Consider the following 139,645-nt stretch of genomic DNA (forward strand, 5'->3'; position numbering starts at 1 on the left):
CTAAAAACATACAAAAGAAAAGACTTCGCAATCTTCACGTAACTAAGTTTGCATGAGTTGTCTTTGTGTACAAATTTGTGTATATATAGGTACTGTCCTATACTTCGATAGACCGGTGATTTTTTTATTTTACAAACTATTACATCTTTCTGCTTCAGTCTTAATCATTTTGGACATTTTAAAGTATTGATTATTATTGTTAATTAAAAATACCTTTTACTGATATTATTTATTTTTTACTAAAACATTTCGTAGCTTCTTCCAGAAATCATCCGAATTCTGTTCCGTCCAAGAATGGTATATTTTTGTCTTCAGCAGGTACTTTAGTGTTGTTGTTAAGTACTTGTTTTCTACTTCACCTGTTTTTATCAGCACCAGAGGGTCGTGGGGCGTTCCATCATCAAGAAACAACCTGTGGTATTCAGCTAGATGGGTTTCCCACCTGCACCATTGTGACTTCGCAAATCCGTTACTTATTATCAATATAATATGTCTGCTCTCATTAATGCTCCTTAAAATTGCTTCAGATATAAACGTACCAATTTCAAAATCTCTCTCATAAATACAAAGTTTTAAGTAAGGTGGCTGGGATTCCAACTGCGATATCATTTCTAAGACGAATTCACGATCGTCATTACAATAAGAAACAAAGGCATCATACTTATATGCCTTATTTAAATTATCCGCTTTCAGAGTTCTCCTTATAAAACTTCTCCCTAATGCTACTTTTGCCAAAAATAACCAATATCTTATGTATATTCTGTATCTATAGATTAAAAATATAACGATTAGTAGAAAAGCAATGGTCACTAAAGATGGTGCCGTCCACACCAGTAACATGGCGGTTGAAAATTTTTGATAGACAAAACATCGTAAGTTCTTGATAGATGACATGAAATCTGCGACTCTTCGATCTTCCCATACATCGGGACTGCTGCAGAGGATGTTTGACTTTGCAAAGTATTTCTTTAATATATCAGAACCATTCACTTGTAGCCATGTATAAATTTTGTACATGGAATTGCAATCGCAAATAAATAAGTTATCCATGAGGTCAATTTCGACAGAAGCATTATATTTTTCAAGTAAATAATTTAAATCCTGGATCATACCCAAACTGAAGTGGGATATTTTGTTATTCATTAAATATAATTTGGTAGGTTGAATGCCAGAAGCCAGAAATATAGGTTGCCACCAGGATACTAATAAGTTTTGACTTAGGTCTAGAACTTTCAAGAACTTCAACGGCTTCAATGTCTCAACAGTAATATAAAACAACTGATTATTCGTTAGTATTAAATGTGTTAAGTTTGGCATCATTTCAAACATATTATCATCGTCGTTAAAACGCTTGATTCCACAATTTCGTAAAATTAACATCTTCAGCTCATTCAGGCCTTCAAATTGTGAACTTGTTAGATTTTCACTAGACACTAATGGATTGTTTCCCAGATTAAGTATTTCCAAATGCTTCATAGGTTTAAAAGTTCCAAGACCAATATGAAATAGTGTACCATTTTCCATATTAAGAATTCTTAAATTTTCCAAGCCAATGAATGTGTAATTGTAAATATGTTTAATTCTATTATAAGCAAGATTTAGAAACCGTAAATCTCTACAAAAACTAAAGACTCCTCTATCAATCTCATAATACAAAGAGCTTGAGGATGTTCCTTTATTTGAAGATAAGTCCAAAAGCAGCAACTGTTGGCACGATATGTGATAAATATTTATGCCTGGTAGGTTGTTGCCACTTAGCAACAATATTCTCAGTTTTGGGAATCTATCTGGATTGAAAGCATATGGACTAACTGCTATTGCAAAAACTCTTCTTAAATCTAGAACTTCTATGTTGGGCATATATGGAAAATCGTCATCAGTGATTAGCTCAAACTGATTGTCTGCGAGATTAAGTCTTCTTATCGTTGTGTTGGCTATCATTTCCATTATTTTCATTGGAGGTTGTTTTCTAAAACCCATTCCTGAAAGATCGAGATAGCCGAGATTTATGCCACTGTCTATCATTTTTAGTAAAAAGTTGTATATTGATGGTGCATTTAAATCATTTTCCCTTATATGTAGTTCTTTCAATTTTTTGAGTTTTGAAAAACTATTTGGATGAATATAGTCTAGTCTACATAAGTTTAAATTCAGTATCTCTAGTTTACTTCCGTTCATTGGTAAAAAAGTATTTTCATTTATATTTTCAAAGTTGTTTTCAGAGAGATCCAAGAGTGTCAATGATGGTAATGTATTAGGCTTAAAAGCTGGAACAATTTCGGTGAGCTTTTCAAATCTATTATTAACTAATATTAATGATTTAAGTTTCACTAAACCTGTGAATGTATGTGTTTGCAGGTAGTGAAGCTGAGTATTATACGAAACTGAAAGTTCTTCTAAGTTGGATAAGTTTCTGAAGATTCCTGGTTGTAGCGTATGCAGTCTGCTGTTGCCGTCTATCTTCAACGCCCGCAGGCCGAAGTATTGATCTAAGTCTCCAACCGTTATTTGTGAAATCACAGTCGTTCGCACAACTAGTGTGTCGCACACTCCAATATTAATCTGAAATCAAAACAAAACAAATAATTTTAAATAATGAATTTTATGGATCATATTATGTCATAAATATTCGAAATTTACTCCGTTTGCTATTTAAAATCAGATTTCTAATTATTGCTATAATGATATATAACTCTGTAACGATAACAGAGAGATTTGCTACATATATTGTTGTTTACAAGCAAGATTAAATAACAGTCATAATAATATTATTTGTAGCAGTACTATGCATACACTCTATATGACGTCTACAATTTGAACAAAGATAATAGAAGCTGTTCTATTGAGGCGCGTGCGGATGTGGACTCCAAGCTGCTTAGATCGTCCACTTTGGTTATCATAATTTATAGGAGTGTCTGCGTACAATAAATGGTCCTTTTTGTGTAAATCTTTTGTTGAGTATGAGTCTGGTCATGGAGATGGTGTGAGAATTTTACCTTCTATGTTTTACTACGGGACTACTATGTTCTGAACACAGTTTAGTATAACAATTCGAGAAAATCCGAGAACAAACCTCATAGCACGAGCTTTGCTTTTAGTGCTCTCAAACCAAATAGGACTACTGATAATATTGATAGAGTTTGCCAGTTTGTTCGAAACTGTGTGATTATTATTAATTGTTATAAGAGAAACTAGTAGTTCACAGAAACTACTCGTAGTACTTCATACAGTGTCTATCACAATAATGGAATAACATCCCGCCGCCCATTAGAAATTTGAAATGAAATTACGACAATTTGATTTTACGATATGAGTCTAATATAGTTTGGATTTAGGTTGGTCTTATCTCTTTAGTTTCTAGTAGCTTCCCCACATGAATAAATTAGTGAATCGATTGTCAACCGAAGTAATTATTTAATTACGGCTATTTCTAATCAAAGTTGATTTTAATACACTGGCCTGTAAAAGTAAGTATCACACTTTTCAAATTAATTTTTTTTCTTAACTATAGAAGGTAGAGATTTAAGATTAAAAACGTTTTATTGCAAATTTTATAGGCTTTAATTCTTAGATACTAAAATTATACATTAGTAACATTTTTAACTTAAAAAAGATAAAACAATGAAAATAGACATTTTTAGTTCAGTGTAAAAAAATTCAACTAAAATGTATTACATGTTATTTAATTTCTAATAACTGGTATTGCCTCCTCCAGCTCTGATTACAGCTTCGAGCCGGTTTGGCATACTGAACACTAGGTTTCGGAGCCGATGTTGGGGAATATTCTCCCATTCTTCTACCAGGGCCTGCTTTAGTGACCTGAGGGTAGTAGGTGGTGGTCTGCGATTTCTGACTAGCCTCCCAAGCTCATCCCAGGCGTGTTCAATCGGGTGGAGATCAGGACTTCTTGATGGCCAAGCCATCACGCTGATACCGACCTCCTGTATATACTCTTGTACGATATGAGCCGTGTGTGGCCGGGCATTATCATGCATTAGCATCGATCCATCACCCATATTTGCTAAATACGGCCCTGCATACTCATTGAGAATTTCTTGAGCATATCTTTGCTCAGTGAGGGTGCCATTTTCTATGGCTACTAGCTCTGTGCGACCTTCTAAAGACATGCCAGCCCATACATGTACACTGCCTCCACCGTATTGGACTCTTTCTGAGATGCAGGCTTGAAGGTATCGCTCACCAGGTCGCCTGTAAACACTTCGCCTTCCATCAGAAGTGTAAAGGGAGAATCGAGACTCATCTGCAAACAAAATTCTTGACCATTCTTCTTCATCCTACTGCATGTGTTCACGGGCGTATCGCAGTCTCGCTACTCGATGCTGTCTCTCGAGTTTTGGGCCACTCGCTGGTCTTCGGGGTTTAAAATTTGCTTCAGCAAGTCTTCTTCTCACTGTACTGTCACTAATGTAGTCCCTCCGGGTCTGAAGTAGCTGTTGCTGAACTTCAACTGCATTTTGCGATTTCTTAACACAGTGGAAATAATATAACGATCTTCTCGGGCACTATTACACCTGGCTCTGCCATTACAAGGTCTCCTCAGATGGTGTCCAGTCTCTTCGTACCTTCGCTTTACCTTCTGGACCATTCGTACCGTCACACCCACCATTCTTGCAGTGCGACGCATACTGATGCCTAGTTCCAGAAAAGCCATGATCCTAGCACATTCTTCAACTGAAAGAGGCATGATAAATAAATGTTATTTGCTTTTTAGCATAATTTTTTAAAACAAGACCCATCGATCTTGAAAAAAATTTAAAACAAAAAGAAAAATGTGAATGGTAAAATTGTAATTCGGAAACGTCCACTTTGAAAAAGGAATGGTTTTGTTTTTGAAGTTTTTTTTCAGCCAATTCTTAAAACAAGGTTACCGACTATAAATTTTTTATGTACAAAATTAAATTCTCTTTGGAGTCCTTTTTATTTTGAAAGTATATCTTGTGAACTTCAAACGTTATCCCAATTTTAAAAGTGTGATACTTACTTTTGAAGGCCAGTGTATTTATCTAGTTGGTATTTTCCGTATGGTGCTTGATATTTTTATTTCAATTTACTTTTGATTGCATTATACTGAAAATATGTTCTATTATAAATTCCAAAGTGTAGGTATGTATGTTCCTATGTTATGAAACATAATAATAGATAATTGACAATTGTTAATAATTGTTTTATTTATTCAGAACATAGGTTATAAGACCATCAGCTCAAACCAAAATATACTCTATTACAAGAACCCTGTTAGGTTAATAGTAAAAAAAACTATACAGGTAAGACCTCCATTTTCAAAATAAAATTAGCTCGTCAATTATCAAAAACTTAAGTGGCTTTAAGGCTGTTTTATAGGGTTATTACGAATCGTCTCGTGCACAGATTCAACGATTCCAGCCTCCCGAACACGCCGGGTTCCGAAAAGGCTTTAGTACCATAGACCACATACATACGCTGCGGCAGGATACAATACAGAAGACGGATGAGTACAACCAGCCACTATGCTTGGCTTTCGTTGGCTATGAGAAAGCCAAAATTCGATCGAGATCTCGGTGGTGCTTCAGTTTCTTCAGAGGTGCCACATTGATTATAAGAATAGATATATCGAAGAGTTGGAAATGCCACCATGTCAGTCAGTCTCAAGGATAAGTCCTCGAAGCCGGCTAGGCTTGCACTGCAGCGGGGAGTCAGACAAGGCGATGTCATAACGTCGAAGCTGTTATCGCTGTATTAGAAGATATCTTTAAGCTTCAGGACTGGAACGTCTGGGCATCAATACATACAACAAATACATCACTCATCTTCGATTCGCAGACGATATCGTAATCATGGCTGAGACCATGGAAGACTAGCCATATGCTCGATGGCCTCAAAACAGCTTCCGAAAGAGGTGGTCTCGAAATTAATATGGACAAGATGAAGATAATGTGTAATGACCATGACGCACCTACTCTCGTAACAATTGGGAACTATACTTTCAAAATTGTTAACGAATACGTCTACCTTAGACTAAAATAATCCAGTTGGGCAGGACCAATTTCGGGAAACAGGTAACTCGTCGAATCCTACTCTAAAATATTTTGTTCCAGTGTCTGAAGACGAAGGTTTTTAATCAGTGTGTGTTTTTTGCCAGCGATGACATACGGACGCAGACGTAGTCCCTAACTATAAGGGCTATGCATGGAAATTCCCTGCGAGATCAAATCAGATATGAGGAAATCCATAGGCGAATCAAAGTCACCGACATACATACAGATGGTTGCGAAAGTGAAGTGGCAGTGGGCAGGGCAAATAGCTTAACCGACAGATGGCTGTTGGGGCTGTAAAGTCCTTGAATGGCGACCATGTACCGGCAGACGTAGTGTTGGTAGGCCCCACAAGATGGACTGACGATCTGGTCAAGATCGCCGGAATAGGTTGGATGAGAGCAGTGCAGGAGCGATCGTCATAGCGATCTTTGGAGGAGGGCTTTGTCCAGCAGTGGACGTCTTCCGAGTGAAATGATGACCTGGAAGTACCTCAATAATCTCCTACAACACATAAGTGTTGCTGGTACACCAGATAACTGTATAAAAAAAGATTTAACCCAACTTTTCGTTGCCTTTTCAGGAAACTATGGTTGACAGGAGTCGAGAAAAAAAAAAGGAAAAAGTATATCCCTGAAGGTGGTATTTCCTGCTAACTTTTTCTTTTTTGATATGGGTAACATTGATTTTTAATTTGGAAATCATTATGTATGTACCTATATGAAGCACAAAGACGGCGTAGGTACAGACCCCCATTATATATTGTTGGAAAGGTCTGGATGAGAAAAGCTTGAAATCGTTTTTGAGTTTGGGTTTCTAGTTGGTCGGGATCACATTGAAAATGAGGATTGTTCAATAGAAGAGGTCGTCATTAGTTATTAATAGTTGAATACTCGACTAGACCGATATTTCATATTATATTTTAATTTCAATAGCTTCACGTACGTCATGGTAGAAGCCTTTTATTATCTTTGTCGAAAAATTTTTCTTTGTCAAAGCAGATATAGTGATTTGGGCGGCCTGAAGCCTCATTATTACCTGCATTAAGCATTCTTTGATATCCGTTTACGAGCAGAAATATGCTAGTCAGTCTAATAACATTATATTATTTCATGAAACGAATCGATATTTTCAATAGATCATTTTGTATGATGATAGTGCTTAGCTAGTTGTACTTTTGACAATCGTTATTTTATGTTCTTTTCAAATGTTTTAAATTATTGTGTCTTTCACAAATCCTAAAAAAAAGGGTCGACCCGTTATCTATATACGAGTATATAAAAGAGATTTCCACCGGTAATCGACTCATCACGAAATCTCAGAAACTACAAGGCATACAAACTTGGAATTTTGAAGGTAGGTTCTTTCTAGGACGTAGGTGTCAGATAAGTAACGGATTTGAGAAATTCCTCCCCTAAGGGGGTGAAAGGGGGGGTCGAAGAATGTATGAAAGTCCTATGTTTTTGAAGTTAGAAACATGAAAATCGACATTAAGGTTATTAGCTTTAAATAGTAACAATCTGTATAGGTCATTTTGGGAAATCCTTTTTAAGGGCGGTAAAATAGGGGGGTAGGGTTTGTATAGAAAATTTGTAACTATAGTTATTTCAACTTGAAATTTGAAATGTAGATTATTTATAGGGGGCAAGTGCAAGAAAAAAGGATGCTATGAAAATCCCCCACCCCAAACAGGATGAAATGGGGGTTGGAAGGTTGGGAAGAAGACGTAAAAATCGTAATTAAGGTTACTCGCTAAAAATATTGAAAATATGTATTTGGAAAATCTCCCCCTCACCATCATCATCATCATCAGCCGGAAAACGTCAACTGCTGGACAAAGGCCTCCCCCAAAAATTTCCACGACGATCTCCTATTTAATAATCCCTTAAGGGTGGTTAAGTAGGGGATGAAATTTTGTATGGGAAAGTTATAATTGTTGTTAATTATAGTTAACTTGAAGTTTGAAAGGTTTTTTAGGGAGTAGGTATCAGCTAAGAAAAGATTTCACGAAAACTCCTAAGCGGGTGAAATTGGGTTTGAAATGTTGGATCAAACTCTTGAAGTTCGGCCGTAGTGGTATTTTTTGTATAGGTAACTAAATAATTAAAATACCTTTTGACACAAACGCCTTTCGATGTTAAAATTATTGAATAAAAAAAAATATACTTAAGTCATTTAGAAGAGGGATTGTTTGATGGAGGCAAGACTGCTCATTCTGTTTCAAGTTACCTTTGAACCTGAACACGCCACAAGTGCTCGAGAAGCCAAAATTATTGTATGGGATGAGTGTAGGAGTGTGTATTGCCCATAAGAAAGGCATTGAAGCCCTAAATAGGACTCTCCAAGATATAAGGAATTGTAACCGACTTATGGGCGGAGTCACGGTACCATTGGCTGGTGACTTCAGACACACGTTGCCTGTTGTCTCACGAGGGACACGTGCAGATGAAGTGAAAGCTTGCCCTAAGTCATCAGTTCAGTTAGGCCATAGCCTAAAGTCAATATTTTGTCCATAAAGGTAAATATGGGTGTCTTTCTTCAACGTGATTCAAAGGCGGACGAATTCTCTAATTTGTTGCAAGACATTAATTGATGTAATATAAACATTCCCAGTAATCTTGGTCATGTTGTGAGAGATCTGACTAGCTTGACAGGATCTACCCCAATATTGTTCAATCTGTAGTAAATTGCGCTACGTGCCTGAGAGAAAGAGCTATTCTTTCTCCAAGAAACTACTCAGCCAACAGTATTAATAATTTTTTAGTTAGTTCAAATATAATATAAATCTTTAGACACTGTATTGGAGGTCAATGATGCTGTTCATTATCCTGTAGAGTTTCTTTACACTCTTGAGCCACCAGGAATACCACCTCATATCCTATACCGCAAGATTTTTTTTTCCTTATTTAGACCTGCGATCAGTCCTCTATATCTAGACTATAATCAGGTGAGTTGCAAGAGGTTGAGGTTTGGCGAGGTGGAGCCACTGCCCCATCTCCCCTTAATTAAGTAGCACATCGGCTCTCTTGAGTCTTCTAATCGGATTTGGCTGCAAGAGTATACTGGATAGCGGGTTTGGGTGAGTTGTCAAACGAGCCTTATAGTTGATTGAGTATCGTTTTACTTCGTCAAATATGGTTGGGATTTCCAGATACTCATGGATTTCCGAGTTTCGAGCGTACCAAGGCGCCGATGAAAGTACCCTTAGTATACTGTTTTGAGCTCTCTGGAGGCACATAATGTTGGATTTGCTGGCTGTCGACCACAGATGGATTCCATATGTCCAGATCGGTTTTATTATGGAGCAATATACCCTAAGTTTGTTAGATAGCGATAAGGCAGACTGTCTACCGAGAAGCCAGAGTAGGTTTTTGAATCTAAAGTTGATTTCGTTGCGCTTCGTTTTTATATGGTCTATCCATACCATCCTACGGTCCAGATAAAATCCGAGGTATTTAACGCAGGTTGATTGCGGCAGAGTGTCAGAGCCTAGATTGACCGGTGGATAAGTTTTCCGTCTTAGGGTAAATGTGATGTAGTGAGACTTAGGGGCGCTTGCTTTTATGCGCCACTTGGTCAGCCAAGCATAAGTGGCATCGAGCTGAATTTGTAAATGTCTGGTCGCTTCATTGGGGTCACTGTTACAACTGAGGAACGCAGCATCATCGGCAAAGGTTGCTACAGCTGCTTCTGGTGATTGGGGTAGGTCACTTGTAAGGTAGGTTGTTAAATATGTTATAGAGAACTGGACCAAGTACGGAGCCTTGGGGTACTCTGGCCCTGCAGCTAAAAAGGGAAGATCTTGCGTCACGAAGCACTGAAATTTTCTGTCACTAAGATAAGACTCCATCAGTAGGTAGTAGGAGTGTGGAAGGTACATTTTAATTTTCACAATAGTCCTTTATGCCAAACCCGATCGAAAGGTAAAGTACGTCGAGAAAAGCAGCCGAACAGTATCCCTTCTTTTCCAGTCATTGTCTAATTGTACAATACACTCTGTGAACTTGTTCTATGGTGGAGTGATGTTTCCGGAAGCCAAATTGATGGTCAGGTATTACATGACCCATATCTAGGCAAGGGGATAGTCGTGCCAGGATGATCCTTTCCCACAATTTTGACAATACAGGCATCAGGCTAATAGGGCGATAAGACGAGACTTCGGTAGGCGGCTTACCAGGCTTATGGATCATAACAATTTGTGATATTTTCCAGAGTGCAGGAACATGCGAGGTTCTCAATGTGGCATTGACAAGGATGGTCAAAAACGTAATGCACTTCTTAGGAAGCTCATTCAATAGCCTGGGGGTGATAAGATCAAATCCAGGTGCTTTATTAGGGTCCATTTTGGCTATTTCTCTAGTGACCTCTCTTGGTGTAGTAGGTCTCAAAGGCAGGCATAGTTGCAGGTCTTGACTTAGGATTTGGTCTATTTCTGGATCTTCTGGACTATCCATATTGTTGGGTTGGAATACGTCGGCCAGGTATGTAGCAAGGGCCTGAGATTTTTCTTCGTCAGATCGCGCCCATGTATTACCAGATCTTATAAGTGGAGGTTAGGATACCGCAAGTTGGCGCTTCAATTATTTGAATGCACAATATAAACCCTCCAAAACTATGCAATGGAACTAGACTTCAGGTCAAGACCTTGCATAAACATGTGATCGAAGCCACCATTTTTACTGGATTCAACCAAGGGGAATTAGTCTTTATCCATAGGATTACCTTGATACCATCGGATTACCAATTTGAATTGAAACGTCTGCAATTTCCGTTAAACTATGCTACACGATGACAATTAATAAAGCATATGGCTTAACTGTGAAACTAGCCGGTATGGATCACAGAAATGAATGTTTCTTGCATGGCCAGTTATATGTGGCCTGCTCCAGAGTCAGTTCACCAGATTTTTCTTGAAACCGAAAGAAGAAATTTTGTTAACAGGGAAGTGTAAAAAAATAGGCTGTCAATTCTTTTTTTCCATATCATCGGATTACCAATTGCAATTTATACATAGCAACAATTTCTAGTTAAGAAATTATGCTACTTGATAATCTTATTATAATAATAAAGACAGAATCAAACTTTGAAAACAGCCGGTGAACATCTCAGAAATTGTTTCTTTCACGACCAGTTCTACCTACGTGAAGGCTTATAACAATGTGACATAAATTGAAATTTCGTTTACGGGGGTTTGGAAAACATACAACTGTCAGCTCTATAATCCAAAAAAAATGTAAATTGCGACCTCTTTAGGTATGAACTGTGAAGTGCGGTTTTTACTAGCGGGTACGAGTTTTGCCGATAAGTTTGGTGGCCCTTCCGGCAGGAAAATAATCTCAAAGGAAATTATGCGCGGACGAAGTCGCGGGCAACTGATAGTAGTTAATAAATGATTGTATTTGTTGGATGCGATTACTAATTATGACAGTTAGTTCGACCATCATGTTCATAAAGCATTACGCCTTACACAAACAATAAATTACAGATTTACAGGTTGATGCATCCACTATAGTATAATTTATATTTATACAATTTGTTTTGTACTAATGTACAAAACAACCATTGTACCAACCAACAAACAGCCATTGTAAAAACTCTATTGATTTAAAAGAGTTGCCGTTGAGTTTCTTGTATGTTCTTCTCACGAGCTCTAGTTTTTGGTTGGTAATGGTAGATTCAAAAGGGCTTATTTTTATCGTTATTGAATAAAGTATATTTAACTTTGACTATTAAGTAGAAAAATAAGTTAGGAGCTTTAGGCCCGAATATTCGAATTCAACTTCGAACTTCTGAACGCCAATCAAAAGGAAAGTTTCGACACAGGTATATATTTGTATATATTATAATTTCATATTATTTTAGCACCAGATAAGAAATAACAACACTTTACAAACATCAGGGCAAAGTCTGTTGCTTTAAGATAAATGAATAAACAATTAACTGGCCAATGTTATGTAAATGTACACGTGGAATCTCTTATGTATTTGGAAAAGCAAGAAAACAGTTTTGATTGGCTAGTCAAGCATATCTTTCTGACAGTTCTATTTAAATTAATTTATAGTTCAAAGAACAGGCTTCAAAGACAAGGCTGCCTTTGCAGTGGCTACAAACTACAAAGCCACATTATTAAGTACAGCCGAAGAAGAAGCTATTGAATATACTTTTATATTCAAATGATCATATCTCTAAAGACTAAATAGATATATTTGCTCCTGGATAAATATAACCTATCGGGAAAGATAAAGTCTTTGCTGTTTTAACTTTGATTCATTGTAAGGAATTGGGTTTTCAGTGATTACCATCTGGGTACTTAACTATAGTTAGAATCATAAACAATCTGTTTGAAGCAAACAGCAGGAACAAATATTTGTGTATCTTGATCACAAACAGAGTGTTTTGATTTGATAATACTCTATTATCTCTTTCGCTATTGCATATGGTATTAAATAAAGATGCCTGACTTACCGAATGAAAACTTACCATATAATTTTAAGCAAAGTAATAATTACCTTAGGAAACTTCGCGCATTCATAGTTCCCGAAACAGACGACCAAGTCTTTTCGACTAGTACTTCTACAAAAGCAGCCAGAAGTTCTATCCTGTCCCATATTGAACGGAAGTGCTAAGCTCGCCTCATCCACAGGGGGAGATAGAATGCTCAGCGTTATATCCTCGTAGTCCTTCATCAGCTGAGTCCCTGCATACTGCGCGTAATATAACAGCAACCAGAGGTATCGAGCAAAGACCATATCAAAGTATACCTTCCTGGAATTTTTAATTTTAATTGTATTAATGGTTAAGCGTTGCCGTGCTTTTAAAGTGAGCGTCAATGACGTTCTATATAGAACGTTATTGGTGGGCGTATATACTTTTTGAAGGCATTTGTATAAACCTGGAAACATGGTAACAGTTCAAACCGGTGCGGATGGTTTTTAAGTTGGTGCGTGGAGTGGTTCTAGAACTTGTTGTAAAGAATCAGGTCAAATGACTATTCGGAACAGTCCCCGTAATGTCTTTATGTAAATTCGTCTTAAATAAGGGTGCACCCAAACAGAAATCTGCGTCTTTTATTTACATAAGTAGCGCTAGCTAATCGGCCAGAGTAATTATATTATATATATACATAAATAATAGATATTTATTACTTTTACAGTGTTAGTTTAATATATAAATATAAATCAATTTAAAATATATAAAGCTTATTCGAAGCGGTCTCCATTGGCTGCAATACAGTCCTTTAAACGTTGAGGCCAGTAATCATAGTAGCACGCACTCTTTCCATGGGAAAATTCTTCAATGCCAATCGTACTGATTGTTTTGGGGACTCCAAATTATCATGGCGTCAGAGCATCAGAGCAAGCCGTACTCTCTAAAATCATATTCCAGCGGGATATAAAATCGGGACTAGACGACGGCCAGTCTTCAGCTCTGATGAAGTCCGACACGTTCGTTTTCAACCAAGACTGCGTAGACCGAGATTTATGACCCGGCGCCGAGATTTGCTGGAATGACCATTTTTGGCTAGAGAACATGGTGTTATGTTATGTCAAGGGGCTTCATTACCTTCTCAAGAATGGTATATTGATTCACTTATGCCGATGTTTTGATACCTATTTCACAAAAGTATGACTCAGTCCCTCCTTCATAGCTAATACCCCACCAAACCTTCACTGAAGAAGAATAAGCCCGTTGCACTCTGTCAACTAATTGGGAAGTTTCTTTAGAGCTTTGAGCATAAATAAGGTCATTTTGTTTGTTAAAATGTTGCTCAATTGTAAAAATTTTCTTATCCGTAAACAATAATTTTCTGTGACCTCCCTTGTAGTTGTTTCGATTTCACCACCCTATTCTTTTTTAAAATATCAGTTAAGAAATGACCAGTACGTTTCTTATAGGCTACAAGTCCTAAGTCATTTTTTAAAATACGCGGTTCATGGTTCTAGGTGCTATCTTATATCTCGCAATAAAATCTTTTGCTTTCGGACAGGATTTCTTCGAATTCTTTCCCTTACTGCTTTGACCACCTTTGTCGTACGAACACTACGTGTACGGCCAGATCTTTTTCTGACACAAATAGAGGAGTTCTCATTATACCTATTAATAGCCCGGTACATACGCATGTTACTAATACCAAGCGTATGGAGAGTTTTAAAAAAATCATTTGGCTCCATGCCTCATTTGTGTAATGCAAATGCAATCCATTCGGTTATCTGTATCATTTACTCCATTTTAACATCGCTAGATATTGTAGTATGCATTGGCGCCAAAATGAAAAAATTCAATGAGCAATCATATAAACTTGACAGATTCCAAATTCAAATGTAAAATTTTGTTTATTTTTAATTGTAACAGTATTTATGGCCAGACTAAGTATATTGCTTACTCATTACTATTTTCTTTAATAATTACTTACATTATTTTATAATATTTTCTATCGATTATGTCTACGCTCCTGTGACCATGTAAGTTAAAAAGCACGCGAAAAAATAGGAACATTAGAAGAAGAATGTGACAGACAGTTGACATTCCAATGACACTAAAACCAGGCGTTAAATTGTAAGAAATGAAGTCGATAGACAATCTACCGTTTTATTATAATATCACTAGTGAAATTGTAATATCACGACAATATACCTACGACATATATATATCTTTATCTACACCCATGCTTTTAATCCTCTATTGAAGATTCTAAAGACGTTAGCTTATTGCCAACATTAAAACACCAAATGTCCTAATAACCATTACATCATCCAAATGAGTGATGTAATGTTGTACTGAATTTCATTACAACACTCCTTTGTTTTTATTTCAATCCCTTCATGCGCAAAGAGTTTCAACAGACAGCCAGATTCTTATTGCTCGATGCGTGGTATCCGTATGAATTTCAAAAAAAGAACTTTTTCGTTAACGCGCGTTCCACACTACCAGATCGTCGCGCGCCATAATATAAAAGTAGGTTATTCGAATCCCCGCCATTTTCCTTCGATAATATTTTTATTGTTTGTTTACGAAAATTTGCGATTCAAGTTATGACAGCACACCGCCAGATATTTTAAGCGCTGCAATAATACTTACTTTATTTGTATGTAATCAGTAATGGGTGATATTAGTTTACTACTAGGACTAGCTGTTTTAATGTTAGCAGTAAGCTGTTTCAGAATATTTTAGAGGATTCATATTGTGGGTCATAAAGTCTTGTATACAACTGTTGATAATTACGTATTAAAACACACATGTGATACTATTATTACGCTCGGCTCCGCCTCGTGTGATAAACCCACATTCGTGTTTTAATACCCCTTATTACACAACAGTTGCATAAATAACTATTACACAATCTTTTATATATTGTAAATCTGGATACGCAGAAAGTTTTGCAATTAAAAATCCATGTTAGTTCTATGAGACAATGGTAACTTAGAATTCAGTTTGTTCTCGAGTAAATCTGTTATCGAGTGTCATTGTAAAACATTTTCGTGCGATGATTTACTTTCAAATGTCACCTCGAAACCGGAGTAATCGTATCATAGACTCCATATAGCATTTAAATTTATAAGATAATAGGCGAATTACATATTAAGGGATTCAGCATATACTTTAAATTATATCGGGATGTGTTCATCTGCACGATCATCTTCGCGTGAGGAGGAAAGTACACACTGGGTGCAGCAAACTGACCGATGCGATGCTCAGATTCATGCCCGCGTTGAATTGGACCATGATTAGATGTGATTAATAAATTTCAAGCTGGCATGCCTCGTCGTGCTTATGAGATCGTTGCGGGTGATGATCATCATCTTGGTTTTATCAAGACGATCTAGGGGGTCTACTCTCTTTCTCCGAATCGAAACTTCGTAAACGAACGAAATTTAAACGAAGTTTCGATAGTAACCTTACTCAATTTTTAACTGACTTCAAAAAAGGAGGAGGTTCTCAATTCGTCGGTATGTTTTTTTTATGTTTACCTCAAAACTTTCGACTGGGTGAACCGATTTTAATAATTCTTTTTTTACTGGAAAGGATATACTTCAAATATAGTTTTGTGGAAGTTAGGTTAGGTTCTGATAACGGAATCCATGACAAAGCACTCTTCAATTCCTAGGAGCAAATTAACGATACTCGTCCGAATCTTATTTATACAACTATTTAGACAAATTGTTAGTTAGTGTACTTCAAATTCACTAAAAATCAAAAAATTAAAAAAAAAAAACAACCGACTTCAAAAATACTATCCCAAAACAATAGATATAATATACACTAATTATTAACATATTTTTATGCAGCATAATGCACGTTGTTACTCAAAGGGCACTTTCAGATGCCAATAACACGGTTCTGGCATGGCCTGCAATGAGCCCTGATCTCAATCCTATTGAAAATTTATGGGATTAGTTGAAAAGAAGCCTGAAAGAAAACCATAGCCAGTTGAATAGTCGAGAGGAGCTCAAAACGTGACACAGCTAATCGAAAGCGTGCCAGATAGGCTCATGGAGTGTATACGGAGTAGAGGAGACCCTACTCGCTACTAATTACCGCATTGATTTAGCAACAGCAATGGAAAAAATGTTGTTACGTTTAAATTTTTTCATTAGTAATTTTCCTGTAAATTTCATGAAAATGTTTTTTTTCTATTAAAATAAATAATTTTGATTATTGATTGAGTTCAAATAATTTCTTAATACCTTACCTAAACAGACCTATACAATAAAAACAGATAAGCATTAAGAAATAATTTTTGCTGACAGCCTAAAAACAAGGTGGGCTTTATTTTGTTTTGACGAGTTCGTTATAGTATGACTGCAAGACCCACCGCAAAATTGATGCCTTAGAGATGTGGTGTTGGAGGCAACTCCTGAAGATCCCTTGGACGGCTTTCCGAACCAACAATTCCATCTTAAAAAGAATTGAAGGTAAAAGAAAGGCTATCGTCGACTGTGCATCTATGAATCCCTTGGTCTTTGGTCACATCTCCAGAAACGAAGGATCGATTGAGCGGTTGATAATGCAGGACCAGATGGAGGGGAACAGAGCAAGAGGACGCTCACCCACGCAATTAACGGATGATATCAAAGCAGTGACCCAGACACCTGTGGCGGAGTGCTCCCGCAATACTACACACCGTCAAAAGTGCAGGAGCATCGCGAGGGAGGCAGTGCGACCCAAAGTTAAGGAGACCAACAGCGACTAATGTTGCATCATCTTAGCGACCACGACCACTCAGACAAGAGTGACCGATTGAGAAGAACTATTTCCTCGTAAAATATTTTTCATAAACATTCAAGTTTCTCAATCTAATATCATCTCATCGTTACATTTAGGTATCTACAGTGGAACGTAATTTTAAATGTGTTCAACAAACTGTGGATGGCAGTGTTTAGCGATATTTAGCACATCAGTTCTCTATTTGGGCAAAGCATTAACAATAATTTACTAAAGTTTTTCCAAGTTGTAACAAACACATAAGGCATGACATTATTGTTGATTTTCCAACTGAAATTCGCTTAGTCATAAATATGTACTTCTCACCACGCCGCTCTTATATGACCAAATTTAAACTCAAATATTTTGGTTTTAGGATCCAATTTTGAATATTTTATAATAGTAGGAAATGTAATTACAGCTAATATAAATAGACATCCCACAGACCTAAATGAACGAGCGCAAGACACGCATTGCAAATGTATTGTAAGTAGGTACTTAAATAAAATGACTATAGAATGTTTACTACTAAATCAAAACTTACCTCGTTACTACAACACTAATTCAATCGTTGCAATCTTTAATTCTCAACAGATATAGAAGTTGGATCATCTGTGGCCATGCCATTTATAAGCAACAATTAATTACGAACATTTAGAAACTTTTCACTCCATAACTACGTCGCACTTTACAAAACCATAGAGGTAGTGAATAATAAACTATATTTAAAGTGTTGAAGAGTGTGCTATCTTCACGAAACACAATTCTAAACTCCATTCAATATAGAGGTGTGAATTTTAGTATTACAGCCTCCGTCATAGGTTTGCAAATATTTGCATATTAGATAACTGTGTAACTATTGAGATAAAAACGCACGTTAGGACAATTCGGTGAGTGATTTTCTAAGTTATGTTTGTCTTTGTCCATAGTATTGCTTGTGGTTTTTTATTGGTTTATAGATAAAATGAAGATGTATATATTTTTGATAGCGGTTATGTAGTTAATTGTCTGACTATTAATTTTTTTAACAAATCCGATAACACGTTGAGATTATTGTTAGATAAGATAAGTAAGAGAATTGCTTCAAAATCAAAATGTATTTTAATAATTTTAATTTAATTAGTATTATTTTTTTACCTCAATATAAAAATACTATAATTGAATAACGTACCTCTTATAATTATGACATTCATCGTATCACTGCACTTCAACAATAGATATTAATATTTTGCCGCTTCTTCCCAATTAGCATTGTTATCTTGATTCTTTCACAAGTAGAATATTACAGGGTTGTTATTGTTACATGGCACACGCCAAGTAAAATAACTTCAACAACCTTAGCACCATGTACCCCAGTGTACCCTGAAGATTTGGGTATACAGTACAAACTATATTTTAATGTAGGATTACTTACAGGAATGCTTCTGCATTGTATCTTTTTACACGCTGTAAACTTCATCACAATCTGGATGCATGCATGCATAACCTATGTTCTCTGCAGAGTTCTCAGGGCGGCATGACAGTGCGAAAAAATCGCGCATATTTTCGATTTCGCGCATTACCGATACGAAAAGCAGGACGATAGGGATATTAAACACAATAGACAAAATAAATCAATTTATTTTATCAAAACTATGAGTACCAAGAATACTGGCAGCATTTTCACGTTGGATAGCTATGCTGATCTGTTGACCTAAATAGCTGCCAGCGCTTGGCGTGCCTGTAGCCTTACTGAGGCGCAAAGATAGTACTTTGTACATTCTCCGCGCCTCTGGGCCCCACGGGCCAAGTGTCTCGACACCAAACGGCAAAAAGCTGGAAGACTCACTGATACCGACATATTTGCGACGTGTCTGCGCAGTCGAAGCAGCAGCCCAGCACCAACCAACGTAACTTGGACATAAGAAGAATCCAGAGTGTCAACGCAAGTCGCGTCCCGCACCAGCGCCCTTCTCCGTGTTCAAGCCACCAGGGTCATTCCATCAATATTTATGGACTAAAGTTAAATTTTACCTAAGGGCAAGTGATAAGGGAGCTAATGTGTTAAGTGAAGTGATTAAAGAGAATTAAATATAATATAAATCGTGTTTGTATTTGTAAATAAAATGAATCCGGTTACATGCAGTAAGGTGTAGCCATTATCGATACTCGGAATTGTCAATCAGAACTCACAGTTAATTTCCACGTAACCACACACGGTTGAAAAAAAAGGTTGGATGTTTTCGCAAAATTGGTTTATGTCAAACTGTTCAATAAGTCCCTCGAGTTTCTGCATAGTAATTGTAGTTTTAAAAAAAAGTTCGTCATTCAAATCTGTTCCAAAAACCGTATAACCGTCTCTCCATGTTACAGAAGTAATCCAATCCAAAGTAAGGCAATCCCGTCCACTAAAATTGGTAGCTACAAAATTTAAACATCGAATTTGTCAATGCATAAATTGTAGTGAAACATCAGTGTCATTTGACATTGAAGACTAGAAAAGAAGTATCCTGTCGGCTAACCTGTGTTAACATGTAATATTAGTTATTATATTAAATATTGAGAGCATTAGTATTGTACTGAAATTAATTCTTCATATTTAAACAATCGTTTAATTATTACTAAAACCATCATATAAAACAGAATTTAAATATGAGATATTATTGCCAAAATGTACTTTAAATCATAATAAGACGATACAACATGGGTACCATCCTTAAAGGCCGGCCACAATCCTGTAGTTCCTCTGGTCTTGCAGGAGAGTCTGAGAGGAAGCCGAGAATGATGCACATTTTTAATGCAAAACTTGAAGTTGGAGAGCAAAGATTTATTGAGGATGATGCTGTACGCTAAGTTAAAGGTGCGAAGATTCTGAGGAAGTCGACTTCAACTAGATATGACCCTAATGGCTACAAGCAGTAATAAGTCTTCCAATTAAAGTCCAACAGTTTATTTATTTAAATAAGTAATTTAAATCGACAACGGTATTTCTTTGGAGAGTGCTGAGATGAGTTCATCTATTTGCATAAGGTTGACCCTGGCCTGCCGGAGTATCTGACCCTCGGGCAATTCTGGGGGCTCGTGACGGAGAAGTGATATCGCCTCCATTAGAATTTTACGTGATTCCTGGAAAAAAAAAATTTTTTTATTTTAATAGTTTGCTTTATGATTTTTATTCTAGAAACAGTTTAATCAAATCTGGACATGAAATACATTATCTCTCAGCACAGAAATATCTAAACAAAATTCCAAGTAGCTATGTGGTGTTTTAAAATTGGTAACACCTATCCTATCAACCGCATTTTGTTTGAGTGAGAGCAGTCACTAAATGGCGGCTTCGTCAAAATTACCACAAAAAAATTATTTGTTTTGAATGACAAAGGTTAAGAATATTGGATAGTATTGATCATAACATAATCGGTTTACAAACCGAATGAAATATCTCACTTCTTTTGATCTATCATAGAAATTAATTAAAATCAATATTATTGCTTATTTTATGTATCAGATATTTGAGATATTGATGAGATATTTTGAGGTTTATAGCTAACAAGAACTTAAGACGACAATGCGCGTACCGTGAGATGACCGAAGAAGACCACGGCACCTTCATTGGAAGACTTTCTGTGTCCACTCTCGGCAATGGCAGCGTGTAGTTCGAATAGCAAGCTGCCACGAAGACGGGTCTCAGCTGAAAATGGCCAATCAGAATGTTAACCTCAAGCTATAAGTGCGAAACAAAAAGTGCGAGCCATTTCCGAGCATTGAAGCGCTGCTCGTATTTTCAATGATCCTGTGCTCCGTATAGCTTGTCGTTGCGTAGATACATAGCTTTAGTCTGAATAGCTTCGCTACAGTGGCGACATTAAATAAACATTTATATATACAAATAAACTTCTATATAAAACAATATTAAAAAAAAAAGTTTGTGACAACTTATGTTTGCACGCAAGAAGTTATACTTATTAGTTAACGTTTTTAGAAAGAACAATTTTGTAAAAATCTTGCAAAGATGGCTTTGACAGTTAATTATTAAATAATGAATACGTCTGTATTGGCTTGAACCTGTAGCTGTACCTACAACCAATAATATCTTCCATATATCTTCCACATATTCCTCACAGTCAAGCAGTTGTTTTATTTAAATACCAAACGCTCAGTCTCTAAAGTGGTGACCCCGAACAAGAACACCGACGGAAGGAACCCGAACAAGAACGCCGACGGAAGGAAGCCAGGAAGCCCGAACAATAACGCCGACGGAAGGAAGCCAGAACAGAATACACCGAACCTCTGCCCGGCTTACATCGAAGAACAGCTTCACCAGCTCGCCGAAACGACGTTTTCCTGTTCGACGAATCTCTGCTCGAGGCATATCAACCCGACGAAGAAATGGAAGACACAAACCAGGCTCAGGCACTCCCAGCGCCCACCACGACAGAAATCTCCACCATTTCATTGTCGATGCGCATATCACCATTTTGGTGGGAAAATCCGCGATTGTGGTATCACAGCTTTGAAGCCGCCACCGATGATCACAAGAGGAGTCAAGCCCAGCTGACACAGATGGTGCTCGTCCAATTAGAAAAGGCTGACATCGAACAAATCTCCGACATCCTATTTAACATACCGAGAGACAAACAATATTCAGCAATCAAGGAACGTCTCATATCGGTGTATGAAGAATCCGACAGCCGCAAGTTCCAGAAGCTACTCGCCGAGATGGAGCTTGGAGACCAGAAACCTTCACAGCTACTGCGACGCATGCATAACCTTGCAAGGGACAAGGTTACCGACTCCACCCTCTGCATGATGTGGAGTAAGCTGCTGCCAGCCCACGTCCGCTCCGTGCTCGCCGACAGCGAGTCATTCAGCGCGAAGTCCACGCCGGAGGAACTAGCGTTGCTTGCTGACACGATGATGGAGCAAATTCAGGAGGTAGCAGCCGTCTCCAGCCAGCCACCAGCCGTCTCCAGCCTGCCACTAGCCGTCTCCAGCCAGCCACCAGCATCAGGTCCAGAATCATCGACGACAAATCAGGTAGATCACACACAATTCCTTATTAACGAGATACGAAAACTATCACTAGAAGTCGCCGAACTCAAGTCAAGGCCATCTCAACACTATCATCGCCACCGATTACGCTCGTCATCTCGCAATAGAACTTCGTCACAACACCGTTCCCGCACACTCAATAGCTCACCAACACTTTACTGCTATTACCATCGCCGATTTGGTAGTGAAGCACGACGTTGTACTACGCCCTGCAGCTTCAAGAAAGAGCCATCGGGAAACTGGAACGGACTTTAGCTGCGGCGGAACCCGGCGTCCTTCACACTTCATACCGCCTTTTTGTCACAGACAAGAAAACAATGATGTCATTCTTAGTAGATACCGGTGCTAATATATCCGTCCTACCAAGAAAACTAGACCTGAAAGCAACGCCTCTACCATTTAAATTGTACGCTGCAAACAACACAACAATATCGACTTATCGTGAGAAAACATTAGAACTCGATCTCAACCTCCGTCGACCATACAAGTGGAAGTTTATTGTAGCTGACATCACGAAACCAATATTAGATGCCGATTTTCTCAAACACCATCAACTTATCGTAGACTTAAAAAATCGAAGATTAATTGATGCCGTCACAAGTCTTAAAATCAACGCGCCAATAATGTCAACGACCTCACCCACAATACGAAGTATCGATATACAGGCCCAGTACCACGCGATACTCGCCGAATACCGCCGGTACCACGAGATTAACATCGATGCAATTATCGCCAAAAATTAACGTGGAACATTATATTGAAACACAAGGACCTCCATTACATTGCCGTGCTCGTCCCATTCCACCTCATCGTTATGAAATAGTGAAGAAAGAATTCGGAAACAGGATGCAACAAGGACTCTGCAGACCGAGTAAAAGTCCATGGTCTTCACCACTCCATATAGTACCTAAAAAGAATGGAGATATACGGGTATGTGGTGATTATAGACGATTGAACAGCATAACCAAATCCGATCGTTATCCAGTGCCGAGAGTCAAGGACTTTACCCATCATCTGTCTGGCAAAACAATATTCTCCACAATCGACCTCAACCGCGCTTACCAACAATTGAAGACCAGGGAACAGGACATAGAGAAGACAGCTATCATCACACCAATGGGTTTATTCGAATTTCCTCGCATGTGTCCTGGTCTGAAGAATGCGGGACAAACATTTCAGCGATTTATTCACGAAGTGCTCCGTGGATCAGACTACGTTTTCCCATTCATCGACGATTTGCTCATAGCCTCAGCAAACGAGACTAAGCATCGCTATCACCTAAGAACAGTTCTTCCAATCGCGAAGTGTAACTTAGGCCAAACGGAAGTCAAATTTCTTGGATACATCGTATCAAAAAACGGTATACAGCCACCAGAAGAGAAGATTAAAGCCATTACCGAATATTCAAAACCGAAAACTATAGAAGGTTTAAGACGATTTCTAGGCATGTTAAATTTCTATCGTGACCACATACCGAATGCCGCATCAATACAAGCTCCGCTAAACGCTTACCCCTACACCATGTCAAGAAACGTGATAAAACAATAATTGAATGGACCGACGAAGCATCACAATCATTCGAAGAGTGCAAGAATAGTATATCCAAAGCTACCTTACTCGCTCACCCATCACATGATGCCCCTATCGCAATATTCTGCGATGCGTCTGAAAATGCAGTAGGTGCAGTCCTACAACAATACATCGAAAATAATTGGCAACCACTCGGTTACTTCTCAAAGAAATTCTCAGAGGCGGAGAAGAAATACTCAGCGTATGACAGAGAACTCTCAAGGGTCTATTCTTGGACCCTTCCTCTTCCTAATTTATATAAATGATCTACCTAACCTTGTAGAAAAAAAAAACACAAGCTGGTATTGTTTGCGGATGACACTTCACTTATATTCAAAGTGAAACGAAGCCAAGTTTTATATGACGAAGTAAACAATGCTCTATCTGACATCGTGTACTGGTTTAGCGCCAATAACTTATTGTTAAATAATCATAAAACCAAATATATTAAATTCACCGCGCCAAATGTCAAAAATGTAGATGCGAATATTTTATTAAATGGAGAGGTGGTAAAACCAGTGGAATCTGCTATATTTCTTGGCATTACTCTTGATTCCAAATTGCAGTGGGGCCCACATTGAAGGATTGGCGAATAGGCTTAGTTCTGCAGCATATGCGGTTAAGAAAATCAGACGGTTAACTGACATAGATACGGCGAGATTAGTATACTTTAGTTATTTTCATAGTATTATGTCCTATGGTATATTGTTACGGGACAGTGCGGCCGATATTAATACTATCTTTGTGCTGCAGAAGAGGGCTATTCGCGCGATTTATAACCTAGGTCCTAAAGAATGATTAAGAGAAAAATTTAAAGAAATAAACATTTTAACTGTTGCTTCTCAATACATTTTTGATAATGTTTTGTATGTTCATAAGCACATTGAGGAATTTTCTAGAAACTGTGACATTCATAATGTTAACACGAGGAACAAAAATAAACTTGTTATGCCTACTACTCGGTTGGGTCGAGTTAGTAAGTCTTTTGTTGGGCGATGTATATGCTTCTACAATATGATCCCAGAAAATGTACAAAACAAATGTGTTACGAAATTTAAAAGAATTGTTAAAAAACGTTTGTGGGGGAAAGGTTATTATAGCATAAACGATTTTCTTAATGACACCACGGACTGGGATTAAGGCGAATACCCTCAGGCTCTTTAATTATTAATGTTTATTGTACGATATTACATTGTAATCCATATTTTATATAAAAAAAAGCCCGCTGAGTTTCTTGCGCCCATTCTTCTCAGGTCTGAGGCAGTCTCTTTTGAATGGGTGGTAGATTTTGACGTTCAATAAGTGATTATAAATCCTATTTTGAATAAAAATATTTGAATTTGAATTTGAATTTACCACAATAATATTTCGTAACAACCTGTAACAAATCTAGTAGCCGCGCGCTAACGTACGCATTGTCTTCGTGCTGACTTTTGCGACCACGTAAGGGCGATTAAAATTTTGTTTCCTAAATGTATAATTTGATTGTTTGAAAATTACAATTATTTACTTTAAATTTTAGAATTGTGTGCCCATTTCATGTAGCCATTATAGTGTCACGCTATATATACATCAATAAATTCAGTATTAATTATAAAATGTTCGCATAATACCTACAGTCTGTATGGATTAATGCATCCATTGTACTAATAATAAATAATAGATCGTTCGTGGACCAATTTTTCACACAATGATTTTGATCCAACGTTATAAAGGCGCCTCCTAGACTTCAATATTCATAGCACGTATTAGAACAATTTTTCAGCTATCGAACGGCAGAGACCGCGATAAATAATGCTACTGTTAATAATATTATAGTTACCATCTCAGTTGAATGACACGCGAGTAAGTAAAATTTCAATTTGTCCGTTCTATGTCATATACCAAAATACTTTAGATTGTATGTACAACAATGATTGAGCCAAGTAATCAACTCTTGCAAATCTTATAAGGCCATCTTTTATTGAAACTTGATAATTAGTTATGCATTTATATGGTTAGGTATCTTTATATACTCTACAGGTCCTGCATTCGGTAGACAATCTGCTTATTGCAAAATTAAATATTTCTTAGGGTGAAGTAGGTGCATACCTAATACATAATTGCTGTTTGTCTGTTTTGTAAGTGATTTAATGCATAATACACGTGACCGTTTGTTTCTATTGAATAAATAAAATAAATAAATAATAATGTTTTTACACCATGAAAAAGTACGAAAACATGTGTCGTGAAATAAAAAAAAGCGGACAAGTGCGAGTCGGACTCGCCCATGAAGGGCTCCGTAGCAGCAAGTAACATAATATAAAGGTTCAGTTTTAGTTCCAACTATGGGGCAACCCCAAAATTTATTGTTTATTTTTCTATTTTTGTGTGAAAATCCCTAAGCGGTTCTCAGAATACTTACCAAGTTTCCACAGTAAAGTTCTTATAGTTTCTGAAAAAAGTGTCTGTGACATACTGACGAACAAACAGACAGACAGACATGATGAATCTATCAGGGTTCCGTAGCCAAATGACAAGAAACGGAAAACTAAAAACGGCTTGCGAATCGTTGCGTTCGCTGCGTTTCTTGCGTCTGTTCTTCTTAGGTTAAAACATTTAACTTGAAATTGGTGTAACAGTTCGATTTAAAAACCCTACTTTATCAGTGTTTGAATGTGAAGAATTACCTGGCGCCAAGGTCTCAAGAAGGTCGGCATACTTGCGGCACAGCTGCGCCTTCAACAGCAGCCGGTCGTCGCTGAGTGTTCTGAGGCCATCCTGGCCGATCATCTGAGCCAGCGCCAGGCTTACATCCGCCAGGTAGTAGTGGTTGGGGTGCAGATACCCTGCGCAGTGGCTGATGAGCCTGGCCATCAATAAAACGTACTTACGAACTAAGTCAGGTCTGTGAGAACAGCTCCTTTACTGTATCAATCATCAACGGATGACTGTCGGACTCAGAATAGCTTAGTATTTTCTTTGATAAACGCGAGTGTTACACATTTAAATAAAACACTTTTTAAGCATTAAAACGCGTGTAATTGTAAGTGTGATTTTACATTAGATTTTTGCGTAAAAGTAATTTTTATTTTAACCCGACGTTTTTCAGGGGCAAAGTCCCCCTGAAAACGAGTTAAAGAGATATATACAGAATAGCTTATCAAAACAGATGTTCTGATAAACTGGAATAAAATAGATAAAAATACGAAGAAGTTTGTGAATTAAACAATACAAATAAGGTGACAAAATTGAGAAAAGGGGAAATATATTGAAGCATAGACATTAACTCTAGCGACATAAGTGTAGGTAACTAAGCACGTAGACCTTCCTTAAAGGCCGGCAACGCTCCTATGATTCCTCTGGTTTCCACAAAAAAAGTAATAAGTAAGTAAAGGCATTCGTTGTTATGTCGAACGCGTCAAAAAAGGCATAATTCCCGAACAATATTATTATTACAAATATTATTGCCCTCTCTTATTAGTCCGTTTTCATAATGCGGGAGTATTAATTTCAATGCATAAGGCGTATAATGTTCAAGTAATGACTATTATAGTCCAGAACTGTCTATTGTGTTTGATCTTCACCACTAAAAATCTGCATTCGAAGTTATTAAAATGGATTGACAAACGATTACGGTCATAGTAAGCTAACGAAAGAGAGAGAAAAGAAACCTTCGCTGACTTAAGATAATTATTATAAGGCCGTACTGTTTGTTTTCAGTTAATCTATAAAACATAGAAATCTATGAGTGACGTCGTTTATATCTAGTAAAAGTGATTTGATTTAGTAATAAATGTTCACTTATTTCTCCTACAGTCACCTTTCGCAAGCATCAGGGCCCTCTTGTGTTGTGACGGTCAACTCCCTGGCGATGTCCTGTAGCATCCGCTGGATGATTCCATCCGACACGGCATCTTCACAAACGGAGCAATTCCAAAACCTGTTGTCATTGGGGCTCTTTTTGTCTCCACACTGTGTTATACCCAGGATAGGAACTAGGAACGTTTCTGGTAGAAGATATCCGCTGCAGTCTCTAGAACATTCGAGAACCAAGTTAGTTTTCCCCCGCCGCAGTTTTGTCGCAAGTGTCAAATCTAACGGCACATTATCAACATTATCTATATATAATATTGTTGCTTGTAATACATCTATATGACGTTTAATGCTGCCAGATATATTTGAGCAATTTGTGTGTCAAGATCTATTTGGCCAATTTCGGAGATGGATTTTTTATGTTTTTGTTTGGATGTTGGATATAAAAAAGGCTCGCTGAGTATCTTGCGCCCGTTCTTCTCAGGCCTAGTATTTCTATTTTCAATTGATGATCGGTACATTTTAAGGTTCAATACGTGATTTAAAGAATTTATTCATATATATTCATCAACAATAACAAAATTTCTAATCGTATTACGGCTCTCCACCGAAAGGATATTGAAAAATGTTTCATTGACTCGTTGAAATTTACTAAAATAACGCTAGTATACTAACTTACTAGCTTGTATATACTTACACAATATACCTACTTTAGAACGTGTAATATAATAATGATATATTGAATCAGGTAATTGATATCTTTGTCAAGTATTTCAAATTATCATCTGTTCTTCTGAGATTACCTAAACTATAGACGGGACAATGACTATTGTTATTAATATCAAATCACATAACTGGTTGCAAATAAGTTCATCATCCATAGAAGAAACTATAAAAAAATATCGCTAAGTTGGTAAGTATATATTATATTATTAATACAAGCAGTTGTACCTTATGTTGATAGCTTTATAAGTCACATAGAGACTTACCGATGTCTCCTATACAAATTACTTTTCGTACCAACAGCAGAATTACAACTCACTTCTTCTTGCACTTGACAGCGCTGAACATTGTGTTGTACTCGGTCACATCAGAACACCTCTCGCACGAACACTCCAGGAACTTGGATTCCGCAAGCTGGTGGCGGCGAGACTCTGTGCCCAACATGGGATCCGTCGCACAAGCCGTCACGTGCGAGCCCGGGGCAATGTCCACGGCGGCGCACAGAAGCTGTGGAGTCAAGCAAAGTATACTTTTCTAACAGAATCCCAGAAACTTGATAGAAAACGTTTAAGTATGACTTCCTTTTTCATTACACGCTTTTTATTAGCTTCACCTGTATGTATTTTTTTTTTATAACGAACTCATGTGGGCGCGATTTTGACCCACTTTAAACCGCCAGATTTCGTAGATTTATCGAGGACCGATTACATATACAATACATTAATTTACTCAAAATAAGATTTTTGATTATACAGAGATAAGTTTTGATTTTCTGCATGTTGGTATGTCGATGTCAAATGGGTAAACTAAAACTAAAGTTATCTTTTAAAAGTTATCAAATTCTTAGCCTTGCTTGATTGACAGACACATCTTTGTAGACTTACCCCCTTATTCATAATGGTCCGCTAACTTTAAACAGCCGCTAAGGAGTGTTTTTTCTCATTCTGACTTAGGTCAATAGAAGAAGACAGAGTGAGAATTAGCAATGCTTTAATTTAGCAGACTATTATGAATAAGGGGGCTATCCTCTTACCAGCAAGATTCATTACCATTCGCAAAATAGCATAGCATTCAATACTACCACACATTGGGAATAGAGCGTTCCCACCCAGGTTATTTAATACACATTAAATAACCTGGGTGGTAATCAATATAAATTACAAATTTGAGTGTAATGCAATTTGATAAAAATAGGCCCGCTGACATACTAGCGCCAGTTCTTTTCAGGTCTGAGGCACATCTTTTCGAATAAGTGGTAGATTTTAATAAGTGTTTTAATGAATATATTTAAGTATACTCTAAGCTTGAAGACCCCAAGTTATATTGGCTCTAGAATACAGTAGCCGGGAAAAGCATCCAAGAAGTGGCAAGAAGTTTCTTGCCAATCGCGTGACTATAGAATACCAGGCATCAATTAGGGGGTGCAAAAAGAATCATACTCAAAAAATCTGATCTACACGCAGCCCCTCTTTCAAACGAATACCTAGCATTACAATTTTAAACTCATTATGCCTTTCTTAAATAAACTCTAAAACTGTTAGGTTTAATATAAATAAATATATTTTAATTTGATTTAAACTGTTGCACGAAAGGTCTTTAAACGTTCTTAACATTATACTTAATGTAACTTTAAATTCTAAAGCTCATCACTTGACTTTAAGGTTAGAAGGAAACAACAAACATTTTGTGTATGACTGGCCATTTAAAATTAGTCTCATATTAAATCAATTTTTTTAACTTCAACTTTGTCAGATCCAGAAGTGATTTCACAACGTCGTCGTATTCCAGATAGCACTGACTTATTTGAGAAGAAAGATGGAGAAGATTTCGAGCAGGACGTTCAGCTGATGGTAATTAATACGCCCTGCCCATTACAATGCAGTGCCGTTCTCATTCCAATTTCGATATAATAAAGGCATCATATTATATTGTATTACACTGCAACTGGCAACTAGATTCCTTTGAGCAAAATTTTTCAGCAATTTTGCATTCTTTATTGCAGTCTACCACAATGTACATGAACGTACGAACGTTACGTAAAAAATATATGGTTTTTTACAGAATTTGTGAAATAAACAAGACTTTAGAACAATATCCACGCTATTCATTGACATTTCTGTTTCTGTTTGATAAATTTTAATTGCAATTTCAATTAATGATATGCATTTAATGTGTACGTATCATGTTTTAATTAAATAATATTTAATACCTTAGATTGTTGGTACAGTTAAAATGTGAAAAAGCATGGCTTTCTGACACAGGTATTCACTTAATAGAAGGTCACATCCACTATTATGTTCGTATCATGGACGTATTATGTTGTATCATACACAATAGGTAAACTAGCGAATACACTAACAAAAAGTGCGAGAGAGAAGAAAATCTCAAACATAGATACATCAAGATAGAAAAGGAAAGTGAATCTATTATTATTGTAACCGATTTTGATGGTTAGTCGTAAACAAACAGCCACACTTGGAATTAGCTGCTTAGTGTTTCGAAAATTTAACTAGCTCAGCACTAACTAACATACACATTGACATCAATCAATCAAAATTAATTGCGCAATAACGGGCTGTCAGATCGTATAAAGTAGTATATTCTTAGTCTGTACAACAACAAATATTTTTTCATTCTTCACATTTAATTTAGGGTAGGTACCAATTATGATTTTTTTAATATTTTATATTGTTAAGCAGACGCACGAATTAATGTAGACCTAATAATTCATTTAGAAGCTTACACAAATAAAACTGAAAACAAAATTTTATGAACGATGCGGGATTCGAACCCGCGACCTGTCGCGTTCCGTGCGAGCGCTCTTTCCAACTGAGCCAACCGTTCGAGTGACATATCGTTTATAAATCTTAATCTTGTATACTTTGTTCAACTCTCAGGTTGTGGCTTCATCTACAGGATCTACTTTACAGTTGATAACCTTCTCAACTCCAATTTTTGCATATTAGGAAATTGACTTGAGATGATCTCTTGCAAATTTAAACAATTTGTTGTTTTTAAAGTAATAACCCTCAATTCTAGGATTAATTACACAAATAAAACTGAAAGCAATGCTATCTATGGGTTATCACTTTAAAAATATAATAAATTATTTGGAAGATTTTAAGAAACAAACGGATAGAACGACATATGACATATATTTGTTTGTAAATACCATCGATCAAACTGGACGCCCACAAAACTTTCGCTACCTACTTGATTTACTTACCTATAGTAAGTCGAGTGCTTATAGTCAACGCTCAACGAAAAATCTAATAATGCAACGAATGACGTTCAATACATATTGACAAATCACGTCGTATAAAAACAAAGTAGAAATATGGAACATGCTACAAATTACACCGTAATAAGCTTCGACTGCTGTATATACATACATTGCTGCATTTACTCCTGTTGTTTAAAATATTGTTGGTCAATCAGCAGCAATGTAAAACATTTATTCACTTTCGTTTTGATTCAGACAGTGATTGTTGACACACGACCAAGGAGAAAATTGTGCTTACATTGTCTTTAAGCACACTTTTGCCGTTCCGCTATCAGACTGCGTATGATATGTCCTTACGAGTAGAACGTCATTGAATGCAACAGTATTTTTGACAAGATTACGTACCATGCTCCCATTAGACGTGAAACTTTTATTACTGTTTGCTTTGCAGTTGTGTTCTACCACAGAAATTGTCTCGAAAATACAGATGTATTCAGGTTCCACCAGAGGTACTTCGTGGCCGTTCATCTAGAAAATAATGTAGGTAAACTTTAATTATTAGAAAATCCACATATAACCAAAGAGATTTGAGTACAAGAGCGGATATCATTGTTGAATTTTTCATACAATAATTTCGAATCCATGCGATGATGGCTAACACCTAGATATATAGTGTATAAATATAGTAGCTTTGTCCCGAAGGTATTGAAACAATTTGCTGTCAAAATTCGAGCTCGAGTTACTAAAATATATTTTTTCCCACCTCGATGGAAAGCTGTCTTTTTGTCCCTGGTACTAGGCACAAATTGGCCGATTCTCTCGCGGCAAAACGACTTTTGTCCCTTGTACCAGGGACTAAACGATTTTAGTGGTGGTGGGAAAAAAATCGTATACGCACCACGTGAGAAAAGTAGGACATTGCCACCCGCGATTGTCGATATTCCGCGGGTGAGAATGACCTACTTTTCTCCCTAGATGCATTTTACACTATTTAACAATTTTCAATAAAAGGATCTCTCAGTTGTAAGACTGCAACGTCGGAAGTGAAAAAAATATGAAAAAATTGCAATCAATACACTTGGATTTTTAATACAATTGTATTATAGTAAAATTAAGTGCGCTGTTTTACAAGAAAAATAATGACTATCATTTCTTATCAAGTTTTTTTCAATGCTAGAAGTTTTCATTTCAATTAAAATTTACCTGAATTATTCCACAGCACTTCATTATCTCATCTTCGCTAAACAATTTTCCTAGCTTAAAGAAATTGCATATAAAGTCAGCAATCATTTTCTTATCACTCTGCCACTTGGGCGTTCTTCTCCTCGCCTCGCACTGGGACTCCAGTGCCTGCAGCTTCTCCCACAGGATCTGGTTGTGGTCACGTTGGTACAGACACCGCAGCACCGTGATGCACTGGTAGTTGGGGTGAGGATCGCCATAATTTGTTATTGTAACCTGTTATCATAAACATTCAACACCGTTGAAGATGTTTTCTTTTTTTTTACATATTATTTATTAATTATAAAAGGGGTCCACCCTTTTTACACAGTTTTGAAATATAATATTAACACATCTTATTTTCTAATTATAAACAATTGTGTTCCTGCCCACAGATTGTAAACTAGGGCAATATGTATACCTTAATATCTTTAAACGGGCATATGTATATATATATATATATATATATATATATATATATGTCATACGGGCATATATATATATATATATATATATATATATATATATATATATATATATGTATATATATATATATATATGCCCGTTTAAAGTATTGCAAATTCGCGTTGGCAAATTTTCTATTCAAATACTGATCGTTTTAGAGAGGAGTGTTAAACTAAAAACATGAGTCAGAAAATGTTTTAATGCGGTTCCGCTGATCTAATAAACTTTATTGAGATTTATCGCAATCATGACTCTTTATGGGATACTGATATAGATAATTACAAATATCGTGATGTTCGTAATGCTGCAGTAGCAGTATTTCCATAGGAATTTGAAATCTATTTTCGGTCCTAAAGAAATAACAAACCAAATAAAAAATTTATGGACGATTGATAGGAAAAATAATTGCTTTAGATCCATTGGAGATAAAATTTTTGAATGACTAACAAACGGACTCTACTGTAGTAATAAATGTTGTGTGCAATAGAAATAAGATATTTTCGTTGTAACAATATATTCTATGGCAAGACTAGGTATGTTTACCTACGAAATCAACGATAGATATAAAAATATTAGGAATATATATCGGAGGAAGCGACGACAACCGCAGACCACCCCGAGCATATAATCGGCCAATAATATACCTAGTGTGACCATAAATACTGTTACAATTATAAATACACAAAATATTATATTTGAATTTGGAATCTGTCATTTTTATATGATTGTTCATTGAGTTTTCTCCTTTTGGCGCCAATACATTGTACAACATTTTGCGATATTAAAATGGAGTGGGGTGATAAAGAGAACCGAGTCAAATACAATTTTTAAACCTTTCATTACGCTTGGTATTAGTAAATTGTTTGTGTACCGGGCTATTAATAGGTACAATGAGACCTCCTCTGTTTGTTACAGAAAAAGATCTGGCAGTCCACGCTGTGTTCGTACGAAAAAGGTGGTCATAGCATTAAGGGAAAGAATTCGAAGAAAAAGTTAAATGCTTACCTTATCACCGCGTTGTTGAGTGTAGTGACACTCAGGCTTGTGGACGTCCAAGGTCGTACACTCTTCAGAACAGAAGGGCCACCCACACAGCTCACACTGCACCGTCTTCAACTGTTCTAGCAGTTTGTAGCAACCAAGACACACAGCTGGTGTCACCTGCAATCAATATCAGATTTATATAAAACTTACGAACAAAACGTGACAAAAATAATTTCAATATTTTACATATATGTAAGCAGTGTACTGATGTTCTGAAGAATACGATAAACAATTAATATAATTAACAATAATCGAGCACAAAACTGTGAATAACAAAGACAATTCCGGGAAGCTTCTTTGCATAGGATGCCGGCTATGGGAACCACAATGGCGCCTATTTCTGCCGTGAAGCAGTGATGTGTAAGCATTACTGTGTTTCGGTCTGAAGGGCACCGTAGCTAGTGAAATTACTGGGGAAAATGAGAATTAACATCATATGTCTCAAGGTGACGAGCGCAATTGTAGTATGAATGCCTTTTAATTTCTAATTTTTATAAAAAAAATCAAACTAGAGACACCTACAGATATAAAGGGTTATTATGTTAAAAACAAATGGGTTAAGACATGATTGAGATTCAACGTTGAGATGTTAGCTAAACTGCTGAGATTATCGTAAATGGCCGCAGCTGGATAAGCCCAAACAGCAGCATTGGAACTGGTTCATATCCCCTAATATTTCGCACCAGATACGAGCGGATGTCGCGAAATGCTTGAAATTTTTTAACTAGGTCGATTCGATTGCGTAAGACATCATCACCAGAGCGTTTTTTACCAGCTATCTTGTAGAATGCTCACTAGCAGCCTCCAACAAACAGAAGCCTACTTCATCACTGCAACGCTCGAGTTTGCCACTGTGCCATATATACAATCGAAAAGTTGTCTACGGAAGGTGTGAAACTAGTGAGTCGCCTTACAGACCCAACTTAGCACTTGTGATTTATATTTAGATACACAAATAAAACTGAAAACAAATTTTTATGAACGATGCCGGACTCGAACCCGCGTCCTCTCGCGTTCTGTGCGAGCGCTCTTTCCAACTGATCCAACCGTTTGAGTGACGTATCGTTGATAAAATCTTGTATGCTTTGTTCAACTCTCAGGTTGTGATAAAATTTTTAGTTTTTTTAGTGTAATCAAACCCAGAAGCGAGGGTTATCACTTTAAAACATAACAAATTGTTTATATTTAGTTCCCAAAAATTAAGTATAAATTCAGAGGAATTCGCTTTAAGGCGACGCGGAGTAGGAAGCGAATATGCCCTGCGTGGAAGTAAATTCTTATGTTAAGTATGTACCTGTGCAGGTCCCGTGATTAACGGAACTTCTTTCAAGATGATGTCCCCAACTTTAATGGTTTTAGCGGCTTCCACGTATCTTCCTAGTTTTGGATCCACGTTCACTCTGACCGGAGCGCAGGTGTGCTTGTGAGATTTCCAGTGTTGTTTCTGATGTTCTCTGGAGCAGTAATGAACCGACTGACAGTTCGAGCACTTCTGCTCTGCTGCTGACGAGCAAACGGCACACACGCCTGCGTCTGGCATGATTCTGAAGAAAGGTAAAAAAAATGTTTTTTAGTTTAACAATAATTCTTGTAGCAGTGCTAATTCCACAACTTTCACTTATGTGAATAAATTATATAAGTACTTTAAGTATAGAATAAATAAATAAACAGTGCCTACCCAACTTATATTTAGGAGGCTCCTTTGCACAGGATGTCAGCTAGATTATGGGTACCAGAACGGCGCCTTCTTTGCGTAAGCATTGCTGTGTTTCGATCTGAGGGGCGCCGTTACAAGTTAAATTACTGGGCAAATGAGACTTGAAAGCTTATGTCTCAAGGTGACGAGCGCAATTATTGTAGTGCCGCTCAGATTTTTTTTGTTTTTGAAGAATCCTGAGCGGCCCTGCATTGTAATGGGCAGGGCGTATCAATTACCATCAGCTCAACGTCCTGCTCGTAAAATATTAAATATTGTAGGTAGGTCTGTACTTAATGATTTGGTGTTGTCGATAGGTAGGAAAAGTATTATATTATTGCAAGTATCGTGTATTTTGTTTGTAATTTTATTAAGTTAATTAATATCTCAAAAACTACCCCACAATTTCAAACGAACTTTCACCAGTAGAATGGTGTTAATCACTGAGTGACATGTGCAACAAGAGCTCGCTACGTAAATTGGAACAATCTAGAAATAGGTACAGATTGCTGCAGATGTTGGTCAGTTTGAAATATAAGGCGTTCTTAAATTTTTTCATCTCATGGTAAAGGAACTCGGAGCTTACCCAAATTAAAAAAAAAACAGTTTGATTTAACAATATGCGTAGTTCAAAATTAAAAACTTAAATAAAACATTGAAAATTGTCATTCTGAACATTGTTAATGATCCATTTCTTATTCAAAATATATAAAAAAATCTTAAAGTAATTTTCGTAAACAAGTGCTCAATACGTATTCCAAAAAGTGTAAAATAGATTAAAATTTAAATTATTAACGCTATTAAAAATATTATTTTTACTCAAAATACAAAATACTGTAAATGTTTCTTGCAAATAAAGAACTTTGACAGGTTTCTTATTTGATGAATGGAGAATAAATTTCATTTTTTATTGCAGCTCCATTCGTTTACTTAAATAACATTAAAATATGAAGTTAAAAGATGAAAAACCAGGTAAGATTAAGGGGGTTACGGAGAACAGTAAGTTTTTTAGTAAGTTTCAACTTCCCAAACAGCAAATTGAGGTTGTTTTTGTTAAATTAAGAAGAGTATGTGGAAATCGATAGTAAGTATTGTAGATTTATTTACTGTTTAATCACATTTAATTTACGAATAATTGCCAATACTCATCTTAGGTACTACGAGTACCTTATTATAAATTGATTCATATCTTTGTCACAGTAAAGTACACGTGGTTAGATCAGCTAGACACGCCGATGCGTCTTGTTATTCCTGTAGTGTCGTTATGTATATATTATATAAGTCGCTATATTTTTTATAATACAATGTGACGAGACGTGGAAAAGCATGAAACACAAAATAGATAATCCGCTGGTACCCATAGAAACCCACTATGTACAATTCTTTGAGAATCGGACATAATGGCTTTAAAGCCTACATATTCACAAATTATGTCTACAACGATAGCAAATATCGTCAATATATAGTAGCTTGGTGTTGTTGTTTAAATTAATTCTAAAGGGAAAATTAAATTATTTTGGGAAAAATAAATGCCTTTTATGCCTTTTAAAACATGAATACCGTTTTACCTACATACCATATCTAAAGAATAATTGAGAGCAAAATTTAAAGAAATTAACATCTTAAATGTTGCTGAGCAATATATATATATTCTAGATAATGTGATGTATGTAGGCATATAAAGTTAATGTGCTAGAAACTGTTATATCCATAATGTTAACACCAGAAGCAGACATAAACTTATAATGCTTACTATTCGGCTAAGTCTTTTGTGGGGCGCTGTGATTTTTCTATTACGAAATTCAAAAGAATTGTAAAAAACCGTATATCTGTTAAAGGATAAAATAACATAAATGGCTTTCTTAATAGAGCGACCGCCCTTAGGCTATAAAATAATAAGTTTAATTGTACGATACGACTTTGTTACCATATTACTTTGTAAATTTTATGAAAAAAAGATGTCCACTGAGTATTTCACGTCGGTTATTCCCAGGTCTGAGGCATATTTTATTAAATGGTTATTTAGTTATTTTGAATAAAAATATTTGAATTTGAGTACTAAAATATATTTACTTAAAATTGATAAATTACCTTCAGTTGAGTAATATAAACTAGTTAAGTAAGTCTATTTCACTGTAAAACTTGTATTATATCGGTTTTTAATATTAACACAACATTACATTACACACACAGTGAGTTACGCGACCACTATTAAAGTAAGAAGTCTCGAGAAGAAGAAAAGCCAAAGCCCACAAGAAATATGGAGCACTGTAGCCGATGAAATAGCTTTCATCTGTCTGTCTATAAATAAACAGTGAGCGCGCCGCGCGGTCACTTCCAACCTGTACATAACCCGTTGGGAAAATAATATGCATTATCTGCTATTACAGATTTATTTATTGATTTATGTACTTAGCCTGGCAATAAATACTGTTACAATTAAAAATAAACAAAATATTACATTTGAATTTGGAATCTGTCATTTTAATATTGTTCATTGAATTTTCTCATTTTGGCGCCAATACATTGTACAATATTTTGCGATATTAAAATGGAGTGTGGTGGTAAAGAGAACCGAATCGCTGTGATTGCATTACACAAAGTAGGTATGGAACCAAATGCAATTTTTAAAACTCTCCATACGTTTGGTATTAGTAAAATGTTTGTGTACCGGGCTATTTATAGGTACAATGAGACCTCTGTTTGTGACAGAAAAAGATCTGGCCGTATACGGAGTGTTCTTACGAAAAGGTGGGCAAAGAAGTAAGGAAAAGAAGAAATCCTGTCCGAAAGCAAAAGCAATTAAACTCACACACTGTAAAAGTAATAAATGTTATTTGCAATATATTTTTTTTTGTTTCAGTATTTATGGCAAGACTAGGTATCTTTATATTTATTTATTTTAAGCAAACTTTACAGCATTTCTATTCTACAGAATAATTCTATAAACTATATACATGTATTGCCTTTAACAAAGCTTGGCAGATTAAATTGTAATGAAATAATAACGCTGACAAATAAATGGTAAGTAATTATATAAAATAAAGAAGAAAAGTCCTGAATAGTGTGTGCTTGTGATACATGATTATTAAATAGATATGTGTATAGTGTGTATGAATATGTGAGAGTTTTATGAGTTGTGAGTAGTGTGTGGTGTTCAGTCTAATGGGCATCGTTCTCAGCTTGGGACATGTGCTCCTTCACTGAGTTAATAAATTTATTACGGCTGATGAAAAAAATGTCAATATCTTTAAATTTTTCTTCGTATAAATTTACTATCCTGAATAATAAATAATAATAATAATAATAATAATAATAATACTTGTATAAATTATTACTATATTTATACAAGTTAAAATACAAATATGTATTATAAACATAAAAAATAATGCTAATATAGAAATTAGCTGGTGGTTTGAGCAATTCATTCATTTACATTATACAATTCAGCTATTGTTCTCAGAAATAAAATAAGTAAGTATTTTATATTCAAATAAAATGGTATTAATTTGAGAATAGCCACTTTAAAAATGGAAAGAGTATCCATGTGGCCAGGGACTAAGTTACGTTATTATTGTTTTGATCATTGCGTAGGTTGCAGTGAAGTGAATAGCGCACACTAAATCCGAGAAAGAAATGTATTAAATTCCACATTGAAACTGATATTTAATTTAAATATAGCTTTACCAGAGAATATAAAATAGTTCAAGGACTTACAAGCTTTACGGACAAGACAGTTATTATTTCGTAACTAGCGGACGTCCGCGACTTTTCTCGTGTATGTTTTGGCGTTTTATCGGTCCTAAAGACTTGTAATAAAATGTTTTTGGCTGTGTACTATTTGTATCTGGCTGGTTACCATTAAAAAGTTGCATTTCAAGAAATAAAGTAAAATATATTTTCCAGCTGTTTTTATTTGTGCGAAAGCTTGGGTATGAACTGTCATAAAGGATTTGAGCTTTTAATTACTCTTAATAAAAATATTATATTATGAATTATTATTAGGTATATGAATGCAAGTTCAAACAAAATGGTCAAATTGTAAGTGACCTAGATAAGTAAGAGATATCTAGTGAGTATTTCTGACTATCACATTATGCGAATTAACACTATTGTTTTTTATTTGATTGAGTTCTTGAAACAGGCTTCGTCAGGCTTGCTTAAATAATGCCATTACTTGTGGTTGCGTCATGAGCGTGTCATTTCCTTCCCTAAAATATGGTCCCGGGAGGTGATGGCTGGTCAACGCGTCATGCTAGTGAACGGGTGGTGGCCTGATGATCCTGCTATCGAGAACACTATTATCTATAAGATAAGATAAGATAAGATAAGACAAGATAAGATAAGATAAGATCATTTATTTGTAGTCATGGGTATACATAGATGTTACAAATGACAGTAAAAGTTCTCCATTCCTTGCCCGCATGCTGTGGCGTACAAATAGTAATTAATAACAAGTCAAACAAATATATTTATACACAATGACAGTTAATTGATGTACATATCAATAATTGAATATTTTGAAATAACATATAACAAGTGAAATTGGTAAAAAGAAATTAAATTAAGTAATATGATATTTAAAAAATGTTAATTGAGTGTTGTATCTGAAAAGAAGTCTTTTATGGAATAGTACAATTTTGTCACTAGCACATTAAATAGTTTCTTTTTAAAACACGTCAACTTAAGTTCTGTGATAGTTGTAGGTATCTTGTTAAATATTCTCGGCGCCCTTTCAAGAACACTATTGTACATCGAAGCTGTGTTGCTGCCATGTAAACGTAACGTAACGCCTTACAATTTAATTTACTGTCAATGTTAAGTCCTAAAAAATTTGTTGTTTCGACACTTTCTACAATACAGTCATTGTATGTGACGTTAATTATTTGAGGTGTGATTTTTGGTTCTCGCATACGAAACATCATAACTTTAGTTTTCTGTAGGTTTGCTTGCAAATTATTAATGTTAAGCCAGTGTAGTGTCCTTGCTAGAGCATCATTTATATTTACTTCAAGTTGTTGCAGGCTGTCACCTTATTAACTATGGTACTGTCATCTGCAAATAAAATCGTAGGATATGGTATATTTGAGGGCAAGTCGTTTATATATAACAAAAACAATAAGGGGCCTAGCACGCTTCCTTGGGGTACATCGTATGTAATTTCACGTTCTCGAGAACTACTACTTTTTTCCATTTTACTACGTGGGCTTAGCTTAGTAATGTGCGTTATCTGTTTCCTGTTGGCAAGGTATGTTTGTATTAGACTGTGGACGTTCCCACGTAGTCCATATTGTTCCAGTTTTTTTAACAGTATTGCATGATCAACAAAATCAAATGCCTTTGTCATGTCCATATATAGTGCACAAACTGGCATTCGTTTGTCTATATTTGTGACCACGTGTTTCATAAAATCATAAATGGCCATGTTTGTGGTGTAGCTTTTTCGAAACCCTTTTTGTTGTGGAACAAAAACTTTGTTCTTTTCTAAAAATGAGTATATTGACTGATAAATGATTTTGTCAAATATTTTTGACATGATTGAAGTTAGGGCAATTGGTCGATAGTTTCTTAAATCGTCTTTTTTGCCTTTTTTGTGTAAAGGCTTAATTATAATTGGTTTAAGTTTATCAAGATATATGCCATTGATGATGCTGATATTAATTATATGGCTAATATGAGGTGCAATTGCTGATGCTACGTGTTTTAAGACTATTGTACTAAATCCATCATAACCAACACTTTTTTTGTTTTTTAGGTTCTCTATAATTTATTGAATATCGGAAGGAATCGTAGGTGGTAAAAACATCGATTGATTAATTTTTGGTATTTTAGATAAAATAAAGCTTTCTGTAGTTCCACTAGTTTTTGTCTTAATACGTTGGATCTGATCTATGAAGAAATCGTTAAAGGTATTAGCAAGTTGTTTGGGAGATTTTATAATTTTATTATCTTTAATAATCTGTAATATATTCTCTTTAGGCAAATTTTGTTTTGTTTTATTGATAACTCGCCATGTGGCTTTACTTTTGTTTTTTGTACCTAAAATAAATTGATTGTTTAGGGCTTTCTGTGTCAGTTTTATTATTTTTTTAAGTCTTTTTGAATAATTTGTGAGGATATTTTTGTTTTCCTTTGTTCTATTTAATCTGTATCTCCATAGAGTATCTCTTTTTCTTTTACTACAAGCTTTAATTCCTGTTGTTATCCAGTTTGGTTTATTGCGGGTTTTAATTGTTATTTTTTTTGTCGGAAAACATAGATCGTAGTATAGCTTGAATGTTTCATAAAATGAGTCGTAAGCTGTATTTGGGTCATTAGTTTCATATATATCAAAAGTAATATTATTCAGACAAGATATGAATTTATTTAGGTTTTCTTTTTGATGGTCTCGGATAGTTGTTCACAGGTTCTACGCACTGGATATTTAACTAGTTGCGCGGTGTGATCGGAAAGATCCCAGTCTATGACCTCACTTTTACCAGATTTGGTCTTGCCATGAGCAATGTTGTCGATACATGATCCTGACTGTGGTCTTGTGCATTCTTTTATCTGTAGTTTTAAATTATATTGAGCAAGAAAATTTTCAAGATCTAATGATGTTTTATAATTTTTTAGCATATCAATATTGAAATCACCGCACATCACAAGTCCCTTCTTAGTATTTTCTAATAAGTTATACATAATTGTGTCAAGCGTTTCGTAAAATATATTTTTAAAAATAAATATATAATTCTCGTTTTCTATTACAAGGAACTCTATAAATGCATAGTATAATCGTATCATGATTAATTAAGTCAATAGCGCAACATTCAATAATATTTGTTACGGATACTTGTGCCGGAAATTTTATTTCTTTGTATGGAGTTTTATTTTTGACTAATATGCATGCTCCTCCTCTTCTTTGTTTTCTTGAAAATGTTGCAGCAACGTGATAGTTTGGTATATGTAAAATATGTTCATGTCCAGAGAGCATGTTATGCTCTGTAATACATACTATATCAACATCCACTTTTTTAGTGTATAGTTCCTCTAGATGTTAAGTCAGTAAGTCCGATTTTGTAACTAGGCCTGAAATATTTTGGTGTAGTATATGTATGTAATTATTACTGAAAAAACGTGTTATTTTCTAGTGTCTCATTTAATGCTTTATGTGTATTTACTGTGGTATTTTTTTCGTGAGTTACTTCTTTGTTTATATGTATATCGTCATTTAGTTCTGTTGCGTATTTTATTCCACTGAAATCGATTTCTTTTATGAGATTCTTAATATCTGTCATCAGTGTTTTCATCCCAGTATTGTTCAGAGATCCCTGTTTTCCAGAGAACATGTGGTGATCATATGTCAAGTTTAAATTTGAGTCTAAAACATAGGCGTACTCGTGTCTTTGTATGTCTTTATAAAGAAGAGCGAAGGCTTCTATTCTTTTATTGAATATTGTATTATGTGGACTAAGTTAGAATGTAGGTAGACATAAGATAATATTCGTATTCTTTATAGATTGTAGGTTCTTTCTCATATCGGTTATTATGTCTACATAATTATTTGAGGATCTAAAGTCGCTTTCACCAATTAATATTACGCAATAATCTTCGGGACCAAAACTCGTAATTTTTTTATCAATATTATTAATTAGTATTCTCGCATATTTGAGTTATTTTGTTTCTTTTATTGCTGCTTACCAAGCACAATTTATATTTGGGCTCGGTATACATATAAAATTGCAGAACACAAAATTTTTATTTTCAGTTTCTCCATTTCCTGATTTAAGCATTTAATTTCTTTTTCTGCATTGATACGTTTTTGTTGTAAGGTTATTATATTTTGTTGTATAACTATTATATTATTACAGTTATTGTATTGCGGTAAATTTGATCTAGGAGGAGTAACTGTCGAGAATAAGTCAATAGACTATATTGAGCGCCTCTTTTTCTTAACGTTATCACATTTTTAGACTGACGAAGTTAAGATTAAGCAAAGGTTTTTCAATATATCATTTTCTCTTCTTAAGGTATTTATTTGTCTTTTAAGGTTATTGTTTTCTATGATTGTATTTTGCCAATTCGTTTTGAGTACAGGCATGATCAGATAGTATTCTTTCCATGTCAGCTTGCATATCTTTTAGTGTTATGTTATCATTTGCTGTCAAGTCGACGCTCTTTGAAAGTTGTTCCGGTGACAGTTTGGGATTCTCGGATATAATAGGTGAATATATTTATATCTATATTTATTTGTATAAGCGTTATTAAATAGCTCGTATAATATTTTTTTTATTTTTTACAGTTTGTCTGTCTTGATGCGTCTACTGTCCTACAGCTGTACTCAAAAGTCTTGTGTTTTTATTTTATTAATTTAGATTTTTTTGACTTCAGTACTTGTGTAAGTTATTAATAATATTTAATATAATAGTGATTATAGAAAGATTCAAACAAAACAAATCTTATAACTATATTTACAATACTATGACTACATAAAATTAATAACTATCATTATGTGGAAGCGTACCTAAAATACTGGCAGCATTTCATCACAAAAAATGTCCAATGCATCCTGGGCATTTTTTGTGATTTGTCCAAAGCATTTGACTGCGTCCACCATGAAACTTTACTCCTTAAACTAAAGCATTATGGAGTAAAAAATAGAGCCCTTAATCTGTTAAAATATTTAAGCGAAAGAGTTCAGAGTTTACATTAAAAAAGAGAATCCCATATATACTAAATAGTTTACCAGCAGATATAAGACTCGAACCTCATAAAATAAAGTTTAAAAATATGTTAAAAAAATATTATATTGACAATCTGGACACATTAAATATCAACATTTAAATAATAAGAGTCCTGAGTAATGTAAAATAATATTGTATAAAAATTTTCACCTCCACGTTTATAAATAAAACTCCATAACTTTACATCTGTCATTTAAAATACTAAATGTTATAATTCAGATAGCTCAGATTCCACAGATGATGGTTTGCCATCAAGATGGTTTTGTGGGACCATTATTTTATTTAGTCATTGTAATGTCAAAGCTGTAATAAATAAATAAATAAAAATAGTTGATGTAAATGGCAAACGGTCTTCGGGTAAACCTGTGGGAATAGGTGTTCCGCAGGGTTCTATTCTCGGTCCTTTCTTGTTTCTTATATATATTAACGATCTACCGTTTATGGTAGATGATAGCCACGGGATTGTATTGTTTGCTGATGTTACTTCACTTCTTTTTAAAGTGAAACGAAGTGCAGATATTGATGTCGAACCAATGCACTCTCAAAGATAGTGCGTTGGTTTGAAACGAATAATCTGCACTTAAACAGTAAATAAACCAAGTGTTTACGGTTCATAACACCAAACACAGTGGAGGTACAAACTAACGTACTTATAAATGACCAGAAATTGGAACTTGTGGACACTACGGTCTTCTTGGGTATCACGTTAGATAAAAAGATTCAGTGGGGTCCACATATTGCCCAACTAGCAGATAGACTCAGGTCTGCGGCATATGCTGTTAGAAAGATTAGAGAGTACACTAATGTTGCGACCGCTCGATTAGTGTACTTCAGTTATTTTCACAGCATCATGACTTACGGTATTTTACTGTGGGCTCATGCTGCTGACATTGACATAGTGTTTGCTCTGCAAAAGAGAGCTGTTCATGCTATATATCAGCTTGGTTATACACAGTCTCTCAAAGAAAAATTTAAAGAAATAAATATTATGACCGTTCATTGTCCGTACATTTATGAAAACTTAATTTACGTTCACAGAAATCGTCACTTTTTTGCTCTGAATAGTGATTTTCATAATTATAACACTAGAAATAAGAGATGGCTTCATAAGATACATAATAGCTTTAAGGGTATACACGTTCATAATAAAGTCCCAGCCACTGTTCAGGCATTATTTATAAATAAATTTAAATGTTTTAAAAAAATGGCTCTGTCGTTAATCCTATTACTCCTCAGCTGAATATCTAAGTGATCGGACAGCCTGGGACTAGATTATGATTATTTTATAGCAATAGCAATGAAAGTACAATATTGTATATTAAGAATAATGTATTTTCTCATGTGAGTAGGAGCTTTCTTCCTGGCCAGTACAGACAGTCGGATCATAACAGCAATACATATGAATTTCATATTAATCCAATTAACGTAGAAGACACCAAATTTAACTTAAAACGATATTTGAATAATACGAAAACATCATCACCATTAACACCTTAACATTAATTCATAACTTTATCTTGGAAGTAAAGAAAAGAAACACAGTGACTTTTTCATTTTGACTTTTTTTGCAGCCAGTACATTGAGTATAGTGGCATCCTTGTATTGAGGTAGCAAAGATTTATGAATTAAAAATAGAAATACTAATAAAATAGACAATTGTTAGGTAAAATAGGTACACGGTAGGCCTTCCTGTTTAATAATCTGGTTCCCTGACAAGACAGCTTACTAGGGTTGACAACGTTTTTGGCTTTTATAAGAATTAATAATATTTTAACGGGGTATTTTTGTAACACGTTGTATATATACCTACTATGTTTTTCATAAACAATAACAGTTAAATTATTACTTATTCATTTTATTTCATATTTATATATCATATCTACCTGAAAAATATACGTTACAGAGTTAAATTGCAGTGCAGACAAAGACACTAGGAAGCCCGTGACTTATCTGCATTAATTTATCTTTAAGTAATGAAACTGACACTTAAACATTACTAGAAGCTTGCCACAATTCAACAGTAGGTAGCGTAAACGGCATTGAAATAAGTTAATCGTTTCTGAGAAAACGGTAAACAAAAATAATCCGAAAAATTTGTTAAATCTACTTTTTTGTCCTCGTTAAGATAAGTACAATCAGTATAATTAGTTTTTAAATATTTAAATGCACAAACACGGCACGTCTATGATTTACATATTAATATTATAAATGATGGTAGCACAAAAAGTAAAAAAGTTTTTAAAAGTAATCTTAAATTCCTATCCTGAGAATCTATATAAAGCGATATACAAATAGTAGCTTATGACAGTGCTTGATTTTACTACTCATAAAATTTTGAGTCCAGGGGCTTTAATTGAAAATCGATTCTTATAGAGTGAATCGCAAAATCGATGGTGTGAAACAATTCGACAGTCAATAACAATCGATCGATTTGTGCATATTTTATGTCCAAAACTATCAAAAAGCTTTACACGTTATTTTTATCGATATGGCCATTCCATGTTTTCTCCATAATTCAGTGAGTATATTATTAAATGTATCTACTCTGTGGAGTGACCGTGCTAGAAGATACTACTTGACTTAAAGGTCTTAGTTACCAGGTCATAAAATCCCAAAAAAATAAAGAAGATACTACAAGCATGTCATACGTCACTGTGTTATGTAAGTCACTGTCATTTGAGTGACTTTGACTAGTTCTAGTTGTTTGTGGCGATTGGCTGTATGGGCTTTTGACCCCTTTGCCTGTCCAGATTGACGAACAGAACCAAAAAAAAAATGTTTGTGGCGACATGTGTCGGAAACTCGTAAGTCGTAACATCAAACAAAACTTTAATAATATTGTGTGAATATAATACCAATAAGTTGTAACCGTTTTTAGTATATACGGTATTTGTTAAGTAAGTAATATTGTTTAACTATTAATAATAAACCATTACCTAAGTGCGTTTCGATTACTATTTATTAATTGAAATTTCGTTACAATTAAGAGAACGGACAAAATGAATAAACGAGAAAAAAAAGCGGCACCACCTAAGAAAAAAGCTAATGGCTATAAAATGGCACCTCCGATACCGGCGGGAGAAGTTATTCAAGACTTAAGTTCAAAGAAAAAATGGAGAATTGGTCCTTCTATTGGTATTGGTGGTTTTGGGGAAATTTACTCTGCATGTGAGTTTGAAAGTTCCGCGAAAAAAGGCAACAACTATCCGTTCGTAGTTAAAATTGTAAGTTAATATTAATTTACCTAACATATGATTTTTTATATTGTCTATTAAGCATTGTAATCAGCATGCAATTGTTTGAATTATAATCCTGTTACAATATTTTTACACACAAATGTATCGCAAAATTATATACTCATTAAAGTGACTATTTATAGTAAAAGTAATTTTGCACCATTTCAGGAGCCACATGAAAATGGTCCTCTTTTTGTTGAGAAATCTTTCTACATCAGAAACTCAAATAAAAATGAGAGTAAGTATTTACTAGCTTGTAAACAACATACACAGATGTATTATTGGGTTGGACTTAGTATCCCATAGCACAATATAGGAGGTAACAAATATTGTAATTGATAGAGCTTTAGTCCACAATTATAATGATACCATTCTTATTACAAGGTAATGCACTGTTTAAAAAAAATATTCTAACCTAAAATGGGTATATCATGTAAATTAAAACTAGATGAGCACTATCATAGTGCTGGGAGGCTAAAGACTTGTTAATAATTGTCAATTATAAATGAAAAACAGTAAAATGAAACATAAAATAAAGTCTGGGATAGACTAGGCGGCTTCATCAATTATAATTTTTAGACTAAAAAGGCTAAAACCCAGAGTTGTAAATCCAGTAAAAATAACAATTATTATTTTTCTTATACATATTTCCTTTCATGTTTATTCCGTTTTCATATAATGCTAATTCTTTATTCCATTTCTATCACAGATGCATGTTTCTGTTTTGAGTTAGGTAGAGGGTAACTTTTTTTCATTATTTTCTTTAAAACTGTGCATTACCTTGTAATAGGATTAGTAGCACTATAGTTGTGGACCACAGCTCTATCAACTATAATTTATAAAAATTGGTTAGTTTAGATTATGCTAGAACAGATAAAACAATGCACAAGCCGAGTGTAGCAGGCCACTGCAGCAGCCGAAACGAATTCTAGGTGTTTCCCTTTATTTCCTCCCCATAAAAATGTGATAATTTGTGGTTAGGTTATAATGCTTTCTCCTCTGGAATGGTGCATTACCTTGTAATTAGAGGGGTAGCATTATAATTGTGGGCTAAAGCTCTATCAATTACAATATTTTTTACCTCATAATTTGTGCTATGGGATAAATATTTAAGGTACGGACAGACATGCTCATTACTAGCACGAAAGCATGCTTTTATTGAGCATGTGCTCATTAGTAGCATGTGTGTACTGTCTGTCGGCTACTTTCTATTTAATATAAATAAACCAACCAAATTGTTTCTTTTTAGTTGAAAAATTTATGAAGGAAAATAAACTGTCAACTTTTGGTATGCCATTGTTTTATGGAACTGGTTCACTTGAGTTCAAAGGTGAAAAATACAGGTTTCTTGTACTTGAGAGATATGGAAAAGACCTATGGAGCTTGTTTCTGGAGGCAGGCAGAGTACTTCCACCAGTAACTGTGTTTCAGATAGGTTTGCAAATGGTAAGTTGTTTATTGGAACTTCTCTTAGACTAAGTAATTGAAGTAAATACCTATATGTGTAATAATGTACTTAATTATACCTAATCTGGACAATTTTTTATGGATAAGGAGGACAAACGAGTGTATGGGTCACCTGGTACTATGTGAGCACCACCCACATTCTCTTGCAACATCAAAGGAATCAGAGGGGCGTTGCCACCCTTTAAGGAAGGTGTACACGTTTTTTTGAAGGTACCCATGTCCTATCGTCCCGGAAACACTACAAGGAAGTCCATTCCACAGCTTTATAGTATGTGGAAGAAACCTTGAAAACCGCACTGTGGAGGACCACCACACATTCATATGGTGGGGATGATATCTTAACTTGTGGCGTGTCTTGCGAAGGTGGAATTAGGCAGCAGGAATCAGGTGAAACAGTGCTTTGGAACACTACCTGTGATAATGTGGTAGAGGACACACAATAAGGCGACATCTCTACGCAACTCCAAGTGATCCAGCAGTTCACAGAGCACTGGGCACCTGACAATTCGAGCTGCTCTGAGTTCCATGTGGTCCAGCTGATACTGGGGTTTGCCAGACAAGAGATGACTGCAATACTCCATGTCTGGCCGGACCTGGGCTTTGTAGAATGTGGGCCGGCTTGAAGTATTGCCGTGCTCTATCAAACACGCTTTGCTTCTTCGAAGCCAATTTGGCTTTGCCCTCCGGATGGCCACGGAATTGGCAATCGATTGGTAAACCCGCAAACTTGAGTCTTCTGGGGGTTAAATTGGACAAGGACAAAGTTTCTCCCGGCACTGCTCAACGTATTCCCGAGAGAGACCATGGCCCATATATACGGACCATACAGGTCTCAGGGTAACGAAAGCAAGAGGGAAGTCCTGGCAGTTAGCCTGGATATAGCCAAGGCCTTTGATCATGTATGGCACAAGGCGCTCCTCTCAAAACTTCCGTCATTTAGGCTCTCGCGAACCCCATCTTTCGATCGCCGCCGCCCATCTATGTTATAGGTATCCGAGATGATCGCCTGCCGACCGACCATGGCGAAAGCCGTACTGTCGGTCGTTGATCAACTGGTGACCTAGGTATACCAAGAGCTGGCGGTTAATTATACTCTCCATGGTTTTGGAGAGCAGGGAAGTAATAGCGATAGGCCTGTAGCCGTACTGTCTCCTTTTTTTTTGGATTGCATGGACAAGCGCTGGCATCCATGAGTCAGGGACTAAGCCTTTTGAATAAGAGTGCCGAAATAAACGCGTTAGCACTTAGTACTACTGGCGTTCTAAGCACGATTGGAGAAATGCCAACGAGCCCGCTCGACTTCCTGACGTCCAACGAAAACAAAGCTCGCCGAACAGTATTCTGTCTGAACTGTACTTCAGGCATAGAGCTCTGACACCGCGGGATGGTCGGCGGTGGTTTTTCGTTGTCGTCAAGAGTCGAGTTGGATGCAAAAAGAGCGCACAGAAGATCGGCTTTCTCTTTTGCGGTATGGACCAGGGTGTCTTTCCCCATGTGCACCGGCAGCTGGGTCGGCTGGTTGAAGTTACCAACAGCAGCTTTCGACAACGACCAGAATATGCGTATTCCAGTCGGGTAACTGGAAAGCTGATCGCCGATTTTGACAACGTGTTTCGATTTCGCACGGGCGATTCGCCGCTTAAAGTATCTGGAGGCACGGTTGTATTTCCTCTTTAAAACTTTTCAGTTTGGATCCTTTGAACCCCGCCCAACCCAAGTTCGATCAGCAACGTTCACCCAACCAACGCCTGTTTTTTGCAGTCAGATGCTGCTTTTACTGACGCATCGAACCACGGCTGAGATCTGCCACTGATCGATACTAAAGAGTCTGGTATAAAAATATCCATGCCCTGCAGTATAACATCGGCTACTGCAACGGCGCAGGCACTGGGATCGTCCGAAGGGAAACAAACCTTGCCCCAAGGGTAGGATACAAAAAAGGAACACATCCTATCCGGGTCGCTGGTGGTCTCCGACGTGGGCGTTGGATAGGCACTACACTCCTGAGCAGGCAATGGTCGGACGTTCCGAGAGGTGCGTCGACAGAGACCTGGTAACTATCGGGATGTGTAGTCAGCAGAAGATCTAATAAACACGGCTGTGCAAGCATGTCATCAATTGCGGCTTGAACGCAGCCCATGGGATGATCCGTTTCTGCCATACCACTACCCATAGTGGTCCCTAGTGGGTCATAGGTCCCAACCTATAGACACACGTATAGATGCGGACACAGTCCTCAAAATCTACACGGCGCCAGAGAGTGGACAGGTCCCTACCCTCAAAATTGCCGAGACGGCGACAGCAGATATCCTCCCTAACGTACAGACATATCCCGGCATGCGTCACCGTAAGGAAACACAAGGCCGGCTGCGCCGTCTCAAGGTGGTGGTGGCCGGCGTTTAAATTGGAGTGGATTCCCCTGATATTGCAAAAGTTCACATTAAGCGTGGAGCGGGGTGCCGTGGTGTTACTGCCTCGTTTGTCATCGGACTTGCGCGGTTCTGTGCCCTCCCCAGAATTCGACGGGCAGTCCGAGCGAGAATGCTCGGGAAGGGATTCTCTCGCCTCTGGTATTATATTTATTAGTATATTATTGACATAAAATCAAAAGATTGCTCGTCAACGTCAATCACTAAAAATAAAATCTAGATACATGTAAATTACACAAAAGTTTAAACATATACATATTTTTAAAATAATGATATCCACTAAAACAATACAAGGCTGAACCACAACTATAATACTATTCAATTCCAAATTGTACTATCGTTTACGTAATCTTCAATACTGTAAGTAAGCCTTCGACATAAGTCTGCGTTTAATGAAATATTTAAATTTATTTATTGATAATTCAGATACATTTTTTGGTAATTTATTGTAAAATTTAATACCATTGCATGCAAAAGAATTGTTTATTTTACAGAGCGTTAGTAGGGGGCACTATAAGCTTAAATTATGGTTTTTATGTACGTGCAGGAGATTGCTATAAATATATTGGCTGTACATGGTCATAATATGAATATCTGTGAATATTTCCCTTAGAGATTCTCAAGGGCTCATTTGGTATATGGCACGTACTCTCTTTTGAAGTATGAAGATATTATTTACTTCCCCTGCACGACCCGTAATAGTATTATGCCATACGACATAACGCTATGAAAATAGCTAAAATAGACAATTCTTGCTATATCTATGTCAGTAAGTTCTCGTATCCTTTTTTATAGCAAAAGCTGCTGAACTTAATTTACTAGTTAAATTTTGTAAATAAGGACCCCACTGAAGTGTGGACTCTAATGTTACACCTAAAAATACTGTATTATCATCAATTTTCAATTCTGTGTCATTGGGGGATTGGCCTCCGGTCCTCGACACAAACCTATGTGAAAGAGCGGCACTAGGCCGCTACTTCACGCCGGTATTCTGTGTCAGAATGCTAATTTTCCGGACGAGTCTGGCCCGATTGCACTGACGTCATACGGCTGCATGACTTTCCCACTTATATTAAACCCTTAGCGCCCTTACGACACCCTTGTGCCTGGGACTCCCCTATTCTTTAACGCCCCGGGGAAGCACAGGGCAAAGCACGGGGAAGGGTAGGGGAAGCACATAAGTAGTGTTACAAATAAAAATTGCATTTATTCGTAGTTGTATAATATTATGTATGTATTTCTTAAGTCTGCCATAAATAATAAAGAACTCTATTCATTATTTCTACTTGAGGTTTTTATGTAAGCGTTTAATCAGTCTGGACACGAATGTATGATTTTACTCAATGTTTGCATGGGAAATTTAGTACCTGCCTATTCTAAATAATCCTTAAGTAGTCACTTACCTGGACTTGGATTGAGTCCAATGTCGAAGCATCATTTATAGCAAGATATGTCTTCCAACCATAATTTGTAGTCCAAGGGGCTTAGATCAGAGCTAGATGTTCAATCATTGTTTTTTTGTAGAGAGTACAGGTCACCTGGTGACCCGGTCTCTTGAAACTCCAGAAGAATTATAGGAGTTTGCGGCCCTTTTAAAAAGGTTTATTTTATTTAAGAAGGGGAACATACATACAGATATTTGTATACAACCTACGTGAAATTTGTGTACCTATTAATAAATCAACTGCCTCCGTAATCGCTGTATCTTCTATAGGTTTGTAATAATGTTTTCAGTTAGATGTGTTGGAATACGTTCACAACAGGGGCTACATCCACGCCGACATAAAGGGGGCTAATATACTGATGGGCCTCAAGAAAGGGACAGAGAATCAAACCTATCTAGTTGATTTTGGACTGGCCACCAGGGTTCTGGACAGGGAGTTCAAACCAAACCCCAAATGTGCTCACAATGGTACCATCGAGTACACAAGCAGAGATGCACACTTAGGAGGTAAACAATTCCATTGTAACAGCAGTATAACTATTAATATATTGGTACTACAAACAAAATGTGGGAACTTCACCATTGGGATGCTCCTTTGCACAGGATGCCGGCTAGATTTTAGGTAGTGAGACTACTGGGCAAATGAGACTTAACATCTTATGTCTCAAGGAGATGAGCGCAATTATAGTGCCACTCAGAATTTTTGTGTTTTTCAAGAATCAGCAGGGCAGGGCGTATCAATTATCATCAGCTGAACGTTCTGTTCGTCTCGTCCACGTTTATGACAATAACATAAAAAAACTTGTGGTATAAGTTATATATCCAATAGAAATCCCTGACTGATTCCTATAGTCTCTACTCAACATCAAAACAACCAAATACTTGAAGTTGGCTTATCTTCAGAGAAGCATATAATATAATAGTTGAAAATATTATTAAATTGATATTTATGTAATTATATGAAAATAGATTAATATGGTGTCCATTTATTCACCTGGAAACTTCGCGTAGTCCATTTCTATTATATACTTATTTATTAGTAAACAAAACATTAGTTTCTGATAATAGTATTTAATTGAATGACATGTGACGGAAGTTAAAGAAGGGTAACTAAGAGTAACCTATGACACACCTCCCCCGCGATTCCCAGGAATTAAGGGCGCCGGAAGCAGCTGGTCCAGGTGGCAGATCCATATACGTCCGCTATCTGTCTCTATCTGTTAGTGAACGTGTCCAATCCGGCGAGTCTCTGTACCCAACTCCCACCTTCCGCCGCATATCGAGTAGTTGCGAGCTTGCACTCTGCTGCCCACAACGAACTTGTTCTTCTTAACTTCTGGGTGCTGCCTTAGGCCGGGCTCTTATCTTGGCCGCGTGTCGGATTCTGACTTCCAAACATGAGTGTATATGGAGAGTCTCCAGAGATGACCGGTGTGACACGAAGGAGACTTCTGACAGTGAACTAATGTGTTTCTCGTGTTTGTTGATAATCAGCACCAACAAAGCGAGGTGACCTGGAGATCCTGGGTTACAACATGCTGCAGTGGATTGTGGGCAAGCTGCCATGGGAGGGGTCACTCGCGCAGCCCAAAATTGTACAGAACCAGAAAGAGGCCTTTATGAGCAATGTTCGGGAACAGCTCCAGAAATATAATGAAGTTCCTGGTGAGTTCAATTGTACTCCATTTTTTATTTCAATTGTCTAGCGAGCTGAGGGCTTTGTGTTACCGGCCTTAAAGGTGGTATTATGTCTCTGTATTTTGACCTAATGTGGTAGAGTTACCAAGCTCCTTTGCACAGTATGCCGGCTAGATTATGGGTAGCGACACAATGGCGCCTTTTCCTGTCGTGAAGCAGTAATGTGGAAGCATTATTGTGTTTCGATCTGAATGGGGCTGTAACTATTGAAAACACTGGGAAAATCAGACTTAACATCTTATCTCACAAGGTGACAAGCGCAATTGTAGCACCACTCAGAATTTTTGGGTTTTTGAAGAATCCTCAGCGGCACTGCATTTTAATAGGCAGGGCGTATCAATTTCCATCAGCTGAACGTTATGCCCGTCTAGTCCCTTATTGTCATAAAAAAAGATACAGATAGTCCTATCCAAATCTATGCAACGCCAAGAATCAAGCTAATCGGATCGTGATCTTCAATGATTAGAGCCGCTCTTCGTTAGATGCGGTCACTTGGTAGTGGAAGCCCCCGTCCAGAAGTGAGAGCACTGTAGTAGTAGTAGTGAAGCTTTATATATAGTTGCAGGCGGTGGCTTGTAGTGAAGTACTCTCTCGCCTTATTAAGTCAACAAAGCTTTTTTTAAAGCAAATTAGATCTTTCTTTCCAACTGCCATGAAACTGAACGTCGTTGGATGTTTTGACGCCAAGTGTGCCGATATAGCCTGAAGAGGTTAGAGGGATACTAATAGATATATAAATAAAATATTATGTAATATGTACTGCAGCTTTTGTTGAAAGTATAGGTGCGTTTTTAATATGTTTTTATTCTATTCTATTCTTTATATAATGGTTTTGTGGAAAGGTCACCATGGTACGATGTTGAAGAGCATTCCAGTTTTAAGGGTCTGTCAGTAAAATTAGAAAATGACATAAAAACACACACATAGATATATTATAATATATAAATACTTATGTAAGTATTAAAAGTGTTACTTAAAACTTAATGTTATTTTTCCTAAAATAACAAATGGAGTAAAACCAGGGACAGGAAATACTTATAGGATGTAGGACGGGGAATTTCAAGCGCTATAAAATTTAACACGATTTTATTAGCTTCATACGTATGTTAGTATCTATGTATGTAACAGAAACTTTGAACATGATTTTCACCGACTTCAAAATGTTGGATTGAATTGAAACTTTGCACAATCATCAAGGACAAATACAATAATTTTAAGTCTGTTGTACTTTTATTAGCTAGGTATGTTTGTATGTAACGGAATCTTTAAACTTGTTATTTTCACCCTGGTTGCGCCAGGGAATTGAAAGTGGACTGTATTAATAAAAGGGGGTACTCAGGTGAACAAAACAGGAATCATTGAAATAAAGGGAATAGCCGGTACTCACCTCTTCTGCAAGATCCTGGGTTCTTCTATATTCGCCTGAGTGTGCTGGCGAACCACAATATATATATTGCGGGACACTTAATGAAGAAATCACTACGATCTCACGGCGGCAAATCAATAGGAATTGAGGATTTCCTGGATTTATGCTTAAATGTTGCGGGAGCTCAACTTAGGGGGGTTACTTGACGGAATGTGTGTTACGCCATACGACCATAGATGTCGCGGCTCGCGGTTTATTCTTAACTTGTACCGGCTAAGTTGCTAGGATAAAGGTGTAAGGGGTTAAGGAAAAGGTTGTGTGTTATTAAGGACAATTGGCATTACCATTTTCACCCCCCTTTAATGGGTCACCATTAAAAACCCTTCATAAGATACGAGAAACTATGACTCTAGAAACGCACGATGTATGAGTACACATACGGATACAGAATCACGGCGGAACGGTACAATATTAATCATGCTACAAACTAAAGCGGTTCGCGTAAATAAAGAAATATTAATAAACAAGACTTACTCTAAATATTAATAAAAACTAGCGGTAGAATAATAGAAGTGCGGTTATATTTTATTGTTTAGGCAGAGGACACAAACGAGCGACAGGACGTAGGTAAGTTCCTTTGACGGTTCTTACTGTGCAAACGCGCGTGACGCCGTCCTTCGAGGGATGAACGAGTTAGAGCAGGAACACTATTATTCATTATAATTACTACTGTCCCTGGCTCTATGGATGCGGTAGGAGTATTCCACTTCTGCCGAACTTGTAAGCTGTGGAGATATTCCATTCTCCAGCGGTTCCAGAACGACTGAACCAAATTATCTAATAACGAATGTCTATGAAGTAAGCTGACTCGGTCAGACTCCACTTCAAGCGCGGGTATAGAGTTTAATAGAGCGGTATGTAAGAAATGAGCTTTAGAGCCGAGAGCTCAGCGGGGTCAGAGCTCAGTACTGTCAGCGGTCGCGAGTTGAGCAGACACTCTTATGTGAGTGAGGACAGTACTGAGTTCTTCATATGATAAAAGTTGTTGTCCGGTTACTCGGAACAGATGCGTTTTTACAACTTTTACAACGCTTTCCCAGGCACCTCCGAAGTGTGGAGAATTTGGAGATATAAACTTCCACGTTATTCTATTCTCCGCGTACTCTATTTCTAATTTCGGACGGTACTCTACATCGAGGAATTTATATAACTCGCGAAGATAGGAATTACTACCTTTAAAGATTGCGTTGTCTGTATACATAGTTTGTACCGGACCCCTCCTAGAAAGAAACCTCTTCAACGCTGCGAGAAAGCTCGGAGTGCTCGGAGTCCTGAGGTCTGTGGCTAACTCAACATGTACAGCACGAGTAGTGAGGCACGTGAAAATACAAAGATACGCCTTTTCACTGCGAACGCCACGGCGACGTATCGGTGTATAAGCGATAGGACCGGCATAGTCGCAGCCTGTATGTGTCAATGCCCTTATAACTTGGCGTGTACGACAATTAGGTAAGTCTGCCATTAGCGGGTAATTAGGGCGCGGTTTTAAACGAAAACAAGGATTGCACATGTGGACGCGCTGTCTCACAATGCGGCGTGCGGACAAGATCCAGAACTCTTGGCGCAAAAGGGGCATCAGTAGTTCTGGTCCGGCGTGTAAATTTTTTACGTGATAGTGGTCGATAATCATTCTTACTGTGCGGTAATATAACGGGATGCTTATGAGCATAATCTAATGCGGAATTGGATAGTCGACCACCTACAAGAATTAAACCGTTGGCAATGAAGGGCCTCAGTCGATTAAAAGCTTGTGAACAAGGTTTATTATTTTTTATGTTATTATATTCTACTGCAAAATATTTGCTTTGCAGAGCGCGGAGTATTTTATTTTGAGCGAAGTTCATTACACTGGCAGATACTGAGTCAGTTCTGCGGCGGTCTACAGACGCTGTAATAGCGCTGCGGCGTGGTTTTACATTTATAAATCTATAAACGTAATCATATAGCATGCAATACTTTATTGGTGAAGACACCATATGCGTTAAAAGCTTTTGTTCAGGTACGTTACTAATAATCCCTCTAAATCTTTAAGCGGCCATTCAGACGTATTTGACGAAGCCCATGGTGGTCCATAGAGGATGCGTGACTAACTTCTGCGGCAAAATACCACACGAAAGAACATCAGTAGGATTCTCGGTACCTGAGACGTGATAAAAGTTGTCAGCCGTAATGTTTTCCGTAAACTGAACAATGCGGTTGGCGACAAATGTTTGCCACTTATGCGGTGAGCTTTTTGTCCAATATAACGCTACCTTAGAGTCGGTAAAGGCGTATACATCAATCGGACCATAATTGGAATAACTGTCGAGGACAGCGCGGAGTAACTTATCCATTAAAACCATAGCACATAGTTTTAAACGTGCAATTGTGACGGGTTTTGTCGGGCTGACTTTAGATTTAGCACATAGTAATCGAACAGTATTGCCTGATGACGCGTTAACATGAGCGTAGATCACCGACCCATAAGCCCGTTCACTAGCGTCTGAAAATCCTAAGAATGTAACTTTACAACCAACTTTACACCAATGTGTCGCGGTACGCGGAAGTCATTAAGAGACGGCAACTCTAAACAGAATTGTTTCCACTGTTTTATAATATAAGAAGGCGGTTCATCATCCCATTGGAGCCCGAGCTGCCAAAGTTCTTTTATCAATAACTTGGCGTATACAATGGTGGGAGCAACGAAACCCATTATATCCCATAGGCGGGCAACTGACGACAAGATGGAGCGCTTAGTACACTTCTCATCTGCGGCGGGAGTGGTAACTTTAAATTAGAAAGCATCCTCAACGTAATGCCAATGCAAGCCTAATATTTTGTGTTGCATGGATTTGTCAAATTCAACATCACAGGGAGTTTTATGAGTGTCAGGAATATGTTTTAAAACAGTTTGACTGTTACTATTCCATTTGACGAGATCCCACTGTGCGCCCTTGAACAAGTCAATAAGTTGACGTGCAGTAGCGACTGCTTCTCGTTCAGTGGGAACCGAGAATGCGTGATCATCCATATATTGAGATGAAAGCGCGATAGCACTCGCTAGCGGGTATTTTTCTCCGTCGTCTTCTATGAGTTGCCTTACTGTACGCAACGCATGGTGCGGGGACGATGCTAAACCGAAACAAACTCTTTGAAGACAATATAACTGCAACGGTTCGTCAGGATAAAAGCGGTATAAAAAACATTGATAGCGGCGGTCAGATTCGCGCATACCTAGCTGCAAGAACTGTTGGCGGCAGTCTGTCGTCATAGCAACGGCATGAAAACGAAAATTCAAAATAGTTTTTATTAAATCGCCTTGCAAGTTCGGCCCTGTATGCAGTATATCATTAAGCGATATCTTACTTCTAGTAGTAGGGGTGGAGGCGTCCATATCAATACGTAAACGAGTGGATATAGTAATTTCTCGCGATATACTCTCGTATAACATAATCATAAGCCAATCTTAATTTCGGTGATGCTTCTAATTTTCTTTCGAGACACAGAAAGCGCCTACGTGCGATATCGAAAGAGTCACCAAGTATGTCCACATCCCCTTTGAACAGAAGGGCAACTATGTATCTCCCACTACTGGGATCGCGGGTCGTGGTTTCTTTATAAAATATTTCGCATTCAACATCTTCTGGGTGTTGAATGGGCGGCGTGGAGGGAGAATCTTCAAGCTCCCAGAATCACTTGACTAAGGAGTCAATAGCGACAGGCTCTTGAGCAGCACAACAAGTCAGTACGTGTTGTGAATGATATGTAGATATTGTAGGTACGGAACCCATTAACACGTACCCTAACAACGTGCGGAACGCGGAAGGTCCTGGTGAACCACGGGGTGCGGATATTATTTCAGAGAGAAATAAATGCGGGTATATAGAAGCACCTATTAAAGCGTCAATTTTATTAGGTACTCCGAAGGACTCGTCAGGCAGCGGTAATTGCGATAAGCGTGATAAACACGGACTGGTCTATCGCAGCGTTAGGTAAGAGATCGGTAATCAAAATAAATGTTGTTGTCAAAGCGGGAATAAAACCTTAAATTAATAAGCGAATTGTTAATTATTTTTTGTTCGCCACCGAACCCTTTCACAATAATACGTTCGGTGCTTAGCGGTTGATATCCTAGGCGATTGCAACATTCCTGCGTGATGAACTGACATTGCGATCCGGAGTCTAAAAGTATTATAACTTGAACGGTTGGTAATAATACAGCGGTGTTTGTATTCTGAGCGCGGGATGTATGATTTCTCGCACATACTGAGCGCGTGGTGACGCTTGTCACCACGCGTGCCCGAATGTCGCGGTGATGGCTGTGATGGCGATATTTTTCTGGTAAAATGTAGCATTGCATCATGGTTTGATTTACAAACGCGACATGATGTATGAGAAGAACAATTACTAACGCGGTGGCTAAGACTTAAGCAATTAATACAAGACCGGTTTTCCTTTATGAATTTAAATCGCTCCTGAGGAGACATTTTATTGAACTCCTGACATTTGAATAAATGTTGATGAGTAATGTTCTTACACAAACATTTGCGGGAAGCAGCGGCAGTGTTGAGATACGTTTGATAAGTCGGGGCGGTGTTATTGGAATGGCGGTTATTATTATTACTTCGCGAAGTACTAACAGTCGCCGTAGTACTTTGCGAACGTTCCAACACTAACGCGGGACTGTATAAATTCGACCAACCTATCAAAGCTAGGCATCTCGGATCCACACTGGGTCTCGAATGCACGCACCGTCTCAAAATCTAGCCTTTACATGCAATATGTACTAATATTAAATCACTGAGATTTTCTAACTTTAAGTTTTGTAAGGCGCGCACTGCGCTTACAAAATTATCATTAAATGTATTAAAGTTAAACGCGGAACCTGATTGTATTGCTTTAAATTCTAACATTTGATTTAAATAAGCAGAGACGAGCAACCGCTTGTCGTCGTACTTGTCTGTTAGGGTTTTCAAGATTAAGTTATAATTCGCAGCGCTCGGAGAAATACTGGAGATCACACTAAGTACCTTTGATGACAGTTTGCCTAACAAGTAATATAGCCTTTCAGTATCTGATAACAACGGATTGTCATGCACAGTAACCTTGAAACTTAAAATAAAGGAAAGTCGCGATTATCACCTGAGAAGGTAGGTAATTCTATAGGCGCTAACTTAGGTCTAGACTTATATATAGCGTTCATATTATCATTAGAACCCGACGCGACGCTCGGTTGCACTTAATTTAATAAGCGGGCGTTATATTTCTTTAATGTTTGTTTAAACTCATTACGAAGTTCGTCAATATTCGCGGATTCATCTAGGAATCTTTCCCTAACGGCGGTATCAATATCAATACTTTTCTGTGATAAATCGTATATATTTTGTACTATTTGAAAGCTAACTTCGCGTTCAGCTTGTAGCATGACCAATTCCGAATCCATCTCGCCTTCGGAATCCGAAGATATACGAGAATCTTTCTCCTAAGAAAGCCACAATTTGATTTGTATTATTTTAGATTATAAACAATGCCATAGGTGACTAATTTGAAGGTAGTTCTAATAATGAGAATGCGACGAAATTAAGTATGTCGCTTTTAATCTTTGTTTGCTCTCTACTCCCTTACGCGGGAGGATTATAATGCATGACACTTCAAATGAATGAATTTTGTGCCATGTGTATGCAAATTGCAATTAGGTATTATTTGATATCAATTTATGTAATTACTATTTAATTAGATTAACAATAAAACATATAATATTATGCGGGGTTACGTGCTACTAATTAACACGGCAAGTTAAATATACTATTGCAAACACGTGTGCACACAGTTGTAACTTTTAAAGAAATCTATAGATATTTAATCAAATTAACTTATTTAAATCACTAATTGAGACCTAATTAATGTACTCAATAGGGCGGTTATAATGTTTCATGCGGAATAATTGCTGATAACCGGCTGTAACGCGGTATGATTTAATGCGGTAGGTACATAACCTAAACTATAAAATTCTAAAAGCCTGAAATCGGGCTCAAAGAACCACAATATAGTTGCGCCAGGGAATTTAAAGTGGACTGTATTAATAAAAGGGGGTACTCAGGTGAACAAAACAGGAATCATTGAAGTAAAGGGAATAGCCGGTACTCACCTCTTCTGCAAGATCCTGGGTTCTTCTATATTCGCCTGAGTGTGCTGGCGAACCACAATATATATATTGCGGGACACTTAACGAAGAAATCAGTACGATCTCACGGCGGCAAATCAACAGGAATTGAGGATTTCCTGGATTTATGTTGCGGGAGCTCAACCTTCGCGTGCGGTCACTTGACGGAATGTGTGTTACGCCATACGACCATAGATGTCGCGGCTCGCGGTTTATTCTTGTACCGGCTAAGTTGCTAGGATAAAGGTGTATGGGGTTAAGGAAAAGGTTGTGTGTTATTAAGGACAATTGGCGTTACCACACCCCTTCAATACCTTGGATTCATTTTAAACTTCGCACACAATTTAATAATTTATATAATGTTCCGTTTTTCTTATGAGGATCTTCAGGATAAACGATTTTTTTATGTCCTATACCCGGTATTGTGTTTGTGCTCAAGACTTAAGCGCGTGCTAATTCGTTACTACGACATTATCATCGTTTTAAGATCAAAATAGCAAAATAATAAACCACCATAGCTTTTTTACATTGAAATACATTTTTTGTTATTTAATCACGCTATCCGCAGCTTATGTTAAGTAAAAAAAAATATTCTACTTTTTAGTTTGGTTAGAGTTAGTAAGTCTTTTGTTGAGCGATGTATAATACTTTTACGACATTTCATTCAACTGTAATGTGAAATGATAAGTGATAAATGAAGGCTATATTGAATTCATTTTATTAGAATGCAATTTTATTTATTTAATTTCCTAAAAAACTCAGTGAGCCACTCTGAGTTTTTTTGCGCCCATTCTTCTCAAGTATTAGGTATGTTTTAAATAAGTAGTAAATTTCGACGTAAAGTGTACATAGTGTACATGTGTAGTAAAGCGACATAATAAGTGATTAAATCCTATTATAAGTGATATTTTCCTAAAAATATTTAAGTTTTTAGTTAGTGGGAAGTGTAAACCATCCGCTCATGGACTCCAGTCACACCTGCTATTGTGGATCTTAACCCATCTGTTGTCCTCTGGATTATCAGATGTGTTAAGGCCTTTAATCATTTAACATTTTTAATAACAAAAAGGACTTCTGTATAAATTCTTTTTTGATAACGAAAATATTGTACATATTGCCAGAAATACCATACAACTTTATGACTTGTCATTTATATTAAGTTGAGTTTGATTAAGTAGATGCTTTAAGTGTGTTATTTCTCTAAAATGTTTACTGCTTTTTTACAGAGGCTTTAATAAAGTTCTTTGAATATATAAATACATTGAAGCCGAAAGATGATGTTGATTATGCAAAATGTAGACAAATATTTGAAAGCTATCTCAAATCTCAAGGAAAAACTAGAGGTGCAAAATTAGAATTCAAAGTTGACAAAAATCAAAAACAGAAACAAACAGATTTAGTGAATCAAAGTGATGAAGTTGATGATAAAAGTCCAGATAAAAAGCAGTTGATTAACCAAAATGGTGAAGTAAAATCCAAACGTACTAAAAAAGTAAACAAAGGTCATGATACAGAAAATATGACACCAGAAAAAAATGGAAGGGCAATTCGATCTACAAAGAGAAAATCACTAGAGCCTACTAAGGTTGTTAAAGTTAAAAAGGCTAAAATAGCCCCGAAAGCAACCCCTCCTGTCAAACTAAACCATGCAAATATTGCAACACAAACTTCCAATCAGTTGACGAGACGAAGTCCTCGCCAAGTGACCTTTGATAGTCCCATATGTGAAGTCATTGGTGACAAGAAAATAACATCTAAGACCTCAGGAAACTCAAGTGGGGATATATTTGATGATTCATTCATTGAGCAGGAGAAGAAAGTAAAACCTAAAAGGAAATTGTTATCTAATGTCGAAACAACTGTTAAGAGAGTTGTTAAGAGGAAAGTGACAGTGCAAGGAAAAGGTAAATCATGGAAAGATACTCCGAGTGTTGTAAATGGACGTTCACCTCCCAAGTAAATGTGTTCATTGACATTATGATGTGTTGCCATAGACAATAAATAGGGGAGGCAGTGTGATGATTAGAAAAAATCCTATTATTTTAGATAAATATAGGAAGAGTAGTAAATCCAAATTGTTTATTTGTAACCTAACTTTAAAATTCAAATATCTACTAATTTGTAACAATTTAGAAACTAATATGTACTTTTACTAGCGTTCTTATAAAAATCAAAACATGTTGTAATGTTGAGTGGCAATAGTTAGTCTACAACTATTTCTTATACTAGACTGGTTGGTTTGTATGAATGTGCTCCCCTAGACAATATTAAATAACTATTATTTTCATATTATGTACTATACTGTAAACTGTTTTATTCATTAGAATTACTTATGGTGAATGCAAATGCATTACTATAGGTTAAATGGTTATTCTACTATGTAATTTTTAATTTCCTATTACATAATTATGCATGAATAAAATGGTCTGTTTTATCTAAAATAAACAATTATTAATCAACATGAAAATTATTGGAATCAGTATTTGTTGTATGTTATAATATGTGACAGTTATAAAATTTATTATTATTTATGTATTTTGTTTAACTTAAATTATCATTATACTCATATTACCTATGTAATATGTTTACTGTCCATAACATGAGATTGCATAAAGCTACTTTTTCATGAAGTATCAAACTAATTTGATCCTTGTTTTATTATGTTATCTCAGATTGGATGATTTGTCAGTATTGTTTGAACTATTGTTTTTTGCAACCACTTTACTAGTATTTTCATTGTTTTACTATGAAAAGATCATGTAATGTAAAGGTTAGTAAATTGGTTTTTACTATATTACAAATACAGCATGGTATTCTTCGATTACTTATATTTTTATGCCTTTTATTTCATTTTTTCTCTGACGTTATAAAATTCACAGTAGATATATATCAATCAGACTAATAGATTAAGAAAGGAAATTGTACTGATTTTAATAATAATATGTATGTATGTGTGTGTGTGCTGATTTATTGTGTACTTAGTTTAATTTAGTATGTAGGTAGGATGTTGAATGTTGTGCAAAATAAATAAATTTCTTGATATTTTGTTTTTTATTTTCTGTGACTTATTTTCATCATGTGGTAAGTGATCACCGCCGTCCACATTCTTTTGCAACACCAGAGGAATCACAAGAGCGTTGCCGGCCTTTATGGAACGCGCTTTTTTTGAAGGTACCCATGTCGTATCGTCCCGGAAACACCGCACAAGGAAAGTCATTCCACAGCTTTGTTATACGTGAATGAAAGCTCCGTGAAAACCGCACTGTGGAGGACCGCCACACATCCAGATGGTGGGGATGATATTTGTGGAATTCAGCAGCAGGAAGCAGGTGAAACAGCTCTTCGGAACACTCCCTGTGATAAATGCGGTAGAAGACACACAATAAAGTGACGTCTCTACGCAACGCCAAGTGATCCAGCCGTTCACAGAGCACTGGGTGCCCGAAAATTCGAGCTGATACTGGGGTGTGCCAGACCAGAGATGACAGCAATACTCCATATGTAGCCGGACCTGCGCTTTGTAGAGCGCTAGAATGTGGGCCGGCTTGAAGTATTGCTGTGCTCTATTTATGACGCCCAGCTTCTGTGAAGCCAATTTGGCTTTGCCAGATGACCACGCAATTGGCAATCGCTCGAGATTTCGAGACCCAGTATTCCGATATTAGGCGAGGCTTTAATGTCTTGTGTGCTAAACAAATAACAGAGTACTAAACGGTGGTCTCATGCCGTTGCCATATGACAGCGGCAGCAAACAGGAGGTATAGGGAAGTGTTATCGAAGAGCGGTGATACGACAAATGGCTTTTTTTAGTGGTAAACGTGCAAACTTGAGTCTTCTGGACAAGGTTCAATTTACCTTCGGCGGTCCACGATTTCCCGACAGAGACCTGCATGGCCCGTGTATACGGCATCACCAGTGCTGTCATCTGCATAGCAATGAATGTTGGAGGTGTCCAACATATCATTGATATGCAGAAGAAACAGCGTGGGAGATAGCACACAGTCTTGGGGCACTCCAGCGTTCAGAGGTTTCGGGTTCGAGCAATAACCATCGACAACGACTTGCATGCAGTGAGTAAGTCCACTTGCACATCAAGAAGCTATCAGGAAGCCCAAATGATGGAAGTTTTGAGAGAAGCGCCTTGTGCCATACACGATTAAAGGCCTTCGCTATATCCAGGCTAATTGCCAGGCCTTCCTCCTTGCTTTCGATAGCCGCCGCCCATCTATGTGATAGGTTTACCAGAAGATCGCCTGCCGACCGACCATGGCGAAAGCCGTAGTGTCGGTCGTTGACTACTGGTGACCTTCTAGGTATACCAAGAGCTGGCGGTTAATTATGCTTTCATGATTTTGGAGAGCAGGGAGGTAATAGCAATAGGCCTGTAGTTTGCCGGATCCGAACTGTCTCCTTTTTTTTGGATCGGATGGACAAGGGCTGACTTCCATGAGTCAGGGACTACGCCTTTTGAATAAGCGTGCTAGAATAAGCCAGTTAGTATCGGCGTCAACTCAGGAGCACACGTTCTAAGCACGATTGGAGTCATTGTCATCCAACCCGCTCGACTTCCTGACGTCATGCTCTTGAACGGGCGCTACTTCTGGTGAGTGGTGGCAGGATGATCCTGTAACCAGAAACTTTGCTTCATGGTTTTAAAATAAGTGTTATTATATTTTTTATATTCGCTAATAAAATACTCGCAAAATACCTTTATTTATTTGCGGTGTGTGTGGATTGATACATTTACTACAGTAAGTCTTGTTTTTACATATTAATTTACTGTTTTTTACTTATTCGTGTAAGCCGTTGAGTAAATGACGTTTTAGTAGGTACTTTTTTTGCATCACTTTGCAACAAATAATGTAACTGAAATGATTTCTAATAATATGAAGCTGTTATTAGTATTAATGTACATTTAAAAGAGTGGCAAAGAGTTTCTTGCCACTTCTTCTCATTAAAGCTCAACCCTTTCCGAAGTGGCGGTGAATATATTATTTCCAGTTACTAAAAATATAAATGATTAACCTTAAATTATATTAAATATATATAGTAGGGGGAGTCCGGGAGAGTATACCCGCCTTCGACTAAAATACTAATAATTCTTTCTTTACTTACAAATTGCTATTCACCATAAGTTTTATCTTAAGCTGCAATATTTAGCTACATTTTATCTTAATAAAGTTTGACGCATCATTAATAGTTTAAGAGTAATTAACGATTTATACCAAAGTGACATTCGGCTAATATCTCCCGCCTGGGTGGGAGACTTTACCCCCCAACTAGGGAGCAAGAATTAAATTTATATCACCTTCTTTTCTTAATTGGAGCAATAGCACAAATAAACTGTTCCTTATGATCTTTGAAGACTCCAACGCAAATTTCATTGACATATTTGCCACAAAAAGCACTAATTCTCATGACCATAACTTTTTCTTCTCCGAACACATGAATCAAAATCAATCACTGACATTTGACTATTCTGGTTATCCAGATCTTGAGACTGTAGAAGCTACCTCTGCTGATTGTCTGAATTTTACAATTGCTTGCTTCGAATTCTCCTTAGTCAAAATTGATGGTGATGCGCATAAAAACTTTCATCTGTAAAGATGTCGGCTAAAAGCCTGCGACATAATTGCACTTACAAATGGCTATATTGCGGATCTTAACAGTTCGTACTGGGTTTTTAACCAACCAATTTTTAATGGCTGAATTATATCTAGCCTTGCCAGGTGAATAAATGGCAACATCTAATGGCTTTAAATTAATTCTGCAGGGGGTTGGCTGCAGCAAAATTACTCCATTTAAATCTGCGTATTTGACAACTTGAACTTCTTTGAGTTTTCGAAGAAATCTGACACATATTTTTTCTATTAAATCTGGTTGATCTAGATAAGTTGGTTGCTTCTGAAGTTCTGGGGTTCTTACACTTTTTTCAGAGTTTCTTGTCTTAAATCCTCTGAACCAATCATTCCGTGCGCAGTTGTTGAAATTCCTCTTGGACTTTCAACAACTGCTCAATTCAATTGATTCTTATCATATGAAAATAAAAATTAGTATTTAAATGACATGCTGGAGTCTATTCACAATAAGCAGCAGAAATCGAATATCGAAAAATATTACAAACTGAGCACGAAATTGTATCGTCAGTACCTACTCACTCCTAAATCAAACTGGCGACAGCAACGCCGTCGCTTTAACGAGATGTGAGGCGTCTAAGCAATCTAGGATGTGTGGTAATGTAGCATAATCCACTTCCACAAAGATTTTATGAGCAGTGGCTATTGTCTCCCACCTGCTAAATTCTTCCGGACTCTACCTAGGTACTAGCAGTTGCCCGCGACTTCGTCCGCGCATAATTTCTGAATTCCTATGAGATTACTTTCCTGCTGCATAGGCAATCAAACTTATCGACAAAAGTGCTCCCGCATCTATTATAATAATACAGCCAGAATCAAACTTTGAAAACAGCCGGTGTAAATCTCAGAAATTGTTTCTTTCATGACTAGTTGTACCTACGTGGAGGCTTATTACAATATGTATATTGAATTTTTTTTTACGGTGAAGTTTGAAAAAGAAAAACTGTCAACTCTTTATTCCAAAAAAAAATGTGAATTGCGACCTCTTTAGGTATGAAACATAACTATGAAGTGCGGTTTTTACTAGCGGCCCTTCCAGCAGGAAAGTAATCTCATAGGAAATCAGAAATTATGCGCGGACGAAGTCGCGGGCAACTGCTAGTACCTAGGTAGAGTCCGGGAGAATTTAGCAGGTGGGAGACAATAGCCACTGCTCATAAAATCTTTGTGGAAGTGGATTATGCGACATTACCACACTTCCTAGATTCCTTAGACGCCTCACATCTCGTTAACGCGACGGCGTTGCTGTCTGCAGTTTGATTTAGGTGTGAGTAGTGACGATACAATTTCGTGCTCAGTTTGTAAATTTTTCAATTTTCTATATTCGATTTCTGCTGCTTACTGTGAATAGACTCCAGCATGTCATTTATATACACCGTAAGTCTAATTATCCTAGTAACATTTACGGCAGGCAGCTTTTACTTATTTGTCATAGTTTTTTATAAAAATGTACTTAAGGGCAGCTTGGCATGGAGTGGGAGACATTACCCTGCCGTCGCTCGGGAGGAGACTTTACCTAGGGTAATCTCTCCCCTTCTCCCGCAATAATATTTATTGAACAATATTGGGGAAGATTCTGTCCGTTAAGCTAGTCAGATCTCTCACAACATGACTAAGATTACTGGAAATGTTTATTGTACATAGCACTGATGACTTAAGGCAAGCCTTCACTTCATCTGCACGTGTCCCTCGTGAGACAAAATGCAACGTCTGTCTGAAGTCACCACCCAATAGTGCCGTGACTCCGCCCATAAGTCGGTTATAATTCTCCTATTAGAGTCCTATTTAGAGCTTCAATGCCTTTCTTCTCAATGGTTCAAGGCCCATAGGCCATAGTACCTACAGTCATCCCATACAATGATTTTGGCTTCTCGAAGCACTTGTGCCGTGTTCAGGTTCAAAGGTTATTTGAAAGCAGAATGAGCCGTTTTGCCTACATTAAGCAATCCCTCTTCAAATGACTAAGCATAACAATTTTTTTATTTAATAATTTTATCATAGAAACGCGTAGGTGTCAAAGGTATTTTAATTATATAGGTACCAATACAAAAAATACCACTACGTCCGAACTTCATAACTCTTCCAACATTTCACCCTCTTAGGAGGGTTTTCGTAAAATCTTTTTTTAGCTGATACCTATTCCCTAAAAAGACCTAGTTACCAAACATCAATTTAATATTAATTAAAACTTTCCCATACAAAATTTTATCCCTATTTAACCACCCTTAAGGGGAGATTTTACAAAATAACGTATAAGTAGGTACAGATTTTCATTATTTATAGCGAGTAACCTAAATTACGATTTACGTCTCTTTATTTTAGCTTCAAAAACAAAGGACTTTCATACAACCTTCCAATCCCCATTTCGCCCCGTTCGGGGTGAGGGCTTGCCCCGTCTAAAGAACCTGCATTTCAAATTGAAATAACTATAGTTACAACTTTTCTATACCAAATTTACCCCCCTATTTTACCATCCTTAAAAGAGGATTTCCCAAAATGACTTAGACAGGTTTTCATTATTTAAACCTAATAACCTAAATATGGATTTTCACGTCTCTAACTTTAAAACATAGGACTTTCATACAACCTTCGACGACCCCTTTCACACAACCTTCGACGACCCCTTTCACGTCGTTTAGGGAAGGCGTTACTCTAATCCGTTTCTTAGCTGACACCTACGTCCTAGAAGGAACTTACCTTCCAAATTCCAAGTTTGTAGGCTTTGTAGTTTCTGAGATTTCGTGATGAGTTAATTACCGGTGGAAATCTCTTTTATATAATATATGGATGACAACCGAAGAAATTGATTTAGTTCATTAAAGTAGTTAGGTAGTTAATGTATTACATTACAATACTTATTTGTGTGGGATGTAGCAGCAAAATTTTGTTTTCTAGAGATAGAAAGGGCTCAAAAAGCTAAATTCTCCACTGACAAACTGTACGAATTATATACTATGATCTCCCTCTCTTTTTATATTCCTAATTGTACGTTTATAATGAAAAGGTTCAGCGGAGCTTTCAACTACAGACATTCTCTATATGTAAATGGAGACACCTCGACATGCAAAGTACCCAAGCCAAATAGGTTGAAATAAATTAAATATTTTTAAATAATTCATGTTGCATATTGATCTTAGTGACGTGACATGACAACTTCGAGGTAGAATCACACAAATTAGTGACTGAGGGATCAAAAATAATAAAAGTCAAATGAAATCCAAAGCTTTTATTTTTATTTACATAATTAATAATATGAAAGTAACCAAAAAGTAACGAACCAAAATTAGGATAAGTTTAGAAATTTTATAAAACACAACATCACTGCGTACCTACTACTAGCCACGTGAAACAATAAGTGCGGACCGGCCGGAAACCACAAAAGCTAAAATGCATTTTTGTACAATTTTGCGGTCGGGCTCTAAGCCAAGTGGCCATTATGCTAAATATTTGTAACAAATCCTATAAATCATAACATCACTGCGAATTGTAACCACGCGAAACAATAAGTGCGAACCGGCTGGAGGTCGCTAAAGCCACAAATACATTTTGCGATCCGGCTCTAAGCCAAGTTGCCATTCTGCTAAATAGCAATTGTAATAAATCCTAAATTAAAATCACATACGACAAGAGAAGTATCCACTTCATCGGATTGTTGACGGTATCACGGTGAATTTGATTGGTAGCTGAAGATGACGGACGAAGAACAAGTTTAAACTTGCGACGCGAGGACGAGACGTAATCAATAATAAGAGTAACTATTCCGACACTACACTCGCTATAGATATTCGCGGATAACTTCCGAGGAGTTGTTCTACTTCAGACAGTCTTTGAATTATTTATTTTATTGTAGGTATGTAGAGTCACGTGGGGTAAGTGTGCGCAGTTCCTTTATTTATGGATGGAGAGGGGGAAGTTTGTTTTGGTGTGAAATTAGCTTATGCAAGAAAAACCCACGTGGTATCATTAGTTTACCGAAATAACTAAATATTAAGAATCTGGTGGCGTAATGGTAAAATTTTCTGTCAAGGCAAATTTGTCAAACTGTACTAAGGATAAAGTAACTTAAAGTATTTTTTTTTTCAGTCAATAATGTATCTGAGCTTTTTTTTATATTTAGCATAACATTCGAAGTTGTATTATTAAAATCATTAGGCAATAAAAGTCCGCTTAGTTTCATTAGTTGCACAAATTCACCCCACACGAGTGGGCACACTTCCCCTTACTACGGGGTAAGTGTGTGTGTTAATTGTGCATATTTAGAATCATTCGGATTAATTCGTTTTTTTTACGAAGTGTTAAGGTTTTGAGACTTCATTTATTAATTTAATTATTACATATACTCTATCAGACATATTTTTATTTTCCTTTCATGCTTATCGTTTATCTTTGACAAAGTGTTTGTATGCTTAGGTGCGCACACTTGCCCACATGACTCTATTCCTCCACCGTAAACCTACAAATAAATTAATATAATATACTTTAGCTGGCGGGCATTGAACAGGGATCAGAAACAGTGGCTTTATAATTGACTGCGAGTAATGCCTGCGTAGCGTTATGTAGAATACAACACAACTAGCACCAGAAGTAGAAAAATATATCTACTATCCCAAGTCCGAACCTAAACCATTTTACCAAACAACCGTCGTAATTTAGCTCTTGCAACAATGCAATAAGGCTCACAACCCCGCACATCAAGCCTCCTTAGCAGCCGTCGCGTGACGTCATCCGCTCCGCTCACAAACATCTCTTCGTACACAATAATTATTTATACTTAACGAAACAAGACTATCCTTACGCCGTTACAGGAACATCTTTATGCAAGAACCCTATTTAAACTTGAAATGGGACTAGTATATATGAATGGAGCTCCACAAGCCCACACCACACGTTCTATATCAAACCTATAATATAGATATAGTTAAATATTAATAATTTACGATAATAAGGCCGCATTCACTCTAGCATTCGATGTCGTACGATCCGTCCCAGCCGAAACAAACATCGCCATCTCCGATTACAATATGCTTCAATAGTTTAAATTTGTATTGGTGACCGATGATAAACATTCCGCAGTAGTTAAAGTCAATAAACAGTTTCCAAGATGGCGGCAAATTGCAAACGGAGATGCAATGGCCAACACACGTCGCTATTCGGTGCGCTTGCACTTAACATCTTAGTCAACGCTCCTTATAAACTAAGTGGAATATAAGTAACATACTCTACTCGTATATAAAATGTGTTAAATATTTATCTACATAGTTGCGAGGTGGCACCGAACGTCTCAACAAAAGCTTAACTAAACATTCACCAAGTGAAATTATAACATAACAACATAATTACAATAATAGAAACAAGCGGCCTGTTCACCAACTGATTACTGAACCGAGGTCCAACAACAAAACAAGCTTTTACTGCCACAAATAATTGGACATAGTTCCTGAAAAACGTTCCAAGCCACAAACATCACATTTTAAGGAATTCGTGTTGAAAGTTTAATAAATATCAGTGTATTCCATACATGTGGGTTGGCCTACTAAGTCATGATGTCATTGAAAGAGTGACAAGTAGGGCTGCCATTTTGTGTCAGTCCGTGAATATGAATCACGTGACCAGTTTTGTGTTCTTAACTCAATTTCGACATGATTGTGTTTTGTAACGTTTTTCTAGAATTACGTCCAATTATAACATTGTATTTTATTTAAAAATGTCATGATTTATGGACGATATATGTGTACCGTGTATGTGACACCCGCGTGTGCTAACTATCTAGTGTGTTATTTCGTTCTTCCAATATCATATAGCAGACTCTCTGGTCCCTGCTCTTAAAAAAGTAAATTTTGTCTTATGACTGGTGCAGTGTGTTTTAGTGGATCACAAGTCATAATATTTTTACTGCATAAATTAGGCTAGAAAGCCTAGATAAATAAAATGGGTTTTCTCAATCTAATTGTGGCTCTCAGTCGATAGGTGGGTGTAAAAACAAAAATCTGTTCACTTAAACGAAGATAAATAGGCCGCTTACTTAAATCTTAATATTTAGGTGAGACACTGGTAAAAAACACAATAGCATTAACAAATAAAGGATATCAAGATGGCGGATAAGGAACAACAGTTATTTCGGTCTAAATATTGGCAAGGTCCAACTACCCGAGTATTGTGTACACATAACATTACGGTTAATATTAATTAACAATGTATTTGAACTATAAAGGCGTTCTATGAACTAGAGTTATAATTATCTTAATTACATTCATATAAAGCCTCGACATTAGGGGCAAACAAATGAATCTATCATATTCATTATACTATCGAACATACTTAATTCCCTACTAATATGTCAATCATTTTTAATATAAACAAAACACATATTATGTAACCGTATTGAAATATGTTACGATATTATGATAATATAAAAGATATTATCAATAATTCAAATACTTTAAAAACTATACCGATAAAATTAAAAAATTAAAAAAAAAATTACAAATTATACTATTTGTTGATGCAAGAGAAAGTGATCATTTTCACAAAATTTAATGTTTATTTTCATTCCAATAAAAATAGACTATCACTTTACAAATAAAACACAGTTTGCATTGTTCTGTTGTGTTACATTAGAAATTTGTTTGATTTCTTCAAAATTGATTTGGTATAAAATAAATTCATTAGATGGCGACGATCTATGAAGGCATGACGACACGAGTGAGCGTCATATGGTTTTCCGTAACGGCAAGCGCGCCGATCACTGACCTGTATAAATACCACTGGACAGGCTGTTCCATTTGTTTGACAGCAATTTTGTTGTGCCTATTTGAGCGCCACCTGCGAGCGTCCAGAGAACTACTTTCGACGTATAATACATATGGCTGCGAAGGAACGTACAATACTTTGAAGTATTTTTACATTTTGAATTAATTTCGTTCGTTTTCCGTGTTATTTATACTTCAAGAATCAACGTTATCAAGTACACATTTTTTTTTCTTAATAATTTCTCACCATCTATCGATGTTTGCTGAGGTTGTCATCACTAGTTTTACCGCAGACTCTCGCTACATGGCCAACAGCGCCAAAATGGCGAATATCACACAGGCACAAAAGCACTTCGACAGCCGCCAGTCCAGTGCTATATAGTAGAGGTCAGTGGCGCCAATACATGTTTCACATCAAAAATGTTTGACCGTTTGCCTTCCCTCATTCGGTGACCCCTAACGTCGAGTGTCACATCGGTCGTATATATATTTGCTATTAGTATTCACGCGAACCCGAACCTTAACAACAAGTAACAAACAATAAAATCGTGTATTGCATTTCACATAGATATATCTATCTACAGCTAACAATAGTTGAACATGAATACTTCTTGTCTCTTATTGAACACATTATTTACGTTATGTATATATCGGGCCTACTTTAGATTCTATTATAAAAACAATAAGGTCACTTTTCAAAAGCCAGCCATTATTCCTGGGATAATTCAAATTAAAACTATCGAGGTAAATTACGTTTGTTTAAGTGTTTCTAAGTTCAATGCAGCTCGACTATGGTCCTATAGATACTAATGATTTAGAGCAGTGTTTTTCAATTTGTGGCTCGCAAAGCCTTCCTTGGAGGGTTGCCGGCAAAAGAAAAAGTTAATGAAAACAACAACAAACACACAATTTTAGTGAGAAGGATGGAATTGTTTAATTTTCAAAAGTCAAATCGTGGTGCTATTTTTGAAATATTAACATTTAATCATTTCCTAAATGAAGTCTATTTCTCTTTTTTGTTTTAATGTCCACCATTAGAAAAGAATGGCAGTTCACACAGGTATGAAGTTGCGAATGGTACCTACTAATAACTTTAGAGCTTCCCGCGCCCTAGATATTTTTTTTTTTCATTATCTCATCCAAAACACGTCAACACTTTGTGCATAAAGTCATTATATTATATATATATTATATTAGTCGTCCTTTAAAATGTAATTATAAATTATTTATCTGACTGACAAGGCGGTCTCCAGAAATTTTCAAGCTGTAATGGGGTCGCGAAGTAATTACGATTGAAAAACACTGATTTAGAGAACCAGGCCAGAATATAGGTTACGTGCGAGCGTATTGCACTGCAGGATTACGATTCCGGGTATCTGATTCCCTCAATCCAGGACTGTCCTGTTCTTGCAACTACTCTCAGACTTGCATGTCGTATAGGAACGAAGTTCTCAAAAGTCTCGCTGTATTCTGGCTCTGAAGTAACCGCGTGAACCTTGCCTGGCACTTATCATCCAAATGCCAATCATATGTAAAACCATGTTTTGAACTCATTCAAAAATATGGCTATTTTTTGAAAAGTGAACTTTTAGGTAAAGTAAAAATGGTGGGTATAAAACTTATTACAACTGGGTTTTTTTTTACATAAATTCTTACTTTTCGATATTTCAGTTTCATAATCATCTTATCATCAGTATTTCTTCTATACACAAATGAACACTGTAGTTTGAATATGCTGTTTCAAAAGAATCTGAATTGAGTCTCTATAAAAAATATTATCAATTTTGTCTGGTAGTCTTTATCACATAAACATAAATTTTTGACTTTGAATAGCATCACAACCTTTCCAATGCTATACAAAGTATGGATCTAATATTGAATGAATTCAACAATACTAATATATATCTAGGGTTGCCATAAACAGTCCGTCCCGTATTGCTACATGTCCCATGTTTGTCCCGACAATTTTCACAACATATAGAAATATTCAGCTGGAGCCGAGCGGCGACTGTCATAAATTCAAATTCAAATATTTTTATTCAAAATAGGATTTAAAATCACTTATTGAACGTCATAAACTACCACCCATTCAAAAGAGACTGCTTCAGACCTGAGTAGAATGGGCGCAAGAAACTCAGCGGGCTTTTTTTTAATATAAAATATGGATTACAATGTGATATCATACAGTAAACATTTATAATTAAAGAACCTTTTCCACACAAACGTTTTTTAACAATTCTTTTAAATTTCGTTCACATTTGTTTTGTACATTTTCTGGGATCATATTGTAGAAGCATATATATACATCGCCCAACGAAAGACTTACTAACTCGACCCAACCGAGTAGTAGGCATAACAAGTTTATGTTTGTTCCTCGTGTTAACATTATGAATGTCACAGTTTCTAGAAAATTCCTCAATGTCCTTATGAACATACAGAACATTATCAAAAATGTATTGAGAAGCAACAGTCTAAACGTTTATTTCTTTAAATTTTTTTCTTAATGATTCTTTAGGACCTAGGTTATAAATCGCGCGAATAGCCCTCTTATGCAGCACAAAGATGGTATTAATATCGGTCGCACTGCCCCATAACAATATACATACTAACATTGATGACGGTGAGAACGAAACAGATTGTCTATACAGACCATTGAATCCATATTGCCTTGTTACTATAATTTTAAAATTACATGCGCTCAATTCTGTGATTATAATAACGAAAAAAGAGATCAATTTCAAAAGTAAAATCAACCTCAAAATATAACTGATCAAAGTAATAATAAATTTAAATTAAACTTTGTTACTCTACCTACTACGATTACCTACTTCGAATAACAACTTTATATTATTCATTCCTACTATGTTCATATAAGAGGGTAGCTGTTAACAAAATACCTACGCGGTATCTAATACTACAGTTAATAACGCCGTAGAGTGGTTCCACGTTATGGGAAAACGCGTTATATGTATTCTTATTAATTTTGTAATAACACAACTGACACACGTTCAAAGGTACGCCAAGCTAATTATGAACTGTACAAATAATTATAAATGTCACAGTATAGAAATATATATGTGGGAAATACATGCGTTATACAGAGGGTCGCCTCTGTTATAAGGAGATTGAAATCACGTAACATGAACTGCTGCTTAAAAGGATACCACGTTATAGGGGCAATTACTGTACACGCATGCTTTGATAAAGTTGAAACGCTGCGTTTCAGTGTAAAATATGTTAATTATTTTTGGACATCGAAAACGTTGTGCATCCCGTATTGGGATCTTAATATAATGGCAACCCTATAATATATAACCTGAACCATTCCCTACTTCCTTTCTTCTTACAATGACCGTATATAATTAATAATATACAACTTGTTTGGGCATTTCGGAAATATTATATTTACTCTTCAGTTTTATTTAGAACTGTGCAGTAAATTCAACAAAATCGAAATAAATAATGAAACGTCGTTACTTCACTGGTTGCATATCACACTGTTCACTAACAGCAGACTAATTAAACAAAATAATCCAAAAACCCACCAATTACCATAAAATGAATAAGTCATTCGATTTATATTGCAACATTTGACCCAACTTTATATTCTGACAGTGATTGACGTGTTCATTAGAGCTTTACCAATATGGTTTTGCAGCAAATAAGTCGGAAGGCAACAAATTACAAACAAAATTTAATGTTAAAATAAACTAAAACATTGTCTTAGATTACTTATACGTCTACATAGACTATGACAGCTGTGAAAACGTCAAAAAAGTTGTAACAGCTAACCTCTATTTTAAGCAATTCACGCACATTAACTGAAAGTGTCATACAAATAGTGAATGAAAGACGTAGCTTGTCACAAACACTAAACCAATGTTCCTGGCCTGTTGTTATCTGTTGTTATACAACAGCAGGACTCTATCTAGACGTATAAATTATCTGTGAATATTTTCAAGAAACACGGAATTGCACTTGAATACAATGATCAAAAGGTTGTTGCGAATATCTGGACGCTGCACTGTACAAAATAACGAGCAAATATTCGTTATATATATTTTTTTCATATGGTTACATTTTATTTACGTCTAATGAACTTCCTTAGGAAATGGCGCGCTATCGGATGAAAATATAACATTTTTCTGTTATTTTTAATTAATAATAATCTTTTGTGCTAAAGTTACAGATAAAACATATTAATAGTATCTCCAGTAAGGTTTGCAATTGGTTGTATTATATAGACGTCTGAAATATGCAATACGCTGGTTAGATATTGATTCTTACAACATACACCAGTGCTGAAGCCTATAATGAGGAGTGAAAAAAAAAATTAGTAGGATGAAGCCCATTGGAAAAGGAAGAGAATTAAATAAAAGGAAAAATAAATCACAGCCAATCTGTGGTCCGGAACTGGAAATGTTTTGACGGGTGAATTTTCGATTGAAAATAAGGGTTGGCACATAAAAAGATAACTTTTCACCAAATTTCGTGAAAATATTTTTATTTTTTAAATAAAAACCAAAATTTGGTTTTAAGAATTTTTCACATAAATTTTGGCGTTATATAAAAGTGTGACAACAAAAGTTGTATACAACTTTGTTATTCAACCTTTTTGCTTAGGACTTGTAGTTTTGCCGGAAATCAAGATAAACCGCTGTTTACCCTTTTCCACTTCCCGACCGCAGATCGCACATAATTTATTTTTTCTTAGGTTTTCCAATAGGTTTCATCCCGCTATTATTTTTTTATGGTTTCAACAAAAATTGCCCCTGGCCTAATATACACACGCATAATATGCGACATTCAAAATATAAAGATAAATAAATAATATAACAAAAAGCCACCAGCAGACTAATCCCACATACCTATTTTTCGAAGAGAATTATTAACAATTTTCACAACAAAAGCATATCAATAAAAAATAATTATTAAGGAACAGAAAAATATGTTTTTTTTTATTCGCAGAATATCTCACACACAGATATTTTCATTTTCCTAAATATCAACCCTTTACCTAGTCGTGCCAATCTAATCAATTTCGTTTCATAATAATTAAACTATTGCCTATGATAATTTTTAACTTTTTAAAATTTTATATCAAAAATATTTCAAAACTAAGCTCCGCTTAAAGGCTATATATCGTGTGACAATTAATAATATAATTTATTATACGGTACTATAATACAATGGAAGCGCATAATTGGCTAATTAATTTTTACACATTAAACATGACGAAAATATTTTTGATATAAAATATATATATTAACATATAACATAGATCGATTCTGATATTTAAAATTCAATTTTACGTAGTGTGTACTGACAAACAAGATAACAAGTAATTCAATCAAGTCTAGGGACGTCTACTAGTTATTACCAGGCTTAAACAGCTGTCTGTTAGGTTGAAATACGATCAGTTACATTAAAAATATATTCTATACTGAATATATTTACCCTCATTTAAATATTTGATTTTAATTTGATTACTGCAAATATTTCATAAATATGTTGTATGTACCAGTATGTATATCCGTATTTCCACCAAATTTGAATGAATTAAAAAAATGACTCTAGAATTAAATAAATCAAATTATTATTATTATTTTTTACATATCGAGGCTGTATTTATTATTACTTTTGTAAATTTCCATAATATAGATGTGATAATACCAATAGCTATCTCATATGTAAGCCAAGCGGGCTTTCAATATACATTATATAATTTATACAAATATATTTAATAAGTGACCTCACACGACCTTATACATGGATTTAAAATCTCAATATAACTTTGTGAAACTGTATTTAATTTATAAATTTGTATATGTTAACCACTAGATGCTAATGTATCAGTATGCAGGAGGAATAGACGGAGCCGTCGAAACTACACCATACATGTTTTAGCAAATATTACAAAAAAATGGACACTCTACACTTAATAGTAATACGTCGATTGGCCTATTTAGGGTGACCATTATTTACGAGGTAATACAGAACTATTACACGCAGCTTGGCCATTCCACCTGCATATCTCAGTAAATATAGTGAAACTCGTTTAAACCAACAATCAACAACCTGTAGATTAATGGCAGTAATGTTAAAGCGATGCGCTCCTTTGTTTAACCTAATTATATACAAGTCTATACACAAACAAAAGCCGTTGTCATACAACCGGCTTATGTTGGCTCACACGGAGCGGTAACGCACGACGCAATCAATTGATAAAATTTAAAAGGCATTTCAAATAGTTCTGCTAATGTTAGCTCGTTAACACTCGTAGCTTTATACACTGACTTGTATAAATACCACTGGACAGACTGTTCCATATGTTTGACAGCATATTTTTTGGGCCTATTCCACGGCGCCACTCGCGAGCGTCCAGAGAACTAATTTTGACGCATAATACAAATGGCTGCGAAGGAACGTACAATACTCTGAAGTAGTTTTGCATTATGAATTAATTTAGTTCGTTTTTCGTATTATTTATACTTCAAGAATCAACGTAATAAAGTACACATTTTTTTTATAAATAGTTGCCATCACTAGTTTTAGTACCGCAGACTCTCGCTATATGGCCAACAGCGCCAAAATGGCGAATATCAAATAGGCACAAGTTTGACAGCCGCCAGACCAGTGGTATATAGTAGAAGTCAGTGGATCTATAAAGCATGATTGTTCCTATCGAATGCGACGCTAGTGAGATATAACACGGTTTGATCTTAGATTTACTATTGCTGTTTTTAAATATCTAAGAAATGAGCCTTTAACTCCTCGGCTTTATAATCGTCTTTTATTGGAGCCCTGAATAAGCTTGTGCGTTACCGTTTCCGTAATACTCGCACGCATCAACTACTTAATATAATTTGTATATTTGATTAGATTAATATAAAACCGGTACATGTCACAAATGAAACTCAAATCGCAATTGTCATGAACACTTGCCCGAAACTGATTCAGCTCCCCAATGTTTAATATTGCAATAATAATATAATATCACTTAATGTGTTGCAAAGGAACACGGAACATAGCGGCGGCGGAAGCGCCGCGTTCTCGAGACTGCGCGCTCAGCGGTGGGCGATTGTTAGGTGCTCTGCTCCTACTGGACGCATCTGTAAATATAGTGTTAATCAGTTTTTTCTTAGATGTAAGGACGCAAGCGAACCATCCAAATTTCCATCAGAAGAGGCACTTCTGATGGAAACTAAATACCTCCACAAACAGCACAAGCCGACGAGCAATCACAGACATCAACAAACGTGCTTGTCCTACCGAAGTTTTTAATTCTATTCTATGTTAATAGTGGATTGTTTACTATAGAAACGTTAAAAAAGTGAAATAACTGCATTGATTTACGTCAACATTACATTAAAGATTGACGCGCCACACCTGTAAAAACTAAAGGTATAGATAACAATATTTATTGATTTTCAAATGGGTCATCAATGTGAAGCGTGCAAGGGAAATATTATTCCTAGGGAGTTAATTTCATGTGGAGATTGTAGTTTCAAATACCACTATAGCTGCTTAAATATTCCTCTGGACAATTTTAAAAAGCAATCAAAAGATTATAAAGCGTCATGGAAATGCCCTTCATGTCATTCGTCTGAACGCAGAGGAGACAACGCTAACACACCTGTGCGTTCACTTGAAAGCATTCAGCCTTTGCCGAGCCATCAATAGTCAAGTTAACATTGCTGTACGGGATTCCATCTCAAACATACTGCGCAGTGAACTTGTGGACTTTAGGAGAGAGCTTTCGGAGTTAAAGTAATCTTACTTAAAAGACTTAAAGTAATCAATATCCTTTTTGCAAAGGAATACGACACTCTAAAAGCTGAACTCAAGTCGACATACGCCACAGTTTCTTCCCTAGATAAGGAAAATTCTATTCTAAAACGGACTGTCACTGACCTTTCCACTCGTATCGCTTCAATAGAACAACACAACCGAGAAACCAATATTGAAATCTGTGGTTTACCTGAAAGTAAATCAGAATATCTTGTGAACGTCTCAACGCAAATTTTTAAAGTTGTTTCCTGCCCGCTTTAAGAATCCGATATCGTTGGAATATCTGGAGTCAGAAAGATAGACCCAAACAATACCCGACCTCGTTCTATAGTACTTAAACTAAGCAGCACTAAGCATCGTGATATATTCATTGCTGCAGTAGCGAACTACAACAAAAATAATAAAGAAAACATACTTATTTCCAAGAGTATTTTGGCTACGGGGACCCGGTATCGGCTATCTATATATCTGAACACATCTCACCATACTACAAGAAACTCCACTCGCAAACCCGAATACTCGCACGTGAGCGAGGTTTTAAGTGGGTTTGGATAAGAAACGGACGAATTTTTCTGAGAAAGCACGACACGTCACCCGTTGTTCATATATCTTGTGAGGATTCATTATCCAAACTAAATTAACTTGTATGGACTTGCAATGTGGGACCCTGAAACTCAATAATATATCAATTTACTACCAAAACTTTTGAGGAATTAGGACTAAGCTTTTAGCATTTTAAGCTATTCAAATGGAGGTCTAACGGCCTCCATATGACGTGATTATTGCAACAGAAACATGGTTAAACGATTCCATTTTTGATGGCGAGATATTGAATTCCAGACGTGACCGCAATAAAACGCAAACAAATCGTGGATGGCGGCGGGGTTTTGATAGCAGTTTCAAAATCAATACCATCATACAGGCAAATTTCTTGGGAAAGTGATAACGAGGACCTTTGGATTACATTGAAAGTTATAACTGATACAAATTCAAGATTTATCAACATCTGTGGTGTATATTTACCGCCTACTTGAACTATACCACAATTGGATAACTTTCTCGACAGTGTTTCTAATGTTTTAAACTCCTCTAATAATAAAACTACTGTAGTTGGGGACTTTAATCACGCGGAAGAAAAATGTAATATCCCAAACTTATTTTGTTAACGACCTTGCCATCAATGAAGTAAATACTGCCAAAGATCTAGGAATATTCATTGAAACTAGACTTTCATTCAAACCACATATAGATGAAGTTGTTGGAAAGGCGACGAAAATGGTTGGGTTTATTAAACGTACTTCCAAAGATCTTAAACAGATTAATTCTGTCATCTGTTTATACAATGCATTTGTTCGGTCGCATTTGGAATATGCTTGTGTGATTTAGGACCCCTTTTACAAAATTCATGTTGATAGGAAATAATTCAAAGGTCTTTTACTCGATTTCTGGTATACAAAGACACAAAACATAGCGGTTTATTTTTATCATACAGCCAGAGGCTAAATATTTAAAAAAAAATCGTCGTCGTATTCAAGACTTGCTATTTTTATTCATCACCGCCGCGGTAGGAAATGCGTATCCGCCTCGTTGAAAGTCTAGTTCTCTCAAAGCTGAATTATACAGATGTCGTCTTTGGCCCGCGTTTAGTTTCCGTAACAAAAAAACTGATACAGAAAGTCCAGAATGCATGCGCCCGTTTTTGTTTCAATATACCACATTGCGACCACGTAACCCCTTTCTTGAATGAGCATTCAATGTTAAAAATGGGACTCCGGCGCAAACTTCATTTGGTTTGCCTTCTATTTGGTGTGTTAAAATTCGAGAAGCCAAAATACCTTTATGACAAACTATCAAGAACGACTAGTTCTTAGGTCCTGTGGGTCACCGAAATGTTCTTTTCAGATGTTCATTGAGGAACATCGATCGGCGTCATTTAGGGGTAGCTTTCGTTACACACATTACCACATTCTCTTGCAACAGCAGAGGAATCACAGGAGCGTTGCCGGCTTTTAAGGAAGGTGTACGTGCTTTTTTTGAAGGTACCCATGTCGTATCATCCCGGAAACACCGCACAAGGAAGCTCATTCCACAGTTTTGTAGGACCACCCAGATGATGACTTGAGTGTGGTGGCAAGTAAAAATACTATTGTCAAAGACGTGTTAAAAACTGTGAATCTACTGACTCTGTTGGGGGAGACAAAATAAATGTCCCTATACACACACCAGACATAATAGAATACATTGATTTTGGTATATAGATTATTTTAATGTTATTTTAAAGTATGTTTATATATAATCTTCTTTGCCTGGCCCTTTCCCATTTTATTTGGGGTCGGCTCTCCGTATCATGTCGCTCCAGGTGACTCGATCCTGGGTCGTCTCTTTGTTTATTTGATGTTTCTATTTACTATACACATCCATGTGATTCGGGCTCTTCCTCGTCCTCAGGGTTCTTTCTTTACGAGCACTTTTCTGCTCATGTGGTTGTATGGTCGCCTAATAACGTGTCCGTACCACCGCAGACGGCTCTCCTGCAGTTTATCTGGGATAGGTCTCACTTTTAAGGTGCCTCTTATGTGTGTGTTTCTGGCCTGATCCAGCCTAGTTATCATAACATCTTCAACTCTGCGCAGTGCAACTGATTTTCATGCTATTTTTTGAGTGGCCAGCATTCGGCTCCGTATATCCTTTATGCGCACGGACATTCGGCTGTCGCATAGCACCCCCGATAGTTCTGTCCGTTTCATCCAACCGATATTACCAATATTTATGCCATGGGTTATATCAGTGTCTATTGACCCATCTTTACTGATGACTGACCTTATGTACTTTAAATGGTCTACTTCTTTTAACTGGGTGTTCTGCAGACAGATGGTGTTCTTGCTGTTAATGCCACTTAAGTTGCAATTCATGTACTTGGTTTTCTCTCTGCTTGAGTTGATGATTTCAGAGCTTCTCTCCACTATTCTAAAGTCTGCTGCAGATTGTTCACATCTTCACTGATGATGACGATGTCGTCCGCATCTAAGATGTTTCATGGTGGCGTTCGTTGCAAATTTGAGGTGAGGTGGTTTATTACAATATTAAATAACAGAGGACTGAGTGCGGAACCTTGGAGCACGCCAACCTTAACATCAAATTCATCGCTTGTTCCGACTTCGCACTTTGGTTGATACTTGGTGGTACATATCTCTGACAATAATTATGCAATGATCGGGGTCAGTCTGGGCCCTTAGAGCGTGCCAAATTAATTCTCTCGGTACCCGGTCGAAAGATTTTTCTAGGTCGGTGAATATCATGTGCAAGTCTTGTTTCTTGTCTCTGTACTTTTCCATCAGTATTCTGCCCGAATGTATGGCATCTTAAACCTAGTATATTGAATATTTTTATATCGCGGTTTAAATTAGTTTCCTTCGAATGAAATTAGAGAGTGTACCCACCTCGGGTGGTGGTCGGGCGGCGCGGCGCGCGTCCAGTCGATCTGCGTGTACAGGCGCGGGGCCGGCGCCGCGCCCGCCTCGCGCGGCTCCAGGTCCAGCGCCGCGTAGTGCAGCGCTCCTGGCGGGGCCGCGTCGCCGCGAGGGGGCGAGCCTCGGACAGCGCCTTGCAAGTTTAAATAAAATACTTTTAGACGATTAAAACCAAACGGACAACAAACGGACTAACCGTTTGTTGTTGAACTTCAGGGGTTTACCAATACCTCCAGTTCCATTCATTAAGCATCACCTCCGTTAAACTTTTTATTAACAACCTCTAATTTCTCAGAAGAGAGAAATCCTGTTTCGGAAAAGAATAATGTCAGTCACCTCTCGTGTCCTCCTTGTTGTTGTTGAGGGGCGGCGGTCGCGCCAGGGTGACGTACTGCGGCGACGAGGACACCTCGGGCGGGCTGCGGCGGCCCTCCTCCGAGATCTCGCGCAGCGTGCTGAGCGCGGGCCCGTCGTCCGGCGCGGGCGGGGAGGCGCCGTCGGGCGAGAACGGGAAGATGGTCTGCGAGCCGTGCGGCGTGCGCGGCGACGAGGCGGCGGGCGGCGGCCGCGAGCCGGCGATGGCTATGGGTCGACTGGCGACGCGGTTGCCGCGGCCGTAGCTCATCTCCACGTAGCCGTCGGGCGTCGCGCTGGGGGTCGACTGGGGCGTCGCCCCGGGGGTCGAGTTGGGGGTGGCCGGCAGCTCTCCGGGTCTCATTTCGACGTAGCCGGCGTTCCTGGGGGACATATCGACGTATTCGTCCACATTGTTCCTTCGGTACGTGTCCGGTATGTTGGTGGGCGGTGTTCTTGCTATGATAACCTGTAATATTACATATTTTATGTACGTATACTTCCAAATTGTTTATTTATAGTGAAATACATAAATCTTTAAATTTCTTGTATTTAAGTTACATAACCAAAGCTATTGTTATAACTACCAGCAATTCAGTGTTTCGGTAAGTCTACTTGAACTATAACTAACTATTTTTAAATATTGAATATCCTCTATGAGCCCTAGGTATGGACACACTCTTTCTTTTACATTCGTTATCGTTCGTTTGTTTGTATGTGGAGGCGGCATTTTTATTCAATTCCAAATATTTTTATTCAAACTAGGATGTGACATCACTTACTGAAAGTAAAAAAACAACTACCACCCATTCCTCGAATGAAAATGAATGCCTCAGGCCTCAGGCCTGAGCAAAATGGGCGCAACAAACTCAGTGGGCTTTTTTTTATCAAAACATATGTTTACAAAGTAATATTGTACAATTAAACTTAATATTTAATAGCCTCAGGGCGGTCGCTCCATTCCCAATCTGTGGTACCATTAAGAAACTCATTTATGTTATAGTAACCTTTACCACACAAACGTTTTTTAACAATTCTTTTGAAGAACACAATACTTTTGTTTTGAACATTTTCTGGGATCTTGTTGTAAAATCATAAACATCGCCCCACTAAAGACTTACTAACTCGACTTAGCCGAGTAGTAGGCATTATAAGCTTATGTCTATTCCTGGTGTTAACATTATGGTTATGACAATTTCTAGCAAATTCACTTATATGGCTATGAACATACATGACATTATCAAGAATATATTGAGAAGCAACAGTCAAGATGTTAATTTCTTTGAATTTTGCTCTCAATGATTCTTTAGGACCTAGGATATAAATAGCTCGAATGGCCCTTTTCTGCAGCACAAATACTGTATTAATATCAGCAGCGTTGCCCCATAGCACTATACCATAGGACATAATACTATGGAAATAACTAAAGTATACTAGTCGCGCCGTATCTATGTCAGTTAATTGTCTAATCTTTTTAACCGCGCATGCAGAAGAACTATGTCTGTTCGCCAATTCTTCAACATTGTAATTTGAAGAAATATAGCATATTCCACCGATTTTATCACGTCTCCGTTTACCAAAACACTTGCATCAACATTTTTGACATTTGGTACGGTAAATTTTATATATTTCGTGTTCTTGCTATTTAACAATAGGTTATTAGCGCTAAACCAGTACGCGATGTCACATAGAATATCGTTCACTTCGTCATACAGTTTGGTTTCTTTTCAATTTGAAAATCAATGAAGTGTCGTCCGCAAACAATACTACCTTATGTTTTTTCTGTATAAGATTAGGAAGATCATTTATATAGATAAGGAAGAGGAACGGTCCAAGAATAGACCCATGTGGTACCCCCATACTGAGAGGAGTCCCAGGAGATCTATAGCCATTCGCATCGACCTTCTGAATTCTATTGTTTAGATATGAAATCAGAAGATCGAGCTCAGTTTCTTTTATGCCATAGTGACAAAGCTTCCTGACCAGCGTTGAATGTTGAACACAATAAAAAGCCTTAGATATATCACAGAAGATGCCAAGTGCATCTGCGATTCCTCCCAGGCATCAAAAATATTCTTGATAAGCTCAACACCTGCATCCATTGTAGAACATCCCCCAGTAAAGCCAAATTGTGAGAGTTAAAGTAAGCATTTGGCTTAAAATTATTTTTTAATTTTTTTTAATATTCGGGTCAGAAGAGCATCCCGATTTAAATATTGGTGTAATTTTACTATGTTTCCGAAGGTCAGGAAACACGCCATGATTAATATAATTATTAGAGACTATTGCAAGATATGGTGCTATGACATCAATTATTCTACTTATTATTTTAACAGAAATGCTCCATGTATCAGCAGTTTTTTTCATGTCTAGAGATTTAAAACTTTTAGTTATTTCTCCAGGGTTAACAAATCTAAAATTTAAACTTTGTTGACATTCTCTAACATTTTCCAGAAGAAGTGACTTAGCAACACTGGTGGTGGAGACAAGAGTGTTTGTGATAGAAACTGGAATCTCAGAAAAAAAAAATTCATAAGCAGTAGCAACTTCCTGCTGAGATTGTATTATTGTATTGTTTATTGATAGATTGTATTCAATGTTGCGGTTTTTCAATCTTCCAGATTCCCAGTTAATTATATCCAAGTCATCTTTATTTTATTTGGCGCATTTTTAATTATTTGTCTGATATGCATAGATTTTGTAATAGAACAAACTTTTTTAAACAATTTAGAGTATTATTTAACATACTCAAGAAGAGATGCTTCATGATTATTATTGCCAGAGAAATGGGTTTATAATTGGTAAATATGTTATCAATATAGCTTTTGGAGGTGCGGTTACTCTAGTAAGCATAAGAAAAGCGACGGTCTTAACATATCGACTGTGGTAACTCACGTGTGGCAGCAGTCCGCTTACAACTCACGCGTATCATAGTGGTGTCAGTGTACATGCCCATAGAGGCCGCGGATAACCTACCGATGTTAACCGAATGCTTGGGAGTCATTAGTGCTGTGATCGCGTCACTTGATGACGTAGAAAGTGTTTTGTCTCGGTGATTTTAATGGTGATGTGTCACATAAAAATATCTTATTTGGTTGCGAATTAGTTGCTCATTGCGAAGAGGAAGATTGGACTCGGGCAGATGGAAGTATTCTAGGCGTCACGTCAGTTACAATAAACGTACCTCGGCGACGCGAATGGCCGGATCGACCGCGTCGTAGTCACGTATAATGTATATCGGTCGGATCATTTTCCTTTAGCTGTCGACTTCGATTTTGACGCGATTGTACCAAGTTGCAAGGATCAATACTATTGTATTATGATAAATAAAATACAACATACTTTGGTCTGCGGCGAGTTGGCTGAGAAGTCGATTTCCATGAGGTCCTCGGTGGAGCTGCGCGGGTGCGGCGGGTGCGGGGGGTGGTGGGCGGGGCGGCGCCGCGAGCCCGCGCTGTAGGCCCGCAGGCGCGCGGGTTCGGGCCGGGCGCCGCCCCCGGGCCGCGACCCCACGCTGTAGGCGCGCGTGGAGCGCTCCTCCGCGAAGTGCGCCGTGGCCGGCTCCAGCTGGTACTCGCTGGGGAACCGACGATTAATGGTCACACACAACACTGTGGACACCGTGCATATACGTCCAGCAGGCACAATAATTGGGATTGGCATTGACTTACTAGCAAGATAGACACTGTGAATCTAACTTTTTTTTAAATGAAAAGAAGGGACTAAACGAGCAGGACGTTGATACACTTGAAGGTACCCATGTCGTATCGTCCCGGAAACACCGCACAAGGAAGCTCATTCCATAGCTTCGTGGTACGAGGAAGAAAGTTCCTTGAAAACCGCACTGTGGAGGACCGCCACACATCCAGATGGTGGAGATGATATCGTAACTTGTGGCGTGTCGTGCGAAGGTGAAATTCGGCGGCAGGAATCAGGTTGAACAGCTCTTCAGAACACTCCCCGTGATAAATGCGGTAGAAGACACACAATGAAGCGACGTCTCTACGCAACGCCAAGTGATCCAGCCGTTCACAGAGTACTGGGTCCCCGATAATTCGAGCTGCTCTGCGTTGCACGCGGTCAAATGGATCGAGCTGATACTGGGGTGCGCCAGACCAGAGATGACAGCAATACTCCATGTGAGGCCGGACCTGCGCTTTGTAGAGCGCTAGAATGTGGGCCGGCTTGAAGTATTGCCGTGCTCTATTTATGACGCCCAGTTTCTTTGAAGCCAGTTTGGCTTACGGAATTGGCAATTGCTCGAGATTTCGAGACTTAGTATTCCGATACTAGGCGAGGCTTTAAGGGAAGTGTTCTCGAAGAGCGGTGATACGGCAAATGGGGTTTTTTTAGTGGTAAACGCGCAAACTTGAGTCTTCTGGGGGTTAAATTGGACAAGGTTCAACTTACCCCATTCCGCGACCTTCTCGAGAGAGGACTCGATAGAAGACACAAGTTTCACCCGGCACTGGTCGACGTTTTCCCGAGAGAGACCTGCATGGCCCGTGTATACGGCATCACCAGTGCTGTCGTCTGCATAGCAATGCATGTTGGCGGTGTCCAACATATCATTGATATGCAGAAGAAACAGCGTGGGAGATAGCACACAGCCTTGGGGCACTCCAGCGTTCACGGGCTTGGGATTCGAGCAATAACCGTCGATAACGACCTGTATGCTGCGCCCAGTGAGGAAGCTGGAGGTCCACTTGCATAAGCTCTCGGGAAGCCCAAATGATGGAAGTTTTGCGAGGAGCGCCTTGTGCCATACACGATCAAAGGCCTTCGCTATATCCAGACCAACTGCCAGGCCTTCCCCCTTGCTTTCAATAGCCGCCGCCCATCTGTGTGTTAGGTATACCAGAAGATCGCCAGTCGACCGACCATGGCGAAAGCCGTACTGCCGGTCGTTGATCAATTATGCTCTCCATAATTTTGGAGAGTAGGGAGGTAATAGCAATAGGCCTGTAGTTTGCCGGATCCGAACTGTCTCCTTTTTTTGGGATCGGATGGACAAGGGCTGACTTCCATGAATCAGGGACTACGCCTTTTGAATAAGAGTGCCGGAATAAACGCGTTAGCACCGGCGTCAACTCAGGGGCACACGTTCTAAGCACGATTGGAGAAATGCCATCCGGCCCGCTCGACTTCCTGACGTCCAACCAAAACAGAGCTCGCCTAACAGTTTTCTGTCGGAACTGTACTTCAAGCATGGAGCTCTGACACCGCGGGATGGTCGGCGGTGTTTTTCCGTTGTCGTCAAGAGTCGAGTTGGAGGAAAAAAGAGTGCACAGGAGATCGGCTTTCTCTTTTGCCGTATGGGCCAGGGTGTCATTCCTCATGTGCAACGGCGGCATGGACGGCTGGTTGAAGTTACCAAGAGCAGCTTTCGACAACGACCAGAACTTGCGTGTTCCGGTCGGGTAACTGGAAAGCTGCTCGCCAATTTTGACGACGTGCTTCGATTTCGCACGGGCGATTTGCCGCTTAAAAAATCTGGAGGCACGGTTATATTTCCTCTTCAGAACTTTGCAGTTCGGATCCTTTGAGCCCAGCGCCGCAACCCAAGTTCGATACGCCTGTTTTTTGCAGTCAGATGCTGCTTTAACTGACGCATCGAACCAGGGCTGTGATCTGCCACCGATCGGTACTACAGAGCTTGGTATAAAAATATCCATGCCCTGCAGTATCACATCGGCTACTGCAACGGCGCAGGCACTAGGATCATCTGAAAGGAAACAAACCCTGCCCCAAGGGTAGGATGCAAAAAAGGAACGCATCCTATCCCAATCTGCTGACTTGTAGTGCCAAACGCGGCGGGTCGCTGGTGGTCTGCGACGTTGGCGTCGGATAGGCACTACACTCCTGACCAGGCAATGGTCGGACGTTCCGAGAGGGGCGTCGACAGAGACCTGGTAACCATCGGGATGTGTAGTCAGCAGAAGATCTAATAAGGACGGCATGTGGCTATCCACATCCGGGAGCCGCGTCGGCGACTCAACCAATTGGGACAGACCATACGCCAATGCAAAATTATGCACAGATCGCCCTGCGTAGTCTGTGGTACGTGATCCAAGCCATTCGGCATTGTGCCCGTTGAAATCACCCAAGACTACGATTTCAGCGGAGGGGATCTGAGCAAGCACGTCATCAAATGCCGCTTGAACGCAGCCCATGAGGTGATCCGTTTCTGCGTTACCACTATGGGACCTGTAGACACACGCATAGATGCGGACGCGGTCCTCTAAATCTACGCGGAGCCAGAGAGTAGACAGGCCCCTACCCTCAAAATTGCCGAGACGGCGACAGCAGATATCCTCCCTAACGTACACACATACCCCGGCATGAAGCATGAAATTATGCTCAATTTTGTACCCGGGGTACGTTAAATATGACGTATCGCTAGGTCGAGATATCTGCGTCTCCGTAAGGAAACACAAGGCCGGCTGCGCCGTCTCAAGGTGGTGGTGGACGGCGTTTAAGTTGGAGTGAATTCCCCGGATGTTACAAAAGTCCACATTAAGCGTGGAGCGGGGTGCCGTGGTGTTGCTGCCCTGTTTGTCCTGTGACATACGCGGTACTGTGCCCTCCCCAGAATACGAGGGGCAGCCCGAGTGCGAATGCTCGGGGAGGGATTCTCCGGCTCTACAAGAGCCGGTACCCTCCTGGGGTAATTTATTTTTTAGGACCGCTCTCATATTTTGTTGGGGGGGGGGGGGGGGGGGGAAAGGACGGGGGGGAATGGCCTCCGGTCCTCGACACTAACCTATGCGAAACATAGCGGCACTAGGCCGCTACTTCACGCCGGTATTCTGTGCGAGTGTGGTAAGTAACCCGGACGAGTCTGGCCCGATTGTGCTGACGTCATAAGGCAGCAGCGTGACTCTCCCACTTTCAAAAAGCCCGTAGTCGCCTCTTACGACACCCTTGGACCTGGGACTACCCTATTCTTTTTACGCCCCAAGGCAGCACAGGGCACAATGTAATGCCGCTCAGGATTCTTGAAAAACCCAAAAATTCTGAGCGGCACTACAATTGCGCTCGTCACCTTGAGATATAAGATGTTAAGTTAACTAGTCGTAGTTGAGCTTTAGTCCGACAGTACTGAGTTTTGAGGTTTAAATATTGAAGTAATTTATCGAATAACGCAATCTGGAGACTGCCTACCGTAGGTATTATTATTATATTAGTCTCTAGAGTAAGGTAAAATTTAATGAGTGGGCGCTCGATAAAAGTTTGGTTAAACAATAACGGAACCCATTTAAACTAAAACTTTACTATATTTATGTAGGTTGTTGCATAATACCTGAAGCGTGGGTCAGTGGAAGGCGTGCCGCTGCACAGTGAGCCTGATGACGACAGGTGGGCCGGCGCCATGGGCAGGTATCCTTCCGCCGCACCGCCGCCTTCCTCGACGCCCAGCGACGACGTGCGCGAGTGGGAGATGGACGGACCGCCGCCGCGGATACTACGCAACACACGTAATAAAATCATTTATTCTATTTATTTATTAACTAGAATTTTAAAAGGAAATAAATTAATAATGAAGGAACGTTGGAATTCGAAAATAAAGCCAAAAACCACCTAGGATACATTTCGCATCGAATGGTGGTAGTTTCATGTTGATGATTGAGCCTCAAACAATGACCATATATATAGAGACTAGCCGTTCCCTCTCGCTTCGCTGGGCGAATTTCAAAAGGAAAAAACATTGTGTGCGTGCAAAGTACACATGTCAGAAGTGAAACCTGCATGGTGCATGAACCTCTAAACTGCATATGAATTCCTGGTACGTGTTGCTAGGATGACACATGATTTCAACCCCTATGAAAGACATTCCTACCACCACTGATATATATAATAATATGTTCACCTGGTGTCTATGTAGTAATAAGTCGTGCGCTTGGAGTCAGAATATATTAAGGTATACTCGCGCCATACTTAAGACAATCTCTTCTTTAGCTATGATCGCCTGATACCAAAACATTGTATTATGCTTCCTATCTCATTATCTCCCATGTTAAATATTATGCATTGATGTGACTGCTTTTTTTACTGTCGCGTTTTCGTTTCATTAACTTTCAAATCACAACGATGATAAAGAAGTTTTCACTTCAATAGTATGCATATTACTGTCTCATTCTTTATTAGTCTCCGGCTTCATCCATTTTTGTATTTGTGGCTCTTACCTGTCGTTTTTTCCGTTGCATCCGGTTTGAAATCACAACGATTCTAAAGAAGTTTCACTTCAATAAATTGAATTTTAATCATATTATTACAAATACAATAAAACATAAGACTAGCCGTTCCCGCCCGCTTCGCTGAGCGAATTCTAAAAGGAAGGAACATTGGAATTCGAAAAACAAACTAAGCCATAAACCATCTAGAATAAATTTTGTATCGAATGGTGGTAGTTTCATGTTGATACGATCAGTGGTTTAGGCGTGATTGAGCCTCTAACAAAGACCATTTTCATCATATATATATAAAAGATAGATACAAAAGAAGATTGCGGTTCACCAACAGGTATCACAAACAGACTTAAATCACTTACATTTCTTAGAAAGCTTACATATAGGCACACCCAATAATAGGCAAACACAGTCCAATTTAAGTAATGAACGTAGAATACTAGATATAACGTATGCTAATAAGAAACACTGATGTATATAAAATTAAGGTTGAAATTTAAATTGAAGGTTTAAAAGTAATTTTCTAATACAAACCAACATCTTTCTTATCAAAATCATCATCAGTTAATGAAAAAAGTATTGGGCCCAAACGGGTACCTTGGGGCACATCAGAAGTAACTGCAAACAGCTTCTTCGATTCTTTGCCGCAAACTGCGACTTTTTGCAACCCACCACTTAAATACGAAGCAAACCATTTTAAGAGAATGCCATGAAAACCTAAATTATATAGGTTGCATATTAACAAGTAGTGGTCAACTATATCGAAGGCTTTGTTTATAGCGGTAGGTCTAGCATCTAATTGCTAAACATTGTCGAGTGCCGCAGTAATTTGAGACGTGTAACAAGTTTGTTGCAGTAGACATTTAGGGGCGAAAACCATGTTGCTCTAGTATAAGTAGTGGTTTTAAGTGTGCTGTAAGCACAGGACGAATGATTCGATTCTAATACTTTGGCTATAGATAATCACGATACCTTATTATACAGTATGGATTAAGCATATATGAAATAAAAGTATGATAGCGCATTTGCTGATGACATACAAAAAATTAACAAAATCCGTTCAAAACTTTGTCAAAAAGGACTTTTCATTTTGAGCAAATTTGGACGTACTGTATAATTGGGTCACTAGGTCAATGATTCAATAAACTTGAATATTTAAACATCACAAAGCGGCGTTGAAAAGCCGCGCAAAAGATGAAAAGCGCCGCCACCAAAGAGTAAATCCGCCACAGTTCGCTGGCAAGTGTAATAAAGCCTACTCACTTTTTCGGATTTGGTACGGCTGGACCATCGGACGGTCCGGGTGTGGGTGGACGCCTCGCATCATTAAAAAAAATAGAATTGAGTTGTTTTAATTTTTGTGTTTAGCTTGTTATATTTTTTAGTAATATAAGTTTTTTAAATTTCTACTTGCAAAGAATGTATTGTATTGTTTTTCAGTCCTTCTTTATTATATATTCATAATGAATATATGCATGTTGAGTTAGCCTGTAAGTGAGGTATACATTTTTTTTTAAATTTCAATATACTAAGGCTGTGCTCTGAATAAGGATTACCATTGTATCTAACGTTGCATCCCTATTTGATAAATAAACTATGTACTTCGTGCCACTGAGTCCACTTCGCTCTACTTGGATAGTACTCTAATTTGGCTGGACATCAGTATTTTCGAGACAGTTGAAATTGTAAAATCGATCTAAGCGGTACCTTGCCTAAATTTTCTATTGACTGACTGAGTTAGAGCTGCTAAGAACATACCCGATGAAGTCTCTGGGCAGAGCATCGCAGGCATCGGGCTCCTCGGGTATCCGTAGCGTTCGATACCACTCCGACAGCGAATCGATGTCGTCTCTCGATGATGACGTACCTGTGTAAACACATACTCTATTAGTGATATAAGGTGTATCCATCAAGCGACGAGTAGGAAGGTTACCATCGCCTATGATCAACGCCTTGACTATTATTATCCCTAGAGCACTGGTGAACAGTTCACGAGTTGCTGGTGAACACATTCGAGTAACCTGATGAATTATTGCTACTACTGTTGATACATACAGCACCTTTCATTTAAAGACATACGCGCCTACTCACGAGGCCAAATGTAAATTTATCTTTTTAAAAACACAGTGTTCTCATGTTTGTTTCCAGTGAACTCCTTTTAATAATTACTTCATGGAGTGCAGTTCCGTCCAACTTGAGAGATAGGATAGTTTTTATTTCGTTTTGGGATCCTAATTATTTTTATTTCCAATATTTGTTTTATATGGACATATTTTCTATGAGAGTTCTGCTGTGAAACAATTTCATTAGGGAGCCTTTACGAAATAATTCTTGATGTTTATTTATTAATACGGCTTTAGTCACTTTTTATCGGTGTGGATACCGACTAGTTTCGGTCCTTTATCAGGGTGAGTGTAGTGGGTTCGCGTTAACGTCCCGTCTCTTACTGCCGACTTGTGCTCATAGATCGCGGCTGGATAGGGCGGGGGCGCAGGGTGCGCCGGTGATGATGACGAGCACGGTATCATTGACACTATATGACTCTTGGTGTCCACGGGTGCACAAAATGTACACACAATGTCCATTACGTGATCGTCGGCACTATAGGTCTTATTGCGAGATGCATTTTGTAACACTGATTTCCAAGTGGGTGGCAGAGCCCAACCCTTGTCTCTAATAAAATTAGGTCGACAGTCGATATCTATGGCTTCCAGCAGCTTGCGAGACACAAAGTTTTTATCGCGAGCCAAAACTTTCACCTTATCAAACCTAATAGAATATGACGTGTCGGAGTTTAGCGCATGCTCTGCCACTGCCGAGGTGTTGCTGTCTAATTTTCGTACACTGCGGATGTGCTCGGTGAGTCTGGTTTTTATATTGCGTCCCGTTTCATCAATGTAGCTTTTGCCGCACTCACTATGCTTCCCAAGTGATGTGAACTTTTATATGTAGGCGCGTCAATTTGACTTACAATGGGACGTAAAGGCCAGTTCGGTTTATGGATTTTCGGCAGAACATATATTGTTGGGGGGGTTGGGTTCAGAGGCGCAAACGCTTTCTCTCTTCTTCTGATAACGAGGAGAAGAACTTGTTCAATTCGGAAGTTACACGAACTGTAGATTACCTTTTTATAACACCTTGATAAAGGTTCCGGAATGGTCCGAAACTAGTCGGTATTCACACCGATAAAACATTTGTAAAGCCGTATTAGTAAATATGTATAAGCCGTATTATTAATAATAATGTCTCACGAAAGTTTTAATAATTTAGTTCTTAATAGTATGAAATATTAACGAAGACATAATGAACACAGTATTTTATTTATTATGTACAGAACGTCTGTCGGGTCCGCTAGTAATATATATTTTCGTAATGTTTGTTACACACTTAATATGTTTCAAACATTTTTCATGTTTGCCATAGTCACCAAAACATTAACCAGTTGCAACGTATGTTATCAACGGAGTCTCTGATAACACATTACTCTCACAGATGCTAGAAATAAGTATTTACTATATTTAAAACTAAAGAAATGGATTTTAAGTGAAAGTTCTCAAGAGTGGAGGATAAAATAATATACCACAAATACATACATTTACGACATAGTGGCTATTTACATGATAAGAAGAGACAAGACGAGCAAGACATTCCACTTGATGGTAAATAGCATGTACACCCTGCCCACAGCATTTCTGAGCACCACTGCGAATGCTCTCATCAGTGGCATGGCAGCCGCCTTGGTGTCCCTTACCTATAGCCGATTTTCTACACAAAGTAGTCCTCATTTATGATATAAAATGCTTTTATTGGCAATTAACTTATCATTTAATTAAAAATGTCATAAAGTAAATAAATACCCACCATCGACAACGTCCGCGTCCCTCGGCGTCGCGGTAAGTCGCTCCGGCTCGTAGGCGGGGCAGATACGCGACGGCATCGTGTCGCATCGGTTCCGCAGCGTGCCTCCGTCTATACAACAAACGACTACATAATGTCGATACGCGTCCAGTAGAGGTAAACAAAAAGACCCCACATGCGCACTATGAGCATAGCTTAGCTGCAATCCTCCTAAACAACTCATCTACATCTAGGTACGTAATATGTTTTACTTCAGGAATTAATAAGAAGAAAACTTAACTAAATATTATAATAACAAAACAAGAAGAAGAACCCTTGTAAATAATAGGAAATCTAAACTAAAAATATATGCAACCAAAGTTGCGGCACTAACTTATTAAATTTCTTATATTAATAAATAAATATTTACAGCAAAGCAATCTATAAGATATTCTAAGACCTTACTGTATAACAACTGATGAGAGTCAAGGTCGTCGATATGTAGGCCATCTTGAAACACGACTATCAAGCTCGCCAATATTTAAAGTAACCACGTCTATTTAATTATTATGTTCCGTTATGTAACAAGGCAGTTAAAAGCACATATATAGCAAACGATCACGAAAGAAAGCTATGGATAAAATCAGAAACAGTATATGTAGCGACCTGAGTGAAAGACAAGGAAGAATTTATCTAACTTTCGTTAGTTGTCGTTCTATAAATGTGAACAAGACCTAGACGAAATAGATAAATAGTATTTTGACCTCGACGCATTGTTCTGATTAAAAAATATTCCTCTATAGGTATGTACAACACCTCAACTACATCCGGTATTGTATCGGCTCTCGAAACTTGCCTGTGAAACGCGACCACGATTTATGGGTGCCTCCATTGGTACGAGAAAAATACCAACACTATTAGGGTCACGCCGCGAAGAGCGAACGGGAAACCATGAAACCCACTATAAATATGTACTAGTAATTCGTGGCACGTATGTGGGGCCGGCTCAATGTTTATTATTTTAAGTCGAGTATTACTACAGATAGCAATATATTATATACACATCAAAGCACATTCATATATAAAAAAAACAATCAAAAGCATTTAACACACACATGCACATCGGAAGCGCTTCATGCACGCAACATCACCAGGGAACAATCAACGAAGTATTCAATCGTAAAATTAGTGGATGCGGTGCGAGGCGGCGGTCGGTTAGTGGAAGCGTGACGTACGTACTCTTGGTATGCGCCGGCGAGAGTTTGGAGAGGCGGGTCCCGGTGCTGGCTCGCCGGCACCAGGTCTTCCGGGGCGGGTCGGCCTTGCACGACGAGTGCGCGGCCTTCTCTAAGATAACGCGGTCGAGCTCGTCGCCCGTGAGCGGCGCGGAGCGCGTTCGCTCGTGCACTATGTTGAGCGGCTCGTGGGCCAGGGAGCAGCCGCTCGGCAGCGAGCCGGTGCGCTGGTGTTTAAGGAGCCGGGGCCGCGGCGGGGACGGGGGGCCGGCTGCTGTGGAACAACGAGCGGCACGTGAGCACGGGGGTGTGGCCCGCGGCCGAGTGACATGGTGTGGCACCTTACTGCACCAGGAGCTGTTCCAGAGATTAGATCCACAACCAGATTCAATTGAAATCAAAATCGTGTACCAAATGAGGACGTGTCCATAGCAAAGATAACGTGATCTAGCATTCAATTATATTCGTAAATAAACGGTATGTTATAAAAGCGAGGCTTGTCTGGAGGTCATCACCAATCACCATAGAGTAAGAAGGTAAATCGGTATTATAGTAATCCGGTACAATTTCCACGTTATCTCTGCGTGAGCCACGGCTAGCTGTTCCCTCGTCGGGAATGATATGATCACACAGGCAGAACCGCCACCGTATCACAACATGCACACAAACATCTTAGTACTGTACAAAATATTATATGCGCGAAGCAACAACCATTATAACAATATGTCCGTTAGACACCTAAACTAGGAACACTTTCAGTACGTTTTGTTATACGCTCTACGAATAAAAATTACTGATAGAATTTAATCGATTAGTTCGATTCACAACCATAATCCGACTGGCCAAATTAAATCTAATTTGTAAAACAAGTTCTGTGTACGGTTAAGCAACCGTACAGAGTTTTCAATGTAAGTGAGATCATGCAATATGATTTGCTGTTGTTATATTTTCATTATATTTCAATACATTAACTTGAGTTAGTTAGCACTCGGGCGTCGTACCCGGCGCGACTGTCTAATCCCAATCTCATCTTTCCTCATTAGCTTAGTTCATTGTAATATTTAATATATAATTATCCCTTTAACATCTTATAATTTACCCCAGCCCTGGACATTGGTCCTTCGAGCCGGATCTATCTCATCTGTCTCATTTCGCATGAATACAACATGAACACATAATGGACAGATTGAGATAACCGTACAGTCAATGTGAGTCTTTTTGAAATAACGTGAGTTCTTCGCGAAGAAAAAAATATTTAAAAAGTAAAAAAATATTATGATCTCACAATACTTAGGTCATACTGAAGATTTCTGGTTTCTTAATGTTTCACAGTAGTATTCCTTCACCATTTTCATCATTAATTGGAACCATTATATAACACAGTTGTGCCAATCTTATTGAAGGACATCTTGAAAAGTATTTACTATTTCTTCAGGGGTTGTAAGTCATATAGGTACCTCATAGCTTATATTTAATTTTTTAAAAATAAAAATGACAAACTAGCCAAGCACGTATTGACGTACCAATCTTCAGTGGCTGTCCTTTAGTTTTTAAGCATGTTGATATCCCGATTTTCCGAAAAAGAAACATGCATTTTCGGAGCAATGATTCGAATTTTTTTAACTTTCATAGGCAAATTTCCAATAGGAAAAGACCATTCCGCTAAGTGGCTATTCTTTCAGGTCTAGGTGCAGCAAAAAACCCAGATTCTCCGATTACAATATTATAAACAGCCTATTACTGTCCTCCGTTATATTTTTTTTCATTTACAGGTATAGAGTGGCTGCACTCTTCAGGTAATGCATAATCTTTTGCACCTACCTAATACTGTACGAATTTGCTGACATGTAATTTTTTATCAGTTTTAATCAGTTTTCGACAGTCGAGTTCACAAATTCCTAATCATAGTATGAATATTGAGGAACAAGAAGGTACCTTCAGACATAAGAGACTTCAGATATTAAGACTCATTAGTCTGTAATGCTTGTACATAACTGCTTCATCACGTACTCAGATACCTAACATGTAGCCGGCATCCTGTGAAAAAAAGGCTTCCACTGATGAAAATGTGGATAACATTCGCAAATATTATAAGCTGTAAAAATAAAAATATTTCATAATCGATTATGAAGAATGCTGGAACGAAGCGCTTAATTACAATAGGCACCAATAAGAAATGTTATTGCAAAATGCATTGTTTTCACGTCCATCTCCCGCGAGCGATAATCGCTATGGAAAAAATTAGTATGTTTGACCAGGTCAAGACAAAGCACGAAGAGAGACTGCGGTCTAAATGATAACAATTATGGACCAGGATAGCATGAAAAGTGAGCATTAGATGATTAGAATCGATAACTGTTTACGTGTTGTATTCGTAACTTATGACATCCAGATCACAGAAATAGGTTTCGAAACCTGATGTCAATGTTTGATTTAAATTAACCATAAACGAATACCACTCGCAAACACAACCAGCGGTGAATGACTTAGAATACAACGCGTGCTGTAAGTGGGTGGGTGCGTACCGTTAGCGGGTGCGCTCGCAGCGGCTGCGGTCTCATCGACGGAGTAGGCGGCCGAGTCGCACGCACACTGACGTATGCAAGAGCCAACGCACAGGCCCTTCTCTGGAAACCCAGACAGGGGGTCAGACCCTAACCTCGCCCACAACAAATACTAGTGCTAGACATACGCTGTCGTTTATTGTAGTTAGATATTTAATAACCAAGCTAATTTAACATAAACCTGTTGGTTTTTTTCGCAATCATACTCGCAAACGTGTTACTAATTGCATACATAAGTCTATACAAATAGTAACTTTTGCATTTCAATAGAGAAGATCTATTGAAATGACATTTTTGTTGAGTTTTTGATTTATAGCAATTATGGAGCCAATATTCACGAATATAAAACACCAAAAATCATTAGTGTACAATAAATTCGATAAGTCTGCGACTTCTATAGAATAATTGGAAATGTCCTTTACATGTTTTACACTATACATTTTGCATTTTGTAAGTATACTTATCAAACGTTTCTTTCATTCGCAGTATGGCAGTATTGCAATCGTTATTTCAAATCCATACAGTATATAAAATACATCTGTCATCCACACTAATGGCAATCAAAATAGCAATTCTCTATTAGTATTCCCATAGATGAACTGAAAACAGATCATTATCCATCCATCCATATTAATTCGGTTATTGAAATGCCAGGCAGGAGATACATTTCAAAGTTAAAGTCATATAAACTTTATTTAATGACGCTTAAACTAAGCGCTTTTGAATCGTCACTATAAATATTTATTTAAAATTACAGAATCTAACATATGTTCGGAAATAGTACAGCTATGAATTAATATCAATCCCCAATCGCCAATTTAGCATTGCGATTAAATAAGAAAAGCGAACGTTCATCAACAGTTAAATTAACTTTCCGACATATAAAAGAATTCCGACCGTAGTGTGGTAACAATTATATCTCTCGTTGATGCCTTGCTGACAGTTTTAAGTGTTGCTGTAAAAGCCAACATTCGAATCTAAGTTGTAAAATCTTGTTTGTTGTGGGCGATCAATGGCTGTGTATAATAATTATACTTATTTAAACTTACCTTTTAGTCCCACGCGCTGTTGTTCGAGATTTAAATGTAGTTGTAAGAAAACTGAATTGAATAAAATCAAAGGACTAATGAAAAGTGTTTTGCAACGTTGCTCTTTGTCATATAAAGGCTAAAAATGAAATTTAGTTTGCTGGAACTCAGTGTTACAATGGAAGGATGCAAATGAAAAATGTCGCAATACAAATCTTTTGTTCAAATAACGACATTAAAAGGAATAAAGTATAATAAATTTTAAATAATAATATTTTATGTAAACAGTTTTGTACGAGTGGAACATCGCACATCACGTTGCGCCCTGTCAGCAGTTGCGCTGGCGCGTGCCGTGTTTCCACATTTTCCCCCAGTTCACGTACGAGCATCAATCGGTTCGCGTGTGCTCAAAACCATTTCAACCATTTAGACTAAGTTCAATAAACTAATTGTTCTTAAGTCTAGTTTAATTTATGAACCAAACATAAATTAATCTGTACGGCAACCCGAACACCGTACAACGTGGTCCTTCGAGCCGGATTCATACAAACTCACATTCAGTATTCTACTCGATAGTTTTATTCCAGAACGAGTAAAAATCAACGTGTGGATCGTAAAACTAAACTCGATGGCTTCGCTTCGAGCTGCCGAGCTTGACTCAAACATATGGGATGTGTACGCGAGTCGACCGACAGTCCGCCATTCTTGACCAAGAAGGTACTGACCTTCTTTTACGTTTGTTCCTTAATAATTAAGACATGCGAGACTCATTATATGTAGCCACCGCCTGCGTTGTTGAACACACATCATTTGGCTCGAACGGTTTGGTGAACACAACGTCGCGTGCACTCCAAAGATAAATGCTGAATGTATGGACAAAACCCAAGAGAATATATGTATGAATAGATTTTTTTGAATTCTATACCAACGCCTATTTGGACCAGGGAATATAAATTAGGTACCTCTTATAAAACAGTATTTAAAATGCTGTTTCAGGTACTATTGTAAGAAACACGCCTCTGAGCGCGTTCCTTTAACTGACAACTTATGAGCTGTCAGTAATGGGTGACAATTTACTTTGTTTTAATGGTTTCACATACCCGTAACGAATAAATTTTCTTAAACAAATTTAACAATTCAGTTTTGTTACAACAACATAAATGTTAGTATTTTAACAGTTTTTAAACCTTTTCTTGTACAGCGCAAAAATATTAAATAGGGTTATGTACTCCAAGTCGATTATTTTGAGTTAAGACTAAATCCGTTTTTTTTTTTTATTTGCATAAAAGTTAAGCAATTCAACGATTTTAAAGGACTTAAAAACTGTCTCATTAAGCTATCAGGCAAACTAATCTACTAAAAGTGTCAAATCACAAGTGACTTCAATGCAACGCATCAAATGATTACTACTGAACTAACTAGTGTGGCGACTTTATGATGGAATGTGTGTGTGGAATGTATGAAGAGAAGAGATGGATTTACCTTGGCATTTTGTTTTTATTGTAAAAACAACTTTTACACTCGTATCAATACAAGTCGATAATTATACTCGTTTTGTTATAGACACGTTCAAACTGTTAACACAGAGTTACTAACGATTCTCAATTTTTATTCCATATTCCATTGATAAGTGTAATAAACCTTAAATAATTAATAGTCTTAATATCATACTACCCTCATCTGTTGCTGTTCGCAGTGATGTCATAATACACGTATCCAGGGGCGTGCATATCATATAAGCAATAACGCAGTGCCTACTTCGTTATGAACCTAAATAAATATAGCAAAAAAACTTGTTAAAGTTAATTTGTTTCCGTTATTTTATTAACAAACTTCTATTGAACACCCACTCATAAAATTTTCCTTACGCTAGATACTAAATATCTAATGTAAGAAATCTTTGCATATTCCAAGGCTCAACTACGACTAGTTTGATCCACAGTGTCTGGCTTGCTAGAAAACTAATGCACGCCTCTGCACGTATCAGTTTGAAACGGTTCTTCATCAGCTGAGACGGTCATACGTCGTATCCAGATGTCAAATTAAGGTGTAGGTAATATGTATTAACAAATTCAGAGTGCAGTGTTAGTGTTTTCTTATTTTACAATAATATACAATATGTTCTCATGCCTAACACCGATATTCAGTGACATGAGATCTCGCGATGTTTCTAAATCGCAAGCTTTAGGGTTAGTTTACGAAGGTACGCGACACTGATGTATAGTTATGTTATATTAAACTACTGAGAGAATTCCAACACACGCATGTGTTGTTTCGTTTATCTAAAGATTGAGCGTGTTGGTACGAGGTGAGCCCCTGTGTATTCTGATTGGTGGTGGTTGCTGAGACTCCAATATACCTGACTGTCCCACGGGGGGCCTGACCGTTGCGTTGCGCCGGTTTACATTAAAGGACTCTACCAACTACAATGTATCATACCATGACCGTGCTATGAACGTGTCAGGCAAAAAAATATTCTCTGTATTAAAAAGTATGAGACCATGCCCACTAGCCCGTTCCGTTACCGACCAGCACCGTAGCATGCCATGCACGGAGCGGCAAGTATTGTCGGCGAGAATATTTAGCCGGTGGCGATACGCTCTGTGCATGACACGCGACGTTGCCACACCGGTGCGCGCAGGCGGCGAAATGGTGAGCACCCGCGTTATAACCGCGTAAGATGGCCGTTATAAACGCGTTGCCAATCAGGTGAATTACTACAAACGCGACAACAGCGCACAGGGACCGCTCGGATATGGCACTCGGATGATACGGAGATGATATTCGGACCCTCCCGTCACTAAAATCGTTACGCACGGGCTTGTCACGCGGATGATAATGAGATGATATGCTGACGCTCCGGTCATTAAAGCCGATACATACGACTTTGATGCGTAATTGATACGCTCTAGTGGGCATAGTAGAGCGTATCGTGTTGCTTGTCGTGTCTGATAAGTTCATAGCGCGGTCATGGTATGATACGTTCTAGTGGGTAGAGTCCTTAAAACTTGTCCGTCACGAATATGGGCCCGGTCACAACACAGTTTGCGGCGTCGCATCGTTAAAATCTACGACGCCAGCCTGGCCCTGAGTATTATGTACACTGGTTAATAATTCAATAAAGAACATATTATGCACAAAAGCTTTTTTCTTCGTTTTTTGATTTTCTATTTTCATTTTGAAAGCTAGTCAAATGACCAAATCGCATTTGCATTTTGATTTTGCGATAGGACGCCGCAACGCAGTGTTGTAGCCGTGTCCTATGACACGAGTCCCCAGCAACCGGAAGGTATCAAGAAAACACGCGGGGACCTACCGTTGTAGAGGCCGGCGCGGCCGCGACCGTCGGAGTACGTCTGTCGCCGAGCGGGCGGCTGCGGTCCATCGGGCGGCCCCGAGGCCCGCGCCCCCACCACGATGTGGTCCTTCTCGTTCTCCGTCTCCTTGGCACAGTTGCGCATCGCGCTGCAACGTGACAACGTATCATCAATATCAAGGGATATTCTATTAATACACTTTGGTTTCGTACACCCATACAAATATCACACGTACCCCCATACAAAAATCACCCCACAGACTTAGGCAAAGATATCCAAATGTTTTGAGTTTTCCCGAGTGTGAATTCCGTAATATTCGTCTTCAAACATTTCGAAACGTGTTTCGTTTCTCTCGCCAAACTCTGGCACGAGACTAGCCTCGACTGACACTCGTGCCAGAGTTTGGCGAGTCGACATCTCCTCAGGATGCCTGGTGTAGAGGCGAAACACATGTCGAATTGTTTGAATACGAATATTGGCGCAATTAACAGTCGGGAAAACTAACTAATAAGAATTCATAGAAGATAGAATATAGAAGATATAAATAATCAAATCAAATCAAGTCATTTAATTGCATAGATTGAGTGGGTACATTGGTGTTACATTATAATCATAGGTGCTAACAATCTGCCGGGTAGGCATGCAAAAATAATATTTTACAATTCTTACTCTAAGTTTACCGTGAAAAACATACAACATAAAAACCAAATTATTCATAAAAGTCTATCCACCATAATATTATAAAAATGTGAAAAATAAAAATTTGAAATATCTGAATTAACTTATTCTAATGACTATACATTCATGTCTGTTAAATATTCTTTAACTGAATAATATTTCTTCGTCATTAAAAATTCATTAATTTTATTTTTAAAAGAGTTAATATTTAAGTTTTGGTCCGCTAATGATGCTGGTAGTTTATTATATAGCTGAGGAGCTATATTAAATATACTATTACCAAAAAGTGCCGTTGTATGCTGCGTGAAACGTATTTTATTTTTTCTGCGTTTACTATCAGAGTAACTAAATAGTTGATCATTTGTTCTAATGAATACTAGCACTTCATATATATATATAGGCACGGGAAAGTAAGTATTTTAAATTTATCAAAATATGGTTTACAGGAATCAGTAGGGCTTAAATGAAATATAACTCTTATACATTTTTTCTGACATTTAAAGACTCTATCCTTATCTGTGCAATTTCCCCAAAATATGATCTCGTACCGAATATTTGATGTGACATACGCGTTAAAAGCTACTAACACTGCGAACTGGTTAGTAAACGTAGTAAGTAGTAACTTTAGACAGCATGTGTAATGCAAATGAAAATCTATTTAGCTTCATGCACAAATTTTCAATATGGGTTTTCCAATTTAGGCAATCATCAATATGTAGGCCTAAAAATTTTGTTTGTGTTATTTCAGATATTTTTTTACTTAGATAATTAATGTTCAATGCTATCTTATTGCGTCTATTTACAAATGTCATTATGCTAGTTTTGTCAAGATTTATGATTAAATTGTTACATGTCAACCAGTTTATAATATTGCCTTTAGTATTATTAATGTCACTTTCAAAAGAATTTAAATTTTCACCTATAAATATCACTGTGCTGTCGTCAGCAAATAAAATCATCTCATGGTTGGTAACCGTAGGAAAATCGTTTATATATGTTATGAACAACAATGGACCTCATATACTTCTCTGCGGTACTCCAGTGGTTACGGTTTTTGACTCCGATATATATGGTGTTTCTGTTTTATCATGCCGAACTAATCTCGCTATTTGTGTCATTTGTTGCCTCCCCGTTAGATATGATTTTAGAAGTGATAAGCTGTTTCCTCTAACCCCGTACACGCTTAGCTTATCCAATAATATTTGATGGTCGACATAGTCAAATGCCTTAGTGAGGTCCATATAAAGTACGCATACATGCTTTCTTTTATCTACATTAGTAATGACTTCCTTCAAGAAATTGTATATTGCTAAATTAATTGATTTAATTTTTCTAAAGCCTTTTTGCTTTTCGGTTAATATTTCATTCTTTTCAAAATAATCGTTTAAGTTATTACAAATATACTTTTCTAATAATAATAGTTAATAGCTGGACGTTTGTAACAACGCATCCATCTACCGTCCCAATACCAACATAGGTTCCTAAGATAAGCTATTATTACATTATTACTTAGTCCTGCAGAAATGCTAGGCATCCAGAAGTATTGTACTATGACTAGACAACCTACCTTCTCAACATTTCAGATAATGATTAACTACCCAGGTGAACCAGCACTTTGGCTCCATCATACCTCCGACTACATACAGACATCCGTATACAAAAGCATTGTTGAGCGGACAGCACGTAATTCAGCGCAAAATTTAATCCGCACCATGTTCGAGTCTGGCATTACACGAAACTACGCGATTTACAAAATCTTCGATTCTGATTGAACTAAACGGAACACGTTGTTAAATATTTTAAAATATACTCACTGATAGATGGTGGAGTGCATGCTCTGCGCTATGTTGGAGTCGTCTGAATGCATCCACAGCTCGCCGGCGCCGCTCGTGGTCTGACGTCCAACTTCCATATAGAAGAAGCACTCAGAATCGCCGCACCTTTAATTGTAATATCAAAGTATTAGTATCCTAAGTCTTAGAAACAATTACAAAGTTAGAGGCACAGGGGAAGCCCGGGCAAGAAGCAGTGTGGGTAAGAATAATAATTGATTTTTCCATGAATATCTATAATAGATTGCTATACAACTTTTTCAAGTCGTGACACGTGCGACCAGAAGCGACATGATAGTTCGTCCAAAACAAGGAAGGAAATAAGGCTTATCGTTTTTTGTACACAAACCTTTTGTATTAGTCATCAGTTGCCTGCGAATATTACTGTTAATTCCTTTTTCACGTTCATTGAAGTGGTATTACTTGTAATGATAACTTTTTGAAAACATTTGACATATTGCGTCAAAGCTGAGCAAGCAAATATTAAGAAGACAAAGATTTCTGAATTAGCAGCCCCCAGTAAAACTAAAACTAAAGGATCCTCAGCCAAGCAAACCAGATTTTTACTGTTTGGTGTGGGCTGACATATACACTGAACCACCAGCGGAAGATTGGATTCAGTGTAATCAATGAAAAAGGCGCATGATGATTGCATTTCTTATATAGGAGTTGGAAGCTACCTCTGTGATAAATGCGAAGACTGATCCGAACTAATATCCTTTTTGCCTTTTGGGGCAATTGGTAGTTTTGTAAATGCTTAGAGTCGTTATATATTTTTTTTAGTTTTATCACTATTTTAGAAGTTACGGGGAGACACATTTTTACCACTTTGGAAGTGTCTCTCGCGCAAACTATTAGGTTTAGAAAAAAAATGATAATAGAAACCTCAATATCATTTTTGAAGACCTATCCATACATACCCCACACGTATGGGTTTGATGATAAAAAAAATTGAGTTCCGCATGCGGAACTCCAATTTTTTTTTTTTAAATTTGTGTAAAAATCTTAACGCGGTTCTCTGAATACATCTACTTACCAAGTTTCAATATAGTTCAGTATAGTTCTTATATTTTCGGAAAAAAGACAGACAGACAGACATGACGAATCTATAAGATCCGTTCCGTTCTTTTGCCATTAGGCTTCGGAACCCTAAAAATGGAAAATAAGGACAGCATTTACTTTTCCGTTAATAACTTATATTTATAGAAATAACACGTTTTTGAACCTTATTGACTAACCTAGAGGCCTCTGCCATGAGGAAAACTAGAAATATTATATCTTATATATGATAAAGTTTTCTACACTTTATTTGTTAATCGTCTAGTCGACAGTAATACAAGCTATTTTTATGTATTTATTTTACATACAATCATGCCGGTCTCTCAGATGGCTAAATTAATTAAAAAGGCATGAAAGGCATTTATTTTCTCAAATTTGATAGAATTCTTTTTGATGTCATTTCTAATATACTAAGATACTTTTATACCGCTTCGGAAACAAATGGCGCTCTGAAAGAGAAGAAGCGGCGCAAGAAACTCTCCCGACATCTTTTTTTGCGCTCTTTTTAATGAACTATACAATATTGTAATTGAATTTGTAATTAGTTAACTATACATGAAAATATAGTTTATTATATTTAGAATATTATATCTACATATATAAAAATGAATTGCTGTTCGTTAGTCTCGCTCAAACTCTAGGACGGCAGGACCTATTTGGCTAATTTTGGTCTTGTATTAGTTGTGGAAGTCCAGGGAAGGTTTAAAAGGTTTGAATAAACAAGAAAATCCTCGGATTTAAATAAAAACAACAACTTTGATTTGCTTTTGACGTATCCCCCGTCGTTCAGAAATCATACAAAAATAATAGTTTAAAATGAAAAACTAATTAGAATTTTTATATTTTTCTATTTTTCTAAGGAGATAAAAAATAAACTTCCTTAAAACACGGGTAACACTTAAAAAAAGGAGTACTTTTGTTTGTTTTAAGTTTATTTTATACAAAAGTTTTGGTCTTTTATTTATCGATAAAAGTAGTATGAAGTCGGCCGGGTCAACTAGTTCTTTATTAAAAAAAACTATAGCTATTCTTCAATGTTTTACCATATAAATTATTTTTAGAAATAGACCGTTTCTTGAACATTGCAACATTATTTTATTTTTATAAAATAAAAGAATATTTCTTAAATTAACTTCGCCTTAGTTACTCCTTATTACATCACTACCTACCAATAAAAGTCCCGTTAAAATTGATCCAGTCATTTCAGAGATTAGCCGGAACAAACAGACAGACAAAAATTGTAAAAATGTTAACTTGGTGTATGTACCGAATATATATATTCATATACATGTAGTAAAAAACTGTTATTTACATATTTCAAATAGACACTCCAATTTTATTTTTACGTATAGATGAGTTGAGTGTCAATTTTGCATAAAACATTTTTTGGAATCCTTACGTCTGAATGAAAACATCCGGAACCCTCATGTGTCTGCCTGCCTATCCGTCAATCAAGGTACATCTAATTCGAGGTCAATCATACCATACTTATGATATTTTAGATATTTACTCCATATTTTTTTATTACGGCTGGTTTATATTAATTAAAAGTTTGAGTACTTAATAATTGATATGATTTACTTCTCCCAGGCGCGGCGGACCGAGACTTACCAACTTTTTTAAGAGTTCCCGAGGGAGCGCGATACTAAGACGCGACAAAAAAGCTAGCACTTTTACTAGTGGGAGGCTCCTTTGCACCGGATCCCGACTATATTATGGGTACCACAACGGCGCTTATGTCTGCCGTGAAACAGTAATGTGTAAGCATTACTGTGTTTCGGTCTGAAGGGCGCCGTAGCAAGTGAAATTACTGGGCAAATTAGACTTGACATCTTATGTCTAAAGGTGACGAGCGCAGTTGTACTGCCGCTCAGAATTTATGGGTTTTTCAAGAATCCTGAGCGGCACTACATTGTAATGGGCAGGCCGTATCAATAACCATCAGCTGAATGTCCCTTATTTTCATTTAAAAAAAAGTAATTATATTAGTCGGTAAAAGTTTTATAGTTAATTAAAATGTAAATAATCGACGCTAAGTGTGTTGAAATTGACATTATTTCTAATCCGAATGAAATATAAAAACATTAATGAGCTAACAATCAAAATGTGTTTCAATTTGTGAATAGTTAATTAATTGTGTTTTTGACTGACTGGTTTTTCACCGATTCCATTTTAATATTATCAATATTATTCTCTCTTGACAATAGACAAAGTAAATCTTTGAAATTCATATTAAGCATCATTTTTGACCTCAATGGGCACATTATCTAAAAGTTGACGTAACTCAGGCTATTAAATAATAAGTTTAATTGTACAATATTACTTTGTAAACATATTTTTTAAGCCCGCTGAGTTTGTTGCGCCCATTCTTCTCAGGTCTGAGGCATTCATTTTGGAATGGGTGGTAGTTTATAACTTTCAATGAGTGATGTCACATCCTATCTTGAATAAAAATATTTGAATTTGAATTAGAAATGTAATGTATTAACATTTAGGTACTACTTTTTCTCCGTTTGATAACAATAAACACATAATTAGATACAGACAGTACTTATTTCCAATTTTCATTGTGCTTGTTTCTTTTGTTCTATTTTAAATACCTAATCAAACAATTTTAATTACACATTATAAAAGCGGCCAAGTGCGAGTCGGATTCGCCCATGGAGGGTTCCGTAGCAGCAAGTAACATAATATAAAAGTTCTTGTAGTTCGTTGTAACTTTGATCGATGTTTTAATAATAGTGAATTTGTTCTAAATTAAGTCATTGATAAATAAACATTAACACAACATTAATTATGGGATTTAGATCTAACTATATGCGATATAAGCTTGTGATAGCTAAACAAGCTAATATTATGTTCCAGTTTGACAAAAAATATTACCAAAAATCTTATATAAATTTTTGTGTATATATAATCTGAATCTCGGAAACGGCTCCAACAATTTTCATAAAATTTAGGGGACTATTTATATTTATATATCTATTTTATTTTTATACAGGGGATTTCTGGGGGAATAAATCGATCTAGCTAGGTTACAATTAAAAAAAATAGTTTTATCCGTGTTTGAATGAGAAACAGCTACAGTAACATTAGAATACAAAGGCAAATTTCGCTACTATATAATAGCTCAGATGGGACATTGGGTCATTCGGAAAGCAGAAGACACCGGTTCAAATCCAGATGTCCTATTAGTTTTTATTTTGTTCAAGTTTTGTACATCCTTAATAATCCGAGCAAGGCTCGGTCGTCCGAATATTATTATTTACTTATGCAGCTATTACATTCATTATTAGAAAATAATGGTTCACGGTTAATGAATAGGGTTTATGTTTATGATTTTTTTTTATATTTGAGTTGATTATTATTATTATGCAAGGTAAATTACGGTTTACGATTTATGACGTATTAAAAAAACTACTTAATAGATCTCGTTCTAAGCAATTTTCGGTGGAAGTTTACATGGTAATGTACATCATATATTTTTTTAGTTTTATCATTCTCACAGGGGGACACATTTTACCACATTGCAAGTGTCTCTCGCGCAAATTATTGAGATAAAACTAAATAATCACAAAAAAGAAAAAACTTAAAATTAAAAAGATATAATTTAATATACAGGTTAAGTATATAAGTAAATAATGTCTTCAATCTATTAACTAATACAAATAAAATATAGAAAATGTTTATTGGAAACTCTCTGGTGTCTAACTATTGATAGACGGTTTATAAAATACAGCCAGCTGACAGACATGGTAACGGTCACACTGAACTCAAAATTGCGACTTAAAACCTATCAAATTATCAATAGGTAGCACATATAAATAATAGTATTTTATTAATTCTAAAGGTAAAGGTTTGCATAAGATGTGTATTAAATTAAATTTTTAGTTATTTTATACTTTTCAGTTTTTGAAGTCGGTTTTATTATTAAACGTAGTTGTTTTTTTTTTTCAATTAAATGTTTGCAAGGCTTAGGGACTACGCGCACTTATTCAGCTCCATTCGCGTTTCGCTGAACGATTTTGGTCACACTTATACAGCTCTGCTTCTATCAGCCGCATACGGCGTCGTAAGAATGAGAATAATAACTTTAAATCACGTCTGCACTCTTTAATCTTTGCGTGCATAATGATTACGTCAAATCATTGCAGGAACAATACAGGTCGCAACTTGTCGACAAGGAGTCGCGAACCATCCCTGTAAAGAGCTGTTCCGCCGCATTCGACGTAGAACAGGAATGCTGTACGCGGCGGAACAGCGCCGAACGCTCTCTATAGCATTCGCATAATAAAAACACATTTATCCTCATTTTATGCTGGTTTGCCGCGAAAGCAGAATGGACGCGGAAAGCTGAATCGACGCGTACCCGTCTCCATACAAAATTGTTGTTTTTTTTTGTATGGACAAAAGCTGAAAAGAGCTGAATAAGTGCGCGTAGTCCCTTATTCGCCATGTCTGCTCCCCTCACGGCCCGCCCGCGCGAACCATAATTGCGATACAATTGTTATTCCAAACTTCTTTTCTAGTAGTATACATTGAAGTCTTTGGATACAATATATAGATTAACACCAGACACGACGTATTCAAAAACATAAGAAAGCAATTCCGCGGCGGATATCCTGCGCTTATCAATTGACGCCAGCAGACGCATTCAACAATACTTTCTCAATTAACAAGACTGAAACACGAAACACGGTCATAGATTAAAAATAACAATTCAATGTGCGCGACACTTGAAAAACTAATTACATGCTTATCGAGTCGACGTTAATAATTAACTGGAACAAAAAATGTCCTCCGTGAGTTACATTGATAGATTCATTCATTAAAAATTATATAAACTCGATTCGGCGAGCGCCCACAATCGTTACTTCTCATTATCGCTTATTTATTTATTACACTTTTCTGACGCCACATTATCAAAATATAACTTAAATACAAAAATACATAAAAATATCAAAAATATACACACACATAATACAAAGCGCACGCTAAAAGTTTTGGACTTTTAGCTAATCGGAACTATTTGAATTTCAAATGTTATATTTTTTAAACGATGCTTCTTAGTAATAAAAAAACAATTGGCGGGAAATCATTTGTCAATTGTTTTTAATCACACATCAAAGTTCTACGTAGGCAACGAAAATGGAGTTAAGTCGAAAGTAAGATTAGAGCGATGATTTTTTATGATTTTAAAAGTTCTCTATCATGCTTATATAAAATGCTTTTGGGAGAGAAGCACATTGCTTGAGCACTGTGAGGCGATGGTTTGCTAAATTTGAGAGAGGTCGGGTTTCTTTGCATGACGAATTTTATGAAGGGCGGCCTACAACTGCCGTCAACGAAAATAATGTGGCTACTGTTAAGCGGCTTATTGAAGAAAACCCGCGGATTACCTATGAGACAATTCGAGGACTATTGGGGATTGGTATGAGCCAAATTCGGAAAATTTTACACGAAAAATTTAAACCTTCGGGTTCCATCTGCATAATTCCACTTGAAGATCAAAAGAGTGTTAATGCCGAATGGTATTCTACCATTTGTTTACCCAGGGTGTTAAAAAAAAATCGCAAAAGGCGACCAAAAAGTCGCGTTCTGCTACATCATGACCATCATGACATCGCTTCATCACACACGGCGAACAAAACTAAGTCATTTTTAGCTTCCGAAAAAGTACAACTCGTCACCGATCCTGCATATAGCCCCGACCTAGCACCCTGTGATTTCTGTATTTTCCCCAAAATCAAAGATCTTATAAGAGGTTTCACTTCTAACCATTGCGAAGAGAAGTAGAAAACATACCTTCAGATCTGTAGTCCTCCTGTTTTAAAAAAATGGTTCGATCACATGAAAAAATGTTTAAAATCTAAAGGAGAGTATTTGAAAAGCAACAAACATAATATTTTGGTTAAAACATGTTGTTTTTTAAGTTACGCAGAACTTTTAGTGTGTGACCTACGTATAAAATCCAAATGAATCTGTTACCATGCGACTTACACCGGCACCTAGACTCTCGGAGGGCGAGGAACTGGAACCCAACGGAAGGTATACGTGCCGCTTTTATCCTCACTATTTGTACTAAACATAATAATATTTAATTCAAAATCAGGTAGATATGGCCTCATAAACATTTTTTTACACCTTGGTATTACCTCTTTATTATTAGTGTCTTGATATCCTGCATAAAATCGTGTGCCTTACATGTATTCAACACCCGGTTTGCCGAACCGAATAATGGTCGTTTTATCGAGCAGTAGGCCACAGATACGATCCCTGCTAAGTTATGATTCTATAAATGCATTAAGTTTAGGTATATTAGGTTTCATATAATTTTCGTCTCCAGTTTGTAAAATCAACCGCATTGTCCACAACTGAAGAAGTTTTGTAATCCTCTGTAATAGGTTGGGGATATTTTTTTCACGTGTAGAACCTCAGTAAGTCGAACTTGAAGAAAGACTCAAAAAAAAGTCCGAGTTTTCGACCTATGGAGGACTTCGACTTAGGCGAATTTTGTCAGAAAATGTTCGATTTGTACAAGTTGAGATTTATTCTAATTTATGAAATAGAGAGGTGAAATAAGTAAAAATCCTAGTTATAGGAGGTATTAACATTTTTAAAAAGGACATCAATCGACAACGACAAAGTAACTTCGCTAAAATAAATACAAATGAAATAAATAACAAAAAGCGGCCAAGTGCGAGTCGGACTCGCCCATGAAGGGTTCCGTAGCAGCAAGTAAAATAATATTATAAAACCAATTGTTCGAAGTAAATCCATCGAACAGCATTATATTACAAATATTGCTTAGTAGATAAAATTAATTATAATAAAACCATGTGTTGCCTTTAGTAAGGCAGTACGCGGGTGACCATTGATCGGGCCGGTCCTGGTTACCATTGACCATTACAGGACCGGCCCGAGTAACCATTTTAACCATTATTATTTATAACCAATGCATAGTAGAGATGCAGTACGCGAGTAACCATTGATCGGTCCGGTCCTAGTTACCATTAACCATTTGCCTATAACCATTACAGGACTGGTCCGAGTAACCATTTTAACCAATTAATAGTAGAGATCCGCGTACTCACGAGTAGAACCATTAATTATAGTTATTTACCAAGTGTCATAGATTAATTTAGTATCTTAAGTGAATAAATACTTTTACCATCAAACCAATATACATATATCTACCCCTAAGTGCACCCCTTTTCACCAATTTTCCGTGGAACTTTGCATGCCTTATGTACATCATATTTTTTTTAGTTTTATCATTCTCTTATTTTAGAAGTAACAAGGGGGGGGGACGACACAATTTACCACTTTGGAAGTGTCTTTCGCGAAAACTATTCAGTTTAAAAAAATTATATTAGAAACCTCAATATTAATTTTCAAGACTCATCCATAGATACCACGTATGGGTTCGATGAAAAAAACATTTTTGAGTTTCAGTTCTAACCCCCAAAAATTTTTTTTTCTATTTTTGTGTGAAAATCTTAATATGGTTTACAGAATACATCAACTTACCAAGTTTCAACAATATAGTTCTTATAGTTTCGGAAAAAAGTGGCTGTGACATACGGACGGACAGACAGACAGACATGACGAATCTATAAGGGTTCCGTTTTTTGCCATTTGGCTACGGAACCCTAATAAAGTACCCAAAATCACACACCTGATACCTGTAAAGCTATCCTAACTTGCAACGTAACTTGTAACGTAACACGTACATACGTGTTTACGTTAGTCATAGATTCGTTTATCATTTCATTGAATTGGTTTATTGTATCTGTTAGATTGATTTCTAAGAAATAATGATGTAAAATGTCGGCATATTCATAAGGTTGGTATCTTATTTTTCTTCGAGCTATAGAGTGTGCGTGCGTGGACCTAATAAGTGGGTATATCATTTAGCTACAGACATCTACGTAAGTCAGAGTTTTCCTCGTTGTTTGCCTAGTAATATCTAAAAATCCAGATATTGCACGGTAAACACAAACCAACCTTCGAATATTCTTCAAGGAGTACTCCACCCGCTCAGGGATGCCGAGGTCGCTGATCACGTTGTTGTGACTCTTGATCTTGACGAGGGTGAGCGTCTTGTCCGTGAGACACAGGTTGTACAGACCCTGGATGTTCTTCGAGGCGCCCAGTCCCTTCTTCTGAACGTTGACTTGCCACACGTGCTCTGCAAATATAAATACACAAATAATACTCACAATATTATTTTAACGATGCAAGGTCATAAAACTCATTTATTTATTTATATCTGTAATTTAAACACTATTCAGTCACCTAAGAAGCAAAAAAAAACTCAATATTCATTACTTTTTTTTTTATGAAAATAAGAGACGAGACGAGCAGGACGTACAGCTGATGGTAATTGATACGCCTTGCCCATTACAATGCAGTGCCGCTCATGATTCTTATAAAACCCAAAAATTCTGAGCGGCACTACAATTGCGCTCGTCTCCTTAACACATAAGATGTTAAGTATCATTTGCCCAGTAATTTCATTAGCTACAGCGCCCTTCAAATCGAAACTCAGTTTTGTTTACACATTACTACTTCACGGCAGAAATAGGCGCCGTTGTGGTACTTACAATCTAACCGGCATCCTGTGCAAAGGAGCCTCCCAATTCTTCTGTCATAGTACATTCCAGCGTATTGGTGTTTCTAAATTATTGTAACTTGCTTAATTGATTGTGGCCGACTTATAAGACCAACACAGGCGCTTATCACCACTAGTGTCGTTGATAATAATAAAGAGTAAAGGCGAGCACCGGGGTTTCCCGGTTAAAAAATACCAATTCCTACGAGTCGCTTATTTTTATCCGTTTCCGCTATTATTCTACAAAAACAATTTCACTATTTATTTAGAACATAGTTTCTCAGCCTTATTTTGCTCACCGCCCACTTTGAGAATATGTTTTTTTCTAGAGTATTTTCGTGTATTTTTTTGGTTTTTTAGACTATATTTTTAAATCTACCCACGCCCCATCTGCGCCATCTCAATGAAAATTTTCTCTGGGTCTTCTACTGCCCCTCCGAAAGTCTCAAACGCCCACAAGGGGACGTTATCGCCCACGTTGATAACCTACATATGATTTAGAAGAAGGCATGAGCAATAAGGCAGTGTCTACACTACTCTCTCTAATTTAATAAACAAGCACTACGTAGCTACCTACGTAGATATATATAGTTTAACTAGCTGACCCAGCACACGTTGTATTGCCATAATATATAAAGTAATAAAAGAAATTCAATAATTAACATTTTTGGAGCACAAAAAATAGTTGACGACCGATTGTCAGACCTACCAAATATATTGTACAGCTGACCCGGAAAACGTTGTTTTGCCATATAAAGTATAATTCACGCGATAGTTTTATAAGTAATAAAATATTGCCTATATTATAGCCTGTACATCATTTTGTTCTATTGTAGTTTTTGCAGCGCACGCAAAAATAGGTTTTCGATTTTACACCTCGTGTTACATAATAGCAATTTTATTACGGATCCCTAATTTTGAAAAAAAAAAACATAGCCTATAGCCTTCCTCGATAAATGGACTACCCAAAACTGAGAGAATCATTGAAATCGGACCAGTAGTACCAGAGATTAGCGCGTTCAAACAAACAAACAAACAAATAAACAAACACTGCAGCTTTATAATATTAATATATTATATTATTAGTATAGATAAAATTTATAGTAGGTACTACAATAATTATAATATTCGATTGCCATCTTGCGGATCTGTGGATGGAACAGAATAATATAAAAATCGCGATAAATAAATAGGTGTTGATCGTAGACGGGTGAAAATTTTTTGTTGTTTATATTTTTTACTGGTGAATCATAATAAAATAAAAAATAAAAAAATTGTCAGATAAAATTAAAAAAAATATATAGGGGTGGTACCCTTATTATTTAGGAGTATGAAAAATAGATGTCGGCCGATTCACAGACTAACTGAACATACATATAAAATTTCATAAAATAAAAACCGGTCAAGCCGTTTCGGAGGAGTTTGCTTACAAACACCGGGACACTGAAAAGATACAAATAGATATACTGAAAAACAATTTCGGCCACATTCTTGGGATTGTTTTGGCTATGCAAGGAGCATGAACAGCGGTGATCACTTAATAACATTATGTAACCCACAAGCTTGTTTAACCTGCTATCCAATGAGAAAATAAATATGGACTAGAATATAGACTCTCTGTATGTTAAAGCGGAGAAGTATTCTATTGCCTGTTCAAATTAATAAAATGAAATATCGTCACTTAATTAGCACTAATAGAAGGTCATTCACTGTTATCGATGCATTGTAAACAACACTGCAAGTTTGGTGAACGAGGCTTGAACAATATTGATCAGAATGTAAGTATATTTATCAACGGGCCTTCCCCGATTTCGTGGTAGCAATTAATTATGCAAAATATGTCCCTACATTATTTATGAACGCACGTCTAAATGTTAACAGTTTACGCGTAAAATGTTAATTAATTCTCGGGTATTCAGTCCTTCATGCTACTGTGGAATTGTCCTGAATAAACATTATTTATTAAGATTTATTATATAGAGCAAACGATTGCAAGACGGTCATAATTCACTCATGATAAATACTAATTAAGTTATACGTAGGTATATTGTTTACACTTTACAGCGTCACCATTTCATTTGTTTTATTTATGGAACAGGAGGACCAGGAGGAACAAACGAGCGTATGGATTACCTGATCTTAGGTAAGTGATCACTGCCTCCCACATTCCCTCGCAACACCAGAGGGAGCACAGGAGCGCTTTTTTTAAGGTAGCCCTGTCCTGGAAACACCGCACAAGGAAGATTATTCCGCAGTTTGGTTGTACGTGAAAGAAAATTCCTTGAAAACCGCACTGTGGAGGAACACTAGACACCCAGATAATGCGGATTATATCCTTATTTATGGCGAAGGTGGAATTCGGCGGCGAAGATCAGTTAAACAGTTCTTCGGAACACTCCCTGTGTGCACTCGGTCAAAGGGTTCGAGCTGATACTTGGGTGTGCCAGACCAGAGATGACAGTATATCTCCACATCTGGCCGGAACTGCGCTTTGTAGAGCGCTAGAATGTGGGCCGGCTTGAAGTATTGCCGTGCTCTTTCTATGACAACCAGCATCTTCCATGCCAATTTAGCTTTGCCTTCCAGATGACCGCGGAATTGGCAATTGCTCGAGATCCAGTATTCCAATACTAGGCGAGGCATTGAGGAATGTGTTGTCGAAGAGCGGTGATAAGAGAAGTGGGTTTTTTTAGGAACTTTGTTGAACTGAACAATGTCCATTTGTTCGTTTCAAGAGAGGACGTTTTGTCCGTCATATAAAGTCATGGCACGTACATATTTGATATTGGAAAAACATTTATCTAAATTATGAAAATGTTGTTCTTTGAGGCTGAATCACGCAAACCTACTGACCATTTAGGTTTGGGACTTTAAACATTCGATTTGGTAGCCATTAGGCTGCTATTGTTTGGATTAGGGCAAACGGGCACTAATAGGGGTAGGTAAATTATACAACTGGAGCTCATTGGATTTTTAAAAATAATTTTAAAGACAAGAAAAATTGTAGCGAGTGCCCGTTTGCACTAAACTTCTTAAAGACTATCCATGTGAGGTTTAAATTGACATTTTTGTATGGATATGACGCTTATAAGCTTCGCCTTAGAAACAGTGGCGTTTGGCTTAAGTGCAATCGAGTATGATGACTTTCTGGTTCTAGGGATTTTTTATTTCCAAATTACATAGAGTGGGGTTTATTACTTTTTAAATTACCGGTTTTTTTTTAGTTTTAATATTGAGTGGGTTTGAGTTTTAGTCAGTTAAATTGGTACCGCCTTCACCGCGTGATCTCAGCTTATGTTGTGTTCTGATTCAAAATTTACACCCGGTGTCACTTTCACAGTTCATACGAATCTAACGATACCTTTGAAGCTAAAATACATCGATTCATGCCGTTCAGGCTGCAGAGCGTGACAAAGATTTGAATTTAACGCCAAAAATCGCCATTTTTTTTTTATATTCCCAGTGTCACTCTCACACTAAATACGAATCCAACGACACCTCTTAAGCTAAAATCTATCGAACCGTTCAGGCCAAGGCCAACAATGATACATACATACGTTTATACATCTCGAAAAACATAACACCCTAGGCGCAGTCGGGTAAAAAGTTATATTTTTCAATTTTTTTAAATTCAATTACAAACAAAATTAGAACCATTTCACTTTTTTTTCATAGTTAATATTAAATCTCAAAGAATTACAGTGACTCTCTTGTCGGTCATTTTCTAGAGACTTCAAAAGCCCAGTACCAGTCGAATGTTCGTATATCGTACTATCGATACATTTTATATCAACACATGCTTTATCGAATACTATAAAAAAAAAGCCTTTTAATACTGTTAAAGTCAGAATTCGCCGAGATTCTATAGTAAAAGAAAATTATCGCGAGAAATGAAGATTCCCACTAGGATACAGGAAAAGTACTATGTACATGAAGCATGGTGCTTATCATCGATATACAGGAAATGCTCTAAATCAATGCCTACATTTAAACATAATGGCTCTATCAAAATGCTTATCCTTTTCACTGAAGAAAAAACTAGAAAAATGACAAAAGTGTAACATAGCTCTACATAAGCTCTCCAAGAGGTCGGAAAATTGCAACGTGGTCATTATTCTGCGTATGTCATGGTTTGGTGTGGTACTGGCCCAACTCTAGCCCTTCAGTTCAACTGCCTTTGCAGTCAGGCAAATCCGCAAATCAAAAAAAATAATCTTGCAGACACTATTATAGCGCGTCTGTTTATTAATTTCCACAGTATAAATGCCATGGTATAAGATCATAAGACATCATGCTTCTGTCCGGTCAGATCTTTATTTTACAAAAGAGATTGATACGTTGAGTTACAACACTGATAATATAAAATTAGTAATATTATCCATATTAGGGAAGGTAACACTACACTAAATAACAATTAGAGGGATCATGAAATATGTCTAGAGTTAATTCTGTAAACAAGCGTCAGGTTCTCAAATTGGTAACAATAGGCGATCTTTGGGTGGTATTTGTAAGGGATTGGACGTTGAAGATGTTTTAAACAGAAACATGGCCACAGTAGTTTACGCCGATGCCTTGTCATTTTAATTGTTTGAAGCCTTTACAAATTTACAGATTACAAAAGCTTAGAATCTCATGAAACATGGCTGGCGTGGATGGCTTCAATTTGTTGTATTTGTGGACTATAAATTAGGTTCCGTGTTTTTTTTAGGTGGAGGAAGGAAGACAAACGAGCGTACGGGTCACCTGGTGTTAAGTAATTACCGCCGACCAAATTCTCTTGTAACGCCAGAGGACTCACATTAGCGTTGCCGGCCTTTAAGGAAGGGGTACGCCCTTTTTTTTAGTGTACCCATGTCGTATCGTCCCGGAAACACCGCACAAGGAAACTCATTCCACAACTTTGTAGTACTTGGAAGAAAGCTCAGATTTTGGGGATGATATGCTAATTTGTGGCGTGTCATTCGAACGTAGCAGGAATCTACTGAAACATTTATAATAATAATAATAAACTTTATTGTCAACATAATAACACTGCTAAAATAGGTCAGTTTATAATATAATAACTTTAACAAACAAGTAATTTTAACATAAAATATTAGATTAAAATTATAAGTTAACAAAATTATGAACTTAAACTATAAAAACCACTAAAAAATAATTAAAACAGACCTAGTAAAATTATTTATTTAATCGATCATACGTATTCTAGATGACTTCGTACCAATGAATTGTACAAAAGAACAATAGTTTTAGTTGACTTGAATCCTTTTATTTCGTTTTACAAAACCTATCATTTGAGCACCTCTATAATTTATTTTTTTGAAGTTTAATATAAGCTTGGAATCATTTACCACACCAAGATACGCATATCGAATACTCTCTGTAACTTATTAAATTCGTAAGAAGTGGGAATTGACCGTGATTTATTTTTTGTGTAATTGTGAATTGTGAGAATTATCATCGTATAGTTGTTTAATTGTTTTATAAACCTGCACATCATGAGCAAATAATAAAATAATACTGTCTCGTATACAAGCGGCTATATCATTATAATGAAAACTAAAATCAATACGGAGCCTTGCAGAACTCCTGATTTAGCTTTTTTTTTATAGGATAATAAGGGACGAGACGAGCAGGACGTTCAGCTAAAGGTAATTGATATGGCCTGCCGATTACAATGCAGTGCCGCTCAGGATTCCTGAACAGTCCAAAAATTCTGAGCGGCACTACAATAATTGCGCTCGTCACCTTGAGACATAAGATGTCAAGTCTCATTTGCCCCGTAATTTCAGTAGCTACGGCGCCCTTCAGACCGAAACACAGTAATGCTTACACATTGCTGCTTCACGTTGTAGTACCCATCTACCACTCAATCTAGCCGGCATCCGGTGCCAAGGAGCCTTCCACTGGTAGCTGAAAATATGTTAGATTTATTCTCATTCACTACTACTCCTGTTTGGGGCCTATCAGTTAAATAAGAACAAAACCACTTCCACATTGCTTCTATAACCCAACAAAGAATCATTTTCGACATTATAAATTTCAAAAGAGGGTTCATATGCTGTGAGAACTGTTTGTACAAAACATTCAAACAGTGGTATGTAAGGTGTTGCAAACTTGTGATATTTGTTTATTTTTTTTTATTTCAAATTAACCTAGTCGTAGAAAAATTATTGTATGCCACACGTTGTATAACTAGGTCAAAAAAACGCTCGTAGCGGCATGTTCTATGTTCGACTGCGGCTCATATCGCAACTCACGCCACTTGTGTTTTTTTGACCCTCATTATGGAACTGTTGCATAAAATACTATAGTGAGCCACACCGGACATTACTTATATTTTAAATGTCACTTGGGTACATATTTTTTAACTGTTGTGTCAATAGAAATAAAATATTAACAAATTATAAACTAAAACCTTCTTCGAGAACCACGCTATCATCCTATCCATTGGTGTAAAGAGCATGAAAATCAGTGCAATAGTTTTTGAGTTTATCGTGAACAGACAGACAAACAGACGCGGCAGAGACTTTGTTTTATAATATATAGTGTAACAATTAATAACATTATAAATCGACCCGTATTTATTTTTCACAAACAATTAAATCTGATCTGAGTCATCGTTTCTTCTTTGGTATTGAAAACAAACTAAACATTGAGTAATTCTCAAAAACTATACATAGCAAATTTTATTGAACTTTTAATATTAGGCGTGATGGCTTTTAACTAAGAAATTCAGTTTTCTCATATCCTTGTGTAGGAAATAATAATTATTTACGTGTAATTTATCAATAAAATAACTCCGACCGAAGCTTCTGTTTTTAAACGCGATTCAGTTTTTTTACACCCTTTTTAATTAGTAAATTCTATGTCAAACTTCATAAGGTTACATTAAACAAGTTTATATTGTCCAAAGCGCTAAGGTGAGATTACAAATAATTTTATATGGTGGTGAAGTATTCTTAAATTTTCCCCCCAATTTTCTTAATTTTTTCATTCATAAGAAAGCCTTCTCCTGACAATAACAAACACAACAAAAAAAGAATTAGCGGAATCAGTCCAGCCGTTCATGCGTGATGGCGTGACTAAGCGAAATAGGGATCAATTTTTTATGTACATACAGATTTAAAAAAAACCTTGATGAGATAGATTCTTAATGGATTAGTAGGTACAGGTATAGTGACATCAAAAAGTTATAGACGGCCCTGTGAGTGAGATTTTACAATGACCTTCCAAAACACATTGCGGAATTGGTTTTATATAGATGTAAAAGTCATATTAAAGCGAATATTACTCAGAAAAGCATATTATACTGTAAATGAGCACACCCGCGATATTTTTGATTTGCTTCTTGATAATATAATTTAGCATGTTCGGCATGATCAGAAATATCATTCACACACACGACCTTTATAGCTTGTAGAATCATAAAACTACATAAACTAATTCTGAAGATGAAGTTGATACCCGCTCCTTAGTCTTGGAACGTATTTTCTAAGGAATTTTCAAAAGAATTAACCTGTCGGCCGCGTTTAATATTTGATTTAATTGCATTGGAAAGAGAGTGCTGCCTGAAGCCAATCTCTATTAAAATTGTTCAAATTTTCTTATTTAAATCAACTGAATTTTTTATATCTTCAGCATGACTAAGCGTTCGTTTAACCAGCTTTTATAAAATGCATACCTATATATATATTTTTGCACAAAGTTCATTCAGAACTATGCAATCTATTTAAAAGTTCTTGTTGTAATAAATAATGTATTATAAAACATAAATTCTTAGTCTTGCAAGTCGCATTAGTTGTGAGATCCATTTATTCAGTCCCTACATAAGGGTCCTTCTGTCTTAAGTTATTACGTAATTAACTAACCTGACAACATCTTACAGTGACCATATTAATATTGAGTCTTTTATGTTTTAAATAAACTTGCTCTGTGCATTTGATCTGTTTAATCTTGTGCCAATGAAGCCCTATCATACGACACCACATATAACACGGTTATTACAATATTTAGACCGCCGTTCCTTGCATTTCCCTGTTTTTTATTATTTAATTATATGTACCTATATAGTTTTCAGACTATTCTCTATAGCTGTATCATAATACGGTATTACTTCCAGATTTCATTCTTAAGTTATACGCTAACAGAAAATACTCTATAAATTTTAATTTGAGGGTGCCGTTATATATATTTTTTGCGGCATAAACCGTCGTATCTTTTTTTTTTTAGAAGTTTGATGTTTTCACTACTTTAAGAGACTGTAGACTTAAGTACCTATATCGTTTTATTTCAAACCGATACCTTTATAGTTCTCCAGAGGTCTTGACAGACAGACGAACATTTGAACATAAATATACCTTATTATTGCCATCAAACAATAGTCAAGAAAGCTCTAAATAATGTCTGATCGACGACAAGTAATTGTTGGGTCCCAAAAATATGTGAAATTAACATTAAACCAACTAGTGAACAAGGGCCTATTCGGTTCTGGCACTCACCAGCCGTTGCCTCGGTACGCTACGCTCGGCTCGTGCGGTGTGATTAACAACAGTCGAAATTTGTTTTTAGGACACTATCACAATATTTTTTCAATTAACAATACGAGCGGGAAGCTCCTCTGCCGGCTAAATTATGGGTACCACAGCGGCGCCTATTTCTGCCGTGAAGCAATAATATGTAAACATTACTGTGTTTCGATCTGAAGGGCGCCACAGCTAGAGAAATTACTGGTCAAATGAGACTTAACATCTTATGTCTCAAGGTGACTAGCGCAACTGTAGTGACGCTCAGAATTTTTGCGTTTTTCAATAATCCTGAGTGGGAGTGCATTGTAATGGGCATGCCGTATCAATTACCATCAGCTGAACGTCCTGCTCGTCTCGTCCCTTATTTTCATAAAAAAGAGCACTCCTTGATCGTGTCAATGATGTAAACAAATACACGTGAATCCGATGCACCGAATAGAGCTCGCTCATTGGTGCAAATGGCCTGTGGCGCCCCTCTCGTTCCCAGCGAGCGTCAGGTACACCTCCGCGCTTGTGTTAATAATTTTCACGAAAAAAGGAAATGATCTATAATTTGTATTTTAGTTGTTGAATAAAAACTTTAATTGCTCATTTTGAGATTCTAATTTGATTTTATTATCAGACAGATGTTGAATCTCTAAAATATAAAAAAAACCTCACTTACAACATTAGTCGCTGAGTTATGAATTCTTAGAAAGTAATAAATATATATTATTCGTAAATTGACGCTGTTTTTTTTATATTATATTAATATAATTGAAGCTGTTCTATTAACTTGTTGACCACATGATGCAGGTGCTAATGAAAACTTTTGTTGTTGCACTCATCATTTCCCGCATTAAAGTACATCTATATAATATATATATGTACAAAAAAAAAATATTATATATACTTCTTATAATACCATATTTTTGTCTATATATTATTAATCTAGACCAGTCGAATTAGTTATTTCTTTTGTGGGGCATTGTATATGCTTTTACAAGATCCCAGAAAATATTCAAAACAAATGTATTACGATTTCAAAACAATCGCTAAAAAATGTTTGTGTGGTTACTATAACATAAATGACTTTCTCAATAATACCACTATTAATTAACAAATTTTATTCTACAATTTTACATTGTAACAATGTTTTTATATAAAAAAAAGAAGGGATCCTGCTGAGTGAGTTGCGCTCATTCTTCTCAGGTCTGAGGCATACCTTTATGAATGGGTGATAGATTTGACTTTCAATAAGTGATGTCACATCCTATTTTGAATAAAAATATTAAACTTAAATAAAATAAGTTACCAATAATATCATTCCATGTTTAATGCATAAATAATCTTTGACCTATTCACTTACAATTAATCAAGTGATGTTGTTTACATTCTACATTCTTGCAAAACAATCTATTTTTGCAATGCATCATTCTATTATTGGTCTGTTGTTGTGGAACTTTTAATGCCACCACATAGTGTACACTAAAAAGCATGTTTTAAAGTTTTACTAATTAAAATACCCAAATTAGGGTAGATGCTAGTTTATTGTATGTGGGTGGGTTAACTTGTCTCCTGTATTGTGGACTTAGTTCGTTTAGCAGACAATACAAACAAATTCAAAATTCATTAGTATTGATTTGCAAAAAATATTTGAGAAAAGTGAGGGCTAATTGATGATCATTTGGTTAAAATTGTTTTAAATCAAAGCTGGGTAGTGCCATTATCACCAGTGATTCAATTTATTGCATGAAAAATCTGCTAACTGCTGTCCCCAGATCAACTTCCATTTATGTAAATTGTATAATATAATACTGATAATTATTGTTCAATTTATATTTTATCACTATTTGAATTGATAAAAGAATACAAGTTTGCAAGATTGCTTTACACATAATGTACATATTAAAATATATATATATTTAAAGATCCACCACAGATAATATGCCAAACTCACATAATTATGTCAATGACATGCCATTATTATTATTATGCAATTTTGGATGAAACTTGTCGAAAATAATCTTAAGTTTATTAAGTAAGTCAAAAAGATAAAGCAACATCAATAGTGTTCTCCGATTAAATTAACTGACACATTATGTTGTTGTTGGTAATTAACCAAACAAGACTTAACATATAGAAAAAGGGGAAGTTTCATACTTTCTACACCCCAATCCAATGATGAACATTTAGAGAATAGCAAAAGTACCTATCATCTATCACTGGAATGTCATTAATTATTGTTTTACACCCACCATTGGCCACACTTGTTATCATTGTAAGGTCAGTGACATAGCAAGGTGCTTTTGTTTTTATGTTTGGATCATGACACAGCCATAAACTTGGAGCCCTATTTAATAAACAACTGAGTTTCATTTCTGTTGATCCTGCATGTTGTGCCATTGTTTATCAAAGAAACATTCAAGTAATTATTTATAATATATTATGATTGGTTCAAAGATTTTTTATACTTTCTTAGACTTCATCAGTTACAAAATGCAAAATATAAATGTTTTATGCATTTGTATACATTTTATTTAAATCATCAAATAAGTATAAAAAAATTAAGGAAGGTAGAACTGATCATAAACAATAGTATATTAGATGTTTCTTATAAGAATTCCTATAGGAGAGATTACAAGTTAGATTAAGTAGTTATTTGTGACAGTCATTTATATATTTTACTTAACATTTTGCTTGAGATAAATAAACAGAAAAATGAAAGGTAAGTTTTCAATAAATAAGTATCACTTACGTATAGGGTGTAGTAGATCCTCAGTGGCATCTTCATTTCGGAACAACTTGAGGATGGCTGCCAGCCAGGCATGCAGGTCTGCCTCATTCTCCGCCACGATGCACAGCTGCTCCTCCCTGGTGAAGAGCGCGATCACATGCTTCTGCTTCAAGTCCAGTCTCCGCATTATGTTGTAGCAGCTCTTGAGCGGCAGCACGCGGCGCGGTGCCGCTCCACTCCGGAACTTCTTCTCCGACTCGTAGTACTCCAGCCGCGCCGAGCTCTCCGAACTCTCCGCGCGCAATACGAAATACTTCTTCTTCATAGTCTTCAACTTCCGAAGGTGGCCCTGGCGCACTATGGCACCACCTTCCGATATCGCAGCCATGTCAGTGCCTCTGCATCAGCGCCGTCGAATAACCTTGAAGTTGTTTACGAACACTTATGAAAGTCACTCGTCTCGCGCTCGCCGCGACTAAAAATACGTACTATCTCTTTTAAATAGCGCGTAAATAGTAAAGTGGTCGACAAATCGAACGGTGGAGCTAATCAGTCCTCGGTATAGTCCAACTGGCGCCATATGACTACTTAAGCTCGCGATCACCAAATAAGATAATGATAAAGTATTCCTAGCAATGCGGTGCATATATCAAAATACAAACAACAAACACTTTTCAATCCATAATTTGCTACGCTCGCTGTTACACTCGACCATTCACAGAATGCTCAAGTTTAGAAAGAGATAAAATCATTCATAGTAAACGTAATTCGTACGCCCTTTCGTAGGTAGGTACGCAGGGCATGGAAGTCACGCCGTAATCATGCCTTGAAACGACAACAAAACAATTCGAAAAATCACCAATTTCCACATAAACACAAAACTATTCGAACTTAGCAAATAACAGAATCAAATTACACAGTACTGAATTTGTGTTTTGCAGTTTATTTGCAAAGCTCTCGTAATTGCGCGTCGTTTTTTATTGGTTCCTCCTCCTCGTGAGTTTACTCGCTATTGCGTGTCATTTATATTTCGATTCGTCCAACGAGAAAAATATTGCCGTATAAATCGGATACTTACATCAGTTGTTTTCAAAATTAAGCTGGATACACATTACACATTTTAAAATGTCACAGCAGCGATATTTTTTTTAATTCCGTGCGAGCGCTGAGTTTTTGATTGTTTTTGGATTTATACCCAATGTTCGGTAAGTTGCTTTTGTTATAACACAATTTTATTATATAAAACATCATATTATAAAATGTAACAGTATGGATATATAGTATTTGTTCATATAAATTAGACTTGAAATAGGGTCCATTCAAATCGAATAACGACTTTGAAGCGACGTTTCCTTTGTCTGTTTTCTTCTGTTCATTTAGTTTGGAACATGTTGAAATATGTTAACTTTGTTTGGAAAATTATCGTACAATGTAGTTCTGTAGTAATTTTTACCAAATTATATTTTATATTGTACTCAAGCAATCTCGCAGTTCTCGCACTTCTTCACTCACACGGTTTCTGTCGGCCCAACTCAAGTACTGTTCAACAATTTTATTTATAACTTTTTGTTCTATGATGTACATGTTTTATACATTACTGAGAAGCTTATATCAGTTTTGAACAGAGAACTAAGATAATCTTGACATAATATAAAAAATAAAAAATTTCGATTTTATGTCATGAAATTCGTACCTTACTCAATATTTTGCTTGATATTATTATATTAGTATATGGTTTGATAAATTAACCAAATTATTATTAGTATTTTCTTTGATTAACGTGAGTGTTACACATTTAAATAAAACACAATAAAGGATGAAAACGCGTGTAATTGTAACTGTTTTTACATTGGATTAAAACAAGATTTGGAAAGGTCATGAAATCGGGTTAACCAAAATAAAAATGTAATTTTTACGCAAAAATCTAATGTAAAAACAGTTACAATTACACGCGTTTTAATCCTTTAACAGTGTTTTATTTAAAAGCATTATTATTCCATAATATTAATAGATTGTTTCACTGGCTTTCAGATAAATTCACTGTAACTATAAGCATTATTTTGGTACACGAAAAATATTACGCACAGATACGCGCTCGCGCGCGCTTATTAATCGCTCGGTAAAGAAGCGACTTTCAACAATTAGAGAGCCTATAACACAAAAGGTTAATCAAGAAATTCAAAGTAACTCATATCTAATAAAGGTGCCAGATAGAAGCATTTTGACCGCGTGCAACGTAGAGCTGCTCTCTCAGAGGTCCATTATTCAGTCAGCAGCCCGATCACTTGGCATTGCGTAGAGTCATTACCGCATTGTAGGTGACTCTTCTATCGCTATGTATATGAGTTAGATTCATTGCACGGTGTTTCCAGGACAATGTTACATGGGTACCTTAAACAAAACTCCTACACCTTCCTTCAAGTGTTGCAATACAGATTCGGCGATTACTTAGATAGATTAGATATTAGATGACCCGTTCGCACGATTGTTCTCCTCTTCCACAAAATGTAACAATTAAATGTGACTATATTAGTTACTGACATGCAAAGCTAGGAAGTGCCTTTTAACGTATAAACAATTACAAGGTGATTTTGCTATTCAATTAAAATATTTTTATGCAAAATAGGATATAACATCCTTTCTTAAACGTTAAAACACATAAAAAAAGGTATGCCTCTGAGCTGAGTTGTCCATCTCCAGTTGGATTGATTCTTTGACATAGCGCATAGTGTCATTCTGGATATTCTACCATATATATTATGGCTCCGCTTGACACTGAGAGAAGTTGGTATTGACTTATCTCACTGTACTGAACCTAGGTTCACTACTGGACGTTAGAGTGAAATACGGAATCCCACCCGCACCACCTTGAAGTCTGGTATTACAGGAAAATTTTTCATCACCCACTTTTAGGAACTATGTAGACTAGATTTTGACGTTCAATAAGTGTTTAGAAATCCTATTTTGAATAAAAATATTTGAATTTGAATTTGAATATGTGCTGGTTGCTGTATTACCGAACTGAAACGACTTAAGGCCATATTAAGATTAAGTTTAGAGTACATTTCCATCTCAAAGGCTGGAAATTCATCTCTTGATCTCTCTGTATTGCTTTTATTCATTGGTGGCTGGTTACACTCTTGTCCGTTTGCCCCCTCTAATCTTTAAGATAAGACAGGCCTGATTTATTATCATCAAAACGGTTTACTTTCTCTTTTTAATTTGTTACCCTAGAAATAACAAGAATTTGCTTTATATAGCCGAGCGTAATGACTCAGTCTCATTCAATAGCCATAAAATAAAGTGGAAACCATTTATGGAAATTTTATTTCAATGAAAATTTTCGCAACTTCGCTGAGACGGCCCTAAGTAATTTTCCACGTTTGTCAAAATTGTTAAATTTTTAAGCAAACGAACTGTCAATTTAAATATCGCTTTGTCAAATGTCATAATTGTCATTTTCACCCATTGGTTCGGAACTTTAGAGTTCAAGTGTTCTGTGGACAAATCACAAAAGACAAGACGTCAACGAAACGAACGGGAAATGTTGGCAAATGGCAATTTTCTCCAGATAAAGTGTTAATAATTATCTTACAAAATTTGACAAACGTATTTATTTGTAGGCCTTTATTACGCTTTCAATTATAACTCTCCAAGTCATATGTGATATATAATGTGAAATTAATGTTCAATTGTGTTGTGGTAAAAACTAAAAAGTATAATCATAGCGAAAGGATTGGTTTTGTGTCATTTGCAATTGTACCTACCGAGTGTTCGTTTGTAATGTATAATTATGTTAAATGAACTGTATTTGTGTACGGTTAGGTGATATTCGTGGGAGGTAGAGCAGTTTAGGGTGTAAGGCGACACAAAATTTAAGTTTCAACTGTGTAAACAGAATAATTGCAAATCTTACAGAGCTTGCGGTATTGTAGTTTTGCAAGCATCATTAGACCGTGAAAATTGTGTCAAGCATACACCCTCTGGGCAAAGAACTACTCAACTCTTTTGCATTATAGATATGTTACAATCTTTTGGTATTTGTTGGTAAAAGTGGAAGAAACAATGGATGAGAGACAGTGACTTGTAAGGTGAATTGAAGATTATGAAGTGCCCTTTCTATAGTATTTATATATTAGCTTGTTTATAGTAGTGATATCATTTTCAGAAATATGGCTTCAGGAACATCTTCTTTGGAGAGCAATGGTAGTAATGGTAATGTATACATCATACTTATTTCACTAAATATAAAACCACCAAAATACTGTAATATTAGAATAGAAGGCAAAAATAATTATTTAATACTGCTTTTTATTCTACTGAAATTCAAGTCAGTTGATTATAATTTTAATACCAGTAATTTTATATTATTTTAAAAAATTTAAGAGAACAATTTAGACACATTATAATTTTGTAACTGAGTATATTGTGTACATTTAGTAGTGTAGTTTGTCTATGCCCACTAATCTCAGCTATGTCTAAATTGATTCATGATTTGTGGTCAGTTCCATATATTTGCGTGATTACTTTGTTTCAATGAGTCTTAAACAAAAAATATTAATATAATTGAATGAATACATGGAAATCTACTTAGAAGTAGTTGCATACAAAAGTGGCAAACTCTGCAAATACACTTTCACACACATTTCTATTGTTATGACTTACTTAAGAACAATTAGCACACAATTGAATTAGTCTTTGGTATATTGAAAATGATTGCCAGTGATGACTTACTGTATGCAGATGTGGTAGCTAATTATGGGCCTGATTAGAAAAAAAGCGCCTACACCTTCCTTAAAGGCCCGCAATGATCTCGTGATTCCTCTGGTGTTGCAAGAGAATGTGGGCAGCGGTGATCACTTAACACTAGGTGACCCGTATGCTTGTTTGTCCATATTCCATAAAAAAAACTCAGGAGTGACAATGAGCTTTTTTTTATGACAACATAGCCCTCTGCCTATGTTCAGAGTTTTCCTGCAAAATGAGGATATCTGTAGGAGAACAAAAGTCACTGGACATAACCCAAATTATTGCGGAAGTGGTTGTGAGCAGGGCATATAGTTTGACAGACAGATGGCCGGTGGGGTAGAAAAGACCTCAAATGGCAACCACATACCGGAAGACACAGTGTTGGTAGGCCCCCCACAAGATCTACCGACCGAGGGCAGTGCAGCACCGATTATCGTGGAGATCTTTGAGGGAGGCCTTTGTCCAGCAGTGGACATCTTCCCACATGATAATGATGATATTGAAAGGAACCACAACTTAAACTGTGTATATTCACTTAAGTATTAAGTTAAAAAAAGGCTTAAGAACTTGATACACAATTGTATGACTACTTATTTTACATAATATAGTCTACTGAATTTTCATACATGTCTAACTTACAGGTTTTAGGTAGGTAGTTATTGGAAGTTTACTAGTTAAAATAAATTAAAATTAAAAATAAGTTTCCTTTATAAAATAATATATCAAAATAAACATTAAAATGTATGTCTATAATATTATTTCTATAGAGTTTTACAGTTACACAATTTTGGAATAATATGGGAATTGATGATTTAAGACAATCTTAAAAAATTCTAAATAACATTTATTTATTTACAGAGTCTATATCCCACACGTATGTGAGTAATGAAAGGCACACCAATCCCCAAATACAATCAATACCATTACCCCTGGAATATGAAGTCATATCATCTAACTATGACAAGAACTATAGCAGTCACACTCATACCATGAGTGCACCATATGAAATTGGACAGTATGATGTCATAAATAAACAGACAAATGAAAATTTAAAACAACAATGTGAGAAGGCCCTTCATGATTTGAATCAATTACGACGTCAACATACAGAGACAACAAGAAGATGTGAACATGTTATGAAAGTAAGTATGATTTGATTCAAGCTTGCTTAAGATAATATATTTAAGTACTTAGTGCAGAGAGTTCAGGGCCATAGCAACAGGTAGATAGATAGATGTACTATATTTGTTAAATTCACTCACAAACTTACCCAAATAAATAATCATTTAATGTAGCTGTTATATGAATCTTATTTATGGAAAAGGAACACAAGGTGTCACCTGATGATAAGTGATTATTGCCTCATAACATCAGAGGAAGCACAGAAATGTTGCCAACTTTTTTGGGAGGTGGACATGTTTTTTTTAATGTAACATGTAATATTGTTCTTGAAACTCTAATAATAACCAAGCTCATTCTGCAGTATTATTGTGTATGGCAGAAAGTGCCAAAATGTAGAGCCTGTAGAGGAGCACCACACATCCAGTTAGTCGAGGATAATATTTAGAAAAATTTGGGTGGTATTAATTCTTTATTTAAAAATACCAATATGCCAACATGTTACTTTTTTGATATATGTCAACCTCACCTGATAAAATAAAAACTTTTTATCAGCAGGTCTATAGGCATGGGTAATCTTCTTATCTTCATTTGGCTGTCTGAATCCACCCATCTCTATCCAGTATTTATTTTGTAAGGCCTAGTTATATTGCCTTATGACCTATGCATGCCATTTAAAAAAGGGGAGGGAGTTGTTAAATAATCATAAAACCAAATATATTAAATTCACCGCACCAAATGTCAAAAATGTAGATGCGAATATTTTATTAAATGGAGATGTGGTAAAACCAGTGGAATCTGCTATATTTCTTGGCATTACTCTTGATTCCAAATTGCAGTGGGGCCCCCATATTGAAGGATTGGCGAATAGGCTTAGTTCTGCAGCATATGCGGTTAAGAAAATCAGACGGTTAACTGACATAGATACGGCGAGATTAGTATACTTTAGTTATTTTCATAGTATTATGTCCTATGGTATATTGTTATGGGGCAGTGCGGCCGATATTAATACTATCTTTGTGCTGCAGAAGAGGGCTATTCGCGCGATTTATAACCTAGGTCCTAAAGAATCATTAAGAGAAAAATTTAAAGAAATAAACATTTTGACTGTTGCTTCTCAATACATTTTTGATAATGTTTTGTATGTTCATAAGCACATTGAGGAATTTTCTAGAAACTGTGACATTCATAATGTTAACATGAGGGACAAACATAAACTTGTTATGCCTACTACTCGGTTGGGTCGAGTTAGTAAGTCTTTTGTTGGGCGATGTATATGCTTCTACAATATGATCCCAGAAAATGTACAAAACAAATGTGTTACGAAATTTAAAAGAATTGTTAAAAAACGTTTGTGTGGGAAAGGTTATTATAGCATAATCGATTTTCTTAATGACACCACAGACTGGGATTAAAGCGAACACCCTCACCCTTAATGTTTATTGTACGATATTACATTGTAATCCATATTTTATATAAAAAAAAGCCCGCTGAGTTTCTTGCGCTCATTCTTTTCAGGTCTCTTTTGAATGGGTGGTAGATTTTGACGTTCAATAAGTGATTATAAATCCTATTTCGAATAAAAATATTTGAATTTGAATTTGAGTTGGTTCTGGTCCAATTGCTGTCATCTCCATGCCCCCTCTGGCTAGATTGTTAGTGACGTCCACCACCACCTTGAGACCGCGTAGCCAGCCTTGTTTATCGTTACAGAGATGCAGATATCTCGATCTAGCGATACAGCATGTTTAACATACCCTGTGTACACAATAATTTTTTGCCTCATACTATGTATGTTAGGGAGGATGTCTGCTGTCGATGTCTTAGCAATTTTGAGGGTGGCGATCAGTCTACTCTCTGGCTACCGCTGACTGCGTCCGCATGTACGCTTTGTCTCCAGATTATCTCATGGGCTGCGTCACGACAATTGACGACATGCGTGCTCAGATCCCGTCCGCTAAAATCATAGTCACTATAACGGGCATAATGCCGAATGTCTGTTTTATGTATGTCATAATTTTGCTTTGGCGTATGGTCTGTCCCTATTGGGACCAATAGGTTGAGTCGTCAATGCGGCTCCCAGACCTGCCCGGCTGCCGTCCTTATTAGATCTTCTGATGACTACTCATCCCGATAGATCTCTGTCGACGCCCCTCTTGGAACGTCTGATCAGGAGTGTAGTGCCTATCCAACAGCCGCGTCGCAGAACACCAGCGACCCACTGCGCCTGCCTTTGCCACAAGTCAGCAGATTGGGATACAATGCGTTATTTTATTGCATCCCCTGCCCCTACAAGGTTTGTTTCCCTATGACGATCCTAGCGCCTGTGCCCTTGCAGTGTTCAATGTGATACTACAGGTCATCGATATTTTCATACGAAGCTCTGTAGTACTGATTACAGCCCTGGTTCAATGCGTCAGTTAGCTGCTGACTGCAAAAAACAGGCATATCGATTCTGGGTTGCGGCGCTGGGCATAAAGGATCCGAACTGAAATGTACTAAAGAGGAAATACAAACGTGGTTCAAGATTCTTTAAGCGGAAAATCGTGCGAAGTCTAAGCATTGTCAAAATCGGCGAGCAGCTTTCAAGCTACCCGACATATTCCAAGTTTTTATATGGATAAACATGATAGATTGATGTTACTTAAATATTATAAAGTACATGTTTGCCATATTTTGTGTACATGCAATTTATACAAAATACATTATGCATTACTAAATCATTTATTCCTAAAATGCTTCCATGTGCGTGTTGTTTCCAGGACCAACAAAAACAGCGCGTTTATTTTATTTAAAGGGCTGGCAATTGCAAGTTGCCGACTGCTGCTCTTGATAACTTAAACCTGCTGTCCCTGCCTCTACTGCGCATGAGTTATGACACCCTGTCCCATGCGGCAAAAGAGAAAGCCGATCTCCTGTGCGCTCTTTTTGCCTCCAACTCGACTCTTGACGACAACGGAAAAACACCGACAGCACTGGTGATGCCGTATACACGAGCCATGAAGGTGTCTCGGGAAATCGTCGACCAGTGCCGGGAGAAACTTGTGTCTTCTATCGAGTCCTCTCTTGAGAAGGTCGCGGAATGGGGTAAATTGAACCTTGTCCAATTTAACCCCCAGAAAGCTCAAGTTTGCGCTAGTTTTACCACTAAAAAAACCCCATTTGTCGTATCACCGCTCTTCGACAACACATCCCTTAAAGCCTCGCCTAGTATCGGAATGCTGGGTCTCGAAATCTCGAGCGATTGCCAATACTTCAAGCCGGCCCGGCCCACATTGTAAGGCTCTACAAAGCGCAGGTCCGGCCACACATGGAGTATTCTGTCATCTCTGGTGTGGTGCACCCCAGTATCAGCTCGATTCATTTGACCGCGTGCAACGTAGATCAGCTCGAATTATCGGGGACCCACTGCTCTGTGAACGGCTGGATCACTTGGCGTTGCGTAGAGATGTCGCTTCATTGTGTGGCTTCTACCGCATTTATCACGGGGAGTGTTCCGAAGAGCTGTTTAACCTGATTCCTGCCGCCGGATTCCACCTTCACACGACACGCCACAAGTTAGGATATCATCCCCACCATCTGGATGTGTGGCGGTCCTTCACAGTTCGGTTTTC

General features: G+C 37.0%; 4 protein-coding genes and 1 long non-coding RNA gene across 7 annotated transcripts; 1 reads left to right on the forward strand and 4 right to left on the reverse strand.

The window, feature by feature from the left end:
* Positions 1-214: 214 nt before the first annotated feature.
* LOC126973818 (toll-like receptor 3) lies at positions 215-18,130 on the reverse strand. 2 transcript variants are annotated; one of them, XM_050821160.1, is made up of 4 exons: positions 17,779-18,130; positions 12,542-12,797; positions 2,337-2,562; positions 215-1,982 (listed from the first exon to the last, which is right to left on the reverse strand). In XM_050821160.1, exons 2-4 carry the CDS (start codon positions 12,779-12,781, stop codon positions 226-228), a joined length of 2,223 nt encoding a protein of 740 aa, XP_050677117.1. In that variant the 5' UTR covers positions 12,782-12,797; positions 17,779-18,130; the 3' UTR covers positions 215-225. The 2 variants fall into 2 exon arrangements, with proteins under 2 accessions (XP_050677117.1, XP_050677116.1); XM_050821159.1 differs by having other exon boundaries at positions 215-2,562.
* A 2,017-nt stretch (positions 18,131-20,147) lies between these two features.
* Positions 20,148-38,261, reverse strand: LOC126973871 (SET domain-containing protein SmydA-8). Its single transcript, XM_050821225.1, has 10 exons — positions 38,093-38,261; positions 35,600-35,849; positions 34,267-34,422; positions 32,779-33,033; positions 31,981-32,103; positions 28,672-28,859; positions 27,637-27,849; positions 26,504-26,682; positions 20,792-20,904; positions 20,148-20,339 (listed from the first exon to the last, which is right to left on the reverse strand). The coding sequence occupies exons 2-10, from the start codon at positions 35,843-35,845 to the stop codon at positions 20,184-20,186; spliced, it is 1,629 nt and encodes a 542-aa protein (XP_050677182.1). The 5' UTR covers positions 35,846-35,849; positions 38,093-38,261; the 3' UTR covers positions 20,148-20,183.
* A 9,228-nt stretch (positions 38,262-47,489) lies between these two features.
* Positions 47,490-65,608, forward strand: LOC126973872 (serine/threonine-protein kinase VRK1). Its single transcript, XM_050821226.1, has 7 exons — positions 47,490-47,621; positions 47,712-47,948; positions 48,129-48,198; positions 49,210-49,406; positions 53,591-53,807; positions 54,795-54,965; positions 63,793-65,608. The coding sequence occupies exons 2-7, from the start codon at positions 47,724-47,726 to the stop codon at positions 64,524-64,526; spliced, it is 1,614 nt and encodes a 537-aa protein (XP_050677183.1). The 5' UTR covers positions 47,490-47,621; positions 47,712-47,723; the 3' UTR covers positions 64,527-65,608.
* A 5,805-nt stretch (positions 65,609-71,413) lies between these two features.
* On the reverse strand, positions 71,414-86,258 carry LOC126973941 (uncharacterized). 2 transcript variants are annotated; one of them, XR_007731446.1, is made up of 2 exons: positions 86,183-86,258; positions 71,414-82,063 (listed from the first exon to the last, which is right to left on the reverse strand). It is a non-coding gene; the product is annotated as an uncharacterized LOC126973941 (long non-coding RNA). The 2 variants fall into 2 exon arrangements; XR_007731447.1 differs by lacking the exon at positions 86,183-86,258 and adding an exon at positions 82,866-83,021.
* A 16-nt stretch (positions 86,259-86,274) lies between these two features.
* Positions 86,275-131,164, reverse strand: LOC126973742 (insulin receptor substrate 1; the record flags this gene model as incomplete). Its single annotated transcript, XM_050821064.1, has 10 exons — positions 130,185-131,164; positions 118,313-118,496; positions 109,229-109,354; positions 106,736-106,884; positions 98,617-98,724; positions 96,514-96,622; positions 93,870-94,031; positions 89,909-90,143; positions 86,549-87,035; positions 86,275-86,345 (listed from the first exon to the last, which is right to left on the reverse strand). Coding segments are annotated over exons 1-10 (1,998 nt in total), but the record flags the coding sequence as incomplete, so codon positions are not given.
* Positions 131,165-139,645: the final 8,481 nt, after the last annotated feature.

The sequence above is a fragment of the Leptidea sinapis genome, chromosome 30 (genome assembly GCF_905404315.1).
Source record: "Leptidea sinapis chromosome 30, ilLepSina1.1, whole genome shotgun sequence".
Classification (NCBI taxonomy): Eukaryota; Metazoa; Arthropoda; class Insecta; order Lepidoptera; family Pieridae; genus Leptidea; species Leptidea sinapis.

Bases quoted from the DNA above. Each gene is read 5' to 3' on its own strand.
- LOC126973872 (XM_050821226.1), top strand. From the start codon at position 47,724: ATGAATAAACGAGAAAAAAAAGCGGCACCACCTAAGAAAAAAGCTAAT. The intron at 47,949-48,128 runs GTAAGTTAATAT...GCACCATTTCAG, and splicing joins ATCCGTTCGTAGTTAAAATT to GAGCCACATGAAAATGGTCC. The intron at 53,808-54,794 runs GTAAACAATTCC...GTTGATAATCAG, and splicing joins CAGAGATGCACACTTAGGAG to CACCAACAAAGCGAGGTGAC.
- LOC126973818 (XM_050821159.1), bottom strand. From the start codon at position 12,781: ATGGTCTTTGCTCGATACCTCTGGTTGCTGTTATATTACGCGCAGTAT. The intron at 2,563-12,541 runs GTAATTATTACT...TTTTGATTTCAG, and splicing joins AATGCGCGAAGTTTCCTAAG to ATTAATATTGGAGTGTGCGA.
- LOC126973871 (XM_050821225.1), bottom strand. From the start codon at position 35,845: ATGCCAGACGCAGGCGTGTGTGCCGTTTGCTCGTCAGCAGCAGAGCAG. The intron at 20,905-26,503 runs GTAATTCTTCAC...GGCCATTTTCAG, and splicing joins TCTTGAGACCTTGGCGCCAG to CTGAGACCCGTCTTCGTGGC. The intron at 20,340-20,791 runs GTACGCGCATTG...TTTTTTTTCCAG, and splicing joins TCTTCTTCGGTCATCTCACG to GAATCACGTAAAATTCTAAT.